Source organism: Lepisosteus platostomus, chromosome 26 (genome assembly GCF_059453375.1).
Source record: "Lepisosteus platostomus isolate fLepPlt1 chromosome 26, fLepPlt1.hap1, whole genome shotgun sequence".
NCBI classification, from domain to species: domain Eukaryota; kingdom Metazoa; phylum Chordata; class Actinopteri; order Semionotiformes; family Lepisosteidae; genus Lepisosteus; species Lepisosteus platostomus.
Genome location: NC_142636.1, coordinates 9852091 through 9988285, shown reverse-complemented (window position 1 = coordinate 9988285; position 136195 = coordinate 9852091). Strand labels below are relative to the sequence as shown.

General features: G+C 53.4%; 11 protein-coding genes and 1 long non-coding RNA gene across 29 annotated transcripts in view; 3 read left to right on the top strand and 9 right to left on the bottom strand.

The window, feature by feature from the left end:
• rorc (RAR-related orphan receptor C) overlaps window positions 1-17652 on the bottom strand; it is a 41498-nt gene extending 23846 nt beyond the window's left edge. The window contains exons 1-2 of one of the 3 annotated variants that reach the window (XM_088620696.1): window positions 17278-17652; window positions 10369-10398 (exon numbers count right to left, since the gene is read on the bottom strand). In XM_088620696.1, coding sequence (XP_088476822.1) covers window positions 10369-10398; window positions 17278-17338 — 91 coding nt within the window. In that variant the 5' untranslated portion in view covers window positions 17339-17652. Of the gene's footprint in view, window positions 1-8148; window positions 8317-10368; window positions 10399-17277 lie in introns of those variants that run through there. The other 2 variants (XM_088620698.1, XM_088620700.1) reach the window with 2 other exon arrangements.
• Window positions 17653-24002: 6350 nt separating this feature from the next.
• them4 (thioesterase superfamily member 4) lies at window positions 24003-30897 on the bottom strand. 2 transcript variants are annotated; one of them, XM_088620728.1, is made up of 6 exons: window positions 29922-30897; window positions 28757-28925; window positions 27650-27812; window positions 26878-26988; window positions 26075-26199; window positions 24003-25077 (listed from the first exon to the last, which is right to left on the bottom strand). In XM_088620728.1, exons 1-6 carry the CDS (start codon window positions 30069-30071, stop codon window positions 25034-25036), a joined length of 762 nt encoding a protein of 253 aa, XP_088476854.1. In that variant the 5' UTR covers window positions 30072-30897; the 3' UTR covers window positions 24003-25033. The 2 variants fall into 2 exon arrangements, with proteins under 2 accessions (XP_088476854.1, XP_088476855.1); XM_088620729.1 differs by having other exon boundaries at window positions 28757-28922; window positions 29922-30896.
• A 205-nt stretch (window positions 30898-31102) lies between these two features.
• On the top strand, window positions 31103-33502 carry LOC148640027 (uncharacterized). Of its 2 annotated transcripts, none has more exons than XM_088620737.1 (5): window positions 31103-31121; window positions 31927-32016; window positions 32551-32591; window positions 32714-32840; window positions 33007-33502. In XM_088620737.1, the coding sequence occupies exons 2-5, from the start codon at window positions 31945-31947 to the stop codon at window positions 33106-33108; spliced, it is 342 nt and encodes a 113-aa protein (XP_088476863.1). In that variant the 5' UTR covers window positions 31103-31121; window positions 31927-31944; the 3' UTR covers window positions 33109-33502. The 2 variants fall into 2 exon arrangements, with proteins under 2 accessions (XP_088476863.1, XP_088476864.1); XM_088620738.1 differs by lacking the exon at window positions 31103-31121 and adding an exon at window positions 31631-31785.
• Window positions 33503-34365: 863 nt separating this feature from the next.
• On the bottom strand, window positions 34366-38954 carry LOC148640026 (uncharacterized). Its single transcript, XM_088620736.1, has 4 exons — window positions 38283-38954; window positions 36936-36990; window positions 35476-35590; window positions 34366-34936 (listed from the first exon to the last, which is right to left on the bottom strand). Exons 1-4 carry the CDS (start codon window positions 38577-38579, stop codon window positions 34903-34905), a joined length of 501 nt encoding a protein of 166 aa, XP_088476862.1. The 5' UTR covers window positions 38580-38954; the 3' UTR covers window positions 34366-34902.
• Window positions 38955-40116: 1162 nt separating this feature from the next.
• Window positions 40117-45074, top strand: LOC148640025 (uncharacterized). The gene is made up of 5 exons (XM_088620735.1): window positions 40117-40728; window positions 41218-41272; window positions 42148-42262; window positions 42822-42911; window positions 44915-45074. The coding sequence occupies exons 1-4, from the start codon at window positions 40432-40434 to the stop codon at window positions 42892-42894; spliced, it is 540 nt and encodes a 179-aa protein (XP_088476861.1). The 5' UTR covers window positions 40117-40431; the 3' UTR covers window positions 42895-42911; window positions 44915-45074.
• An 86-nt stretch (window positions 45075-45160) lies between these two features.
• Window positions 45161-60099, bottom strand: LOC148640024 (uncharacterized). The gene is made up of 4 exons (XR_015930582.1): window positions 59966-60099; window positions 57835-58049; window positions 48690-51389; window positions 45161-45296 (listed from the first exon to the last, which is right to left on the bottom strand). It is a non-coding gene; the product is annotated as an uncharacterized LOC148640024 (long non-coding RNA).
• Window positions 54107-83196, top strand: LOC148640023 (tropomyosin alpha-3 chain). 13 transcript variants are annotated; one of them, XM_088620711.1, is made up of 10 exons: window positions 54107-54353; window positions 55192-55317; window positions 64161-64294; window positions 65433-65550; window positions 65714-65784; window positions 67622-67697; window positions 72095-72157; window positions 72528-72597; window positions 72770-72848; window positions 81442-83196. In XM_088620711.1, exons 1-10 carry the CDS (start codon window positions 54240-54242, stop codon window positions 81776-81778), a joined length of 1188 nt encoding a protein of 395 aa, XP_088476837.1. In that variant the 5' UTR covers window positions 54107-54239; the 3' UTR covers window positions 81779-83196. The 13 variants fall into 13 exon arrangements, with proteins under 13 accessions (XP_088476837.1, XP_088476838.1, XP_088476843.1 ...); XM_088620712.1 differs by lacking the exon at window positions 67622-67697 and adding an exon at window positions 66405-66480; XM_088620715.1 differs by lacking the exon at window positions 81442-83196 and adding an exon at window positions 73654-74464 and having other exon boundaries at window positions 54108-54353.
• Window positions 83197-85444: 2248 nt separating this feature from the next.
• pmvk (phosphomevalonate kinase) lies at window positions 85445-88979 on the bottom strand. The gene is made up of 5 exons (XM_088620730.1): window positions 88769-88979; window positions 88451-88514; window positions 88026-88178; window positions 86093-86222; window positions 85445-86015 (listed from the first exon to the last, which is right to left on the bottom strand). Exons 1-5 carry the CDS (start codon window positions 88849-88851, stop codon window positions 85873-85875), a joined length of 573 nt encoding a protein of 190 aa, XP_088476856.1. The 5' UTR covers window positions 88852-88979; the 3' UTR covers window positions 85445-85872.
• A 772-nt stretch (window positions 88980-89751) lies between these two features.
• On the bottom strand, window positions 89752-92723 carry msmp2 (microseminoprotein, prostate associated 2). The gene is made up of 3 exons (XM_088620739.1): window positions 92588-92723; window positions 91691-91799; window positions 89752-90861 (listed from the first exon to the last, which is right to left on the bottom strand). The coding sequence occupies exons 1-3, from the start codon at window positions 92697-92699 to the stop codon at window positions 90687-90689; spliced, it is 396 nt and encodes a 131-aa protein (XP_088476865.1). The 5' UTR covers window positions 92700-92723; the 3' UTR covers window positions 89752-90686.
• Window positions 92724-93852: 1129 nt separating this feature from the next.
• otoa (otoancorin) lies at window positions 93853-117174 on the bottom strand. Its single transcript, XM_088620692.1, has 29 exons — window positions 114707-117174; window positions 112996-113099; window positions 112403-112557; window positions 110983-111004; window positions 110811-110844; window positions 109724-109868; window positions 108212-108280; window positions 107923-108110; window positions 107325-107467; window positions 106403-106512; window positions 105298-105440; window positions 104933-105041; window positions 104636-104851; window positions 104017-104181; window positions 103597-103737; window positions 102924-102979; window positions 102401-102521; window positions 102064-102182; window positions 101305-101440; window positions 100849-101042; window positions 100290-100380; window positions 99049-99214; window positions 98667-98845; window positions 98251-98400; window positions 97675-97817; window positions 97012-97148; window positions 96601-96698; window positions 95812-95998; window positions 93853-95266 (listed from the first exon to the last, which is right to left on the bottom strand). Exons 2-29 carry the CDS (start codon window positions 113051-113053, stop codon window positions 95190-95192), a joined length of 3552 nt encoding a protein of 1183 aa, XP_088476818.1. The 5' UTR covers window positions 113054-113099; window positions 114707-117174; the 3' UTR covers window positions 93853-95189.
• A 1751-nt stretch (window positions 117175-118925) lies between these two features.
• On the bottom strand, window positions 118926-120880 carry riiad1 (regulatory subunit of type II PKA R-subunit domain containing 1). Its single transcript, XM_088620740.1, has 4 exons — window positions 120732-120880; window positions 120389-120465; window positions 120244-120290; window positions 118926-119692 (listed from the first exon to the last, which is right to left on the bottom strand). The coding sequence occupies exons 1-4, from the start codon at window positions 120810-120812 to the stop codon at window positions 119628-119630; spliced, it is 270 nt and encodes an 89-aa protein (XP_088476866.1). The 5' UTR covers window positions 120813-120880; the 3' UTR covers window positions 118926-119627.
• Window positions 120881-121445: 565 nt separating this feature from the next.
• Window positions 121446-135863, bottom strand: LOC148640018 (uncharacterized). Of its 2 annotated transcripts, none has more exons than XM_088620732.1 (6): window positions 135764-135863; window positions 128995-129152; window positions 127537-127671; window positions 126981-127005; window positions 125056-125167; window positions 121446-124645 (listed from the first exon to the last, which is right to left on the bottom strand). In XM_088620732.1, the coding sequence occupies exons 1-6, from the start codon at window positions 135789-135791 to the stop codon at window positions 124558-124560; spliced, it is 546 nt and encodes a 181-aa protein (XP_088476858.1). In that variant the 5' UTR covers window positions 135792-135863; the 3' UTR covers window positions 121446-124557. The 2 variants fall into 2 exon arrangements, with proteins under 2 accessions (XP_088476858.1, XP_088476857.1); XM_088620731.1 differs by lacking the exon at window positions 135764-135863 and adding an exon at window positions 131288-131816.
• Window positions 135864-136195: the final 332 nt, after the last annotated feature.

Here is a 136195-nt window from a genome sequence, read left to right as displayed (position 1 = left end):
ATCTTACACTGGAAAGTCGTTAATGATGACACCCTCCCCGTCATCAGTTCCGTGATCCGGGACAACAGCAGGCTCGCTCTTGACCCGCGTGGTCCAGTTTCACGGACCCACACTGCGGCGCTGGTCGCGGTTCCCGATAACCGGGCAGCTGGGGGCCGGAAAGTGTGAAAAACCGACGCACCAAGCTTTGCACAAAGGGAGGCGGGAGCCTGGCACAAGCCGCTCGGCCGATACCGGCTACATGAGACCCAGGGATCGAGGCGGGCGGCCCGTCGCCTGGGACTCGGAGATCCCGGAGACGAGCCGGTGCGCTCCACTGTGCGTTTGCTTCAGATGCCCCAGCCGGACTTCCTCGGAATCGCCTCCCCCCGCCCCCCCGCGGGGCCCGGAGACGCTCATTTCCCGCGCGAGCGTCTGCGAGAGACCCCCCAGCTGGCACAGCGGGCCGACCGCGCTGACCTCATTGTCGTCACTGCTGGAAAACAGGCCAGCTGGGCGGGGGGTTACGGTAAGCAAGCCGCGAGGTCGGTCAGTCGGCAGCGAGCGGACGTGGGGGGGGGGCGGCTGTAGCCCCCCCCAACCACAACTAACTGACGTCCGATCGATTGAGCCCACGGCTGCCCGGCCCGATCTCCTCTGGTCTTTCACCGGACCTGCCACCAGGGGGCGCTCAGGGGCTCGGCTGCCTGTAAATAGCCTCACCGGGTGCGGGCGAGCTAACTAAGCGGGTAACGGGCGAAGGGGCCGGTATTTAAGATGCACGGTGTTGGCGGTGGCTGTGGTTGAGCCAGGGTCCTCATGAATAAAGACCCCGAGGACCCCAGGGGTTTTTAATGAGCTCACACCCCCCTCGAGCTGCCTCACCTCGCCCCTCACTCACACTCGATCGCCTCGGTCGCAGCGGCCAAGAACGGACACAGCGAGGCCTTGAGAGGCAGGGCGCCGTATAAGTGCAGTCATTGCCGCTGCCAGCAGAGTGCCCCCTGCGCCGAGCGGCTCACAGAAAAACGCAAGGGACGCTCCCTCCCCCTTCAAACCCGCTCCCGAAGACACCCCTGATCCGCAGATCACAGGTTTCGTCCCGGACACTCCTGTGTGTAAAAACACACCCGGCGGGCAAGATAAATTCAGTCCGCTAGACTGGAGTCGCGGAGAACGAGACAGCGCCGTGGATGAACGTCATTGGACAAGAATGAAGTGTGGGGCTATGGAGTGCAAGGGGAGGGGCTATGTCAGATATAGGCGGGGTTTAGAATGGGTTGGGTGGGGTTATATAAACATGGGAGGGGCTTGGTGGGGCATGGGGCGGGGTTAAGTAGTCAATGCAATGTAAAATGTACTACAATTTATTTCATTGGAATGATTGTAGAACCCCTTATTTCCCTGAATCTCCCATTTTGTTCCAGCTTTTTGATGGAAAACTGCACCATCGTTCATGACTGCAGGGAGCAGTAAAAAAACAACAGAGTGTAATCAGGTGACATCACGAAACAGAGGATCCATCCCTGATTGCAAAGGATTCAGCACCAGAATACGCGCGACTCTGGACTGGAAACAACACTCTCCACTGGGTGGGAAATTTTCCACAGAATCACTCAGTTACACGTTACAGCTGAGATACATTACTATAGCCCCTATTGTAACAGACTGTTCTACTGCACTGGGACTGTAGCCCCTATTGTAACAGACTGTTCTACTGCACTGGGACTGTAGCCCCTATTGTAACAGGACTGTTCTACTGCACTGGGACTGTAGCTCCTATTGTAACTGGACTGTTCTACTGCACTGGGACTGTAGCTCCTATTGTAACAGACTGTTCTACTGCACTGGGACTGTAGCTCCTATTGTAACAGACTGTTCTACTGCACTGGGACTGTAGCTCCTATTGTAACAGGACTGTTCTACTGGACTGGGACTGTAGCTCCTATTGTAACAGGACTGTTCTACTGCACTGGGACTGTAGCTCCTATTGTAACTGGACTGTTCTACTGCACTGGGACTGTAGCTCCTATTGTAACTGGACTGTTCTACTGCACTGGGACTGTAGCTCCTATTGTAACTGGACTGTTCTACTAGACTGGGACTGTATAGGAACAAGGATATTGACTTCAATATTAAATGCAGACTGTTTGCCCTTAACGGAGGTGTTGACAATAAAGGAAAAATCTGACACTAACAAGACCACAGCCTTCATGCTGGAGAAGGTCTGTATTACCCCATTACTCCATTATTATTGTGTTATGTTATTTTGTTACTATAATACTTCATTAGTATATTACGATATTAATCCATTTCTCTATTACTGTATTACTACATGAATCCATTACGACATCACGATATTGCCATATTACTATATTAATCCATAACTCCGTTCCTATACTGCTCCGACACTATATCCCGACATGACGACGTGGCTCTGCCGCTGTCGCGCTGCGGGCGCTCGCAGTCAGGGATTTCCCCCCGCGCGCGCCGCTGACGAGCCCTCTGCGCGCGCCAGCTGCCGGGGGCTGTTATTCTAGTAACAAAAGAGATCCCGGTGCAGGTAAGGCCGGGAGCCCGTGGACGTGGAGAGTCTGGCCCGCAGCCCGCGGTGCTGAACGGGCTGGCTGGATCAGAACCGCAGGGCCGCTGGCTTCTCGCACCCGAACTGAACAGCCTGTAGCCTCTGTAGCTCTGCGGCCCGGGGTCTGAGGAGCCGATGTCACTCCCGGGCCTGCCTGCCGCTCACGAGCCCGGCTGAAGCTGTGTCGCCAGAGAGCGGCAGGAGGGCTCGCCGGCTCGAACGGCACCGGCTCTGCGGGTCAGCCCGGACCGCCCGGACCGCCCGGACCGCCCGGACCGCCCGACCCGCTCGTACGCGCGCGCGCAGGCGAGGAAAAAAAAGGTTTGATAGAAATTCGGAAAGATCCGGTTTCTTTTACTCGTCCCTTCGGTTACAATTTCCAGATAAACGATTTAAGACCTCGATCTCATCATTTCTTCAACCCCCGGTGACTGCTTTCCGCCCGCTGTTGTATAGTATATGTACTGGGGTAAAGAAGAGATGAGATTGAAAGTGAATGCCTGCAGGTATCGGCCTCCTGATTGACGGACAGTGAAAGGTTCGCGCCGTGTTCCTACTGTGACACACGGTCCACAAGCTCAGATAGCTCCGCTGGCCCGGAGACGGCTCGGCAGCTCAGACGAAGCGCCGACATACCGCAGTCACTGCGCTCCTGCTCCCGGGGAGCCCCAGCCCCGAGGGGTTCGCAGGTCCCCGATAAATCCGCCGGACCGCGATCAGAGGGAGGGGAGAGGATTCCCGAGGGCAGAGAGCTCAGCTGACACCCCCTGACCCTGCAGCTCCACAGCTCCCTCCTCTGGACACCCCGCTCCTCTGGTACCTTAAACACCTGGGGGTCCCCGGGGCTGGGGCGCTCTGCTCCAAGCAGCAGTATAAATAAGGGGGTGCTCATTCCATTGAGAACAGTTTCATAACCCGGAACAGGAGTGTAACACAGAACCAATGAACTGATGTTCATTTCTTTCAGGAGATGACTCTCATGCAGTGTCTACAGGTTTAATCAACACACGATTGAGCTGGTCTAGCGTCTAGCTTGTCAATACAGCCCTTACAGAGACAGTCATCTGCAACAGAGACACAGATCACAGTGAGACTGGGGCTCCTTTACAGCTCTCTGTCTGTCCCAGACTGGCAGGGAGATTAATATCCTGACTCTATAAGGGCTGTGTCTCTACCTGTAACAGAGACACAGATCACAGTGAGACTGGGACTCCTTTACAGCTCTCTGTCTGCCCAGACTGGCAGTGAGATGAATATCCTGACTCTGTAAGGGCTGTGTCTCTACCTGTAACACTGACACAGATCACAGTGAGACTGGGGCTCCTTTACAGCTCTCTGTCTGTTCCAGACTGGCAGTGAGATTAATATCCTGACTCTATAAGGGCTGTGTCTCTACCTGTAACAGAGACACAGATCACAGTGAGACTGGGGCTCCTTTACAGCTCTCTGTCTGCCCAGACTGGCAGTGAGATGAATATCCTGACTCTGTAAGGGCTGTGTCTCTACCTGTAACACTGACACAGATCACAGTGAGACTGGGGCTCCTTTACAGCTCTCTGTCTGTCCCAGACTGGCAGGGAGATTAATATCCTGACTCTATAAGGGCTGTCTCTACCTGTAACAGAGACACAGATCACAGTGAGACCGAGCTGGAAGAGCAGGTCGTCGCACACATCAAAGCAGGGCCTGACGTATACGAGGCTGAGCTGGCAGTGGTGCCCCGAGCCCTGTGTGTGCGGGCCCGGAGCCTCCGCCCGCAGGCTGCGCACACAGGTGCCACGAGAGCTGCAGTGCTCAGCGCTCACCACAGACGCCAGGCGATCGCGCTGGCAGGCTGTGTGGCACAGGGCAGGGGCAGACTGGGGGGGCCACCGGACCCGTATATAGCGCCTCCCGCGACAGGGAGCGAGAGAATGGTGGGGGCGCAGGGATCTGTCCGAGGGAGAGAACCCCAGGAACCCCAGGCCCGCGGATCAGCGCGGCGAGCTGGAGGAGCCAGAGACAGTCTGCACTGCGCTGGGGGGGGGAGGAGCAGAAGGATTGTGGTCAGTGATCTTTCCTGTGTCACCCCCAGCCCTGCGCCAGGCCACACACACAGAGATACACACACAAACATGAACACACACACACACATACACCCTGCTCATGCTCACACAAACACACTGTGCTATGCACACAAATACACCCCCCCCCACTCACACAAACACACACACACACTCATGCTCTCTCTCACACAAACATGAACACACACACATACACCCTGCTCATGCTCACACAAATACACCCCACCCCCCCACTCACACAAACACACACACACACGTGCATACACACAAATACACAAACATGAACACACACACATACACCCTGCTCATGCTCACACAAACACACTGTGCCATGCACACAAATACACCCCCCCCCCACTCACACACACACTCATGCCCTCTCACACACAGCAGGCTGGGTGTCACCGCCTCCTGCAGCCCTGGTGCTGGGGGGTTTACTGGAGCAGTGCAGGCGGAGGGACGTGTGTAACGGGACACGCTGCAAAACAGCACGCCTGCAAACCCAGCCGCCGCCCCCACTCACAGACACACACTCCACTGGCCACACGGCAGCTCCACGCAGGACTTTCCAAGGCGTGGGTTCCGACCGCATTCCCTGGAGAACCCGACCCCGGCGGGACCGGAGCCGGCGCTCTCACTGGTGTCGGTCCCCCGGGACGCCTCCGTACCGCGCTCCCACGCCGCCACCGGCTGTCCAGGACGCGCGGAGGCGCTCCAGAACTGGGCCGCGAGCGCCGGAAGCGGCAAGAGCCTCCGGTTTCTAGAACGTTCTCGCGACTATCCCCCGGTGCCCTCGCGCCGATCAGTCTCTGGCACGCGACGGGTCACCATTTTCGGACAACTTTATCAAATAAAACTATTGTTATTGTTGTTTAAAATTGAAATTCTAATGACAAGTACAACTAAACTTGCAGGCCAAAAATAATCGATCAATGCCTATGAAACCGTTCCTAAAACTTAAAGAAATAATAAAAGATAATACGTCTCTTTATGCTACCATTATTATTACATACTGTAATTATATAATAATAAATAATATTATTATATAATTATAATATATTGTATGATATTATCCATATCGAGTTACAAGTTATTATGATTTTAATCAATAATAAACTGAAGGTAGAAGCCCGCATCTAAACTCGCCGTTTTTTCATTCCCATTCCGATACGAATTTCTGTGACCTGCCAGTCAAGGCGAACCGGGAAAACACACAGTTTTTAATCGATTTCATGTTTATTATTTAAAGAAAAAAACGCAGCTTGAACTATCCGAATGGAATCGGTGTGTTTCGCCGAGCGGTGACACGGAGCCCGTGAAAGCGCCGTTATCACAATCTCCAGCGGTCCCAGATTAACTCCGAGCTGCAGTCGAAGCCCAGTCCAGTAAAAATAAATAAATATATATATACACGCCCCGCGGCACTGAAACACGACATGTGAGCATCAGAACCAGGAGAGTTCGTTGCGGGTTTTTTTGCGCCGCTCAGGATAGAATTATTCCGCATCTTTCACGACGACTGTCTCTTTGGAACAAGAATAAATCACACATTTCTCGCCAAGACGAGAACGGTGAACGAATTCAGTTCTTTGCGCAGACTTTCCACCCTGAAAATGTCCCCAGTTCGACAGCCGTTCGGATTAAAACGCCCGGGCGCAATCACAGCGTGGACGTCTGGCCGAATCCGACGGCGGACTGCAGGCTTGGGTGTTCAACCCAGAGACCCCGAAACGGCCCGTGAAACACTGGGAGGTGAGGGATGAGCCCCGGCCGTGACACTGGAGGTGCACCGACTCGCACGGAAGCCCACGGACAGAGCGAAAACCGCGTGACCGGGCTGCACCGATCAAGAGCCCGATTTCTAAAAAGGGTCCCGGGAGCGCTCTGCGTGCAGACCTTGTCTCTCGCCGTTCCTGCGATTAAAAACACGAATGGCGTGTTTAATTAATTAAAGTTGAGTTTTAATCGACCCGTTTGTCTGTCCGTGTGACTAATCGCGCCCGCGCGGTATGAGAAGTTATAAGTCTGTGCCAATCTCGAGCCTTTCAGGCGATCGATCGGGTCGCCCAAGTTCGCGATGGAGAGGATGGAGCATGAAGAGCGAACACAGGCCGGCCAGCGGTTTGAAGTCAGTACAACAACGGCAAAATACGAGTCCCCCGGGTCAACCGGTTCCTCTGCGGCGGCGAGTTCTTCTTCTTGGGCTCCGGAGCCGGGAGAGGCAGGCCTGCTTGCGCGGTGGCGGCGATGGCGGGCTTGTGCTTGTGGGAGAAGCAGAGTCTGTATCCCCGACAGCTGCGCCGAACTCGCCTCGATCGAAAGCAGATGCGGCCAGACCTCCCCGCGCCTCGTCACGAAGACCGGCCGGGCTCCGAACCGGGTCTGGGTCTGCACGCTGGACCGTGCTGGAGAGAGAGGGAGGAGGGGGGGGCCGGTTCTGACCCGACCCCCGGGAGGGGGAAGTGGGTACGATATCCCGCCCCCGACCTCAGACCCAGAGCGGTTTGATTCCGATTTTGATTCGTCTTTCGGCGTCTGAGCTGGCCGCTCACGCCCCCGCCGGCCCCGCTGTCGGGCCGCTCTCCGGGACCCCCGGGGTCCCCCGTCCTGCGTGGGGGCGCTGCCTCAGCTCGCGCTGAAATCACGGCGCGCGAAACGTTCGGAGTGCGCAAAAGGAGGACTGTCGCGCGTTCAAACCGCCTCCCCTCCCGGTGGGTGATCCCGGCTCTGTCTGCTTGGGCGTTTTGACACCTCGGGAAGCGCCTTTTAACGAGCGGCGGGGAGCGATCCGGGGTTCGGGCCCGTCGGGGGGGGGGGTTCGGGCCCCACTGGAATCGAATTCTGCACCCCGCCCCCAGCACTGAAGAGACCCCGCTCCTGCCCCCCCCGGGGCAGGACAACACAAGATGGCGGCCGCCACCCCTCTGACCGCCCTGAGCACAGAGGCCCGTCTCCCCCCCCTGCAGCCCCGCAGCCTCACCAGGGGCCCAATCGGACCAGGGGAAACTCCCCGAGCCCAGGGCCCGGCCCGGTGCCCCACACAACAACCGCGCCAGCCTCCCGCCAGGCCCGATCTCCCCTCCCGGCCGGCTCCGGCGGGCCTGCTGCCTCCCGCGGGCCCCGGGCCCCGGAAGAGCCGGGGGGGGGCCCCCGCAGCTGACCCGGGACCGCCCAGGCCGCTGTTTTCGGAAACCGGGGAGGCCTCCCCCAGAGGGGTGGCGCCTCCCGCCCCCCCTCTGCCCTCCCCTGCCCCCCCCACGGCTCCCTTCACGCGTGCCAGGACCAGATCGGCACCGGCGCCAGAACCAGGCGCCCCAGTCCGGAGCCCTCCCCAGGGGCCTGCTGGGCTCCCAGAGCAGAAGGAGACGATCGGTAATTGATCGCTGGTGACCAGGCGACTGATCGGCTGATGGAGACAGGCTGGCGTCTCCCCACCCCCCCCCTCCCCCACCCCCCTTCCTGCAGAGCTGGCAGCACCTGGCCACCCGCCTCCCGACGACCGCCCGAGCACCCAGCACCTACCTCTCATCGCGGCTCCGTCTCCCGGCGGCCCGAAGCCTCCCTCTCGTCAGCCCCCTGTGCGCGAGGCACCTGCTCGCCCCACACGAGAAACCACAGCCGCGCAACGCTGAGCCGGCGGCGCCCGTCTCCACAGCGCTCTCTCTCCCCCTGCCACTCGAGAGCACCTCGCACTCGTCCCCTTTAAACCCCCTTCCACCCAAGCGCCGGCTCCGCCCCCCAGCGCCTGACTGTCGGCCGTCCCAGCCAGTCAGGGGCGGACGGGGGGGCGGGGCCGAGGGAGCCGGGGGGCGGGGCCAAGGAGGGGGGGTGGGGGCAGCCTCAGCTCCTCAGTGGAGAGCAGCCTGCAGCTCCATCGCCGACACCGGCCGGCCCCGCGGGCCTCCGCCGCCCGAGCCTGCCCCGGCCGTCAGCCGATCCGCCAGGACCCCCGGGGAAGGATCCCAGGGGAGCTGGCGGGCGGAATCCGGAACGGTCTCAAAAATCCCGGGCACCCACGCAGATCTCCATCCCTTCCTCCCCCGGGAAGGCCACGGGGAACCTCGGGACGGGTCCCGAATCGGTATTCCCGACCGCCGGGGACTCGCGTTCGGACACGCCGGAGCCACACGGCCCGAGCGCAGGCTGGGCCGCGATTCCGAGGGACCGCGATGACGGGGGACGCGCCAAGCCTAGTCACAACACCAAGCATGCGACAGAGGAGGCACAAACACCGCAGCGCCTGCTATAGACCGGGGGGGCCTGAACTCCAGACTCTGGGATCACTATCCCCCCCCCCACCACCAGCTCTGTCCTGTCTCTCCCTCCCCGTTCCCGTTCCTCCCAGCCCCGGATCGGCCAGAGCGGGCGACCCCAGCGCAGACGCCTTCTGGGAACAAGCGGGTCGAGATCGGACCGCGGCTCCGCCAGGACACACGCGCCTCCTGCAGCCGGGAAACCCGAGGACAGCAGGCTGGGGTTCGAACCCGGGGAGGCCAACAGAGAGAGACAGCGAACGAGAGAGAGAGAGCAGGCAGGAGTGGGTTTGGGGGTGCAGGTGCAGGCGGCCCCCTCGTCTTTAAATAGCGCCAAGCAGGTGCGATCCTGCCCGCACACGCGCCCCGCAGGAGAGGGAGGAGGGAGCCGGCGGCCGTTTGCGAGGCTGCAGCAGGTGGGGACCCCCCCTGCCCCCTCCTGCCCCCCGTCCCTCCCCATAACCTCACCACTCTCTCCCCACGACTGCCTTCACACGCGCTGCCTGTGCACAACCACAGGCCTGCTACTGCTCCACCCTCTCTCACACTCACAGGCTGCAGCAGCAGCACCACACACACGCGCACATGCAAATACAAGCGCACACACATGCAAACACACACGCGCGCGCACACAAACACAAACGCACACAGGCGCACACATGCAAACACAAACACAAACGCACACACGCAACCAAGCGCGCACACACAGACGCGTGCACACATGCAAACACAAACGCACACGCAAACACAAACGCACACGCGGTCTCCTGGCGGTACTGCTCGAATCCGACGCTCCGAGCCTGTGTGCCCGCAACTGGAGCGGTCAGTCAGAGTGACTGTGCCACTACCCCCTGGATTTGAACCCCCAGCCTCCAGGTCCTCTGAACACTGTCTCACTTTCATAACAGTGAAGATACTGGGAGGAACATCTGGACAGTCAGAGAGGTCGTGTATAAACGGAGACAGACTGCAGACTGAGCTGTGCTGTGATAGAGAGAGAGAGAGACAGGCAGACTGAGCTGTGATAGAGAGAGAGAGACAGGCAGACTGAGCTGTGATGGAGAGAGAGAGACAGGCAGACTGAGCTGTGATGGAGAGAGAGAGACAGGCAGACTGAGCTGTGATGGAGAGAGAGACAGGCAGACTGAGCTGTATTGGAGAGAGAGAGACAGGCAGACTGAGCTGTGATGGAGAGAGAGACAGGCAGTGGCATCTGCCAGTGTTTGCCAGGTCTTGAAACCCGAAGTGGCTGAGATAGAACTCATCTGCTGCTTCCACGCGTCTTGCTTACGGAGAGCAATCGGAAACCTAGATCGCTGACAGAAATTAGGAAGGGCTGTGGTCGCGGTTCAGATAAGGGTTGATCCCTGATAAACAAGCAGGGCAGTTTGGGAAACACATCAAAACCACCACAATCACGACACGGACACGGACACGGACACAGACACGGACACAGACACGGACACGCTCAGCGCTGCTGGATACTCACACAGGTGCGCCTTCCTGGCGGTGGGGTTTCCTGCAACAGATCAAGAGAGGAGGATCAGATTCCAGGATTGTGTGTGTGTGTGTGTGTGTGTGTGTGCGTGTGCGTGTGCGTGTGTGTGTGTGTGAGCCCGTCTGGGTTTTAGGGAGCAGGGGAGAGGGGGGAGACCAGGCCAGAGGAGACGAGGCCTGGTGGCTGGAGAGGAGCGTCTCTGGCTGTGGGTTCGATCACGAAGCAGAGAGCAGGACCCAGAGTCTGGGCTCCGACCGCACCACTGAGAACCGGCCGGGCTGGGGGTCGCACACGCCCTGCGCCCCCCGATATTTACAGCGCCAGCTCAGCGATGGAGGAGAGAGATAAGGGCGTCTGGCGAAGGCCTGCTGCCCCCACACTCGGCACACAACACACCGGCGGCCCCCCCTCTTCCTCTGTCAGTCGCAGCCTCTGAAGAAGGTTTTTTTTTTCGACAGCACAATGACAGCTGCTGAGCCAGCAGAAAGGAAAGACGATGCAGAGGCTGACACACGCACACACGCCGCCCTGTGCAGGTGTGGAAACCCCCCCCCCCCGTGATCGGACACAGCTCTAGAGGACTGTAGAGATCAGACACAGCTCTAGAGGACTGTAGAGATCGGACACAGCTCTAGAGGACTGTAGAGATCGGACACAGCTCTAGAGGACTGTAGAGATCGGACACAGCTCTAGTAGACTGTAGAGATCGGACACAGCTCTAGTGGACTGTAGAGATCGGACACAGCTCTAGAGGACTGTAGAGATCGGACACAGCTCTAGAGGACTGTAGAGATCGGACACAGCTCTAGTGGACTGTAGAGATCGGACACAGCTCTAGTGGACTGTAGAGATCGGACACAGCTCTAGAGGACTGTAGAGATCGGACACAGCTCTAGTGGACTGTAGAGATCGGACACAGCTCTAGTGGACTGTAGAGATCGGACACAGCTCTAGAGGACTGTAGAGATCGGACACAGCTCTAGTTGACTGTAGAGATCAGACAGTTCTAGTAGACTGTAGAGATCAGACACAGCTCTAATGGACTGTAGAGATCGGACAGTTCTAGTAGACTGTAGAGACCTGAAACACTCTAGAGGACTGTAGAGATCGGACACAGCTCTAGTGGACTGTAGAGATCGGACAGTTCTAGTAGACTGTAAAGATCAGACACAGCTCTAGTGGACTGTAGAGATCGGACACAGCTCTAGTGGACTGTAGAGATCAGACACAGCTCTAGTGGACTGTAGAGATCGGACACAGCTCTAGTGGACTGTAGAGATCGGACACAGCTCTAAGGATCTGAAACAGCTCTAATGGACTGTAGAGATCAGACAGTTCTAGTAGACTGTAGAGACCTGAAACACTCTAGAGGACTGTAGAGATCGGACACAGCTCTAGTGGACTGTAGAGATCGGACAGTTCTAGTAGACTGTAAAGATCAGACACAGCTCTAGTGGACTGTAGAGATCGGACACAGCTCTAGTGGACTGTAGAGATCGGACACAGCTCTAAGGATCTGAAACAGCTCTAATGGACTGTAGAGATCAGACAGTTCTAGTAGACTGTAGAGACCTGAAACACTCTAGAGGACTGTAGAGATCGGACACAGCTCTAGTGGACTGTAGAGATCGGACAGTTCTAGTAGACTGTAAAGATCAGACACAGCTCTAGTGGACTGTAGAGATCGGACACAGCTCTAGTGGACTGTAGAGATCGGACACAGCTCTAGTGGACTGTAGAGATCGGACACAGCTCTAAGGATCTGAAACAGCTCTAATGGACTGTAGAGATCAGACAGTTCTAGTAGACTGTAGAGACCTGAAACACTCTAGAGGACTGTAGAGATCGGACACAGCTCTAGAGGACTGTAGAGATCGGACAGTTCTAGTAGACTGTAGAGATCAGACACAGCTCTAATGGACTGTAGAGATCAGACGCAGTTCTAGAGGACTGTAGAGACCTGAAACTCTCTAGAGGACTGTAGAGACCTGAAACTCTCTAGAGGACTGTAGAGACATGAAACTCTCTAGAGGACTGTAGAGACCTGAAACTCTCTAGAGGACTGTAGAGACCTGAAACTCTCTAGAGGACTGTAGAGACCTGAAACTCTCTAGAGGACTGTAGAGACCTGAAACTCTCTAGAGGACTGTAGAGACCTGAAACTCTCTAGAGGACTGTAGAGACCTGAAACTCTCTAGAGGACTGTAGAGACCTGAAACTCTCTAGAGGACTGTAGAGACCTGAAACTCTCTAGAGGACTGTAGAGACCTGAAACTCTCTAGAGGACTGTAGAGACCTGAAACTCTCTAGAGGACTGTAGAGACCTGAAACTCTCTAGAGGACTGTAGAGACCTGAAACTCTCTAGAGGACTGTAGAGACCTGAAACTCTCTAGAGGACTGTAGAGACCTGAAACTCTCTAGAGGACTGTAGAGACCTGAAACTCTCTAGAGGACTGTAGAGACCTGAAACTCTCTAGAGGACTGTAGAGACCTGAAACTCTCTAGAGGACTGTAGAGACCTGAAACTCTCTAGAGGACTGTAGAGACCTGAAACTCTCTAGAGGACTGTAGAGACCTGAAACTCTCTAGAGGACTGTAGAGACCTGAAACTCTCTAGAGGACTGTAGAGACCTGAAACTCTCTAGAGGACTGTAGAGACCTGAAACTCTCTAGAGGACTGTAGAGACCTGAAACTCTCTAGAGGACTGTAGAGACATGAAAGGGGCGAAGGAGGGGGGAGAGCAGCAGAGCAAATATATTTACATGCACTAAGACTTTTGTCCCCCCCACCTCATTCAGCAGTCTAAACCCACTGTGCCTCTCTGTCAGGCCGCACGTCAGTGCTCAGGCAAGATCGACACACGTGTGTCAGGACCACAGAGCAGGTGCTGCTCTCTCCATCCCGCGCTGAAACCAACCCTTTACCAGCTTCACTCACCCTGGTAAACCAACCCTTTACTACGTGTTACAACCCCAACTACGTGTGGCTGAAGGAAAGGCAGAGAGAGGAGAGAGAAGAGATCGAGAGGGAAAGTCTCTATCTCAATAATAATACAGTGTGTGATCTCCTGCCCCAGCCTGAGGAACAGACAGTGAGCCTGTCTCTCAATAATAATACAGTGTGTGATCTCCTGTCCCAGCCTGAGGAACAGACAGTGAGCCTGTCTCTCAATAATAATAATACAGTGTGTGATCTCCTGTCACAACCTGAGGAACAGACAGTGAGCCTGTCTCTCAATAATAATAATACAGTGTGTGATCTCCTGTCACAGCTTGGGGAACAGACAGTGAGCCTGTCTCTCGATAATAATACAGTATGTGATCTCCTGTCACAGCCTGAGGAACAGACAGTGAGCCTGTCTCTCAATAATAATAATGCAGTGTGTGATCTCCTGTCACAACCTGAGGAACAGACAGTGAGCCTGTTCCTCAATAATAATACAGTATGTGATCTCCTGCCACAACCTGAGGAACAGACAGTGAGCCTGTCTCTCAATAATAATAATACAGTGTGTGATCTCCTGTCAGAGCCTGAGGAACAGACAGTGAGCCTGTCTATCAATAATAATAATACAGTGTGAGATCTCCTGTCCCAGCCTGAGGAACAGACAGTGAGCCTGTCTCTCAATAATAATAATACAGTGTGTGATCTCCTGTCAGAGCCTGAGGAACAGACAGTGAGCCTGTCTATCAATAATAATAATACAGTGTGAGATCTCCTGTCCCAGCCTGAGGAACAGACAGTGAGCCTGTCTCTCAATAATAATAATACAGTGTGAGATCTCCTGTCCCAGCCTGAGGAACAGTGAGCCTGTCACTTAATATTAATACTGGGTCATTGTTGTCAGCAGGTGTAAATGTTTACTAATTGTTATTGCTAGTACAGATGGACAAATTGAGTTCTATCTCTTTAGACATCTACAGTATGTAAAATGTCTCCTGGTGTTTGCAGTGTCTTGCCAAAGTGTTACGATAGAAAGCCACAGTTTTTCCCAGTCTGTGCACACAGATCCACCCTGACAAACAAAAAAGAAACTTCTCACTTACACACACACAGGGGCACGCACGCACACAGGGGCACGCACACAGCGACGCACACAGGCTCACTGACACACATACACCTGGAGCAACATTCCCAGGGACACACCCCAGCAGTGACATCATCACCAGCCAATGGGAGGGCTCGACTCCCTGCGGGCACGCGGTCAAGGACCCCGGGCAGCAGAGCAGCAGGGTGTCCAGCCGGAATGCCTGCAGCAGGACCCAGCCTCGTGCTCTCTCTCCATTTGTTATTGCCCCCTACACACAGATCACAGCCCTTGCCAGTCTCTCGACTCGGGCGCGCTCACGGGTCCCCAGAAGAGAGGGTGCCCTCGGATAACCCCACAAAAAATAACCAGACCGTGTGTTTGTAATCCAACCCTTCTCTCTCATCATTGTTCACCGGCGTGAAAGGGCTCTCTTCTCATTCCCACAAGAGACACAGACAATCAGACCCCTTCACAGCCGCGGCCCTGTCTGTGCCGGCACAGCAGTCCTGATGCAGCCGCGGGGAAGCAGATCCAGCTCCAGATCTTCACCCGGGTGAGACGGACAGGGGCCTCAACCCCCCCCCCACAGACACTCCCCGTGCACCACAGTCTGACCAGACCCAAAAGCTCTTTATATGAAGGAGGGGACCTTCTTCACCCCCACTGAAGCGCAGCCCTACTGGGGGGCCCACAGCAGCCCCACTGAAGCACAGCCCCGCTGGGGGACACACAGCAGCCCCCCTGGGGGACACACAGCAGCCCCACTGAAGCGCAGCCCCACTGAAGGAGAGCCCCACTGGGGGGCCCACAGCAGCCCCACTGAAGCACAGCCCCACTGGGGGACACACAGCAGCCCCCCTGGGGGACACACAGCAGCCCCACTGAAGCACAGCCCCACTGGGGGACACACAGCAGCCCCCCTGGGGGACACACAGCAGCCCCACTGAAGCGCAGCCCCACTGAAGGAGAGCCCCACTGGGGGGCCCACAGCAGCCCCACTGAAGCACAGCCCCACTGGGGGACACACAGCAGCCCCACTGAAGCACAGCCCCACTGGGGGGCCCACAGCAGCCCCACTGAAGCACAGCCCCACTGGGGGACACACAGCAGCCCCACTGAAGCACAGCCCCACTGGGGGGCCCACAGCAGCCCCACTGAAGCACAGCCCCACTGGGGGACACACAGCAGCCCCACTGAAGGAGAGCCCCACTGGGGGGCCCACAGCAGCCCCACTGAAGCACAGCCCCACTGGGGGACACACAGCAGCCCCACTGAAGCACAGCCCCACTGGGGGACACACAGCAGCCCCACTGGGGGACACACAGCAGCCCCACTGCACACAGGCCAGGGCCCGGGGGCAGGAGAGAGGAACGGGGAATCACTGTACACACTTCGCGCCTCACACCCCTCTGTGTTTGGGACTGTAGAGATCAAGTTCCCTTGACCCGCCTATCAGTGACAATCCGCCCCTCCCCTTCACTGAGCTCTGTGAGGCCCTGAAGCCCGGCCCGTGGTGACCAAGCACCAGACCTGCACACAACACCTGGGTAATCTCAGGTAATGAGGAAAGCAATTATCCTAACGAGCTGGCACCAGCACTCAATACCAATCCTCTCTGCTTAAGCAGGGTGCTGAGTTGAGGGGGGGGAGGGAGTTGCGTAAGAGGCCAGTCAAAGCTGCTGTTTTATGTGAAGTTTGTGTTTGTGGAGGAGAGGCGTTAGAGATCAGGAGCGACTATAGATATAGAAACCAGCTGCTAAATATACTCTTGACCCTTGCCCAGCAAATCCAGTGGATTAGGAGATTAAACAAGATTCTTACCTACAGAGGTAAGAAGTGGGAGAGGGAGAGGAGGAGGGAGAGCTGGGGAACTGGAACTGGAGCCAGTGCTGCTGATCCTCTTTCCACACCACAGGGAAATATCCTGGGATTCTGCTGACTCAGGAACACACAGAGCTCTCACTCCCACTCCCCACAGCTGCACTGGCACTGGACTGTAGGGTTACAGTGTGACCCAGACTGGACCGGTGATCTCTGGACTGTAGGGTTACAGTGTGACCCAGACTGGACCAGCGATCTCTGGACTGTAGGGTTACAGTGTGACCCAGACTGGACCAGTGATCTCTGGACTGTAGGGTTACAGTGTGACCCAGACTGGACCAGTGATCTCTGGACTGTAGGGTTACAGTGTGACCCAGACTGGACCAGTGATCTCTGGACTGTAGGGTGACAGTATCCCTGTGGCCGTGTATCTCCCTGCAGGACGGACACTGGAGTGTTGCCTCACTGTCAGTGTGTTAGTGTGCCAGCCAGGCAGTCTCACTGTGAGACTCTCCAGCATCACTCACAATCACATACACAACCTGTCACACAATGACACCGAGAAACACACACCCTGTCACACAATGACACAAAATGACAGAATACCTATCACCCTATTGGACACACATAGAGTCTGTCACACAATGAAACACAATGACACAAACCATGTCACACACCGAGAAACACACACACACACCCTGTCACACAATGACACCGAGAAACACACACCCTGTCACACAATGACACACAGAGAAAGACACACACCCTGTCACACAATAACACTGGGACGACGTCATCGTCACCCTCGGACACGCACGGCCACACGTAGGAAAATCGGATCCCCGAGACCGAAGAGCAGAGCTGCGGAGTCACGAGCCCGGAAAAGCACCTGTCCACCGGGACACCGTGCCCGGAGCGCAAGGAGTGCACCAAGTACTCTCTATCATCATCATTACCATCATCATCATCATCATCATCAGCGAGGGTCACGGGTTCGGCGCAGTTGTGGCTGTGACGCTGTTTGAATTAGACTACAGGACCGCTCACCTGTCTTCGCCGGGGCCGGGCTCTGCGGACTCCGCGGGGACTTGTGGGCGTCATCTTCCATGTCTTTTTCTCCTTCCTCGGTCCCGGGTCTCCTGCCGGGCGTCACTGCGCGTGTCGGGAGACTTCTCCGACCGAGACAGCCGTCGACTTCATCTCGTGCTCAGTCTGTTGTTATCCGCTCGCGAGGAGAGTTCGCGCGGCGCGCCCGGGCCGCGCTCCCGGCTGGGCTCGGCTCACCTGAGCCGAACCCCACCTGTCATCCCTCAGGTGACAGCAACTTCTGCCCCCCTCCCGTGTCCCGCCCCTCTCCCCGCGCCTCCCTCTTTCCCCGGAGCTCGGGGCTGGAAAAGTCCGGGATCCGCTCCTGCCGTCTTCTCCAGGGGAGAGTAACTGATCGCCGAGAGCAGCGGCAGGGCAGGTGTTACATAACTAATTGCCTCAGCCGGCATTACTGCCTCTCTCTCTCTCGAACAGCACCAGGCTGGCCGCGGGGAAACGAGACGAGCCGCCGGTGAATCAAACAGCACCCTCCTCGCTCCTTGTTCCCTACAGGCAGCGTTTTCGGGGTCTGCGCCGGGTATTGGGGTACCCCCCCGCCATGGTCCCCGAACCCTAGTCCAACGGGTCACTTTAAATCCAGGGTCCCCTGTTTCTCCAAGGCTGGGCACGCTTGCACAGTACGCTATTCACCAGTTAAGCAACAGATGGCTTATTAGCGTTGCAGCCTCACAGCGCTGGGGCCCCGGGTTCGAGTCCAGACCTGGGTGCTGTCTGTGTGGAGTCTGCATGTTCTCCCCGTGTTCGCATGTGTCTCCTCCAGGAGCTCCGGTTTCCTCCCACAGTCCAGGGACAGGCTGGGAGGTCAACGGGCTTCTGGGAGCGAGTGAGTGCGTGTCCCGTGATGGACTGGCGTCCCCGTCCAGGTAGTAGCCTGCCGGGATGGACCCCTGCACCCCCGCGACCTCGGACTGGAAAGGGAGCTCAAGGACTCGAGGTCTGTCCCTAAAGTACTCCCTGAGTCGCGTCACCTGGTCGCCTGATCCCCGTGGAATCAAAGAGGTGATCTGAATGGGGACCTGCTGAACCAGGGCGCCCCAGGAACAGAGCCGGGGACCGCCTCGCGTGAGGCGCGCGGAGCCACGAGAATGTGTCCTCAGTGAGGCACTGTGGGTACAGCCCCAGCCGGGCCGGGCCGGGCCGGACCGGGTCGGACTGGGCGGCAGAACCCCCAGAAAGCGTGCCGCCGGCATGTGCCACTTTCTCATGCTACTAATCAATCTTCCCCTGCTCCGTCGATCCATGACTCCAATGAGCTCTCCCGGAGTTCAGATGACTGTGAATAAAGACATGCTTCATAGCACTTCGGAATGATCGGACCCTCCACTGATGTTGAATGAGATACTGTGAGTGCTATTCATTTCGTTACTTTTCCTGCTGATTGATTGATTAGACCGGTCAGTGCAGGGGTTAATAGTTCATCTCCAGGCATGGTGCCGCGGTTATGTAACCGACTCACGAAGCCTAGGTGAGGAGAGCACGCCTTCGCGGTAACCCTGTCGAGCGGTGCTCAATGGACAATATGAATGATCTTTCCCGCCTCCCCGCGCCCGGGACGTCACCGCCCAGCAGGTAGGAGCCTCAGACTCGACCAATCGAGACGGATTCGAAGCGGGATCCGGGGACACGGGTGAACGCGGTTTCACGCCTGACTCGCGTATGGGATTTATTCCAAATCAAATGTCAATTGCCGTATAAGTAGCGTGAGCGCCTCTCTTTCTCATCTGTCTCACGCTCCCGAGCCGCTGTCCCTCTCCCTCGCTCCTCCAGTTCAAAGGGTTGTATGGGCCCGACCGGCCCGCTGGGCTACTGTACCCCCACAAAACACAGCTGACGTCACCTCAGGGCATCTGCCACACAACCTGGGGTGACCAGACGCCCTCCTTCTCCCGGACACCTCCTCTTTCTGAGCCCTAAAATATCGGTCCGACCGGGATTTGAAAAATTCCAGAAATTGTCCAGGACTTTGTTTTGCTCGTTACCCGGGCTGTGTAAACAAACGTAGGCCTACAGTACAGATTTTCGCTCGTCCCATACATAACCGGTAGATGTTTTGAATTTACACGCAGCGCAGTGTGAACAGGGATTCGGTGTGTGTGTGGGGGGGGCTGTTTTTATGGCCACGAGAAACAACAACGTTTCATTTGTTTCATTACATCTCAAAATGTTTCGTTAAAATCGATAATTTTTGCCACCAATGAGGACTTCTCCTAAGTTGTGAGGTCTTCATCAGACGTTAAGACTTTTGTTGTCTTAAAATGGAACAAAAACAACGTTAAATTTAAAATAGGGCTATATTTTTGTTTTTTCCTTGTTTGCCGTTATGGAATAGAAAGAGCAACCCTGCAACTGTTGAAAAATTTACTAAGAAGTTTAATTAAAACAAGAGAGTTAAACTTTACTTTTGATTAGAAAAAGTAATACAATTTCATTAGTTTGGAAGCATGTGTCGAGTGTCGATTATCCCCCCGTCCTCTTTGAAAACCAAAATCTGGTCACCCTGTACATCACAAACGGCGAAGATATAAAGAACAAAATAGAGCTCTAACGCTACATCAGAATCCTTAGAACCAACAGGAAAAGGGGAAAAACCCCGCAGGAAAATCGATCGGTGACGAGTCGATGCCACCGGCTCCCCCTCGCTGCGGGCGTTCCTTCACGCGGACCGCGGCGTGGCAAGTGCCCGCGAGGGCGGCTCCCACTCGTGGGCTCGGAAGGTTTGCGATAGGCGCCTTGCCTTTCGCTGAATCTTGTTAATGTCTGTCTTTTCGACTCCTGACTCCAGCCCCTTAAACATCGCTTACTTTCTGATATTTCTGTGGTTATACCGTATGTACATTATCCGTATCGCACTGGAATCCCCTGCGTTTTTTATAGTTTTGTAAAACTATGTAAACTAAGGAAAATTGTTGATATATTATGTATTGCAAACACACATACTGTAGGTGTACAATGTCTGAATTGCACGCACTAAAACACAGGTGTACAGGCTCTGTTCTGTGCGCGCACACACACAGAGACACACACACAGACACACAGCACCTGCTAAACACACACATGGGTGCACAGACTCCACTGAAAAACTTCTGAGACTCATCTTTTCTCCACACCTCCAGATGCCCGAACAAAAGAATAAACTGAAACCGTAAAAATACTTGTTTAACAATCCCCGGTCCCCCCCCCTGCGCCCACACTTCCCATCCCGACCCCCCCCCCCACTCCCTCAGCAGCCCTCCATCTCTGCCTCACTGCCCCGACGACACCTGGGGCGCGTTGCCTGGCGGGCCTGCTGGGCCGGAGCGCCCGACGCAGCCTGGGCCTCGCCTGGCTGGCCCGAGCTGGCCTCCCCCACCCCCCTGCCAGCCCGCCCGCCAACCAGCCCCCCACCTCCTCCAAGACGTGCCAGTGCGGTCGCAGCCCCTCGGCTCTCACAACGTTGCGCAAGACGAGCCGGGTCAGAGTCAATCGTGACAGTTAGTTAAGGGCTCGTGGTTACCTGCTGCTTCCTCTGGACTTCACAATAAGTAACTGAATTTCTAGAACAAAAAAAAAAAACACTGCTTGAGATTTCTTGTTCTTTTTTTAGCGATTCAGCATTTTGGTTTGTCCTGGTAACGCTGTCTGTGTGCGTGCAAGTCTGCGTCTGTGTGTGAATACACCAGCCTCTGAAGGGAATTTCAGATATATCCTTCATATATATATACCCAAAACATATATATCCTTCTTTCTGTGTTAGAGCTTATTGATGTCAGACAGCTGTTCTATAGAAAGGGATGAAGGTGAGAGTTGGGGTATCAGGATTAGGGTCAGGGTGAGAGTTGGGACAGGAGGATTAGGGTTAGGGGGAGAGTTGGGGTATCAGGATTAGGGTTGGGGTGAGAGTTGGGACAGTAGGATTAGAGTTAGGGTGAGAGTTGGGGTATCAGGATTAGGGGTATCCAGATTTAAGGCCTCCTCTTCCTCTACTCCAACACCTCAAGTGGTCCCTGCTCCTTAATTTCTTAATTGGTCATTAGGATCAATTTAGCAATTACAGCGCTGGCATGAAGATGCCATCTGGTCCGGCGAATCGGACCCGCGCAGATCCGCGTGTGGGCGCCGTGACGACCCCGACAGCGATTCGTCCCCGAGTGGCACCACGGGCCGAGCAGAGCTGTCCTGCTTCACCCCGAGAGGGGTCTGGGACTGGACTAGCGACGGCGCCAAGGGGACGTCCCCAGTAACACAACACAACATTGTGTGTTTGTGTGCTCATTGTGCATGTATGTGCTCATTGTGTGTGTGTTCATCGTGTGTGTGCTTGTGCATTGAGGCCACAGCGAATGGAAAGTTGGTTTACGCGATCACATAGCCCCCTGTTCTACACCCGGCCCCCCTCCCCAAACACACGCGTGTATCATATATATATATACACTCACCCCAGACCCCAGACCCCAGACCACCCCCCCCCCCCCACCCAAAACCATCTCTGCGCTGTCCTACATTCCTCCCCTAACCCAAACCCCAGACCCCACAGGGCCCCCCAGGAGTCACACTGCTGTTTCATGCCCCCCCTCCCCCGAAACCACATGGCCTGGCTCCCACCAGGCCTGCGCGCTCTTTTGCGGATACCTGGGGCTGGGGTTCGAGTGAGATATCTGAACATCTCTTCTCTCTGCCTGCGTGCGAGTGTGTTTAACTGGGGCTTCAGAAACACCCCCCAGGGCTTTCAGCCAAGACGATGAACCCGGTCAACCAAAACGGAACTGCAAGATTAAGATGAGGTGCTGGACTACTCACTTCGCTAGGAAATTGTTCATTGTTCTGGCGAATGCTTTTTGCGAATGATTTTTGTCATTCTCTGTTGCAGGAATGGTTATTTTTTAACAGTTTGGTCACCTTTATTCTTTGTACATTTTGTGATACTTTTGACAGTTTGTTATAGGAGCAAACAGTACATGAGCAACAAAAGCCCAAAACACTTTACCTGGGTTGTGTGAGCAAAGGGTGATGCACACAGGCTACAAAAATCGAATCTGTGTCTGGACTGTGTGAGCGCACTGTGCTGTGCATGGGCTACAAGAATCTAGATCCCTGTGCTCACACAGTCCAGACACACTGTGCCGTTCATGGGCTACAAGAATCTAGATCCTGTGTCTGGACTGTGTGAGCGCACTGTGCTTGTGCTGTTCATGGGCTACAAGAATCTAGATCCCTGTGTCTGGACTGTGTGAGCGCACTGTGCTGTTCATGGGCTACAAGAATCTAGATCCTGTGTCTGGACTGTGTGAGCGCATTGTGCTGTTCATGGACTACAGGAATCTAGATCCTGTGTCTGGACTGTGTGAGCGCACTGTCCTGTTCATGGGCTACGAGAATCTAGGTCCAAGCGACACTGGTCCAGTGTGTCTAGTGGGGCGCACTGGTAACAGGGTCCAGAACTTTTCATCTCAGCTTGGCACATATCACCTACAGACTGCTAAAAATAAAATATGCACAATCCAAATGTGTTAAAACAGAACTGTTTCAAGTGGTTGAAATTGAGCTTGTCTGGAGCCGGCGGGTTTTCTCTGAGTGCAGCGTGTTAATTTCTGAGGTTTCGCTCGTTGAGGGGGTGTGTACTCGGATTGTGGTCACACCGATGTGACTGAAAGGCCTTTGTGAATCAGCCTGGACTCTGCTGTGAAATGTTACTGTAAGCCTGTCCCACACACGCTTCTCACTCGCACCCAACTTTACTGGAACCCCCTTAAAAAAACAACACGAGCCAAGACAGAGAGAGACAGGGCAGAGAGCAAGACAGCCTGGGCCTCCAGATCTCACAGCTCATAGCTCTCCTGTGTGTCTCCTTTCTGCTGCCGATCACATTCTGTTGGTGCAGATTGTCCAACACAGTGAGTGTGCCACAGTGCCAGTGTAGCACTGCACAGCGAGAGCGTGGCACAGTGCCACTGTAGCACTGCACAGCGGGAGCGTGCCACAGTGCCAGTGTAGCACTGCACAGCGAGAGCGTGGCACAGTGCCAGTGTAGCGCTGCACAGTGAGAGCGTGGCACAGTGCCAGTGTAGCACTGCACAGTGAGAGCGTGGCACAGTGCCAGTGTAGCGCTGCACAGTGAGAGCGTGGCACAGTGCCAGTGTAGCACTGCACAGCGAGAGCGTGGCACAGTGCCAGTGTAGCACTGCACAGTGAGAGTGTGGCACAGTGCCAGTGTAGCACTGCACAGTGAGAGTGTGCCACAGTGCCAGTGTAGCACTGCACAGCGGGAGCGTGCCACAGTGCCAGTGTAGCACTGCACAGCGGGAGCGTGCCACAGTGCCAGTGTAGCACTGCACAGTGAGAGTGTGCCACAGTGCCAGTGTAGCACTGCACAGTGCGAGTGTCCACTGCAGGACACACTGACAGAAACACAGACAAGCTCACCCGCACACCAGGGACACGTTCCAAAGAAGCCGACGCACCCACCAGCATGTAGCTTCCCCGTGGGAAACCATGTGAACACGGGGAGAACATACAAACTCCACGGAATTGAACCCAGGACCCCAGCACCGCGAAGCAGAAATGCTTGGCACGGTGCCAACGTGATTCCCCGTTTCCGTTTTACCTCATAATGTTTCACCCCAAAAAATCAAGAGTGCCCTCTAGTGTTCAGAAGCAGTCATGGACAAGAATAAAAGAAACTGGCAATGTTTTGAGATAAGAACTGGAAATATTTTAATAATAATAATACTAGACTCACTGTCAAAAAACGAAAATCCTTATTTTAGTTCTGTGGGGCAGCAGTCCAGCAGGATTTTCATTTTAGAATTATAGTTTATCAACAAATTTGGGCGTAATACCTAAAAGTATTAAGGTTCACACTATATAGCTTCCAGTCTGGGCCAGGTCATACTGTAGCCCTACAGTCCAGAGATCACTGGTCCAGTCTGGGTCACACTGTAACCCTACAGTCCAGAGATCGCTGGTCCAGTCTGGGCCGGGTCACACTGTAACCCTACAGTCCAGAGATCACTGGTCCAGTCTGGGTCACACTGTAACCCTACAGTCCAGAGATCACTGGTCCAGTCTGGGCTGGGTCACACTGTAACCCTACAGTCCAGAGATCACTGGTCCAGTCTGGGCCGGGTCACACTGTAACCCTACAGTCCAGAGATCGCTGGTCCAGTCTGGGTCACACTGTAACCCTACAGTCCAGAGATCACTGGTCCAGTCTGGGTCACACTGTAACCCTACAGTCCAGAGATCGCTGGTCCAGTCTGGGCTGGGTCACACTGTAACCCTACAGTCCAGAGATCACTGGTCCAGTCTGGGCCGGGTCACACTGTAACCCTACAGTCCAGAGATCACTGGTCCAGTCTGGGCCGGGTCACACTGTAACCCTACAGTCCAGAGATCACTGGTCCAGTCTGGGCCGGGTCACACTGTAACCCTACAGTCCAGAGATCGCTGGTCCAGTCTGGGTCACACTGTAACCCTACAGTCCAGAGATCACTGGTCCAGTCTGGGTCACACTGTAACCCTACAGTCCAGAGATCGCTGGTCCAGTCTGGGTCACACTCTAACCCTACAGTCCAGAGATCACTGGTCCAGTCTGGGTCACACTCTAACCCTACAGTCCAGAGACTTGGGGGGGGGGTCCTGCAGTCAGTTTCAGTTCCTGCTGCCTCCACATGGCCAAGGCTGCAGTCATGTGATCGCTCCGTGTCTCTCTTCTCCGGCGTCAGCCTGTGAACAGGTGGCTCACTCCAACAGATACGAACAGGCCTGGGGGGAGCAGGGTTCACAGTCAACACAGGCTTCACAATATTCACTGTCAGGTTTAATAAAGACCTAACAGACGTTATACAGAACTTGACACAGTGCCAGCAATTCTGCAGAGCCTCCTGTGTCCCTCAGTGAAGAGACTAATGTCCACCTTATTCTGCACGGATTCAGCCACTAACTGGCTCAGTTCAGTAATTGGCAGCAGGTCAGGACAGAGAGCAGAGCCTGCTGCACACCAGGGCCAGAGCTCCTCTGTGTAAATTCCATGTCCTGCTCTGCTGCACAGGGGAACAGTGGGAAATGTCAGTGCTGAGTAAGGTAAGGGCCTGTTTATTGTATGAGCTTGTCAGGATTGAGTCTCCGGGGCTCTGGCAACTCTCAGCTTGTTCAGTCGTGCTGAAGTATGTGTACAGTAGGTGCAATCAGCTGTTTTCAGGCATGTCTGGTTATGATCACTTGTGTAGGCGCAATGAGCTGTGTTGAGGTGTGTCTGGATGTGATCAATTGTGTAAGTGCGATGAGCTGTGTTCAGGCGCATCTGGCTGTATTGAGCCATGCAGGTGGGACGAGCTGTGTTCAGGCGTGTCTGGCTGTGATCAGTGGTGCAGGTGCGATGAGCTGTGTTCAGGCGTGTCTGGCTGTGATCAGTGGTGCAGGTGCGATGAGCTGTGTTCAGGCGTGTCTGGCTGTGATCAGTGCTGCAGGTGCGATGAGCTGTGTTCAGGCGTGTCTGGCTGTGATCAGTGGTGCAGGTGCGATGAGCTGTGTTCAGGCGTGTCTGGCTGTGATCAGTGGTGCAGGTGCGATGAGCTGTGTTCAGGCGTGTCTGGCTGTGCTCAGTCATGCAGGTGCGATGAGCTGTGGTCGGGCTTGTCTGGCTGTGATCAGCGGTGAAGGTGTGATGAGCTGTGTTCAGGCGTGTCTAGCTGTGTTCAGGCGTGTCTAGCTGTGCTCAGGTGTGTCTGGCTGTGCTGAGCCGTGCTCAGGAGTCACAGACCTGTGGCCTCTGTGTGCAGTTTGGAGCCGTCGGCGCTGGTGATCCGGCAGGAGACCCAGGTCTTGCGGCCCTCGACCCGATCCACACCACAGTCGACCAGAACCACCGAGCCCAGAGAGATGGGGCTACAGGAGAACACCAGAGAGGTCAGGCGCACGGCGCTACTGCACAGAGCAGCAGGGCGGGTGGACACACACCCCTCCAGCGCACTGTCAACTACCCAATCAAGGAGCTACACTGTAGCAGGGCCAGCCATGGGCACAGGCAGAGAGTTTGTCAATAATCATTGGTACTTTATTATAGTTTTCAGATCCATACAAGTACAGAACAGATGTTTCAATGCAGTAATATGTATGTTATGATTTGCTAGAATTGTTTTAGTGACAAATCCCATTTATCGGTATTTATGTTCTTATTACTTTCAATGTTAAAATTCATCTTTGTAAAAGCATTGTGCCTCTTCTTCCAGTTTGTAAGTTACTTATTATGTGTTCTTCAAAGCTGGTTAATAAAAGTTTTCTATGTATACCATGAATTTATTTGAATTGCTCTAAATAGTAAAATAAGGTTCAGGGTGTTAGCTGACAACAGGGTGTCTTTGCAAATCGTGATCTGGAGGTGCCCCTTTCTGAGATCTTCCCCAGGGCCTCCAAACAGCTAGGATGGGCCCAGCACTGAGTAACTGAGCAAGACAAGCGTACAGCACCAGACAGCCCAGCGCAGGACGGCGCAGGACAAGAGCACAGCCCGGCGCCGTTCAGCACAGCCCGGGCTGGGAAGACGCCGGCGTCTCCCGGCCGTACCTGCAGTAGTTGATGTTGAGGTTGGCGGTCAAGACGAACCCGGAGATGTAGGTGGCACAGGCGCCCGTCACATTGTCGATAATGGTGGCGATGGCTCCCCCGTGCACATGCCTGGGCAGGGGAGAAAGGGCACACGAGTGAGGCAATACAACAGCGGTCTAGCACAGTGCACTCACACAGTCCAGACACAGGGATCTAGATTCCTGTAGCCCATGAACAGCACAGTGCGCTCACACAGTCCAGACACAGGATCTAGATTCTTGTAGCCCATGTACAGCACAGTGCGCTCACACAGTCCAGACACAGGGATCTAGATTCGCGCTCACACAGTCCAGACACAGGATCTAGATTCTTGTAGCCCATGTACAGCACAGTGCGCTCACACAGTCCAGACACAGGATCTAGATTCCTGTAGCCCATGAACAGCACAATGCGCTCACACAGTCCAGACACAGGATCTAGATTCTTATAGCCCATGAACAGCACAGTGTGTCTGGACTGTGTGAGCACAGGGATCTAGATTCTTGTAGCTGATGTGGAGTACAGTGCACTCTCACGCTGCAGGCAGTGTGTTCTAGATCATGGCCCAACAGGACACTGTCAGCCTAGTTCAAAGAGTTCAAGATTCTTGTAGATCTATCGTATTGCTCTTGAGGCATGTACACAGACAGAAAGCATGGAAAGGCTGGATTAATTGCCCTCTCATCCAGGCAGTTCCTCAGCATTAACTGCCCTTTGCCCCACCAGTGTCTCAGGGTCAAGTGCCCCTCACCCAGGAGGCCCCTCCAGGAGATGCCCAGCCTGGAAGACACAGACAGCCCTCTTCTCTTCCTCGTTTATGAAGATGGCGTACTCGAACGCAGCACCGGGCTCCTTGTTGTTCCTGGTGAAGAGCCGAGCCCGAGACTGAACCAGCCTACTGAGGCACTGCCCTCCTGGAAGACAGACAGACAGACAGTCAGGAGGACAGACAGGCACAGAGTGAGAGATGGACAGGCACAGAGTGAGAGATGGACAGGCACAGAGTGAGACAGACAGGCACAGAGTGAGAGAGAGGTGAACGGACAGACAGGCAGGAAGTCAAATGGAAACAGGGCAACAGACACAGAGAAATGAAAAATAAAATAACTGCAGTCTGTCCTAGAGGTGGGCATGGCTCCTGACACAGGGGGATCTGAGGGGTCTGAATGTCGCTACACTAAAGATCATCGTCCTCCGTTTCCATATCGTCACTGAAGAGGAAGGAGAGTGCCTCGTCACTCCTGGAAAGTGCTGCCAGAACCGCAGGTGTCTCTACCTCCGTGCTCGGCTTTGAAAGGCTCGACTCCACCCCGCCTGACCCCCACACCTCTCCCAGACTGCCCCCAGCAAACACCCTCCCATTACTCCCCCAGAAACAGTGACAGGGGGCGTGACCTCCCTCAGAACTTTAGGTACAGCTGTGGTCAGCCCCACTACAAACGCGGACACTCCTGCTGTTGGAGTCAAGAGGCCTTCAACGCCTGCAGGCAGGCAGATCAGAAGAGCTAAATCTCTTTAGTCCTGTCTCCTCTGCTCTGTGAAGGGGGAGGACGTGACTCACGTGATGTGAAATCCTGAAAGGTGAAATGACAATGTCAGACCAGGGGCCCACAGTTCAGACAGCATGTGGAAACCCAGGGGGGGGGCATTGGAAACAGAGAGCAGGAGGCGCTCCTTTACACAAAGGGTGGCGGGGGTCTGGAACAAGCTATCCAGCCATGCGGTTGCTGGGGGTCTTTCGGGAAACAGACGAACGAGATCCTCGCGCCCACGAGCTACAGAGCGACCTAGCCCAGCTCTGGGGGCCACGCTGGCCGGCCCCTCCCTGTCCGGAGGGACGAGGCGGCGGGAGACGTACCCGTGGCGTACTTGAGGAAGCGGTTGTAGCTGGGCAGCCTCTTCCAGCGGCCCCCGCCCCCCGGCTCCTGGTCGTACTGGTCGTACAGGCGCCGCATCTCCGCCGACCAGCTGTCGTTGGGCAGGCTGTAGTCCCGGGGGGCCGAGGAGAAGAGCCGGGGCGACACCTGCTGGACAGGGGCGGAAGCGCAGGCACACAATAACAGGGGAGACAGGCTCGGTGCGGAGGATACGTGTGCACAATCGTGCAACGTGCAAATGTCCCAACACTGGTGCTCACCTGCAATGGGGGCACTGGATACAGAAAGTGCTCTTATTCCTAAACAATACATAAACACTGAAATACCCCCCCAAAAAGTTGGCATTCCTACTTTTCATATTCATCTTTTCATCTCCAATCCAAATTGTTTGAGTATACAGCAAAAATACTGCAGTGTGATAGCAATTTTGACTTCACTGTCCCAATACACATGGAGGGCACTCTTTGCCTTGTCTGTCCATATATATACCTGCCCTCTGTCCCCCGTCTGTCCATATATACCTGCCCCTCTGTCCCCTGTCTGTCCATATATATACCTGCCCCTCTGCCCCCTGTCTGTCCATATATATACCTGCCCCTCTGCCCCCTGTCTGTCCATATATATACCTGCCCCTCTGTCCCCTGTCTGTCCACATATACCTGCCCCTTTGTCCCCTGTCTGTCCATATATATACCTGCCCCCTGTCTGTCCATATATATACCTGCCCCTCTGCCCCTTCTCTGTCCATATATACCTGCCCTCTGCCCCGTCTGTCCATATATATACCTGCCCCTCTGCCCCCTGTCTGTCCACATATACCTGCCCCTCTGCCCCCTGTCTGTCCATATATATACCTGCCCCTCTGCCCCCTGTCTGTCCATATATATACCTGCCCCTCTGCCCCCTGTCTGTCCATATATATACCTGCCCCTCTGCCCCTTGTCTGTCCATATATATACCTGCCCCTCTGCCCCTTGTCTGTCCATATATATACCTGCCCCTCTGCCCCTTGTCTGTCCATATATATACCTGCCCCCTGTCTGTCCATATATATACCTGCCCTCTGCCCCCTGTCTGTCCATATATATACCTGCCCCTCTGCCCCCTGTCTGTCCATATATATTCACACACACAGTGCTGACTCACCGTGAGGGTCCGGTCTGTGGGCGCTCCGAGGCGCGGGGGGCTCCTCTGGAAGGCCAGCTTCAGGGCCTGCCTGTGGAGGTGAGCCGCGACCCTGCGCTCCACCAGCTGCACGAGGCCCCTGGCCATTCGGATGCCCTGCTGGAGCAGCATGGCTCTCCACCAGCAGGGGGCGGGAGTGAGGGCTCGGGGAGCTAAAGAGCCAGGAGTCTTTCCCAGCACAATGTACCTGTGTGGAGAACTTACACTGCCAGCACAAAAAACGTGTACTGCAGAGTACTAAACGAAATATTAGGTAATAAAATATATTTAGCTGGAGTGAAAACTATGTGGAAGTGCACTGAAAACCGAGAGCAGGAGGCCCATCTTTACACAACAGGTGGTGGGAGAGTGGAACAAGCTGCCCAGCCATGTGCCCGTAGTTATAGACGAACTACTATGACGACTTACGGCCTGGCCGGGCTGAAACTCGTTTGTAAGCTGTCCTCTGTTTCTAACTTGATACTTTTTTTCAGTATAATGTTTAAAACCTACCACTGGGAGGCTAAGCAAACTAACTCTCGTATCACTTCTATTTCCACAACTTCAAACACAGTGTGAATAAACCACTGCAACGAAAAAAAAGTATAAAATATTTTCCGATAGAGCGCAGGCGGCATAAACTAGCGTTGTCATGCAGCGATTTGTAACCGGAACGGTACTGTTTAAATGTTAAAGTGAAATAATACTGGATAGACCGAATACATGAATGATGTCACAACAAATGCTAATGAACGCTTGTCAGAGAGGCTTTTAAGCGATACTCGGTAGAATAATACGTTTTATTTATACTTAGCGAACGAAAGATCCTTTAATTTATGGACATATATCACCCATCAGTTTCGGCTCCCGTAACGCTGATGTGCCGGCCGCACAGATGACATTGAGCACACCGGTAGTTTCACAACTCGCCTCCGGCTGACTCAGTCAGCACTTCCTGGGAACAGAGCATGGGGGATCACCTGATCACAACCAGCGCGTATGATTGGCTCGACTTTCCCGTCACTCAAAAATTCAACCTACACGTGACCTTCAGCGCACAGCTCGCTTTGCGCGCTTGAGGTTGAGGTCCCGACCGTCACCCATGCGATGCCGGCTGATACAGTATTCTACACACAGCAGAGAACCTCATATTTACCCAAAGAGAAGCCGCAAAAGAAAGACGTGAGAATTGAATTTGGTCATAAGGGGTACTTATTTTAGCATCACACACACAGTGCGAAATGTCTCACCTTCGCTCTACAAAAGGAGTGAAACATCGATTTCCGAAAGACGCATACAGATACAAGACAGATCACAGAACCTTCGAACAGAAGAGACTCAGTTCCTCCAGCCTGTCAGTGTGGGACACTCCCTTCAGACTGAAGAGACTCAGTTCCTCCAGCCTGTGTCAGTGTGGGACACTCCCTTCAGACTGAAGAGACTCAGTTCCTCCAGCCTGTCAGTGTGGGACACTCAACCCTGGAATATTACTCTTCTCTGGGCAGATTCCAGAGCAGCGGTATCTCTTCATATGCGTTTTGATCAAAATTGTATTTTAAATGAGGCCTTAATGGAGCGTTAGAAAGTTTCAACACAAATTTAAATTCTATTGAGCTGAAGTCACCGCGTGGGTGACAGTCAGGAAGTCAAGGCGGCTAAACAGCATCCGGGTACCGCCGTCTCTGTTACCCGGCGTTTCCGTTGCTGCGGCAACCGGCTGACGTCGCTGCGGTGGCATCTAGAGCCGTCCGGTCTTTAAATGTAAAACTATTTCAAAACTGGCAAAGTTTGCGATTGGACAGTAACAAAGCTCTGCCAGGACGTATATGAACTTCATATGGTTTAGGTGTGTTAAGGTTAATACTTACAAAAAGTCCCGTTGCCGTTGTTTTTGTGAAGAAGGAGCCTCAAATCGTCTTTGTAATTCTAACGTAAACTAGTGGTATCCTCTATTAACGTATTTAATTTCTTTTACTCGACACCAAAGGCAATAACATTTCCAGTAATGAGTCTCTTTGGCGTGTCTCAGCACCGGTCTGGCAACAAACTAGTGCAGCGAGAGCGAGACCGAATCCAGGTAAGTGAACAAGCGGCTGTGCGGCTCAGTTCGGTGAAGATTCTCCTCCCTCCTCTACCGCGGCGCCCGTCCGTTTCCTACAGTATGAGTTACCGACGTTAACAGCATGCTTTACCACACGTGCTTTACCCTGATCTCACGGGGCTGTACTGCACTGTACTGTGCTCTTACCCTGATTTCACTGGGCTGTACTGCACTGTACTGTGCTTTTACCCTGATCTCACTGGGCTGCACCGCTCTGTACTGTACTTTTACCCTGATCTCACTGGGCTGCACTGCACTGTACTGTGCTTTTACCTTGATCTCACTGGGCTGTACTGCACTGTACTGTGCTTTTACCCTGATCTCACTGGGCTGTACTGCACTGTACTGTGCTTTTACCCTGATCTCACTGGGCTGTACTGCACTGTACTGTGCTTTTACCCTGATCACACTGCGCAGGAGAGGACACCTCTTTTAGGACAGCAGGGCACCTCTGAGCAGAGCACTGCTTTCTGTCTATTACTGATCCAGCTTCTCTGTTTTCTCCTGCAGAAAGATGAAGAACTGAAGACCCGAGCCGAGGAACTAGAGAGGTAACACACCCTCTCTCACACCCCACACCCACTCTCCCTCCTCCCCCCCCCTAGCTGTTACCCCAGGTGCGCAGTGACTGACCCCCCCTGACTAGTCGTCTTCTCTCTCCCTCCCGCCGCAGCATGAAGGCTCTGGCCACGGAGGTGGAATTCCAGAGCTCGTCTCAGGCGGGCTCAGCCCGGGACCAGCGGAACCTGAAGCGGGCGCAGGAGGGCGAGCTCAGACTGGCGCGCGCCGCTCTGACGCTGGTGAGCGGGGATGGGAGGCGGGGGGGGGGGGGTAGGAATCAGAGACAGCGGGGAAGGAGGGACGGAGAGGGCTGATGGAGCTGTCTGAGCCGTCATACCGGCGGGCGACACCAGGTGGGGGTGTTGTCACCGCGCTGAGGAGGGCTGCGGCGTCTGTTTTCCCCAGGTGCGCCGCGCCGCCCTGCAGGAGCTGCTGGAGCAGGAGCACCAGCAGTACGCGCAGGAGCTGAGCCGACTGGGAAAAGCCTTCTACCTCCAGAGGAGATAATCCAGGGATTCCCGACTCCAGCACCCCAGGGGGGGGACGGGGCAGGACTCGATGGGAAAGATCAATCCCTTCTCCGCGGCTCTGGGTGTCTGATTCCCCGGACTGGGGAACCTGCTGGATTGGGGACCTCCCTGCGGGCTGGATTCCGGATCTCGGAATCGCAGGCCGTCGTCCTGTCGAGCACTGCTCCCCTGTCTCCCCGAGCACGGTGTCCCATCTGCCCACAGCGGCCGGCGGAGTTGTGTCCGGGACAACGGATCTGGGCGCTGGGAACACCGGGGGCAGGGGGCCTCCGGTCAGCTGGAGGTCGGGCTGCGTGTCTGAACCCGGGATCTAGGCAGAATCGTCACCTGTCTTTCACCGTTTGAAATAAAGTTGGGGAGATTAAAATGTGTTTCTGGCCCCAGCTATCTTTTCAGCTGATAGAAAAAGGATCAGGAATATACAGTTTTTACACCGGCACTGCCAGATATACTGCCAGACAAACCAGTTTAATCACCAGCTTGGACATTGACAGTTGCATAACCTGACTTCCAAGGGACAGCAGTCAAGACTCCCCTTGCACAGCAGTCTGATCCACTCCAGGTTTTACAGTGCTGTCAGACTCCCAGTGCACAGCAGTCTGATCCACTCCAGGTTTTACAGTGCTCTCAGACTCCCAGTGGACGGCGGTCTGATCCACTCCAGGTTTTACAGTGCAGTCAGACTCCCAGTGCACGGCGGTCTGATCCACTCCAGGTTTTACAGTGCAGTCAGCCTCCCAGTGCACGGCGGTCTGATCCACTCCAGGTTTTACAGTGCAGTCAGACTCCCAGTGCACAGCGGTCTGATCCAGTCTAAACTGTAATGCCAGACAGAGGCTTCTTGCTACCAGCTACCAGAAATCTTAGCCTCCTGTAAAAATTTGCATGGCGTGACGTGTAACCAAAACAATATTTAAAGCACACAGACGCACTTGTATGGGAGCCAGCAGCAGGCCAGACCAGCAGGGCTCAGAGCTCTCTGCTGCAGGGCGTCCTAGCCCTCCGGGCCTGTTGCACGCCAGCAGGGGGGCACGCCCTGCCAGCAGGGGGGCGGAAGGGATAACCGAGGGGTAATTAGAAAGGAGGGAGACTTCGGAATGTCCCCTGACCTGCCCAGCCGGAAGACCAGGCTCTGCAGGCCCCCGGGGGACAGCTGGTCCTTTAGCAGTGAACTCGCCCTCGCCCCGCCCTCCCACAAACACCCGCTGCCGGCAGAAACGACAAATACACGGTCCCCTGTGTGAAGGTCTTTTTATTTTCCTTCTCCGCTGTTCTTGCTGGTGTACAGTAACAACAGGCGTCAAGTCTAAAGACGTACGAAGAGAGAAGCCCCGAGCGTTCGATCCCCTCACCTGCTGCCCAGCGGGTCTTTCAAGATGCACGATTCTCCCTTGCTCTTCCACCAGGGGGCGCTACAGAGGCACTCTGACAGGGTTTGACACAGAGCCTCTAAGGGCGTCCAGTAACTTAACTCAACTGGTGAAACGATCGATGCCTCTTGCTTTATTAGACATCTGTAGACTTTAGCTCATAAAATGTTGCAGATTGCAAGTGGCAAAGGAAAATGTTGCACATGAAAAATCCAGCTGCTCAGCCTAAACCCCAGCAATGACTGCAAAGTAGCGAGTGAGAGCTCAGCTGGAATGAAGATCAGGGCTCATCACAGTGTCTCCTTCGTCAGGTGTGTCTGGGTGTGCTGGTGAGGTATGCCCCCCCAGGGCCTGGTGGGGTGGGGTACGTATCTCCTCTCGAGGGGGTGGGCGGGAGCCCCCTACTTCGGGGCTTCGGTCAGACCGCAGAGTTTTCTGGAAAACAAGACGACAATCAGAACTCGGGGGTCGCTGCTCCCCTTCAGCGCAGCCGGCCGGCCGTGAGACCCCAGAGCCGACGCAGAACCCTGCTGGAACTGGACTGGGAAGCCCAGTGTCTGACCACTCCTGCTACACATGTAGAGCCTTCAGCAGAGGGGGGGGGCTCCAAAACGAGACCCTCCAAGTTGGTCCACCCCTGGACTCCCTCACAACCAGCTGGTGAGTTACTGTGCGAGGTGTACCAGAGATGGGCGTTGAAATACGATCTCGTCTCTCGCGCAGATCCCATCATCACGGCCCCTCCCATCACTCTGACCGACCAGGACTCTTTCAGGAGAGTCCGGATCTCGGCACCGATGCAGTTAAGCACTGGGCTGGTTCCGTCACGAGGAGCTTGGCTAAGACACCAGCTCTCCAGCAGCAGGGCCAGACTCGCAGAGCTGGGCTGTAGATTAAACGTCATGCCCAGCTGTACTGTTTCACAGTAAAAACACAGGAAGTGCTCGGAGCCCTGCGGCCGCTCGGCTGCTCACCTGCCCTCCTCCTGCTCCTTGTCCACAAACTGGCAGATCCGGTTCTTCTCCTCCAGCTGCTGCTTCAGGCTGCTGGTCTGGCCCTCGGCCGCCTTCTTCTCCTCGTCCCGCTGGGCTGCGGGCGCAGGGGCAGGCAGAGCGTGACGGCGGGGCACCGCGGCGGCGGGGCGCAGGGGCGCATGGGGGGGGCGGCGGGGCGAGCGGGTGAGTGGTGAGTAAGCGAGTGGACGGGCGAACGAATAAGTGGATGAATGGGTGAGTGGATGGTTGAGTGGATGAGTGAATAGATGGGTAGGTGAATGGTTGACTAAGGGAATGCATGGTGAGTGGATGAGTGAACGAATAAGTGGATGAATGAGTGAATGATTGGTTGAGTGGATGAGTGAATAGATGGGTAAGTGAATGGTTGATGGTTAAATGAATGAATTAATAGATGGGTAGGTGAATGGTTGAATAAGGGAATGCATGGTGAGTGGATGAGTGAATGAATAAGTGGATGAATGAGTGAATGGATGGTTGAGTGGATGAATGAGTGAATAGATGGGTAAGTGAATGGGTGGTTGACTGGATGAATGAGTGAATAGATGGGTAGGTGAATGGTTGAATAAGGGAATTCATGGTGAGTGGATGAGTGGATGGGTGAGTGAAAGAATAAGTGAGTGGATGGATGAGTGAGTGGGTGAGTGGAAGGATGAACAGTATATATTTTGCTGAAAAGCAATGTCTGCTGAGAAGTACAAAACATCCCAAAATCCAGACGTGTGAGAAATCAGCCCTCAAGCAGACAGACGCTGGTGGTGCACGCAGGTGAGGATATTTATGCAGGAAGGACTATACCTAAACCCATCTCAGTGGCCTCCAGTGGCAGGGCCACAGGGCCACAGCAGGCAGATGTCTTACAAGGGTCCCCTTACAGGGTCAAGGTACCCCCTCTTAGTACCACCAGACCTCCTGGGAGGCACTTTCTACCTGGAATGATGTCCCCTTAAAACCTCTGTAATAACTCTGTGAGCATAGCCAGCAGAGGCGTGGCTCAGGGCTTAAATTGTTATATTCATTAGGTCATTGCTCTTGTCGCATGACAGAACCACAGGAGGCAGAACTGATTCACACATTCTGATCCGGCCCTTTGCGTGTCTAAAGCCAACGGTAGCAGCCTGTTCCACCCCCCTTCATCGGGGCTCATCAGCGGGGCTCAGCAGACACTATCCAGTAACACAGGACACCCTCTAGTGTCCTGGAGGAATAAGAAGACAACTCCAAGGCAGCTCCATCCCTTCCAGTGTCTGCATGCTCTGTTGTGGTACAACATGAGGTCAGGGCCAATTAATTAATTTACTAACTGATAAAACCCGTAAGAGACGGACAGACTCAGCTCCTACTGTCTGAGCTTGTGCTGGAGCACCCCCTGCGTTCCTGTACCCCTGACTCGGTCGCCCCCCTCGGACCCAGAGCCTCACCCTTGAACTCCTGCAGCTGATCCTGCGCTGCTTTCTTCTTATCCTGCGCCTCTTTCTGAAAAAGACAACAGCGGGGGCTGGATCGGCATATTGCTGCCGGCGAAAACACAGACACGCACTCATCCCCACACCTGGGGAGACCCGCTGGCTGTCCATTTACTGCTGCACAGAGACACAGCAAGGAGCTGGAGGGTCACACGTTCACGTAGAGGATGCAAAACGAATAATGGCCTGGCTGATAATACGTTTACAGATACTGTAGACGCCAGGGGCAGGGAGAGGGCTGTCGGTACTAAAATGCCACCTAGATGTGCCCTGATTATTACTTTACTGGAGTATTGGTTTTCAGAAAACCTTTCAAACTGGCATTGGTAACTCCTGATGAGTTTTGGAATAACCTCATTTCAAAACACTCCTTAATTTTCAAGTCATAGAAATACTGCCCTCTCACTCTGGAGCTACAGTAACCAAGTCTGGATCAGAACCGGCCATCTTTGGACTGAAGGGTTACGAGTTTACCCCAGCCCAGACTGGACCAGCGATCTCTGGACTGTAGGGTTACAGTGTGACCCGGCCCAGACTGGACCAGTGATCTCTGGGCTGTAGGGTTACAGTGTGACCCGGCCCAGACTGGACCAGCGATCTCTGGGCTGTAGAGTTACAGTGTGACCCAGACTGGACCAGTGATCTCTGGACTGTAGGGTTACAGTGTGACCCGGCCCAGACTGGACCAGCGATCTCTGGACTGTAGGGTTACAGTGTGACCCAGACTGGACCAGTGATCTCTGGGCTGTAGGGTTACAGTGTGACCCTCCCCAGACTGGACCAGTGATCTCTGGACTGTAGGGTTACAGTGTGACCCAGGCTGGACCAGTGATCTCTGGACTGTAGGGTTACAGTGTGACCCAGACTGGACCAGTGATCTCTGGGCTGTAGGGTTACAGTGTGACCCGGCCCAGACTGGACCAGCGTACTCTGAACCGGCCCAGATCAAGAAGTACACATTAACTGCAATCCAGTCATGAGGAAATCCAGCCCACATGCAGACAGACAGATGGAGCGGTCTGGATTGAGCAGCGGGTGTGAGTGTGAATAGAGAGAGTGCTGCCCTGTCACTAGCGCCAGCACGGCGTCAGAACGAGCTGCTTGTGTTGCACTTCCGTCGTGACATTGAGCAGTGCCTCCCTCCAGTTCCCTCACGTCACATCAAGGAGCCTGGGTCACAGGACACGTCTCCGAGGTGTTCCTCGCGCAGCACGGGAAAACCGTCGGAACACGAGGATCGGGTGCAGGGAAGCCAGGGGGAAGGTAAAGGGCACAGGGATGCCCGCAAGCAGGAGTCGTTACCTTCTGGGCCTGGCAGGCGTCGAAGCTGGCCTTCTCCTTCCCCAGCTTGGCGGTCCGGTCGTCCTTCTTGGCGTCCAGCTCCACCGAGGTCTTCTTCATGGCCTCCTCCTTGACCTGGACGTTCCGGATGCTGGCTCTGGTCCGCTCGATCTCGTCCTGCTTGCTCTGCATCTTCTCCTCCAGCGTCAGCACCAGGCCCTGCACCGCCCGCAGGTCCATCTCCTGCTCGAACTGCTTGTACAGCAGCACGACCAGCATGACCGTGGCGAGCCCCAGCGAGAGGGCCTGCCCCTTCATGGCGCTGACCGCGCGGAGTGACCGGCAAGCGGGGTAAGCAGGGGCGCAGAAGAGGTCGGCCCCCCCTCTCTGTCACTGCGGCGATGGCTCTCGGTGTTCCTTCGTCTCTCGGTGAGCCTCCGGCGGCCTGGGTCCGCCGCTCTCTGTGCCTGTCCTGTTCTGCGGTGAGACACCTGTAGCTCACTTCTCCTTCCTGGAGAGAGGGGGCGGGGCAGGGGCGGAGTGGGGGCGGGGCCAAAGCACTGGGCACCACACCCATATCCTCTCTCTCTTTCCTTCTTTCACTCTCTCTCCATTGCTCTTTTTTCATTTGCTGGCTTTGTGTTTTGCTTCCATTTGCACTCCCCTGCTCGTACTGCTGGCTTTTCTTCTCCTCCCTGTGCTCTGTCTGTCTCTTTTGCCCCCTCTCTCTCTCCTGTCTGTCACAGCCACTCGTCTCTCCCCCCCCCGCAGTCAGAAGGAGAGGCACTGGATGGGCAGGACTCTCTGGATGCCAGAGTGTTTGCACAGAGGGAGTTTCACCACACAGTCAGCAGAATGTGAAACTATGACAATAAATGAATGTTGTATGTCTGTTAGCTCTCTAATTATCCTGTGTTTAAACAGAGTCACCTGAGCGGAAACAAATAAACACCTGTTAAAAGATTTACAATTTACGATAACTGAATTAGACTCCTGGTGCGCAGCAGCCTGATCCACTCCAGGTTTTACAGTGCTCTGACCTCTCCTGAGCCCTGACCCCTCCTGAGTCCAGAGCCCTGACCACTCCAGCGAGAGAAGGGTGTGACTGGAGATTCTGTGCTCTTCGTGGAGGGCAAGCTGGGGTCTGCGAAAAAGACCAATTCCTAATGCACAAAATTGTATATGGCTAATAAACTGATCTGATCTATCTGATCTTTATCTCATGTTCTTTGCAGAAACTCACTGTGTCACTTCAGACAGGTGTGTCTCGGTTGCCAGGGTAACATTAGACTATCTAGGCAGCTACCAGGAACTTTCGTGGTAAACAGAGCAGCTCTGATTTGAATACAGTGTGTGTGTGCTTGTTTTCCACCAGCCCCACAAAGGCACACCACTACTAACAGACACAGTGGTGCCCTGCATACAGTATAGTATCTGCACTGAACTGGAATTGCTATACTGCTTTTACCCTGATCTCACTGGGCTGTACTGCTCTGTACTGTGCTTTTACCCTGATCTCACTGGGTTTTACTGCACTGTACTGTTCTTTTACCCAGATCTCACCGAGCTTTACTGCACTGTACTGCGCTTTTACCCTGATCTCACTGGGCTGTACTGCACTGTACTGTGCTCTTACCCTGGGCAGGGGTACCTGGGGGTGTGGCAGTGGCGTAGGGGGCAGGGTTTGATTCAGGAATACAACACGCTGGGTTTTTCCAGTTTGCCGCTGTCCTGTTTTCAGGGGCCGTCGCTCCGGTAGAACCTGTTGCTCCCGGATACCAAGAAGCAGAAAGAGGGGGAGGGGCCGGGAGAGTGGTGGTGGGCGGGGCAGGGCGAGCAGCTACACGCCCCCTCCCCTGCCCCCCTGTCTCAGGTGAGGAGCAGGATCCTGCGAGACGAGAAGGCTACGCTGCCAGTCCAGCTCCTCACCTGCCTGCGCAGGAGGAGACGCTCAAGATTGGGGTCCCGCGCGGCTTTAGCTTCTGCCTCCATCTCCCTCGTTTTTTTCAGTCGAGCTGTGGGATCTCAGACCCGGGAAGGAATCAGGAGAGGGAAGAGGAGAGTGGGAAGAGAGGGATCTGAGTCAGGCGGGGGGGGGTTGGGGGGGAGAGAGAGACGCGAGGGGATCTCTCCGAGTCAGAGCGGGTTCAGTGTGACAGAAGTGGCCACGATGAAGCTGGGGGTGGGCATTGTGATGGCCTGCGCGCTGTCCTGCTGCATCCTGCTGGGGACGCTGTATTTCCGGCGCTCGCAGGCCGGCGGGCTCCGCGGCAGGGTGCTGCAGCTGCAGGACGAGCTCCAGATGAGCCAGGAGTTCTCCCAGGAGGTGCTGCGGGAGCTGAGCACGGCCACCGAGAGAAAGAACAGGATGCAGAGGAGCCTGAAGGAGCTGGAGAGCCAGGTGTCCACCTGGGAGAAGGAGCTGGAGGAGAGACGCAGGCAGACAGGGACCTGCCAGCAGGAGCAGGTGAGAGCAGAGATGAGGGGGGAACAGATATGATCTCACTGGGCTGTACTGCACTATACTGTGCTTTTACCCTGATCTCACTGAGCTTTACTCCACTGTACTGTGCTTTTACCCTGATCTCACTGGGATGTACTGCACTGTACTGTGCTTTTACCCTGATCTCACTGGGCTGTACTGCTCTGTACTGTGCTTTTATACCCTGATCTCACTGGGCTGTACTGCCCTGTACTGTGCTTTTACCCTGATCTCACTGGGCTTTACTGCATTTTAGAGGTCGGACTCTAGAGTAAATCCCTCCTTTCAGCCCCTCTAGCTTTTGTGATAATGAGATCCAGTGCTACCTTGTTAGCCGGGCAGGCTGCTGCAGATATCTCTGTGTAAAGAAGTGGCTTTTGTGCCAAGACCATTTTGCAGTGTGGCGACTGTAGGTGCTCAGAGTAAATGAGGTGTGTCCCTGCATCTCACTGTGTCCCCCTGCTGTCCTTCCAGAAAGACGCAGACGAGCAGCTGAAGTCTTCAGAGAAGGAACTGCAAGACGCCAAGAGTGAGAGACTGCTCCTCTGTACCTCCATGTAGACACAAAGCCCACACCCAGGCACGCACCAGCAAGGAGGCAGTCAAGCAGTGTGCCAGTCAGATGGTCACTATGGCCATCAGTCAAGCAGTGTGCCAGTCAGTTGGTCACTATGGCCATCAGTCAGGCAGTGTGCCAGTCAGTTGGTCACTATGGCCATCAGTCAGGCAGTGTGCCAGTCAGATGGTCACTATGGCCATCAGTCAAGCAGTGTGCCAGTCAGATGGTCACTATGGCCATCAGTCAGCCAGTGTGCCAGTCCGTTGGTCACTATGGCCATCAGTCAAGCAGTGTGCCAGTCAGTTGGTCACTATGGCCATCAGTCAAGCAGTGTGCCAGTCAGTTGGTCACTATGGCCATCAGTCAAGCAGTGTGCCAGTCAGTTGGTCACTATGGCCAACAGTCAGGCAGCGTGCCAGTCAGATGGTCACTATGGCCATCAGTCAGGCAGCGTGCCAGTCAGTTGGTCACTATGGCCATCAGTCAAGCAGTGTGCCAGTCAGTTGGTCACTATGGCCATCAGTCAAGCAGAGTGCCAGTCAGTTGGTCACTATGGCCATCAGTCAAGCAGTGTGCCAGTCAGTTGGTCACTATGGCCAACAGTCAGGGTGCCATTTAGATGGTCACTGTGTCCATCAAGCAGTTAGTCAGTGTGTTTGTCGGTCACTGTGCCATTCCACTGGTCAGTGTCTGTAAGCTGGTCAGTTTTTGCTGGTTGGTCAGTAAGTCAGTCAGTGTGCCAGTCTGCTGGTCAGTGTGCTGGTCATTGAGTCAGTGCGGCAGTGAATTGGTCAGTGTACCAGACACCCGGTCATCTCTTACCCTGCCCTGTACCCACCCTGCAGGTCAGCACGAGGAGGACAAGGCAGGCTGGAACAATGACATCAACAGCCTCAAAAAGCAGGTGGAGCTGAAGAGCAAAGTCTGTGACTATGTGGATAAAAAATCAGCAGAGGGCAGGTAAGGACAGCAGGATTGTGTCTATCTTAGACTACGATAGCCTGAACTGCTCGGATTTGTATTGTGCTGGACTGTGTTAAACTGTACTAGACTGAGTAAAACTGTGCTGGACTGAGTTAGACTGTAATGGAGTTTGTTACACATTACTGGATGGAATCAGACTGTTCTCCACTGAGTTAGACTGTACAAGACTGAGTTAAAGTTAGATGGACTAGACTGAGTCCCTGTGTGTCGCACTGACTGAGCTCTGTGTCTGTGTGTTACAGGAAGCTGTGTGCAGTAACTGTGTGTCACACTGACTGAGCTCTGTGTCTGTGTGTTACAGGAAGCTGTGTGCAGTTACTGTGTGTCACACTGCCTGAGCTCTGTGTCTGTGTGTTACAGGAAGCTGTGTGCAGTAACTGTGTGTCACACTGACTGAGCTCTGTGTCTGTGTTACAGGAAGCTGTGTGCAGTAACTGTGTGTCACACTGCCTGAGCTCTGTGTCTGTGTGTTACAGGAAGCTGTGTGCAGTTACTGTGTGTCACACTGCCTGAGCTCTGTGTCTGTGTGTTACAGGAAGCTGTGTGGTCTCCCTGAGCTGCCTAAGGAAGACCAGTCCCAGCAGGAGACAACAGGCAAGCAACAGTAGAGCCAGGAGCTGCCAAGGTGAGGCTACACAACCCATAAGCACTACTCATGTGATACACACTGCTCTCACCATGTAGGCCATCAACCTAAACATTAAACACACTGAGCACACAACTCACACACTACAAACCATAACCCTAATCTACACACTACACACTAATCAGCTCTGCTCTCTAACGACTCATATATATTACTCACTCATTATATACTACAAAGCAAGCAATAGAAACATCACTCACACTAATCACACACTGTACATTGCAAACTGAAGCAGGGTACACATCACTCATATACAGTATCACTCACATGCTTTACAGTTTACACAATAAACCTAACAAACTCACCACTCACACAGCACAAACTCTACGTTCTCATGCTGTTTCTGCTCTTAAGACTCAGAGCAGAGCCGGCAGGGTCTCACTGTACTGATTCTAGTAGAGATCACAGATCCACCAGCAGGGCTGTCCCAACTCCCGCCTGGGAGGGGGCGCTGTGTCTGCAGGGTTTCCCAGTCTCCTGAAAGCAGCTGCACCTGAAAAGCAGACAGAAGCTGTTAAACTGAATAGAACCAGTCTGCAGACACACTGACCAGCCCCTCCAGAACTGAGATTGGACAGCCCTGCAGACACACTGACCAGTCCCTCCAGGAGAAGGACTGGAAAGCCCTGTAGACACACTGACTAGCCCCTCCAGGACCAGGACTGGACAAGTGATCTCTGGACTGTAGGGTTACAGTGTGACCCGGCCCAGACTGGACCAGTGATCTCTGGACTGTAGGGTTACAGTGTGAATCGGCCCAGACTGGACCAGTGATCTCTGGACTGTAGGGTTACAGTGTGACCCAGACTGGACCAGTGATCTCTGGACTGTAGGGTTACAGTGTGACCCGGCCCAGACTGGACCAGTGATCTCTGGACTGTAGGGTTACAGTGTGACCCAAACTGGACCAGTGATCTCTGGACTGTAGGGTGACAGTGTGACCCAGACTGGACCAGTGATCTCTGGACTGTAGGGTTACAGTGTGACCCAGACTGGACCAGTGATCTCTGGACTGTAGGGTTACAGTGTGAATCGGCCCAGACTGGACCAGTGATCTCTGGACTGTAGGGTTACAGTGTGACCCGGCCCAGACTGGACCAGTGATCTCTGGACTGTAGGGTTACAGTGTGACCCAAACTGGACCAGTGATCTCTGGACTGTAGGGTGACAGTGTGACCCAAACTGGACCAGTGATCTCTGGACTGTAGGGTGACAGTGTGACCCAGACTGGACCAGTGATCTCTGGACTGTAGGGTTACAGTGTGACCCAGACTGGACCAGTGATCTCTGGACTGTAGGGTTACAGTGTGACCCGGCCCAGACTGGACCAGCGATCTCTGGACTGTAGGGTTACAGTGTGAATCGGCCCAGACTGGACCAGTGATCTCTGGACTGTAGGGTTACAGTGTGACCCAGACTGGACAAGCGATCTCTGGACTGTAGGGTTACAGTGTGACCCAGACTGGACCAGTGATCTCTGGACTGTAGGGTTACAGTGTGACCCAGAGTGGACCAGTGATCTCTGGACTGTAGGGTTACAGTGTGACCCAGACTGGACCAGTGATCTCTGGACTGTAGGGTTACAGTGTGACCCGGCCCAGACTGGACCAGCGATCTCTGGACTGTAGGGTTACAGTGTGAATCGGCCCAGACTGGACCAGTGATCTCTGGACTGTAGGGTTACAGTGTGACCCAGACTGGACAAGCGATCTCTGGACTGTAGGGTTACAGTGTGACCCAGACTGGACCAGTGATCTCTGGACTGTAGGGTTACAGTGTGACCCAGACTGGACCAGTGATCTCTGGACTGTAGGGTTACAGTGTGACCCAGACTGGACCAGCGATCTCTGGACTGTAGGGTTACAGTATGTATTCATCTGCAGCTGCAGTATTCGGAGAGGTGTGGCTGAAGGGCTGTATCAGTCATCCTGTTGTTTTGTGATCTTTGGACACTCAGGAAGGTGTGTCTGCTTGTTTTCCAGGTTCTGGAGGGAGAGTCTGTGAAGAGGAGGAAGAGGATAGACTGGGAGACAGCCTCTCTCAAAAACACACACACACATACACACCTACTGTATGCACAGATACAATCTGAAATATGCACACACGACACAGATACCAATAAAAGGAAACCTGTTAAACTCACATGACTGTGCTTTTTTGGTAAAGCAATAAAGATGTGTTTGAGTACAAAACACCAGGAGAGGGCTGACATTCTGTGTTTGTGGAATATGGCTTCTGTCCACCAGGGGGCTCACTCTCTGCCAGCACTGATCCAGGAGGCCCTTAATGGTCCCTTCTCAACCAGACCGAAGTACTCCCGAGTTGAACTGGATCAGTTAAGTCTCCCATTTAGATGTGAGTGTGCTGGAGAGACAGAGAGACCTGTAAGACCGTCGGGACTGAACACTGTCCAAGTCTGCCGAACCCCTGGGTCTCAAAATGGATGCCTGCTGACAGACCTGCAGTCGGGCGACACCAAATTTTTATTGCAGACATTTTGGAAGAGCTGGGTGTGTCACCCTCCCATTCTCCCAGCCTGGTTCCCCTCTGTCTCTCAATCCCTCTCCTCTTTCTCTCTCTCAATCTCTCTCCTCTTTCTCTCTCTCAATCTCTCTCCTCTTCTCTCTCTTTAAATGCCTTCTATCCCTCTCTCCCCTGACGTGCTCTGACTGTTTTGGGGTGGGGATGGGGAGGGGGGTGCCCCTCTCTCTCTGGTCATGCTTCGTTAGCCTTGCCTGACTGGGGCCTCAGGCTCTGTCAGTGGGGTCTGTGTGTTCCCATATCGACAGGCTGGAATGTCAGATCAGGTCCGATCATCGTCACTGTGGCTCAGCCAGTGGCATGTGACTCCCAGCTGTCTGGGAGAGAGAAGTGTCTTTGGAGGACATTATGGACACTTTACTTTATAAACATTGTGTGTTGAAAATGCAGCCACCAAATGACTCAACCAGTACAGGGACTGGTCCAGTCTGGGCTGGGTCATACTGTTACCCTACAGTCCAGAGATTGCTGGTCCAGTCTGGGCCGGGTCACACTGTAACCCTACAGTCCAGAGATCACTGGTCCAGTCTGGGTCACACTGTAACCCTACAGTCCAGAGATCGCTGGTCCAGTCTGGGTCACACTGTAACCCTACAGTCCAGAGATCGCTGGTCCAGTCTGGGTCACACTGTAACCCTACAGTCCAGAGATCACCGGTCCAGTCTGGGTCACACTGTAACCCTACAGTCTAGGGATGGGCACAGTTGCCTGCGCTCAGTACTGTGGGAGAGCCTAGAACTGTGTGTGTGGGTATCCAATCCATGCTGACCTCTGACCTGCAGTGTTGTCAGTATTGACCCAGTACAGCTCACTGGGTGTCTTGTTCACATTGAGCCTCTGATAATTACCACCCCTCCTCAGGGTTCAATTAGCAACACAATTCGTTAACGGCCACTCTGCACCATCTGTCCCTCGCCAAGGTCACAATTAATGTGGGGGTGGGGGGGGGGACAGAGGGGGACGCAGGCAGGACGCCGGGGGGGAGAGAGGCAGAGAGCTGTGATGGGGACAGGCAGGGGGAGTGTTCGCATGAGATGACGCTTGCATGTCTGCAACACCTGACTCTTCGCAGGTCCGACCCCAGGCGACAGGACAGATTGCACAAGCCCTTATCAGTGACAGGCTGTACCACGCCAGCGGACCTCAGCTCTCTCTCTCCCAGCTCAAACAATAAGCTGCATTGATCCCTCTATCTCTCCATCTCACTCTCTTTCCGTTTTTAAAAATACTATTCGGCTCTTAGAGGAGGTCAGGGAAGAGTATGTGTTTCTTCAAACAAACACTCCTTCATCATCATCAGAGCTGGAGAGTAACTGTACAGACACTCAGTCCAGCTCCTCTGTATCCTCACATGAACACTCCTTCATCATCATCAGAGCTGGAGAGTCACTGTACAGACACTCAGTCCAGCTCCTCTGTATCTTCACACTAACACTCCTTCATCATCATCAGAGCTGGAGAGTCACTGTACAGACACTCAGTCCAGCTCCTCTGTATCTTCACATTAACACTCCTTCATCATCATCGGAGCTGGAGAGTAACTGTACAGACACTCAGCAATAGCGTGACCCAGCACAGAGGCACTGTGATGTAGTACAGAGGGGGTGAGATGCAACACAGGAAAACTGTGGGCACAGATGTAGAGGTTAAAAAATGCACCAGACAGAACATTTGGGATATGACCTCAACATTGTACACAAACATGTGAATACTCATGGTCTATCTGCATTCATCTAAATTCACGTTTCAGTGAAAATCAACCTTATTGATCCAGCAAACGCTGTGTAAATGGCAGCCGGGGGTGCTGGCTGATCAATAGGGAGTTAATTAGCGGGAGCGTCCATGTGCTGTGGATCAGGACATTGAGGTGACCCTGACTTGGCTGGGTGTATATAAACACAGAGAGCATGAACTGGGCAGCACTCACTCTGCATACACATAGCTCTGCACACGCTGACACTACAATACCGCGTAGTGCACACACAGACAGGAATGCATGCACTGACAGTACACACTGACATAGGCAGTACAGCACACACTGGCAGTAGTGCACACACACAGACATACTGTACACATTGACAGTAGTGCACACATCCAGTACACCACACACTAACAGTAGTGCACAAAGGCAGTAAAGTACACATTGACAGTAGTGCACACAGACAGTAGAGTACACACTGACAGTAGTGCATACAGACAGTATAGCACACACTGACAGCAGTGCACACAGACAGTAGAGTACACACTGACAGTAGTGCACACAGACAGTACAGCAGACACTGACAGCAGAGCACACAGACAGCACAGCACACACTGACAGTAGTGCACACAGAGCCGGGTTGTACCTCGTACACGGACCATACTGATATCAGGCCTGTTTCTTGAAAACCTTTATTATTGCACCAGTGTAAAAAGATTCTCCTGGCTTTCGTAGTCTTAACAAATGTCTGAATCTACATATTCAGCCAGAGGCACAGAGAAAATGGTAAAATAACGTGGCCTGCACACAGTGTCACCCCCTGCACAAACAGGGCACAGCACTGTGTGGGAGGAGCCTGCTGGCACGGCTGGGCTGAAGACTTCAGGAAGAGGAGCCCAGCTGGAGGCTTCACTCCGGACAGCAGCGGACCAGACCGTGAGTGTGTGTGAGTGTGAGGGGGTCTGCCCTGGTCAGGGGTGTACCCAGTCTTGAACACAGGGGGGATGTCTGCATCTGTGTTTGTCAGAGTGTGTGTGTGCATACATGCCTGTGTGTCTACAGCAGTGTGTGCACTTGTGTGTGTGTGCCTGCCTGTGTATGCACCTGTGTGTGTACCTACCTGTGTGTGTGCATGCACCTGTGTATGTGTGCGCTATATAAGTGTGAGGATATTATTATTGTACTGTGCACTGTGCTGTATTATTGTTATGTACTGGACCTGTGTGTGAATGTGCCTGCCTGTCTGTTTGTGCGTCTGTGTGTGCAGATACTATCAATATGAGGACAAAATCTAAACATCAGCCCCTTCAGGGTAGCTCCTGAGAAACAGGTGCTGGGAGGACCAAGGCAAACTGCCTGCGATAGAAAGCTCTTCAAGTGCCGAGACGCTGACCCTGCCCTGCTGACATGGCGAGAGAGGAGATTCACTCCAGGATTCGAGAAAGCAGAATGAGAGGCACAGGGCAGGGCCGGTGTGTGAGCCACTGGGAGCGTTCCTGCTGAAAGTCTCTCCTCACCTTTCTCTCTCCTCAGCTCCCAGGACTCGCGGGTCTATCCTGCTCGCTCTCCCCGGCTGTCTGCTTCCTCCTCAGTGACCTGGGAGTCCACAGAAAGCCGAGAACTGTTTGATATGTTTGATATTCGGTTGCCTCATCACTATAAAAAACAACTAAATATCAGACATATTCCTATAGATCTCTGGCACACTCTACAATGCCGTGACCTGCGACCTCTGACCTGTGGCCTGGAACCCAGAACCAATGGGTATCACATTCTCTATTTCTCTCTTTATACAGCAGCATTGATATGGACTTAGTTTAAATAATAAGCAACTTCAGTCTTAAAAAATAACTTTTTTCCTTAATTATTCATAATACTGTAACCTTACAGTCCGGAGATCACTGGTCCAGTCTGGGTCACACTGTAACCCTACAGTCCAGAGATCGCTGGTCCAGTCTGGGTCACACTGTAACCCTACAGTCCAGAGATCACTGGTCCAGTCTGGGTCACACTGTAACCCTACAGTCCAGAGATCACTGGTCCAGTCTGGGTCACACTGTAACCCTACAGTCCAGAGATCACTGGTCCAGTCTGGGCTGGGTCACACTGTAACCTTACAGTCCAGAGATCACTGGTCCAGTCTGGGCTGGGTCACACTGTAACCTTACAGTCCAGAGATCACTGGTCCAGTCTGGGTCACACTGTAACCCTACAGTCCAGAGATCACTGGTCCAGTCTGGGTCACACTGTAACCTTACAGTCCAGAGATCACTGGTCCAGTCTGGGCCGGGTCACAATCCTTAAGAGGTGTTGCACAATAAAATGAGCTCCACCAGAACTCTTGGCTTGCTGCCCAACAGCACCACCCTGTGGCCAGCTAAGGGAATACACAGGCTTTTATGGCTCACTGGAAAACTTTTATGTGGCTTCTAGAGATCCAGCACTTACAAAGTGTAGCGGGAAGCGTAGCTCAGGACCCTCTGCAGATGGTATAGTCCGGAAGTAAGTGGAGAAGGACATCCGGGAAGGTACAGCAGGATCGGGAAGGGTTGACAGACAGGGGGGCTTGGCGGTGCTCCGGTGCCCGGGGGGCGGGGTGGCAGTGATCCGGTGCCTGTGGGGTGTGGCAGCAGTGATCCGGTGCCTGGGGGGCCTGGCGGCGGTGATCCGGTGCTCGGGGGGGGCCTGGCGCAGGCAAACAATCCAGACAGCCCAAAAGGGGGAAACCGGGGCGCAGTCCAAAGTACAGGAACCAGGGGATCCATCCGAGACAGACAGGGTTAACAACTGGAGCGGGATCCGGAACAGGAGTGAGTTCAAACGGAGGAAGGAGGCCAGGCGCTCCGAGCCCCGGACTCAGACGGCCAGGACGCTGGGGAGCAAGGCCTGCCCTCGGGCCACCCGCGAGCCCGGGGAACAGGCCAGCCATGGGGCCTCCATCCCCCAGGGCCGAGCCAGGAATGGCAGGAGCGCCCGGCTTGACACAAAACAGGGGGCCGGTGCACGTGATCAACTAAAATACGAACGGGTCGGAGCGCCCCCTAGAGGAAGGGTGACAATCGCGACACAAAGTGTAACAGAGGTGGAAATTTACATGGAATGTCAGATTATAATAGCGTTATTCAAAACGTGTAGGACAAAAAATGAATTGTCACAGGTTATAAAAATGCTGATACCAAAAATGCAACTGATGATGGTAGACCAGAAGATGAAATAAAAGTCTTCAAATGTCCAACAGCATTGATGTGGTTTTTTCTTTGAACTCTTTATCGGTTTGGATGTGTTATTTTTTTTCCATCTCCCACTTCAAGATGAAAAGCATTTTCATGCTCACTGGATCTCCCGCCTCCCCAAAGCCAATGTTTGCCAGGGTTGGCTCCCATTGGCTGGCTAGGTGCCCTCCCATCTGTCTTCTTGGCTCCAAGGCGAAACAACATCACCTGCATGTGCTGGGCTGACCTGGCCCAGAGTTCCACTCCTCAGAAGGGACCCCAATCAGTCAAAAGTCCATCATATACAATCATATGGTCATGCCAAGACAGAATCTTCCAAGATTAATTCTCCATTTTACATTAACAATCTCACTGCCAGTCTGGGACAGACAGAGAGCTGTAAAGGAGCCCCAGTCTCACTGTGATCTGTGTCTCTGTTACAGGTAGAGACACAGCCCTTATAGAGTCAGGATATTAATCTCACTGCCAGTCTGGGACAGACAGAGAGCTGTAAAGCAGCCCCAGTCTCACTGTGATCTGTGTCTCTGTTACAGACAGAGACACAGCCCTTATAGAGTCAGGATATTAATCTCACTGCCAGTCTGGGACAGAGAGCTGTAAAGGAGCCCCAGTCTCACTGTGATCTGCGCTGTCACAGACCTACAGGATGTGACCTGTACAAGAACACACCAGGTGTCAGGAACCTGTCTCAGACCGTGGCCCCCTGTGCCCTGAAGGGGTTGGTGGGGTGGAATGAGTTGGGACAGCGGGGGTGCCAGCTATACGCCCCTGGAGGATATAATTGTGTGTCCTGGATGACTTTGTCCTGGAATTAGGCTGTGATATGAGGGGCTTGCAGGAGGAATCTGTCTTCTCCACAGCTCAGCCCTTTAACCCTATCCCTGCCAGCACTGTCGCAAATCCCAAATTCCCATTGGCCAGCCTGCTTCCCAGGGGAAGAGAATCTGGACTCCTGTAAGATTTCTGCACTTGAGGGGCTGGAGCCTGTAAAAGGATGACAAGAATCAGATCCAGCTCGTTTAGCTCCGTCTGTGTTTATCAGTGTGTGTCTGTTGTATACGTGTGTGGTCTGTGTGCATCGGTGTGTGTGTCTGTTGTGTCAGTGTGTGGTCTGTTGTGTATCACTGTGTGTCTGTGTATCAGTGTGTGTCTGCTGTACACGTGTGGGGTCCGTGTGTATCAGTGTGTGTGTCTGTGTGTACCACTGTGTGTTTTTGGGAGTGACAGTGTATGTCTGTGTGTCTGTGTGTATAATGTGACGGACTGTGTGTATCAGAGTGTGTGTCTATGTGTGTAATGGGACTGACAATGTGTAACGGTGTGTCTGTATGTGTGTTTGGGAACAAGAGTGTGTGACAGTGTGCGTATGTGCTGTGCTGTCTCCCTCAGCAGTTACACACTTGCCCCCCTCTCTCCTGGGGGAAGGGGGGAGTGACCCCCGATATCACTGCCGCACCCTGGGCCTGACTGGGCCCACCCACTCACCCTTCCTGGGGCTTCTCTCTGGGTGTCTGGACTGAGAGCTCCACTCTCCTGTTCTCCCAGTACAAACCAAGGGAGGGGGGGGCTGCCCAGACTTGGCCTTCACCCTCCAACCCCTTTCAACAGGTGATAAATTACTCTTGCCATGACACGTGTGCCTAGGCATGGCGGGGCAGTTATTTTTACAGCTGAGCTGGGGGGGGCAGTTATTTTTACAGCAGACTGGCCTTGAATCCAGCTGTCACCCTACAGGGCTACTGTCAGGCAGTAAGGTGGGGGATCGAGCGTATGGACCCCCTGGGTCATGGTGGGTCACGGTGGGCATAGTTGGACGGGGGGGTCATTACATTAGACACAGTGAGTGTCCGGGGCCGGAGCAGAGGGAGTCCGGACCGTCTGTCTGGGGCCGGAGCAGAGGGAGTCCGGACCGTCTGTCCGGGGCCGGAGCAGAGGGAGTCCGGACCGTCTGTTTGGGGCCGGAGCAGAGGGAGAATCCGGACCGTCTGTCTGGGGCCGGAGCAGAGGGAGAATCCGGACCGTCTGTCTGGGGCCGGAGCAGAGGGAGTCCGGACCGTCTGTCTGGGGCCGGAGCAGAGGGAGAATCCGGACCGTCTGTCTGGGGCCGGAGCAGAGGGAGTCCGGACCGTCTGTCCGGGGCCGGAGCAGAGGGAGTCCGGACCGTCAGTTCGGGGCAGGAGCAGAGGGAGTCCGGACCGTCTGTCCGGGGCCGGAGCAGAGGGAGTCCGGACCGTCTCTCCGGGGCCGGAGCAGAGGGAGTCCGGACCGTCTGTTCTGGGCCGGAGCAGAGGGAGAATCCGGACCGTCTGTCCGGGGCCGGAGCAGAGGGAGTCCGGACCGTCTGTCCGGGGCCGGAGCAGAGGGAGTCCGGACCGTCTGTCCGGGGCCGGAGCAGAGGGAGTCCGGACCGTCAGTTCGGGGCCGGAGCAGAGGGAGTCCGGACCGTCTGTCCGGGGCCGGAGCAGAGGGAGTCCGGACCGTCTGTCCGGGGCCGGAGCAGAGGGAGTCCGGACCGTCTGTCCGGACCCGGAGCAGAGGGAGTCCGGACCGTCAGTTCGGGGCCGGAGCAGAGGGAGTCCGGACCGTCAGTTCGGGGCCGGAGCAGAGGGAGTCCGGACCGTCAGTTCGGGGCCGGAGCAGAGGGAGTCCGGACCGTCAGTTCGGGGCCGGAGCAGAGGGAGTCCGGACCGTCAGTTCGGGGCCGGAGCAGAGGGAGTCCGGACCGTCAGTTCGGGGCAGGAGCAGAGGGAGTCCGGACCGTCAGTTCGGGGCCGGAGCAGAGGGAGTCCGGACCGTCAGTTCGGGGCCGGAGCAGAGGGAGTCCGGACCGTCTGTTCTGGGCCGGAGCAGAGGGAGTCCGGACCGTCTGTCCGGGGCCGGAGCAGAGGGAGTCCGGACCGTCAGTTCGGGGCCGGAGCAGAGGGAGTCCGGACCGTCTGTTCTGGGCCGGAGCAGAGGGAGTCCGGACTGGCTGCCCAGCATATCATGTACACATGAGTTTTCAAGCTGTCCACTGAGGGCTGCCCCTCTCAGTGCTGATTCCTCGACCCTCCCTGTATCCCACTGTGCCCCTGGGAATGTGCCCAGAGGTTCTATATTTAAACCACACAATGATTCAAGAGTCCCACAGCTGTTCAGACCCTCTGCAAAACAGACAAGTGTGTAATTTCCTCTCCCATATAATAATCCAGTGTGTGATCTCCTGTCCCAGCCTGAGGAACAGTCTCTCAATAATAATAATACAGTGTGTAATCTCCTGTCCCAGCCTGAGGAACAGACAGTCTCTCAATAATAATAATTCCAGTGTGTGATCTCCTGTCCCAGCCTGAGGAACAGACAGTCTCTCAATAATAATAATACAGTGTGTGATCTCCTGTCCCAGCCTGAGGAACAGTGAGCCTGTCTCTCAATAATAATAATCCAGTGTGGAATCTCCTGTCCCAGCCTGAGGAACAGTGAGCCTGTCACATAAGAATACTACGTCATGCTTCTAATTGAGTGTATAAATGTTTACTAATAGGTACTCCTTTAGCAACACAGTAATTCACCAGTCATGCCAATAAAGCTCTGTGCGTTTGAAATCTGACTGACAGGGAAAGTGTGAGAGAGAGGGAGGAGGGAGAGGAGGGAGAGGAGGAGAGGGAGGGGCAGTGTGAGAGAGGGAGGGATGGACTGAGCTGGGGGTATAAAAATCAGATTACAAGGGGTCTGTAAGAGTTTGGGCATTTCCTCTCTCTCTTCTCCCCCCTTTCTCTCTCTCCGTCCCGTGGCTCTGCGGAGTGGACAGCTGCCTTCCCTGCTCTCTGTGCCCAGGCTCCTCGCACCCTCGCCAACATGGAGGCCATCAAGAAGAAGATGCAGATGTTGAAGCTGGACAAGGAGAACGCGTTGGACCGCGCGGAGCAGGCTGAGGCCGACAAGAAGGCTGCCGAGGAGAGGAGCAAGCAGGTGGGGAGAGAGGGAGATACACTGGGAGACAGGACACAGACTGGGAGAGAGGGAGACAGACTGGGAGACTGGAGACAGACTGGGAGAGAGGGAGACAGACTGGGAGAGAGGGAGACAGACGAGAGAGGGAGACACACTGGGAGAGAGGGAGACACACTGGGAGACAGGAGACAGACTGGGAGAGAGGGAAACAGACTGGGAGACAGGGAGACACACTGGGAGAGAGAAGACAGACTGGGGGAGAGAGACTGGAAGAGATGGAGACACACTGGGAGAGAGGGAGAGAGACTGGGAGAGAGGAGACAGAATGGGAGAGAGGAGATAGACTGGGAGAGAGGGAGAGAGACTGGGAGAGAGGGAGAGAAACTGGGAGAGGGGAGAGAGAAGACAGACTGGGAGAGGGGAGAGAGACTGGGAGAGAGGGAGAGAGACTGGGATAGAGGAGATAGACTGGGAGAGAGGGAGAGAGACTGGGATAGAGGAGATAGACTGGGAGAGAGACTGGGAGAGAGGAGACAGACTGGGAGAGAACGAGACACACTGGGAGAGAGGGAGAGAGACTGGGATAGAGGAGAGAGACTGGGAGAGGGGAGAGAGAGACTGGGATAGAGGAGAGAGACTGGGAGAGAGGGAGAGAGACTGGGAGAGAGATCTGGGGAAGTGGCAGAGAGAGGAATATGGGAAGCACAGGGACAATAGAGAAGCATTTCTACTCTGTAGCAATACTGTTCCGAAAAACAGTGGCTGTGTTATAAAGACTAGGGGTTCCCCTGTCTCTGTGTGTCTCTCCCTGACCCCTGTCTCTCTGTCTCTCCCTGACCCCTGTCCATGTGTCCAGCTGGAGGACGAGCTCCTGGCCATGCAGAAGAAGCTGAAGGGGACAGAGGATGAGCTGGACAAATACTCCGAGGCTCTGAAAGACGCGCAGGAGAAACTGGAGCTGGCAGAGAAGAAGGCAGCAGATGTGAGTCTACTCTAGCACTGCCCAGCACAGCACTGCATTACAGCACTGCTACACAACAGGGCTGATCTACACTGTCACAACTCTGCTACACAACAGGGCTGATCTATACTGTCACAACTCTGCTACACAATCTATACTGTAACAACACTGCTACACAACAGGGCCGATCTATACTGTCACAACACTGCTACACAACAGGGCCGATCCATACTGTCACAACTCTGCTACACAACAGGGCCGATCTATACTGTCACAACTCTGCTACACAACAGGGCCAATCTATACTGTCACAACTCTGCTACATGACAGGGCTGATCTATACTGTCAAAACTGTGCTACACAACAGGGCTGATCTATACTGTCACAACACTGCTACACGACAGGGCTGATCTATACTGTCAAAACTGTGCTACACAACAGGGCTGATCTACACTGTCACAACATTGCTACACAACAGGGCTGATCTACACTGTCACAACATTGCTACACAACAGGGCTGATCTACACTGTCACAACACTGCTACACAACAGGGCTGATCTATACTGTCACAACACTGCTACACAACAGAGCCGATCTATACTGCCACAACTCTGCTATGCAACAGGGCGGCTCTATATAACACTGCCACACAACACACTACACTGCAGTCCAGCCCTGTACTGTGTTGAAACACAGCTACACAGTTCAACAATACTGTGTCAGAGCCCTGCTACACAACACCGAGGCAAATATAGCAGTACTCAAAGAAAGCGGGGCTCCCCTCCCCACCGGCCCAGAGCAGCTGTCCCAGACCCTTCCTGCCCCCCTCCTCCGGGGGCCCGTGTCCTTCACGGGACAGGACCGGCCCGCATTCCACAATTCCCAGCTGCCATGCGCCAGATTTCCCAGGTTCTTCCCAGAACCGTCCCCCGGCTGTCTCCTGTCCCTGCAGATATTCCTAAAATAGCACAGTGACTGTCCCCGTCAGACACGTCCCGGGATAAAAATACGAGATGTGCTGTTAAAATTCGGCCCGGCGTCTTGCAGGGGGGTGGCTGTTGTGGACTCGCACACAGGAGAGCACAGAGCACTGAGCACCACTTCGGGTCCTGCAGAGCATCAGTCAGTGTGTCAGTCAGAGCATCAGTCAGCCAGTCAGTGTGTCAGTCAGTCAGAGTGTCAGTCAGTCAGTGTGTCAGTCAGTCAGAGTGTCAGTCAGTCAGAGTATCAGTCAGTCAGAGCATCAGTCAGCCAGTCAGTGTGTCAGTCAGAGTATCAGTGAGCCAGTCAGTGTGTCAATCAGTGTGTCAGTCAGAGTATCAGTCAGCCAGTCAGTGTGTCAGTCAGAGTATCAGTGAGCCAGTCAGTGTGTCAATCAGTGTGTCAGTTAGAGTATCAGTGAGCCAGTCAGTGTGTCAATCAGTGTGTCAGTCAGTCAGTCAGAGTGTCAGTCAGTGTGTCAGTCAGTCAGAGTGTCAGTCAGTGTGTCAGTCAGAGTATCAGTCAGTCAGTCAGAGTGTCAGTCAGTGTGACAGTCAGAGCATCAGTCAGCCAGTCAGTGTGTCAGTCAGTCAGAGTGTCAGTCAGTGTGACAGTCAGAGCATCAGTCAGCCAGTCAGTGTGTCAGTCAGTCAGAGTGTCAGTCAGTGTGACAGTCAGAGTATTAGTGAGCCAGTCAGTGTGTCAATCAGTGTGTCAGTCAGTCAGAGCATCAGTCAGCCAGTCAGTGTGTCAGTCAGAGTATCAGTGAGCCAGTCAGTGTGTCAATCAGTGTGTCAGTCAATCAGTGTCAGCCAGTCAGTGTCAGTCAATCAGTGCGTCAGTCCGTGTGTCAGCCTCTCAGCCTTCCTGTCTATCAGCCAGTGTCAGTGTCTGTGAGTTGCTCAGCTGGTCGGGCTGTGTGTGCACTGTACTGTAGGAGACTGGAGCAGAACCTGGAGCTCAGTCTGGCTAGTGAGAGCTCGTAACTACTTTAAACCACGGCGATTGTACGGCGATGTAGCGACATCTGTTGGTCGGAAAGGAGTAACGTCTGACAAAATCACAGCCAACAAAAAAGATCGTGTTCCCCCTGGTATTCCACAGCGGTATTGCAGCCATTGAATTCAATTCAATTCACGTGTAACATCAGTCGTGGCATTCCTGCCTCGCAGCGCTGGGGCTATGGGTTCAGTTCCTGACCCGGGGTGCTGTGTGCGTGGAGTCTGCACGTTCCCCCTGTGTTTACGTGGGTTTCCTCCCACAGTGCAAAGACGCGCTGGTAGGTTAAATGGCCTGTAGGAAAATTAGCCCGGGTGAGAGTACGTGTGTGTGTCTGTGTGTGCCCTGTGATGGACTGGCATCGCGCCCAGGGTGTACCCTGCCTTGCACCCGTATCGGCTGAAGCAGGTAGAAAATGGCGGGATGGGAATAAACAGGACTGCCTTGAGAGCAGTGTAGTAGGACGTGCAGACCACTGAAGGGGACTGAGAAGAATCAGATGCTAAACCTGTTCGCTCCTCTAATCCCTGCCCCCCCCCGGCCTGCCAGTCTCTCACCTCTCGCCCCCGAACACATTTAGAAAGGCCACCTGTCCAGCCGGCGGTCCTGTGCCATCGCAGGCCGCGCCATGCCTGGGTGCCAAGATGCCAAGGGCTTTACGGAGAGCTGGGAATGGAACATTCCAGAGGGAGGGAATTTAACAGCCAGAGGGCTGACGTATCCCTTCTTCCCTTCAATGGGACTGGGGCGCCACTCTGTGCTGGGCGTCCTGCTGACAGGAGGACAGAGGGAAGAGGAGACACTCAGTCCACCATCATCATCAGAGCGAGAGAGTCACTGTACAGACACTCAGTCCAGCTCCTCTGTATCTTCACATGAACACTCCTTCATCATCATCAGAGCTCTAGAGTCACTGTACAGACACTCAGTCCAGCTCCTCTGTATCTTCACACTAACACTCCTTCATCATCATCAGAGCTGGAGAGTCACTGTACAGACACTCAGTCCAGCTCCTCTGTATCTTCACACGAACACTCCTTCATCATCATCAGAGCTGGAGAGTAACTGTACAGACACTCAGTCCAGCTCCTCTGTATCTTCACATTCACACTCCTTCATCATCATCAGAGCTGGAGAGTCACTGTACAGACACTCAGTCCAGCTCCTCTGTATCTTCACATGAACACTCCTTCATCATCATCAGAGCTGGAGAGTCACTGTACAGACACTCAGTCCAGCTCCTCTGTATCTTCACACTAACACTCCTTCATCATCATCAGAGCTGGAGAGTCACTGTACAGACACTCAGTCCAGCTCCTCTGTATCTTCACACGAACACTCCTTCATCATCATCAGAGCTGGAGAGTAACTGTACAGACACTCAGTCCAGCTCCTCTGTATCTTCACATTCACACTCCTTCATCATCATCAGAGCTGGAGAGTCACTGTACAGACACTCAGTCCAGCTCCTCTGTATCTTCACACGAACACTCCTTCATCATCATCAGAGCTGGAGAGTCACTGTACACTCAGTCCAGCTCCTCTGTATCTTCACATGAACACTCCTTCATCATCATCAGAGCTGTAGAGTCCCTGTACAGACACTCAGTCCAGCTCCTCTGTATCTTCACATGAACACTCCTTCATCATCATCAGAGCTGGAGAGTCACTGTACAGACACTCAGTCCAGCTCCTCTGTATCTTCACATGAACACTCCTTCATCATCATCAGAGCTGGAGAGTCACTGTACAGACACTCAGTCCAGCTCCTCTGTATCTTCACATGAACACTCCTTCATCATCATCAGAGCTGGAGAGTCACTGTACAGACCCTCAGTCCACAATCCACATGAACACTCCTTCATCGTGTGTATGGACAAGACCTCCCCTTTCTTTTTGGAATGATAGCGTGTGTATGACTCAGTCTGTCCCATTGCGCAAGAGCCCTGCTGTGTGTTGGTGGTGGTGGGGGTGTTAGCAGAGGCGCCCGGGGGCTGTTCTGTGAGCTGCAGAGGCACAGGAGGATCTCACGTCTTCACTGACGGGACGGGACACGTCCTGCCGAGAACCCCCCCCCCCCCTCCCCTTCGTGCCGTCGGGGGGGGCGGAGGGGTTTCTCAACCTCTTCAAGTACACGGAGGTGCGGCGCTGTGCACCCGCTCCGCCTGTACCGCAGCATCGCCCCGGGAGCCCACCGCTAACTCCAGACGCACCGGAGTCAGACCTGCGACTGCAGTACTAATTAAAACAGTATAAACACCGACTATGCGGTGGCTCCAGCGGTTCGTATCCCGCGGCCGGCAGAGGAATCCTACTCTGTTGGGCCCCTGAGCAAGGCCCTTCACCCCAGCTGCTCCAGGGGCGCTGTACAATGGCTGACCCTGCGCTCTGACCCCCAGCTTCTCTCCCTGTCTGTGTGTCTCATGGAGAGCAAGCTGGGGTCTGCGAAAAGACACATTCCTAATGCAAGAAATTGGATATGGCCCATAAAGTGATCTTCAGCTATTTGGATTCGCGGATGTGGATGTTTCTGTGTAACTCTTACACTCCGAATTCACTTCTTTTTTATTTGATTTTGACCCACTATCTAACGTATTATGAAAACATGTTTTTGGGGAAAAAAGTCTGGATTTCTAACTGCACATAAGAAGGGAAAAAAGTCGGTCGAATATCGGTTTTTGCCGTTACCTGCGCGTTACGGTGTGCAGTAGGGTGAACGCTCCCACCTGTCCTGGTGACGTAACCAGCGTCTGCCCAGCCCAAGCCGCGGGCGGCGGGAGGAAGTACGTCATCTTCCGGTAGGGCGGTGCAGGCCGGAAGTGTGCCGAAGGAGGAAGCAGGGAGTGAGAGAGTGTCTACGCGTGACGGGTGTGCGAGGAGACTTTACCGCTTGACTTGAAAAATAAGTTATAAATTCAATTAAAATAACCCCGCAGTAAGTCGCTCTAGAGGCCGAGTGCTGCTGTGTGTTGGCTTATTATACACTCGGGACAGATTATTTCTTGGCTTCTTTGGCGCGATACGGCTAGCGGGTTTTCTTCTTTTTTTTGTAACTGGAAAACTTTTTGCAGAAATCTTGCGAGCTAAGGACAAAACACCAGGCCGGAGCGCTCCTTGTGTTTTTTTTTTATTGCCCGGTCGAATAGAAAGTAAGCTTGCCGACGTCCCCCTCCTCTCCAGCCGAGCGGAGCGGCGTGTCTCCTCCCGGCTCTCTCTCTCCTCGCAGAAATCGCAGCAGGGCGCTCAAGCCGAGCTCGGGCTGTGCGTATTCCTTAAACCGTGTTTCAAAGCAAACAAAAAAAAAAGCCAAGCCTCCCCCCCACCACCACCACCACGCAAAGCGAGTGAAGAGCCATGGCCGGAGCCAACAGCATCGAGGCGGTGAAGCGGAAGATCAAGGTCCTGCAGCAGCAGGCGGACGAGGCGGAGGAGAGAGCCGAGGTCTTGCAGCGCCAGGTGGAGCAGGAGAAGCGGGCGAGGGAGCAGGTAAGAGAGGGGGGGAGAGCTCTCGCTCCCCGTCCTAGGGAATCCACGACGTGGATCGTTTTAGATCGCGCCGTGTTAACGGATCCCCCTCCCCCTGCAAGGCGAACCCTCTTCCGCGATCAAGGGACCCAGCCCGACCAGGCTGTAACGCCCGGGCGCGGCGCGGCGCAGGTCCGCTCAGTCCCCCGGCCGGCCCGGGGGAAACTCGTCGCTCAGGACGGGCTGGGCGGTTTTCTGAGGCGGATCGGTCCGCGCCGTTACAGTGGCGACGTTTCACAGCAGAAAAAAGAGGTGGCGGTGGCGGGGGGGGTCGAGTCTCCACGCCCGGCTGGCGCTGAGGAAGCCAGCGCCTTCATCATTGCGCTGGAATGTGTGAAATGGTTTTTGTCGGGTGTGGGAGTCGGGGGGGGGGGGGGGGGACGGGTCCGCTGGCTCAGATGGCGGCGGTTATGTAAAAGCGGGGATAGGCCGTTAGTTGGTGGTTTCTGGACTTTGTTTTGAGGGTGAAAGTGTGTGTGTGTGTTTGGGGGGGGTGGGGGTGTGATAGGGGTGAGCACCGCAATCTGAAAGAAGCTTCGCTGCCGAGAGGAGAAGCGATGGGAACGAGGCGGGCTGGGCTGTGGCCGGGGGAAGTGGAGCGGGTGTGAGCGCGTTCCCGAGATTTGTGGGGTTCCCCGCGTGTTCCGGTGTTTGAAGCGCGACAGGTCTGCGCGCGGGTGCGTGTGAAGGGATTTCACGAGCCGGTTCCGGGGGGTGCGAAACGGTTTTTGCTTTTCTTGAAATGGGGGGTATTGCGCTTTGTAGACAGCGCGTGGAAAAAGAAGAAATTGGACCCCCGTAGGAGACGCATCGCCCCCTCACCTCACCCCACGCCCACACACGAACCCGCTCTGCTTGAACACCGAGTGGCGGTTCTGCCCGGTACCCCGGCTGGGGCTCCGTCGCTCCTCCAAAATGGTTGCTTTTGCTAACGCGAGGGAGTGATGTGCCGAGTGACCGAGCAGGGCGGCGGCTCCCTTTCCTTCGTCGTGGGGTGTGGGCGGGTGGGCTGACCCCGTTTTCTTCCCGTCCCGAACCCAGAAATGCCCGGTTCGGCGGGGGAGCATGCAGGCGCTCTGCCAGATTCCTCTCAGCAGCAGCCTGTCCCACCACAGGACAGGAAACCCTTTCATGTTGACTGGAAAGCCCTAAATCATGGGGTGTCTGTTACTGGGGGTTCTGGTGTCTGGAGATCCTGGGTTCTGCCGTGCTCTCCCATCCCAAGCTCTCTGTTGTTAATGATCTAATTAGTGGGGTGATTGGTATGCCTGTATCCCAGCTCTGGGGTACAGAGAGGTTCTCGGCTAACTGACCCTGACCGACAGAATCAGACCTCAGGAGCAGCCTGTGTATGAGATCACTTTATTGGCCCTGTAGAATTTCTTGTATCAGGAATTTGTCTTTTTCGCAGACCCCAGCTTGCTCTCCATGAGACACACAGACAGGGAGAGAAGCTGGGGGTCAGAGCGCAGGGTCAGCCATTGACACGGCGCCCCTGGAGCAGCTGGGGTGAAGGGCCTGGCTCAGGGGCCCAGCGGAGTAGGATTCCTCCGCCGGCCGTGGGATTCGAACCGGCAACCTTCCAGCCACAGGCGCAGATCCTGAGCCACAGAGCAAACGGAGCACAGCTCTAGTCTCCACCTGAGTTACGGGCTGAGCTGTGAGCACTCTAGGTTTCCCGCCCTGGCAGGCTCGCTCGCTCTCCTTCCCAACAAGCCCGTCCCTGCTCGGCCCCTGACTCACTGGAAGACTAGGTCTGTGCTCCGTTACGCCTGGTTGCGCCTCACGAGGACAAGGGACTGGGCTAATTGCTTAATTGGCAGCTGGGGCCGGGGCCCAGCCCTCGGCGAGCCGAGAGGAAGGAAGTAGGTGACGTCCCCGCGGCGCTGTTGCCACAGACACGCCAGCTCTGACGGCCTCCTCCTTCAGGAAGCTCTCTGCCGTTGGGCAATCGGCGACGGGCCTGTCTCTGCGGCCGCGGCGGCCCGTCGTAGCGCGGTTGGGCCTGCAGCTGTGGCTGAGGCCGCCTGAGCCGAGAGCCCTCCCGCTTCCTGACTGTGCCCGTTGGGCACAGTCATATTGCGAAAAACCCCTCCTGTTCCTGTGTCTCTGTCCCTGCGGGGGGGAGGTAGCCCGTGGCTTCGATTACAGAGTCCTTTCTGGGTCCTTTCAGAGCTTCTTTAACGAGCCTCGGGCCTTTCTGACTGTCCAGGGCGAAGTTATGTCGTCCCCTTGGCCGGGGGGGCCTCTGCAGAGTCCCAGCTGAAGCCCGGATAGTGTCCACAGCACAAACGGCGTTGCAGCTCCATCCCAAGATCGGGAAGCACTGCTTTACACAGAGGGTAGCGGGAGAGTGGAACACGCTGTCTTTTCACGAAAACGGCTGGTTGAGGCCCTGGGATCAGTCAGGCCGGACAGCTCCTCTTGCTAGTCCCCATTCCTGTGTTATCAGTGCAGTGTGGGCATGGGGCCTCGGGGCTGCTGGTAAGGCCTGGAGCGGGTCAGACTCCCAGAGAGCTGCTCGAATGGGGAGAGTCCTCCTGTAGGGGTCCCACAGCTTCAGGAAGCTGAGGTGTGGGTTTGGAGAGTCGGCCGCAGGAGATGATTTAATGAGTGGAGAGATTTTTGGTGCTGTGGCTAGCAGAATCGGGCAGCGTTGTCCCGGGATTTCCATCACCCTTGTGTGATCAGCACAGGGTTAAAGGAAGTGACACGCTTCACTCACAGGCCCGGGTGATGTGCTGATTTAAAAAAAAAAAAGACTGGTTTTCTGAGCTCAGCCCTTCTCTGGCAGGAGAAAATGGCGGATCACTTTTTCAGTCTCTCTAGCAGTGCCTCCAGTCCAGTCAGGGGTGTGTCAGTGTGTGAATTCAGGGGCAGTGTGAGAGGAGAGGGACAGCAGTGCCTCCAGTCCAGTCAGGGGGGTGTCAGTGTGTGAATTCAGGGGCAGTGTGAGAGGAGAGGGACAGCAGTGTCTCCAGTCCAGTCAGGGGGGTGTCAGTGTGTGAATTCAGGGGCAGTGTGAGAGGAGAGGGACAGCAGTGTCTCCAGTCCAGTCAGGGGGGTGTCAGTGTGTGAATTCAGGGGCAGTGTGAGAGGAGAGGGACAGCAGTGTCTCCAGTCCAGTCAGGGGTGTGTCAGTGTGTGAATTCAGGGAGAGGGACAGCAGTTTCTACATGAGTCATGCCTGATTGTGGAATTGGTGCAAACATTAAAATTCTCTTTCAGTGCTCTGTTAGTAACCTGTAATCTAGTGTGATCACCTCTCCCCTCTCAGTACACACAGATAATACCCACTTGTGTGTGTTGCCCACTGGCGTGTGCGTGTGGTCACTCTCCCCCTGTCTCTCTCTCTCAGGCTGAGGCGGAGGTGGCCTCTCTGAACCGCCGGATCCAGCTGGTGGAGGAGGAGCTGGACCGGGCTCAGGAGCGACTGGCCACCGCGCTGCAGAAGCTGGAGGAGGCCGAGAAAGCTGCCGATGAGAGCGAGAGGTCAGTGTTTCACACCGCAGGTGGTGCAGACTGGCATTTCACAGCAGTCCGATCCGCTCCCGGTTCTGCCCTGCCGCCGGGCTCCTAGTGTACAGCAGTCCGATCCGCTCCCGGTTCTGCCCTGCCGCCGGGCTCCTAGTGTACAGCAGTCCGATCCGCTCCCGGTTCTGCCCTGCCGCCGGGCTCCTAGTGTACAGCAGTCCGATCCGCTCCAGGTTCTGCACTGCTGTCGGACTCCTAGTGTACAGCAGACCGATCCGCTCCAGGTTCTGCACTGCTGTCAGTCAAACTGCGACTGCACTGAAGTCTGATCAGCTCTCTCATCAGTTTTGTCAGATTCCCAGTGTAGAGCAGGTTAATCCACTCCCGGGTTTTACAGTGCCGTGAGGCTCCCAGCCCACAGCAGTCCGGCTCCCTCCTCCTGCCCGACTCCCGGGCTCTCGTGTAGCGGTTCGTGCTCTGGCGGGTTCCGGGGCTGCCTGGGTGCATCTGCGCCGGGAACCGGGACCGGCGGGAGGAGAACCGAGACGTGGTGTCCGAGGAGCCGCGGTCATTCTTTTAGACTGGGAGTCGCCCTCGTGACGTTCCTCATAACGGCCCCCTGTCCCCACTGGGCTGAGGAGACCGCAGGCGGGCAGAGTACCGAGCACAGAAACGACAGCCTAGGCTCTCCAAGAGCGAGGCGCCACTGTGCTCCAGCCCTGGAACAGCGCGGCTGTGACCGGGCGAGGGGGTGACGTGGGTAAATGGAGTTTGAAGGTCAGAAATCCTATTGCTCTTCGGCCCTCGTGGGCTGCCGTCGCCATGGTTGAGCAGTTTGCTGACGGAGTTGATCGATGAGCTTGCAGGCTGGCGTTCGGGAGACTAACGGGACAGAGTCTTTCTCCGCCTTCCCTGGACACGGAGACAGGAACTGGCCTGAACTCCCCGCGGCTCCGTTTTCTTGTTGACGGATGAGCTGTCCGATCCTGCTCCTGGAGGGCATGGAGCGTCTGCGGTTTCTAATTCCGGCTTAGCTCTTGACCTCGGCCTGCTCGTTGTTGACCGTTGACGGGCGGCGAGACTGCTGTGGAGGGGGCGTCCGTGGCCGGGCGCTGGTGGTGTGGGAAGGTCAGCCCGCTCTGTCTCTGTCCTGCAGGGGAATGAAGGTGATTGAGAACAGGGCCCTGAAGGATGAGGAGAAGATGGAGCTGCAGGAGATCCAGCTGAAGGAGGCCAAGCATATTGCTGAGGAGGCCGACCGCAAGTATGAGGAGGTGAGTCTACTCACTATCCGCCTCCCGGAGCAGAGAGAGAGCCAGTGTCCCCCTTCCCCTCGCCAGGAGCGGGGAGTGAGCTAGTCCCCCTCCCCCCGGAGTCGGGGAGTGAGCCAGTCCCCCTCCCCACCATCCTCCCATGTTCCTCTCTCTCTCCCCTCAGGTGGCCCGCAAGCTGGTGATCATTGAGGGAGACCTGGAGCGCACAGAGGAGAGGGCCGAGCTGGCAGAATCGTGAGTCGCTCTCCAAAACTCTCACGCGTCCCTCGCAAGCCGAGACTGACCTGCTCCTTCTACGACTACACACTACCTCACACAGGACAGTCCCGTCTGGGACTGACCTGCTCCTCCTGTGACTGTACACACACCCATACACCTCCTTGCCAGGCTATATTCTTCTGAAGTGAGAGCTGGAGGACCTGTCTCTGAGGTGCAGACTGAGCTCTTCCAGACCTGCTTCGATGCAAGCAGGCTTGTGCAGTGTTACCCACCTTGTACAGAGGCACAGAGCTCAGAGGCCTGGACAAGCTGGCTCCTGAGTGAAATGGCTGTTCCGAGAGCTGATGATATTGACTCTTGGGAATGACCCTGCGGGAGGGGGGCGGCGGAGGGTTTGCTGGTGTCGGCGGGGCGCAGGGGCGCTTGCGTGTGATGTCACGTCTGACCCATGACCACTTCATGCATCGTAACAGTGTGACGCTCTCTCTCCCTCCATTCCTCCTCCTCTTCTTCCTCTGCCTGCTGACTCGCATGCCATGGATGTCGCGAACACCCCATCCATGCTTGCTCCTCTTCCTCATCCCACCTCCTTCCCCCCTCTGCACGCGCTCCTCTGTCATCTGACCCACTAACAGCAAAGCCCGGATGCTGGAGGAGCAGCTGCGAGGCTTCGACCAATCGCTGAAGTCCCTGCAGGCGTCGGAGGACAAGGTACCGCCCCCCTCTCTCCCCCTTCCCCTCCTGCTGTCCAATCAGAGGCCTTGTTTCCACTCAGTAAGAAGGCCCTGGCATCAGTCTTTCAGCTACACGCGGCGGACGGGAGGGTACACTGTTGGCATGGTGATCAGGCACCAGAAGCCATGAGCAGAAGGTCATTGGTGGTGTCAGAGTCCCAGCTGGGTCCAGTTCAGGGTGCCTGCGGTGTGTCTGCAGGTTGTTTGGGCCTTGAAAGACGCCTGGCTGCTGTCCTGTCCTGTCCAGTGTCCCTCGCTGACCCTGTCCCCTGCGTGTCCCGTCCTGCCCCACCCCACCCCTCCTCCTGTCCCGTGCTCCTGCCCTCTCTGGTCCTCCAGCATCTCTTCCCTGCGCCTCGGCCCCGTGTGGCAGGAACGCCCGGCGGCCCCTCGCCTGCGCCGGCCGCGCCCGGGCGGCTCTCTGCGGGCGCTCCGCTCCGCAGCGGGAGGGGAGGGGCCCGAGATCGGGCCGGGGTGCAGATCTCGGGCTCCCCCCCCCCCCCCTCTCTCTGTCTCTCTCTCGTCCTGTGTTCGCGTCTGCGTTCCCGGCGCGCGCCTGGCCGCCCGGTCCGCTCCACCTGGGGGTGGAAAAGACGCCCCCGGTGCCAAACTGCTGCAGCCCCCCCAGGTTCACCACCAGGGGGCAGTAGCTCCCCGGTGCCGCCGCAGCGGCACTGAGCGCCAGGGGCGTCGCTGCCTTGTTCCTCAGTAGTGTTAAAGCTCTCGGGCAGGAGACTTTCTCCCTTTCGGCTCAGTCGGGATCCAGTCTCTTTCCCGCTGGAACGTATTCTGCTCTGTTCAGGGTGCTCCTGGGGAACAGCGACTCCCGCGGGAGTCCGTGTCCGTGACGGTGGCGGACGAGACGGGACTTCCTGTCCTCCCGATCAGATCGATTTCCCGGAATGGGGGAGCCCCTCTCTGTGGGTCTCGGAGCAGACGCGCCTTGCCTCCTGTTTTCATTCTCCGCCCGTTTCCTCGTTGTAGACCTTTCCCGCCTTCTCCTCTTTAATCCGTCTTTTCTTCGCTCCCCTTTCCTCTCTCTCTCCCTCCCTCCCCCCCTCGTTTCTCTGGCCGCGCGTGTCTGTTCATCCTCCACGCCGAAACCTTAAACCCTGAAGCAAATGCGCTGAGCTGGAGGAGGAGCTGAAAAATGTCACCAATAATTTAAAGTCTCTGGAAGCGCAGGCCGAGAAGGTAGGAGAGCCCGTCCTGGGGAGATCAGCATGAGTGTCTCTCCCGTGTGTCTGTTCGGTGTGTTGTCGAGGGATCGACCGGACCCCCTGGTTTTCTGATAGGCAGAGGAATCTGTCGGCATGCTGTGCCCCTCTGTTGGTAGGATGCGAGTTCGATACCTGTGTGTGGGCGTGTGTGCCCACACCTTGCGATAAACATCAGCAGGTCTCTGGAGGGGCTTCAGGAAAACCGAAGTACTAGCAGCCATATCGCCCTGACACTCCCAGCTGGCAGCCCCACTGGAGCTCACTGGTCAGTACCTGGAGGGGAGACCTCCTGGGAAAGCTAAGACTGCTGCTGGAAGAGGTGTTAGTGGGGCCAGCAGGGGGCGCTCACCCTGCAGTCTGTGTGGGTCCTAATGCCCTAGTATGGTCATGGGGATGCTATACTGTAATAAAGGCACTGTCCTTCGGATGAGATGTAAAACTGAGGTCCTGAGGTAGGGGTGTTACCCCAGTGTCCTGGCCAAATCTCCCCCCGGCCTTTTCCAGTCATGGCCTCCTAGTAGTCCCTGTCTCTGAACTGGCTTCATCACTCTGCTCTCCTCCCCACTGAGAGCTGGTGTGTGGGGAGAGTACTGGAGCACTCTGGTTGCCGTCGCCTCATCCAGGCGGGGCCACACACTGGTGGTGGTAGTGGGATTCCTGGGAAAGTAGTTTGAGTGGAGTTGTCCAGACAAGCGCCATATGTTTGTAAGGAATTCATGTCCACTGTGCTATAGGCGCAGGCGTGGTAAAAGGTGAATTATTGCCAGTTCTGCAGTCGATGTACTGCCCGTAATGGAGGGCACTGATGAGTGGTGCTGCCTATGGGTGCAGCACACCCCTCCTAAATGCCCCCGGCCTCTCGTTTTCCTGAAGCACTCGGTTCTGCTTTGTTCGGACCTGCATGTACTGCGGAGTTTGCGTTGCACGGATTTGCAGAGTGGTTCCAATTTCTATTGGGCATGTGTTTTGTCTTGTTAGCATGTTCCATCGCTGTTATTGCAGCGATTGTGCCTTAATTTAACCATGATTATTCTAGGAGGGTGTCAGATCCCCTCCCCAGAGGGGCTGCATGAGTCCTGATTCATTTAACTTTTCTAGGCTTTAATTAACTCAGTTGAGATGTATATATGCAACCTTGAAATCAAGTGTTCCATTTTTAAATTACTTTTTTTACACTCCAGAGATCCCTGGTCCAGTCTGGGTCACACTGTAACCCTACAGTCCAGAGATTGCTGGTCCAGTTTGGGTCACACTGTAACCCTACAGTCCAGAGATCACCGGTCCAGTCTGGGTCACACTGTAACCCTACAGCCCAGAGATCGCTGGTCCAGTCTGGGTCACACTGTAGCCCTACAATCCAGAGATCGCTGGTCCAGTCTGGGTCACACTGGAACCCTACAGTCCAGAGATCACTGGTCCAGTCTGGGTCACACTGTAGCCCTACAATCCAGAGATCGCTGGTCCAGTCTGGGTCACACTGGAACCCTACAGTCCAGAGATCACTGGTCCAGTCTGGGTCACACTGTAACCCTACAGTCCAGAGATCGCTGGTCCAGTCTGGGTCACACTGGAACCCTACAGTCCAGAGATCGCTGGTGCAGCCTTGGCTTTCAGAGTATGATGTTTCTAAATTGCTCAGCTGCAAATTCAGCTTTTACAGTGTGAGGCAACGCTTTGCAGCTCATCTGGAACTTCAGATCAACACACCCATCTCCATCACCAGATCTGTAGAATACAAAATCTTAAACAAGCAAACCTTTGCCTTTTGCAGCTCTGGAAGGTTGTCTTTGGTCGTGCAACTACAGGTTTTCTCCAGGAAGAGCTGGAATTTTGTTTTAGTCCCCCATCAATTAGATGATTCAGGAACAGCTGGAGGCAGAGGGCGCCTGAAGCGAGCTCTGGCATGACCTGTTGCGCAAGTGCTACAGCGAGATTAGAGAAACCAGAAGGCGGTTCTTAGAAAGGGAGGGAGTTTCCTCTTCCTTCTTTCTTCGGTCTGCTGACAAGCGCAAAAAAGGGGAAGTGGGCACACCTGGAGCACTGCGAGCGCGAGGCCTGTTCTAGCTTTCTTTTGTAGTGTACTGGACGGGTTACATACGTGTGCTGATCTCTTGGGTGAATAGGCGCCAACTGCTCAGCTGTCTGACACACTCCAGGGTTTGCAGTGCTGTCAGCCTCACTCCCAGTGAGCAGCAGTCGGATCCACTCCAGGTTTTACAGTGCTGTCAGTCTCACTCCAGGTGTGACAGTGCTGTCAGTCTCACTCCCAGTGAGCAGCAGTCTGATCCACTCCAGGGTTTGCAGTGCTGTCAGTCAGACTCCCAGTGTGCAGCAGTCTGATCCACTCCAGGGTTTGCAGTGCTGTCAGTCTCACTCCCAGTGAGCAGCAGTCTGATCCACTCCAGGTTTTACAGTGCTGTCAGTCAGACTCCCAGTGCACAGCAGTCTGATCCACTCCAGGTTTTACAGTGCTGTCAGACTCCCAGTGCACAGCAGTCTGATCCACTCTAGGTTTTACAGTGCTGTCAGTCTCACTCCAGGTGTGACAGTGCTGTCAGTCTCACTCCCAGTGTGCAGCAGTCTGATCCACTCCAGGGTTTGCAGTGCTGTCAGTCTCACTCCCAGTGAGCAGCAGTCTGATCCACTCCAGGTTTTACAGTGCTGTCAGTCAGACTCCCAGTGCACAGCAGTCTGATCAACTCCAGGTTTTACACTGCTGTCAGTCTCACTCCCAGTGTGCAGCAGTCTGATCCACTCCAGGTTTTACAGTGCTGTCAGTCTCACTCCCAGTGTGCAGCAGTCTGATCCACTCCAGGGTTTGCAGTGCTGTCAGTCTCACTCCCAGTGTGCAGCAGTCTGATCCACTCCAGGTTTTACAGTGCTGTCAGTCTCACTCCCAGTGTGCAGCAGTCTGATCCACTCCAGGTTTTACAGTGCTGTCAGTCTCACTCCCAGTGAGCAGCAGTCTGATCCACTCCAGGTTTTACAGTGCTGTCAGTCTCACTCCCAGTGTGCAGCAGTCGGATCCACTCCAGGTTTTACAGTGCTGTCAGTCTCACTCCCAGTGTGCAGCAGTCTGATCCACTCCAGGTTTTACAGTGCTGTCAGTCTCACTCCCAGTGTGCAGCAGTCTGATCCACTCCAGGTTTTACAGTGCTGTCAGTCTCACTCCCAGTGAGCAGCAGTCTGATCCACTCCAGGTTTTACAGTGCTGTCAGTCTCACTCCCAGTGTGCAGCAGTCGGATCCACTCCAGGTTTTACAGTGCTGTCAGTCTCACTCCCAGTGTGCAGCAGTCTGATCCACTCCAGGTTTTACAGTGCTGTCAGTCTCACTCCCAGTGTGCAGCAGTCTGATCCACTCCAGGTTTTACAGTGCTGTCAGTCTCACTCCCAGTGAGCAGCAGTCTGATCCAGGATGTTCACAGAAATGTGTGAACTGAGACCAGAGCTGCTTCCTCCCTGTCGCAGCTTGACCCCCCCCCGACTCGTGGCCGCCAGCTGACAGCGGTGTTCTGCGCTCCAGTGGCGTCGGGAGTGGCGCAGGGCGTTGTCGGTGCTCTTGCAGCTGGTGGCTCCACGCAGGGCGCTGAGCCCGCTGGAGCCGAGCCAGGATTGTCTCTCTCTCTCCTTTCTGCTTTGCAGTCCAGTGCACTGCCGGTCCTGTTGTTGGGTTTAGACATCTGGCTCGTGTTTTGGCAGTGTGTGGCAGTCTCTCGATGCACAGATGCCTGATCTATTTGACTTTCAAAAGCCATTGATATTTTGGAAATTATCTAAGCTGAAATCATCAGTCACATGATATGGTCATGTTTTGCCTGTTTTCCTCCCTTGAGCTCCTTGCTGTAGTTGGGCAGTGTGACATATTCAAGGCTGGATTAATATGGAAGGGACTGTTTCAAGCAGGAGTGTCCCATCCTGATCCTGGAGAGCCAGTTTGTCAGCAGGTTTTCATTCCTGATCGGCTCTGCATGAGCTAAATCGGCTTTTTTTGGCTTCAGTTTACTCCTCTACCAGCTCCTTGAAGAAACCTGGAAATCCTGCAGAAACACTGGACTCCTGGGACAGGACCAGAAAACCCAGCCTGAAGGATCTGAAGTGTCATTATTCTACAGCTCTGATGATGATGATGGAGTGTTAATGTGAAGATACAGAGGAGCTGCACTGAGTGTCTTTACAGTGACTCTCCAGCTCTGATGATGATGAAGGAGTGCTAGTGTGAAGAGCAGTTTTTGCAGTGTTGTTCAGACCGCATTGTGGGTGTGAAAAATTAGGAGAGACGAATCCGTATGGTCTCTCTCTCCAGCTCTCCGGGGAGCTCCAGGTTTCCAGCAGAGGACTCTCTGATGGTCTCTCTCTTCTCTCTCCCGCAGTATTCCCAGAAGGAGGACAAGTACGAGGAGGAGATCAAGATCCTGACGGACAAGCTCAAGGAGGTAGGAGGGATTTGGACTTTCTTCTGCTGGGGGCTGCCTGGCCCTTAATTCCCTGGCCAGTGTAACAGTGGTCCCCAGCTCCTGGGCGTCTTTCCAGCACCCCCTGTCTTTCATCTAGGTCTCTGTTAGCTCCTTAGGTGGTTTCAACCTGGTTAGACATGAGTAAGTCTCTGCAGTTAAGAGGGATCCATTTCCAGGTACAATACCCTTAAAGACACAGGTCTGTGCCTGGAAAGAAGTATTGATTATTTAAGCATCTTATCCAGTCACTAATTGGCTAGTTCTGGCTCCCTTCCCTCACTCCTGTGGTCTCGTGGGTTCGAGTGCCTCTCTCTGCTCACTGACTGTGCTCCCTAACTCCCCCCTCCAGGCTGAGACCAGAGCTGAGTTTGCTGAGAGGTCAGTGGCCAAGCTGGAGAAGACCATCGACGACTTGGAAGGTACAACCTGGCTTTTAACTCCCCTCTGCTCTCTCTCTCTCTCCTCGGGGTCTCCCCCCTCCTTCTCTCTCCGATCATTTCCCCTTGCCCTCTTCCTCTTTCCTCTGCCTTGCCTCCTGGCTCACTCACTGCGCCTCTCTCCGTCTCTCTCCTCCCCTGCGTCTGTCCCCAGACGAGCTGTACGCCCAGAAACTGAAATACAAGGCCATTAGCGAGGAGCTGGATCACGCGCTCAACGACATGACTTCCATGTAAATATCCGTGTGCACTTGTGTGTGTGTGTGTGCATGGACTGGAGTGACATACACACCCCCCCACCACCACCAGGAGCAGCTCTGCAGCCTTTTCACACTCCATCTGCAGAACAGCCTCCTGGCCTTGCTGCCTCATCTGCGCAGTTTTCTGCAGCTGCGCAGTCCTGCAGCCTGGACCGGATTGCAGGTGGCAGACGCAGCCGGTGAGGGCTGGGTGGGGGGAGACGCGGAAAGCACTCTCCTGACCCCTCCTCCGAGAACACGAGCAGCGTTCGCTTCCTAGAGCAGCCTCCGGGCCGCGGGGTACCCCCTTCTGCAGCACTGCGTTTCGCCCCCGCCGGGGCAGGGCAGGGCTACGCCTGGATTCTCAAAGCCCGGGTTGGTCGGGTCCCACGTGTTCGTGGCTTTAGAACAGCGAGTGTTTCTCTGGTCCCAAGGGGGTGCCCCTCTTGGGGAGGATGCTGGGTCTGGGGTGCGGACCTGGAGCCTCATAGCTGCTCGTGGTCAAATATTACCGTGGCCGCCCGAGAGCGGCGGATCCAGGGCTGTGTGTGTGCATGTGGGGGTCACGGGGCGCCCCCTGCTGGACGGCTGCACGAGCCCCTGTTGTCCCCCGCCGTGACGCCGTTTCTCCGCCCTGACGCGGTCGGGCGAGGGGCTGTGCCGTGTTGGGTGGGGCCTGCTGGGTTCTCCCCTGGTCTTGCCGTGCGGACGGACACTAACCCCGCGCGCGCCGCCTGCTCTCCGCTTCCGGCCTCCGGAAATCAAGCGCGATCGTTGGCCTTCTTCTTTTTCCACGCAGATAAATATTCTCGCAAACCAAGGGGCCACCGGTCCGTCCCCCTCCTCCCTACCCCGCCCCCGAAAGCTCCCGGCCCTCTGCAGCGCCGCCCTTGTGGTGTCGGAGGGCGCCAATCGCCTGCCTGCGAGCCGCTTGTCCTGTCTCTCTCTCTCTCTCTGTCTCTCTCTCTCCCTGTCCTTCCTTTCCCCTCTTCCCCGGCCCCCGGGATTTTCCTGGTCTTTCCTGCCGGAGCCGTGGGATCCTGGGAAAAGGTCGGGATGGCCCCGCTGCCTGGGCGGGGGTGCCGGAGATCCGCCCGCGAGGAGTGGGGTCGCGCTGGGGAGCTTGGGGCGTCCGCCATACCCCTTTCCCGGGCGTTCCCGAAGCCGGCGCCGTCTCCCGCTCGCCCCTTTCGGCCCACAGCCCATCTTAAGGGTCGGGGGATTCCTGTCCCGCCGTTCCCGAGAGGATCCTGTGGAGTCTGTCGGAGGCTAGGGGATTGGGTTCCAGGCTCCCGCCACTCTTTGTGTAAAGCCGCTATGCTGGGCTCCCCATTTTGTCCCTGCCCTGGGACAGTGTGCAGAATAAGTGTTGCCCCGTCGGGCCCGCCGCCAGGAGATGAGTGCGTTAGCGGCCCGATTCTCGCACGCCACCCCCAGCCATCTCGCGCGGATGATCGGAACTGCTCTTCTCGTCCTCCGCGCCCTCCTCCTGCAGCCTCTCCTGTCTCCTGTCTCCTGTTGCCTGTCGCCTGTCTCCTGTCTCTGTATGCCACTGTGGGCTTGAAGGTCACTTTCGAGGAGAGAAAAAAAAAACAACAATTCTGCTTTCACTGCGTCTCGCTGTGTCTTGTTTGTTCTGTCTCCGAGCCCTGCTGGGCCTCCGCGCCTCGTGTCTTTGAGTCTCGGGGGTGTCGGGGGACACTGCAGGGGTGTGCGTCTGTGTGGCACAGGGAGGTGTTTGAATGGAGCTTGAGTGCAGCCAAAGAGCAGCTTCGCGTTCTGATGTGCAGACTGGGCGGCTGACCAACCGCTGGGTTTCGATGAGCTGTTGGTATGCGGACAGTGGGGGGCTGGGCTGTTTTTTGGGGTGACCGGGTGGACTGTGGGGGACAGGGCCATGGGGGAGGTTTCACAGATCCTGGAATTTCTTCCGAGCTGTTTCCTGGAAGATCCCGTGCAGTGAGCTTCACCAGCATGGCACGTGACCTCGAACACAGCCAGATCCCCATGCTGTCACTCAGGCACTCTGATGTTGACTGACCACAGCTGTTGCCCTGTGATCTGATACACTGGCAAGAAGGTGGCATCTGTGCTGCTGTGCCCCTGGCAGTACGGCTCTGGCAGTGGGCACGAGTTCAGGGCTGCAGTTAATTACCTCTTTTCTGTAGCTTTAGGGCTGCGTCACGTCCGTCTGCTCAGAGTGGAAGTGATGTGGCTTTTCAGTCTCTGGCTGTGATCGGGGTGTCTCACTGGCGCCTTGGCAGTGCTTCAGAGTGCCATGTGCTTGTGTTTCAGGCAGTTTGCTCATGCTCATCGTAAACGAGCGAGATCGCTGACCTAAGAGCACCGTTGTGGAGGCCAGTAGTGGTCGTCGGTAGTTAATGGATCTCACCCAGCCGTTTTCTTGAGGGAAGCCAGCGTGTCGGCCTCAACACCAGGGCTGGGCTCAGCGCGATCGCTTCCTCTGTCGTAAGAGTGTCGTTTTTGATCAAGAGATAAGCATTGCTGTGGGTGTTGCACAAACATTGCAGAGCCCTTGATGAGCTGGGGTGACATGAAGTGGGGGGGGTGGGGAGAGGGGGACACACCACCAGGCACGAAAGGGAGCAGTCACAAACACAGCAGTGCTTGATGTGTGATGCTCCCTGGATACAGATGCATGGAAATCAGGCAGATGTTGGCAGGAAAAAGTAATTTCAGTTGTTTTTTTGTGGAGATGCCAAAGCAATGATACGTAAACAACACGTTGCTTTAAAAAAAGCCCTTATAACTGAGTCACTTTGGATGACAGCAAGGGAAGAGTACCTTGGTGTCCCTGGGAGCTTCTCAAGCTGATTCTCCAGTGGTCTGTGCAGCCCTGCCCACCAGTCTCCCTGTGTGGGAAGACGAGCCAGCTGCTCTCTGAGAACCCGGGACAGGTCACATACGAGCATGCAGCCGCTTGATCCAGGGATCTGGTCCTCCTTGAAGGATCAGGAGAGTTCTTCACCCACAGGGCTGCGCAACTTGCTCCACGCCCCCACAACCCCCGACAGTGAGGAGGTTTTAAAGCGCACCTCCAAGCATTTCCCACCTGTGTCCTGCTGATTCCGAGAATGTCCGTGGGGTAGCGCGAGCCCAGATCAGACTCCCCAGTCGCTCCCTGGAGTCCTCCTGGGCTTTCTGAAGGGAGCCCTCCAGGCCAGAGGAGGTCCTTACGATCTGCTCGTCACAAACAGCCATTGCAGCTGGGTGGGACAGACTGAGTGCCTATAGTCTGCGTCCTCTCTGATCTGCTGTGTCAGTAACTGTAGAGGACTGTGGGTGCTTGATTCCAGGCCAGGGCTACATGGAGTCCTCATTCAGGACTCAAGAGGTTTAGTTCCTTAGGGGTGTCAGCGTGGGCAGTGCCCCCTTTCTCCTGGGCATGTCCCTGCTGGATCTTGGGACTGGTCCCAGAGTGACACAGCCCAGCAGCACTTTCTGATCTGATCCGATCATTTCCTCGGTCGTGAAAGAGTCTCGGCAGGTGCTGCAGAGTTTTTGATCAAGAGATAGTGTTTCTGCGAGAGTTGTAATGATGGGATAAACAGAAGGAGGGGGCCAGCGATGGGTTACGTAATTAGTTTTTTTTTTTGCACATAGGATAGGAATGCTTTTCTCTTTGTTTCCTGTGTTGCAACTTGTTTGGAATTCTCATTAGGACTGGGAATCGGTCGAGCTGCTGTTGTGCGAACGAGGTTGGCCAGATCCCCCTGCCAAGAAATGAGACGTTACAGTTGTCCCGCAGCGATCAGACACACGCGCGCACACACACTCCTTCGTATGAAAGTCAGCTTTAACACAAGAGTCTGAGCCAGGCCAGGCTCAGTTGTGATCAAAAGCACTCCTTGTGCCTCCTCCATTTTGCGCTTGTTGTTGCCAATGATCTTCTCTCTCTGTTATTTGGGGCTACATTTCGCCACACTGAGAGTAAAAATCTGGTCCAGTGGTTCAGACACAGCGCTGTTACACCAGGACAGCTGGTCCGGTGGTCAAGGCCCAGGGCTGATACACCAGATTTTCACACCTATTATTGTGCAAAGGAAGAACTTCCCTTCAGCTCCCCGGTTGCAGGACTCCAGGACAGCAGGGCACTGTGGTGCCTGTTGGTGGCTGAGTGTGGTCAGACTGGATCAGGCAGGTACAGGAGGGCAAAGAGATGTCAGCAGGTCATGTGACTATTTATGGGCACGGGGCGGAAACTGCTTTGCCTGCTGTGTGAAAGAATGAGGAAGGGCGCACCCGCTCTCAGATCCTTCAGTGCTGATTTCAAAGAAGCTGCCCCACCTCTATAACGTATCTATAATAGGCAGTGGAATCACGGCTTTCAGCACTGCAACCAACAGGTGAATGTGCGTCTTTGCACTTTAATTGGTATAGCAGAATTTGCTAAAATCCATTTTGAGCAGTTGTATCTCTGGGAATATCACCTTGTTTGCTGTGCCAGGAAACCTGCACTTCATTACTTCATTACTTGTGCTCCTGGTGACAAATCCCTGGTCCAGTCTGGGTCACACTGTAACCCTCCAGTCCAGAGATCACTGGTCCAGTCTGGGTCACACTGTAACCCTACAGTCCAGAGATCGCTGGTCCAGTCTGGGTCACACTGTAACCCTACAGTCCATAGATCACTGGTCCAGTCTGGGTCACACTGTAACCCTACAGTTCAGAGATCATTGGTCCAGTCTGGGTCACACTGTAACCCTACAGTCCAGAGATCGCTGGTCCAGTCTGGGGAGGGTCACACTGTAACCCTACAGTCCAGAGATCGCTGGTCCAGTCTGGGTCACACTGTAACCCTACAGTCCAGAGATCCCTGGTCCAGTCTGGGTCACACTGTAACCCTACAGTTCAGAGATCATTGGTCCAGTCTGGGTCACACTGTAACCCTACAGCCCAGAGATCGCTGGTCCAGTCTGGGCCGGGTCACACAGTAGCCCTACAGTCCAGAGATCACTGGTCCAGTCTGGGTCACCCTGTAACCCTAAAGTCCAGAGATCGCTGGTCCACTCTGGGTCACACTGTAACCCTACAGCCCAGAGATCACTGGTCCAGTCTGGGTCACACTGTAACCCTACAGTCCAGAGATCGCTGGTCCAGTCTGGGTCACACTGTAACCCTACAGTCCAGAGATCGCTGGTCCAGTCTGGGCCGGGTCACACTGTAACCCTACAGCCCAGAGATCGCTGGTCCAGTCTGGGTCACACTGTAACCCTACAGTCCAGAGATCCCTGGTCCAGTCTGGGTCACACTGTAACCCTACAGTCCAGAGATTGCTGCTCCAGTCTGGGCCGGGTCACACTGTAACCCTACAGCCCAGAGATTGCTGGTCCAGTCTGGGCCAGGTCACACTGTAGCCCTACAGTCCAGAGATCGCTGGTCCAGTCTGGGCCAGGTCACACTGTAACCCTACAGTCCAGGGATCACTGGTCCAGTCTGGGGAGGGTCACACTGTAACCCTACAGTCCAGAGATCACTGGTCCAGTCTGGGTCACACTGTAACCCTACAGTCCAGAGATCACTGGTCCTGTCTGGGTCACACTGTAACCCTACAGTCCAGAGATCGCTGGTCCAGTCTGGGCCGGGTCACACTGTAACCCTACAGTCCTGAGATCGCTGGTCCAGTCTGGGCTGGGTCACACTGTAACCCTACAGCCCAGAGATCGCTGGTCCAGTCTGGGTCACACTGTAAGCCTACAGCCCAGAGATCGCTGGTCCAGTCTGGGTCACACTGTAAGCCTACAGCCCAGAGATCGCTGGTCCAGTCTGGGTCACACTGTAACCCTACAGCCCAGAGATCGCTGGTCCAGTCTGGGTCACACTGTAACTCTACAGCCCAGAGATCGCTGGTCCAGTCTGGGTCACACTGTAACCCTACAGTCCAGAGATCGCTGGTCCAGTCTGGGTCACACTGTAACCCTACAGCTCAGAGATCATTGGTCCAGTCTGGGTCACACTGTAACCCTACAGTCCAGAGATCGCTGGTCCAGTCTGGGCCGGGTCACACTGTAACCCTACAGCCCAGAGATCGCTGGTCCAGTCTGGGTCACACTGTAACCCTACAGTCCAGAGATCCCTGGTCCAGTCTGGGTCACACTGTAACCCTACAGTCCAGAGATCACTGGTCCTGTCTAGGTCACACTGTAACTCTACAGTCCAGAGATTGCTGGTCCAGTCTGGGCCGGGTCACACTGTAACCCTACAGCCCAGAGATTGCTGGTCCAGTCTGGGCCAGGTCACACTGTAGCCCTACAGTCCAGAGATCGCTGGTCCAGTCTGGGCCGGGTCACACTGTAACCCTACAGTCCAGGGATCACTGGTCCAGTCTGGGTCACACTGTAACCCTACAGTCCAGGGATCACTGGTCCAGTCTGGGGAGGGTCACACTGTAACCCTACAGTCCAGGGATCACTGGTCCAGTCTGGGTCACACTGTAACCCTACAGTCCAGGGATCACTGGTCCAGTCTGGGGAGGGTCACACTGTAACCCTACAGTCCAGAGATCACTGGTCCAGTCTGGGTCACACTGTAACCCTACAGTCCAGAGATCACTGGTCCTGTCTGGGTCACACTGTAACCCTACAGTCCAGAGATCGCTGGTCCAGTCTGGGCCGGGTCACACTGTAACCCTACAGTCCAGAGATCGCTGGTCCAGTCTGGGCCGGGTCACACTGTAACCCTACAGCCCAGAGATCGCTGGTCCAGTCTGGGTCACACTGTAAGCCTACAGCCCAGAGATCGCTGGTCCAGTCTGGGTCACACTGTAACCCTACAGCCCAGAGATCACTGGTCCAGTCTGGGCCGGGTCACACTGTAACCCTACAGTCCAGAGATCACTGGTCCAGTCTGGGCCGGGTCACACTGTAACCCTACAGCCCAGAGATCACTGGTCCAGTCTGGGTCACACTGTAACCCTACAGTCCAGAGATCACTGGTCTAGTCTGGGTCACACTGTAACCCTACAGCCCAGAGATCACTGGTCCAGTCTGGGCCGGGTCACACTGTAACCCTACAGTCCAGAGATCACTGGTCCAGTCTGGGTCACACTGTAACCCTACAGTCCAGAGATCACTGGTCCAGTCTGGGTCACACTGTAACCCTACAGCCCAGGGATCACTGGTCCAGTCTGGGTCACACTGTAACCCTACAGTCCAGAGATCACTGGTCCAGTCTGGGTCACACTGTAACCCTACAGTCCAGGGATCACTGGTCCAGTCTGGGTCACACTGTAACCCTACAGTCCAGAGATCACTGGTCCAGTCTGGGGAGGGTCACACTGTAACCCTACAGTCCAGAGATCACTGGTCCAGTCTGGGCTGGGTCACACTGTAACCCTACAGTCCAGAGATCACTGGTCCTGTCCAGTCTGGGTCACACTGTAACCCTACAGTCCAGAGATCACCGGTCCAGTCTGGGTCACACTGTAACCCTACAGTCCAGAGATCACCGGTCCAGTTTGGGTCACACTGTAACCCTACAGTCCAGAGATCACTGGTCCAGTCTGGGGAGGGTCACACTGTAACCCTACAGCCCAGAGATGGCCAGTTCCAGCCTTGGCCGCTGTGAGTCTCGAGGGATGGTCAATCCTTGTCTGAGCATTGGCATCCTGTCCTGGCTGGACGGAAGTGAGCTGTTGGCGGCTCTGTTTGAGCAGGAGCAAACCAGCCTCTCTGAGCTGGCCTGCATGCCGGCACACTGAAGGGCCGACCCTTCCTCTTCCTCAGACTCACACAGCGGTGGGGTCATGGGTGGGGGGGGTGAGGTGTGGAGCAAACTGCCCTGGTCGGGTTGTTCGGAACTCCAGGGATCTTTCAGGAAGCGGCTGGATGAGATCTGGGATTGCTGAGCTGCCACAGCTGCCCGGCATGGGAAGAGAAACTGGCAGAGGGTGCCGGCGTCAACAAGGATGGTTGGGTATTGGTTAAAGGGGAACTGCAGGCCCAATTTCTCAAACCGGTTGCTAAATCTCTAACAAAATAAATTCATTGCCGGGATATTTTAAAAACATCTGGAGTCGAGCTCAAAATCATGAACTTGGTGAAAGTCGCCATGTTGCCACAAGCCCCTGGTCTCCCATAAGTCCCATATGCTGCGACGTGATGCGGGCCTTCCTGCTCACTAGTCCCTGTAATAACTGATGTACTGTGATGTACGAGCCAATAAGGACAGGTTGTGCAGCAGACGTTTCGCCGCAGATATGTTCCAACGTGATCTGCAAGCAGAGTTGAGAAGTAGTTTTTGTCAGCAGCGTGGTCTTGGAAGTCGAGAGCCATATTTCTGTTGCATCGAAAGAGATGCTTTCACAAGCCTGCTTGTTGGCAGTGTAAGAGGGCTGCAACACGTCACCACAAGTTTTGTTGCCTTGTTGTGAACTGCAGAACACGGCGCTGCACACGCCTGGAAATTTCACCTCTTCTGTGGCGGCGTTACTGTGCACATTTTCCTTCCGTTGTGGTGCGCAGGGCACGCATCAGTGCCGATTTCTTTCCGACCCCGAAATGTAAAAGTGATGTTGGAGTTTCGCCACTAACGGGTGTCGCGTCGCCCCTTTGTGTCTCCTGTACAGAGAGGCTGGCTGCTGCCAAGGAGGAGAATCTCAAGATCCACGCCACCCTGGACCAGACCCTCCAGGACCTCAACAGCTTCTAACGGGCAGGGGGTCTTGTCCCCACACCCCACCCCCCACCGTTCTTCCCGAGAGAGGTGTTTTGGGGTGCAGGGTGGGTGGGAAAGGGCAGAATTGGTCTCCCCCCCCCTTCTCTCCCTCCTCCACTGTCCCCAGACTCCTTGTCCTGGCTGATCGGTCACTCACCCCAAGGGGAAAGGGGGGTGGGGGCGTGGGGGTGATTTTTTTTTTACAGGGAGAGGGAGACTCGGGGTGGGTGGGGGGGGGGGCTTCTTAACGCCTGTTTCTTTGCTGCATCCTCCTGTCGCATTCGTATCAAACTCCCGCTAGCTTCCTGCAGCCGCCTGACCCCTGACTGCTGAGACGGAGAGCCGGGGGGGGGGGGGGCGGGCGTCTCTCCTCGTCCCGGGGCGAGCCTCTGGCCCCCCCCCCCGGAGCCCCGTCTTCGGCGGGGCCGGGGCGCTCGGTCCTGGTTGCGGGTTCCGAGCTGAGCGCCGGCTCGGTGGAAGCCGCGCGGCGGTCCGTCCTTCCTCTGCTGTCGGGCTGCGGTCCGGGACTTGCGGCGCTTCCCCCTGCGCCCGCCGGGCCTGGTTCCGGACCTCCGGAGCCGCCGGGCCCCGAGAGAGGGGGGAGTGTTAGAGCTGCGGTCAGTCCCGTCACGCGCCGCTCTTCGTTTTTAACCCTTTCCGCCGAGCTGATCTGATGTCGTTGGGGGGGGGGGGGCGGTATAGGAGCCTGCAGTTCAGCTCGATCGGCCTTAACTGTCGTGCCGTTCCCTGCTGCCTACGCCACGCGTCCCCTCGGCGACCCCTGTCCCGAACCTGCAGCCCCCTCACAGGAGGGGGAGCCGGTTCTACCACCAGCCCAAACCCTCCAACCCCCCACCCCCCCGGTGACCCCACTGTTGCCCTGTTGCCCCATCTTTGTGAGCAGAGTCCCGCCAGCGGCAACTGGGAGATGTAGGCCTATGTCCTGCAGTGCTGCCCCAGCCAGCCCGGTCTCACCGGTCAGTCGGACGGAATAACTGTCCGCCTGACTGGCACAAAAGTGGGGGGACCGGGAGTGACCGCGAGTGACCGCTGTCCGTTGTCCACTCTCATCTGCGGCGGGGAGTAAAACTGATACCGGCCGAATGTTCGGCCTTTACGTCGGTGGGTTTCTTTTGCACGGTTTTGTATTTCCATCGAGCTGGGGGTTCGTGTATGTAAAAGGTTGGGGGGGGGGGGGTGAGTATTTCGTTTATTTGGAGCGAAGTGTTTTTTAAGGTTCATGTGCACATTTGCCAGCATCCGTCTTAACCAATCACAGCCTTTCTGCCCTCCACAGACGCTGCCAATCCTCACGCAGGGACCGAATCATGTGATGGGGAGGGCGGGGGTTGAGGGGACCAATCAGAATCCTGCTCTTGTCAAATGGACTCCACCCTCTAGGAGGGAGGAGAGGGGGGAGGGGGAGAGCAGGAGGGGGGAGGGGCAACTTAACAGATGAGTCTTGACCAAGAAATTATTCTATACAAAAAATGGCAAAAAAGCATAAAAACATACTAATTGTTTTTTGGAAAGATAATGCAATAATGTTTTAAACTGCAAACCCAAACAAGTTTAAAGATGTAAACATTTTGTAAACCATTCCTTGTCTTATAATATTGCTGGTTAACTGAGTAATGAATAAAGCGCACCAATTCTTCACATTCCAGGGAAAGACTCCTGTGTTTCTTCATCCATATCTTGAAATTGTGCCTGCCTGTTCCTGTTGGTTCTTTTGAGTGTATTGTCAGGACTAAGGCCCAACTCTGAAATCATGAGTTCCCGAACACTAGTGACCACTTTGGTTTCAACCACTGAAGCGGTCAGTTTGGCAATGTGGTCAATGACGTTGTTCAAGGGTCATGGGAAATGAAAATCCCAGCTGCCTGTAGCTCTCAGCACAGCTGGCTGCTCCTAATTGAATTGAATCAATTAGCTGACTGTTAATCAGACTTCAAGTGTTTCCATTCCTAACTGATTTCAGGGAGACTAGTAACACCTGTTGGACTGGACCAGGGCTGGACAATCCTGGGGTACAGATGTTTTCAGGGTGACCTGTGAGACCTGCTATTCTGGGGTCCCCCATGCTCAGGGTTGGACACTCCTGTGGTATAGAAAAGTTCAGGGTGACCTCTGAGACCCTAGGTTACAGACTGATGATTTTTGTATAGATCGTGGGATTGATGCTTTCAGGGTGACCTGTCCCCAGGACCTGGGCTGGACATCCCTAGGTAACAGACTGATGATTTCAGGTTGACCTGTGGGACCTGTTATAGTGGGGTCCCCCATGATCAAGGCTGGACACCCATAAGTTATAGACCAACAACTTCAAGACCACCAATCCTGCTGTTGTGCTTCAGGTATAGGTGAGACTCTTGGAGATTTCTCTTCCTCACCCTTCACCCAGCTCCTCAAGGGCCTCCTGAACCAAACTGTAAGAGCTGTGGAGCCCTCCTGCACCGACAGAGCAAGAACAGCAAGCAGAAAGGCAGGATGTGTTGCCAAACAGCGTGTTCTGTCCCGTCTGCCCCTCAGGCAAGAGGCAGGCATGTAAAAAAATCATTGTCTTGTTTTGACACAGAAGTACCAATGTCGACTATTCTGAAAGCTTAGGGGGGGGCTGCCTCTAGTCTTAATGACATAATGGAGAGATTATGGAGAAGAAGCAAGATATTAGCTCAGGATGCATCACTAACAGAAACGTAGCTGTAAAACTGGAGAATTCTTACACCAGGAGGACAGCTGGTCCAGTGGTCAAGACCCAGGGCTGGTACACCAGGAGGACAGCTGGTCCAGTGGTCAAGACCCAGGGCTGGTACACCAGGAGGACAGCTGGTCCGGTGGTCAAGACCCAGGGCTGTTACAGCAGGACAGCTGGTCCGGTGGTCAAGACCCAGGGCTGGTATACCAGGAGGTTTCAAGTTCAAGCCCCAGCTCTGAATGGGTCTCTGCCACTGGTCCTGAGGAAGTGACAGGACATCGCCTGCCTTAGGTTACTCAGTAGGTCTTTCACGTCTTCCCCAACTCAGCTGGTGTCGGGCGAGTTTAAGTCACATGATTAAATTCAGTGTGTGTGCATGCGTGTGCGCGCGCAAGTGCTGCCCAGACCCTGTCATTGGCCACCTGTCTCCTCTGAGTGTGCTCCCAGCCCTGGTTACGCCCAGTAATGTCAGTAATGCTGTCCGTCTACATTGCTGTCGCCAGCAGTGCCTGTTAATTACCGAGAGCAATTCAAGAGCCACCCCTTGTTCCTTAGGCAATAGCGCCATCTAGCAGGCTCCAATGGCAACGCCATGTATTATTTCTAACAACATAATTGCATTTATATAGCACTTTTCATCCCAAAGGAAGGGGGAGCCTGTGGGAGTCAAGATTATAGAGTCCAGACTGGAGTTTAGCCAGGAAGAAAAAAAGGGTCCACACCCCACTCTTACTGACAGTGTCCTGGGGTCTGTAGTGACCAGTAGTCAGGACACCAGGGTCCACACCCCACTCTTACTGACAGTGTCCTGGGGTCTGTAGTGACCAGTAGTCAGGACACCAGGGTCAGCACCCCACTCTTACTGACAGTGTCCTGGGGTCTGTAGTGACCAGTAGTCAGGCCACCAGGGTCAGGGTCCTGGGGTCTGTAGTGACCAGTAGTCAGGACACCAGGGTCCACACCCCACTCTTACTGACAGTGTCCTGGGGTCTGTAGTGACCAGTAGTCAGGACACCAGGGTCAGCACCCCACTCTTACTGACAGTGTCCTGGGGTCTGTAGTGACCAGTAGTCAGGCCACCAGGGTCAGCACCCCACTCTTACTGACAGTGTCCTCCCCTCTTATCTTCCCATGATGCCCATTTTATGCCAGGAGAGGCCCGCAGAGGACAGGTGCTTTTTAATAATTTGCAAGTCTCACAGAAATAGAGCACAGCACCAGGACTGAGAGGTCTTTATTAATTTGGTTTGTCCGTTCTGGGTCTGCCAGGCCAGCTGCTCTCACCCGAGCAGGCCGGTCCCGAAAGACTTCATCACTTCCCTGCCTCCTCTGCAGCCCCCTTTCGTGTTTCAGGGTTCAGAAATCTCTGCCGAACCAAGAAACCTCAGAGCAAACTGCATCGACTGCAGTTTTACTCGCATGCCCAACCCCCCCTCTCTTCATGGTAGCATCCGGGCCAAACCACATGACAGCACAGTCCGGGGGAGTCAGGAAAAGTCCTCTCCCTTGGGGGGGGTGTTGGCGCAGATTTTTTTCTGCTCCTGCCGCTGGAGTCACACGAGGGCGGGCAGTGTGCCATCAGCACGCGGGGGGAGGCCAGGTTTTCGGGTGGCGCGTACCACTTCTCCCCGCACCCCCATGTTGTCACACCCCCGCTCGTTCACGGGCCAATGAGAGCAGCCCCCCCAGCTGCTCCTCCAATCGCTGCGCGCCGCTGTCGTTGTGGATCGTCCAGTCGAAAGCCACGCCCCCGTCCAGCCCACACTCCGACTCCGCGTCGTCGACGCCTGGGGGGGAAGAGGGACGTGAGGGGGGGCCCAGGACAGGGAGGAAGAGGAGGCGGAGGAGGAGGAGGGTGAACTACCTGCGGTGAACTGCCAGCCCCTCTCTCTCCGGGTCTGTTCTGCCGCCTCCACGCGCACCGTCTGGCACCGATCAGGATAGCGGCTCCAGAACCACTGCAGGTCCGACCGGCGCCGGGTGTCGCTCACGATCTGCAGGTCAGACAGACATCTGAGCGAGCGGTCAGGCCGATTCTCCTGCTCACACACCGACACACTGGGACACTGCACCCTAAAACACTGAGACACTGGGACACTGGGCTGCACCCTGAGACACTGGGACACTGGGCTGCACCCTGAGACACTGGGACCCCAAGACACTGGGACACTGGGCTGCACCCTGAGACACTGGGACCCTGGGACCCCGAGACACTGGGCTGCACCCCGAGACACTGGGACACCCGGCTGCACCCCGAGACCCCGAGACACTGAGCTGCACCCTGAGACACTGGGACCCCAAGACACTGGGACACTGGGCTGCACCCTGAGACACTGGGACACTGAGCTGCACCCCGAGACACTGGGCAGCACCCGGAGACACTGGGACACTGAGCTGCACCCCGAGACACTGGGCAGCACCCCGAGACACTGGGACACTGAGCTGCACCCCGAGACACTGGGCAGCACCCCGAGACACTGGGACACTGAGCTGCACCCCAAGACACTGGGCAGCACCCCGAGACACTGGGACACTGAGCTGCACCCCGAGACACTGGGCAGCACCCCGAGACACTGGGACACTGAGCTGCACCCCGAGACACTGGGCAGCACCCCGAGACACTGGGACACTGAGCTGCACCCCGAGACACTGGGCAGCACCCGGAGACACTGGGACACTGAGCTGCACCCCGAGACACTGGGCAGCACCCTGAGACACTGGGACACTGAGCTGCACCCCAAGACACTGGGCAGCACCCTGAGACACTGGGACACTGAGCTGCACCCCGAGACACTGGGCAGCACCCGGAGACACTGGGACACTGAGCTGCACCCCGAGACACTGGGCAGCACCCCGAGACACTGGGACACTGAGCTGCACCCCGAGACACTGGGCAGCACCCCGAGACACTGGGACACTGAGCTGCACCCCAAGACACTGGGCAGCACCCCGAGACACTGGGACACTGAGCTGCACCCCGAGACACTGGGCAGCACCCTGAGACACTGGGACACTGAGCTGCACCCCAAGACACTGGGCAGCACCCTGAGACACTGGGACACTGAGCTGCACCCCGAGACACTGGGCAGCACCCGGAGACACTGGGCAGCACCCGGAGACACTGGGACACTGAGCTGCACCCCGAGACACTGGGCAGCACCCGGAGACACTGGGCAGCACCCCGAGACACTGGGACACTGAGCTGCACCCCGAGACACTGGGCAGCACCCTGAGACACTGGGACACTGAGCTGCACCCCGAGACACTGGGCAGCACCCCGAGACACTGGGACACTGAGCTGCACCCCAAGACACTGGGCAGCACCCTGAGACACTGGGACACTGAGCTGCACCCCGAGACACTGGGCAGCACCCTGAGACACTGGGACACTGAGCTGCACCCCAAGACACTGGGCAGCACCCTGAGACACTGGGACACTGAGCTGCACCCCGAGACACTGGGCAGCACCCGGAGACACTGGGCAGCACCCGGAGACACTGGGACACTGAGCTGCACCCCGAGACACTGGGCAGCACCCTGAGACACTGGGACACTGAGCTGCACCCCGAGACACTGGGCAGCACCCCGAGACACTGGGCAGCACCCTGAGACACTGGGACACTGAGCTGCACCCCGAGACACTGGGCAGCACCCCGAGACACTGGGACACTGAGCTGCACCCCAAGACACTGGGCAGCACCCTGAGACCCTGGGACACTGGGCTGAAGCTGCACGCTGCCCCACAGGCTGGCGCACTCTCGGGGTGACCCACATATCCAGATGAACCCTTTCCTCACCCACACAGGCTGCTCGGCTTCCTGCACCACCAGCCGGCAGAAATATCCGGGATCAGCGCTCCGGCGCTCCTCGCCCCAGCGGATCATATCCGCCCGGAACCCCTCCTTATACTGGTCGGATCCCAGGAGCCGGGAGAAGTCCAGGCCGCGTTCCTGAAGACGGAACAGAAATCAGCTGAGGTGAAGCACCCGATCCCTCCCAGGAGCCCCAAGGGAGACCCGTCGCCCCAAAACCGCACGAAAGCCGGGCCTGTGCAGGGCGCACATGGGGGTCTCCTCCAGACCCGGTGCCTGCTGGGAGTGATGGGGGAGAAGAGTTTGCGCAGGAAGAGCCCACTCAGCCCAACTCACTGGGGACAGACCCTGGAAAACGCGCAGACAGGCACCACCCCAAGAAAGAGTCTGAAGAGGGGCCGCAGGCTGACCTGGGAATACTGCTGCTTCAGGGGAGCGGAGAGGCGCAGGATACAGCACAGCTCCGGACCCAGCCTGCTCCTCGGAGAGAGAGAGAGAGGAGAGGAGATCAGTGGTGCGTTATTATTCCCTAGGACTGGAAAAAAAGTCGAAAAGTAACATCTGGGAGAGGGCTGTTACTCAAACCCCGCACTCAGGAGACCCGGGATCAACAGCCAGAGCAAGACTGACACGGGTCAGAGGCACAGACGCGCCCTGCCCCTTCTGCGTGAACCCCGCCGGCGGCGCCGTGTCTGCAGCCGAGCAGGACCCTCGCCGCGCCGGCTCACCTGTCGCGGATCACCTCGGCGATGTAGTCCTTCCCGGACTTCCGCTTCCCGCTGAACAGCAGGATCAGCTTCGGCTCGGTCATGGCGACCGGCTGGGCTCGACTCGGCACCGCGAAACCCCCACCCGAGCCCAGGCTCGCTTGTTTCGAACAGAGCCCGGCCCGCGGTTTAAATCGCAGGGGGGGGGAACTGCTGACATGGTGACGTCAAGCCGCCAGACACGGAAGGCGGGGTGCCGTAGAGTACAGAGTATACGCGCAACCTTAAAGTCCTTTCTAGTTACGTGTGGGAGAGAGAAGCTGATTTCAAGCCGCTTTTTCATGCAGTTCATGAAATTTCATTTCGCCTGAGCAAAAGACTAGAAACTCTTGTATAAGAGATACATACGTATCAGTGGTCTGTTTTATAAATTATATTCGGCCTACTCGATGTTTAAACTTTACATTTGGAAGCAAAAAGATATTCCGTATATTTCCAACACGCAGGGGCTTTTAAACACACACTGCCTGAAGCATTTTTAAAATATTTTTTGTATGGTTAACCTTTAGCGTTGGCGTCAATATTTTGGCAGTATTTGTTTCCGAAGTAATACGGTAACATCGGGCAACGATCGTACCATTATATTTCGATAGACATGAGTTGGAATAGGGGAATACCATTTTATTTGCAAGAATCCAAACAAAACAAACGTATCAATAGTCTTTGTTTTAAACAACAGTACTATAATGAAAACGAATTTAGGTTCTATAATATTTTTTTTAGACTCGGAAAAATAATCTGAGTTTCACAATTGATTTTAAGCTTTAACCTCTCCCCCCTCCAACTTGGGAAAGATAGGTCAACCGGGCAAATGGGCGGGGTCCATCTTGAGAAGGAACGCCCCCTAAATCAAGGTGCGCTTCCCTAGCGCTTCGGCCAGCAAAGGGGGCGCAGCGGGGTACGCGCTAGGATGGTTTGCCAATCCACCGTACGGCGAACAACAAACACACGGACAACAAATCACACTCACTCACACCTTGGGTTTCTAACTTCTACTGAACCTGTGTGCAGAATTTCACAGAACCAAACTCGCTTTGCTTCGCTTTCAAACTCGGTGGCTGGTAGCACAGTCCGGAGTGGACTACCTGCTGCCAGTCCCGGATCAGGATTCCTGCTGTGCTGGGCGCCTGCCCGCCTTTACCACAGTGTTGATTGCCCCAGGAGCCTGTTTAATGCCCGTATGAGTGTGAGACAGCAGAAATAGCCAACAAATACCCCCAGACCTGTGCTTTGGTGCACCAAGACGCCTTTATTAGTCCACAGTACGTTCAGTCACATGTTCATCTGCGATCCCTGCAGCTGTAACAGATATCTGCTGTCTGCTGGAACTAATTGTTCTGCAGAACCGAAACAAAGATAAAAGGAGCTTCACATCATGTGCACTTGTGCTGCCAAACCCCACCCAACTGGGGTGAGCCGATCGGGGTCCTCTTGACTGCTTCCACGATCTTCTGACCCCCCTCCAGCTCACCTTACAGTGTCTAAAACTGCAGTCTGGGCTCGTCTGTGAGCTCCGCCAAATTCTAATGGGCTGAGAGTGATCCAGCTATTATATCTCAACATTGGCTATGTTATATAGCGCCTTTTGTAACCAGATACCCCAAAGTGCTTTACTTCTCAAAACACACACCAATCAGCTCTGATAAACAGGGGAGCACAGCTCTACAGTGTTGATTTGAACTCTTTAACATTTTTAAATAAAAAAAACGTTTATATTGTACACATCGAGTTATAATACGACATCTTGTGTCACCACCCGAACTGGTCGGTTCGCAGGAAGTGGTTTTCCCAAAATTGGGATGCACGACAGGATTCTCCAGGATCTGCTGCGGGATCTTGGGAATTAAGGGCTGGAAAATCCTGGGCGCGGGGGGGGAGGTCAGAAGAGGGGGTCGTTGTCGGTCTTCCAGGCCGCCCCCCCTCGCCGCCACCCCCTGGAGCCCCGGTCGATGCAGGGGATCTTGTGATTGGCCCTCATCACCACGGCGACACTGCAGGAGTCTGGCCTCTGGATCGCCTCGCACCAGTCTGGGAAGTCGATGGGCTGCTGGCCTCTGGGACACAGGGAGAGGAGAGGATCATGGCACTCAGATACACGGGGAGGAAAACTGGGATTTCCCACTTTCCCAGGTCATCCGATGAGATTCCCACTCCTGGTTCCCACCCCTGGCCCTGGTGAGCTCAGCAATTTATTCCTGCAGAGCTCTTAATTACTTAATTGAACAATCAATTAACTAATTTATTTACTGGGGGTGGGTTGCTCTCAGCGCTGACTTTGTCAGAGATCTTTAAGGGGCCTGAAAAAAAATGGATGCCCCTTTGTAGACACACAGGAGACAACCGGCCGTCCATTTTCTAAGAGCTTCCTGCAATTCGGGGAGGGGAGCCAGCAAGCAACAGGCGAAAGGCGGGGTACACCCTGGACGGGACCCCAGCCGATCGCAGGCCACTCGTAGACACGTTACACGTTTTCCCAGAAGTCAATTAACCTACCAGCATGTTATTGGACTGTGGGAGGAAACCCACACAAACAGGGGCAGAACATACAAACTCCACACAGACAGCACCCCAGGAATGTGACCCAGGGCCCCGGAACAGTGAGGCAGCAGTGCTAACCACTGCGCCACTATGCCACTCACCAGTGAATTCCCCTACAAACCAAGACATCTACCGGATCAATTATGAGAGGAGAACTGCTATTTCCTTTAGACCCTGTTGCCAAGCAACAGTCCCTCCACCACCACCCCAGGCAATGATGTCATTAGCATCTCCTCCAAACACCCCGTCCCCCAGATCTCCCGTCCGCCCCACTCCCCTCCCCTCTTGCGGCTGCAGCTCTGACAGGCGGCCCCAGGGCCCAGCTGGAGAGAGAGCCCCACTCACTGGTCACAGCAGCCCACGCCGAAGGGGTTCAGGCAGATGCACTGGTAGCAGTCCTTGGTCAGCCAGGTCTCCCCGATGCCAAACACCTGGCCCTTGTGCTCGCAGCTTGCTGGAAAGACAAGGAGCAGCACTCAGGCTCCCAGGACACACAGAGCATGTAGACACGCAGAGCACACAGAGCACACAGAGCACACTGAGCACACTGAGCACACTGAGCACTCAGGCTCCCAGGACACACTGAGCACACTGAGCACTCAGACTCCCAGGACACACAGAACATGTAGACACACAGAGCACACTGAGCACACAGAGCATGTAGACAAGCAGAGCACACTGAGCACACAGAGCACTGTCTCCCAGGACACACAGAGCACACAGAGCACCCAGACTCCCAGGACACACAGAGCACACTGACCACTCAGACTCCCAGGACACACTGATCACTGAGCACCCAGAGCACGCAGAGCACATTGAGCACACAGAGCACACAGAGCACCCAGACTCCCAGTGGAGACAGAGTACACAGAGAACACAGACTCCCAGGACACACAGAGCACATAAACACACTGATGCACACAGAGCATACAGACTGATAGGACACACAAACCACATACTGTAGATGCACAGGACACGCAGAACACCCAGATTCACAGACTCACAGGACACACAGGACATACTGTAGAACCACATCTCCAAGCCACCCAGAGGCTGAGCTTCAGCTCTCTGATGGGGTGCTATCCAGGTGAGCTTGCCTGTGCCTCAGTACCCAGATCACCAGCGTCCTGGCCGCGAGTCGGTCAGCCTGTTACCCATGATGCCGAGCTGGCGCTGCCCAGGCTGACCGGCCACTCTGGCCACGGCTCCGATTGGTTCAACAGCTCATTGCCCTGGTCTTACCTTTGGCGTTGAAGTAGCACTCCCCGCTGGCAGAGGGGGCCACACCACGCAGAGCCACACTGATCCAGCACAGACCCAACAGAGCCACTGTCTGGCTGCCCTTCGCCTCCATCTCTCTGCGACAGTCCGAGCCCGACCCGCCTGCACTCCCGACTCCAGTCCGAGATGCATATTTATACCCTCCTCTCCCTTTCGTAAATATTTACCCCGCTGCCCTCCCTTTGTGCCTGTGGCTATTGTGCGGTACAGTGTACACACTGTGGGGAGGGTAGATAACAGCACTGCAGCCTGACCGTTGTGTGTCAGCTCATCACACACTCCGATACAGACACACTAATACACAGTCTGACACCGATACACACACACACGCTGATACAGACACACACTGATACATTTACTGATACATACACACACTAACACACTGACACACACTAATGCACACACTGACACATATAGACTGACACTGACACACACACACACACACACACACACACACACACACACACACACAGTGGAGAGGAGAAGAGAGGGGACACCAGTGGGTGTGGAGAAGAGAGGGGACACCAGTGGGTGTGGAGAGGGGAGAGGGAAAGGAGAACAGAGGACAGGGGAACAAAGCAAATCAGGGCAGGAATGAATAGAGCTTTGTTGAGGTCAGAGTGGTGTGTGTGCATGTGTGTGCGTGGGGGATATCTCTGCCTGTGCAGATCTCCATCTGTGTTTGAGCAGCGCCGATAAAACACATATACACACATCTCCACACACACACTGACGCAGCGCCGCTCTGTCCAGGGGGAGAGGGGGAGGTGGGGTGACCCACTGACACGGACCCGATAGATTCCACCTGTCCCCAGGCCAGAAGCCACAGGTGTGGCCCAGGTGCCAGGGGGTGAAAGGTCACAGGGAACAAGAGGGGAACCCAGAAGCCCACCCCCAGATAAAAACACTGTTTTGGAGAGTGGAGAGCCCAGTGTACATGTTGCTGGTTGCCCTCAGTCAGAGAAGACACTCAAACTTCTGGTGCACTATGGCTGCCGTCGCATCAGCCAGGTGGGGCTGCACATTGGTGGTGTTGGAGGGGATCCCCATTACCTGTAAAGCGCTTTGAGTGGAGTGTCCAGAAAAGCGCTATATAAATTATTATTATTATTATTATTATTATTATTATTATTATTATTATTATTATTATTAAACTTCAAGATAAGAAACCCAGGCAGAAATGGTCGAAGAGGACCCGAGAGAAGGCAGTAACACTCAATATCACCTTGCTTGGTTACTCTATTTATTTAGAATTGATCTGTTACAGAACTGAACAGCTGCTAAGTCATTTCAGTGCCTAAATCCCTCTGCTGTTATACAGAGACACTATATATAGAAAAATAGCAACAGGAGGAAAACAATCATTTTCTTTTGTCTTGTACAGAACAGAGAGAGACATCATGAGAGGAATGAGGTAGAGAACAGAGGAAGAGACAGGAGGAGAGAGAGTGAGAGAAAGACAGTGAGGGAGAGAGACAGTGAGATAGAGAGAGTGAGAGAGAGAAACAGTGAGGAAGAGGAAGACAGTGAGGATGAGAGAGACAGAAAGGAGATAGTGAGGGAGATAAAGTCTGCAGTCACAGTCTATGGAGCTGAGATCGGGAGTCTCTGCCAATCCAGGGCCACTTCTGCTAATCTAGATCTTAATTAGTCAATTAAAAACATTCCTCCTGGTGACGGAGCGCAGGCGATGTTGTCACACGCGCACGCAGGGCAGAGTGGGTGAGGGGTCTCAGTGTGGTCATATGGAGGGCACAGAGGGGTCAGCCTTCAGTCACCCGGGTGGGTGGGGGAGAGAGACAATTTGGAAGGAGAAAGACAGAGGGGGGGTGAAGGAGAGAGGAACAGAGGCCGCGATAATGAAGGAGTGTCTTGGTCAGCACCAGGACACTGACCCCCCCCACAGGACGAGATCACACCAGCCCACACGACAGTGGACCGTGTTCCGAGTTTCCGATGGCCTGTAGCATCAAGGCACTGTCCTGTCTCCCTGGGTCTCTTCAAACCTGCCACCCCTGTCCTACAGCCTCTTTCAGCAGTGACCCCTCTTTAAGAGCAGTGAAAACCTATCCATCCATCAGCTCCCCTTCTGTCGTATCTGTACAAGACTGTGGGTGTGGGCACGGGACCTTCGGTATTCCCTGGCTCCTGAATATTCCAATGTCTCTTTTCCTGATTCCTTTGTGCTTATTCCCCCTTCCCCGATCCATTCTCTATTCCTTACTCCTCATGCACGTGGACGCTAGCGAGTGGATCTGGGATGAAATGGGTATCTTCGGGGGTGCAGTGGGGTTTACTTAGGGGTGCATGGTGTGTAAAGAAAGGTTTGGGGTGTACTGAGTGTAGAGTGGGTGTTTTAGAGGGGTTTGGAGGGTGTCGTGGGAATTCGGGTGTGTTTTAGAGAACGTGTGGGGTGTAATGGGGTTTGGAGGGTGTCGTGGGAATTAGGGTGCGTTTTAGAGAAGTGAAGGTGATGTAGTGGGGTTGCATGGGCAGTACTAGAGATCTTGATAGGTTTTGGGGCTGCTGAAGAAGCGTAGGAAGAGTGAGAGTTTTGGGGTGCTCAGACTCCCAGTGCTAGCAGCAACATGAGAGGCTGGAGGAGGACCAGACTTCCCAGCATTCGGAGTCCGGAGGCTCCTGAAAGATGAAAAGACAGATATTTGTAGTTGAGAATTAAATTCTGTAGCAGCCCCGTGCAGCGGAGTCATGGGAAAATGGCCCTCCTGGGTCTCGTGATGCTGCGCACTGCTCACACACAGGAGGGCGGGGGCTGTCCCCCCCACGGGACCAGTGTGCCCTGGAGCCCCCTCCTTTCACCCCAGCCGTTTGGTTACCGAATGATCCCAAGGACTTCAGCTTCAACAACAGGGCTGGGCAGCTTGTTCCACACACTCTTCCTGTTCTCAGCCCGAAATGTGTGGATTAGACTCACAATTTCCACTTGTGTCCTGGGGTTCATGTTGGGTTATGGGTGTTGAAAAGCCCTCCTCTGTGTACTATGTGCTGTGACAGTAGTGCTCAGGATTTTAATGTTTGTCCGGAATCTCCCTGTAGCCCCCCTTTGAGCAAACTAAAGAGATCAAGTTCCACGACCTTGTGATTGTGTGCCATTTCTCCAACATCAGGAATAAACCTTATTTTTTTGTTCGGCCAGTGACAGCTGGCAACACCCCCACACTCACCGGCTTTCTGAGGCAGGGGGGTGACTGTTGCAGGAGTGGTTGTGGTCTGCGCCCGAGGGGTGAACTGCACCCCCAAGACATCCGCAAGCGCCTTTTTCTGCAAGTCGTTCATGGCTGACTTCTGAGCCTCCGTTACCATGGCAGCGTTGTCAGGGCCCAAAGCCTGTAGCTGAGTGGCTGAGAGATTCTACACAGAGACCACACAAGGGGAAACTGATAAATACTGTAACACATAGCTGTAACACCTCTTCTGCTGATTATTGATTAACCACACAAGGGGAAACCGATAAATCCAGACCAACACCACAGCTGTTACATCTCTTTCATTGATGATCAATTAACCACACAAGGGGAAACCGATAAATACAGACCAGCACCACAGCTGTAACATCTCTTCTGCTGATGATCAATTAACCACACAAGGGGAAACGGATAAATACAGACCAGCACCACAGCTGTAACATCTCTTCTCCTGATTATCGATTAACTACACAAGGGGAAACGGATAAATACAGAGCTATTACATCTCTTCTGCTAATTAGCAATTATCCAGTTGCAGGATCTGGATGGAGAGAAACTATGTAGCAGAGTGGACATGAGGGACTATTGTCTTCATACACCTGTGCATTGTACCTGTGACATTAGAACCCAATTGAAGTCTGTCTACCAGCCCATCGATCAGCACAGCTGACTGTGGTGAACTGGTCAGCCGCTGGCTGTGCTCTCCAGGGCGAAATATGGACACACACACACAGGTGATCCCCTGAACGGCATCCCAGAGACACTCACTGCCAGGCGCTCCGGCGGGATGAGGGGAATGGCCGAGGCGGAGATGAAGGGGAGGACGGAGGAGATCAGGACCTGCAGCTCCCAAGCACTGAGACCAGCTGTGGAGAGACAAACAGAGCGAGTGACCAGCGGGGCAGACAGACCAAGAGAGAGAGTGGCCAGAGAAACGGATAGTGGGCTGTTTCCCCAGTGGACAGACCAGCTGGATGGAGAAAGAGTAACTGGATGGACAGAGATCAACTAAACTAGACATCAAGATGAGCTGGACAGATGGTGGGAGACATAAATTGACACAGAAGGAGCGACTGCGTGGGAGGGTGAGTGACAGGCCCCCTGGCCAATGGCGAGAGAGCGAGGGACTGATTGATACCCAAGCTGGCCAATAGGACAGAGCATCGGGGGTGGACTGACCGATGACGTTCCCGACTTCGCTGACCACAGCTTCTGTCCAGGTCTTCACGTCCCCGTAGACGGCCACGGCCTTGTCCTTGAGCCTCTCGTTCACGGCCAGCGGACACTCTGCCGAGCCCAGCACTCTGGCCGCTCCCCTGCGCGGAAAACCGTGAGGAACTGTCTTTACGCTTCGCCTGCTGGTACGTGATTCTGTGCAGTGTGCAATTGCAGCTCACACAGCCTTTAGTTCAGCAATACTGGCTTCTATACTACAGGGTGTGCCGCTGTTGTTGCTAATGTGTTAGAATACACAGTAATAATAATTATAATGGGTGCCTTTTGTGGACACTCCACCCAAAGCGCTTTACAGGTAATGGGGATCCCCTCCACCACCACCAGTGTGCAGCCCCACCTGGATGATGCTCCAGTCCGCTCCCCACACACCAGCTCTCAGTGGGGAGGAGAGCAGAGTGATGAGGCCAGTTCAGAGAGGGGGGTTATTAGGAGGCCATGACTGGTGAAGGCCAGGGGGAAATTTGGACAGTATTTTTGGGGAGTGGGGGGGGTTCAGCCTCACAGAAGAGGGATCTGCCTGCTACAGTCCATTCCAGGATTAGGGCTTTCCTGGGCCCGTGCTGCACTGCAGGAAGAAGGAGAAGAGTCGCAGTTTCAGCAGCTGACCTGTAGGAGGCGGTGTTGATCTGCGAGACCTGCTCTGGTGTCATCCCGCAGACAAACTGGCCCAGCCCCACCAGCTCTAGTGCTCCCAGCGCTCCGGCACTCGTGTGGGTCTGCTCCAGGAACCCCTGCAGCACAGCCTCTCTCTGTGGGAGCAACAGTGGCAGGTGAGGTTCAGGCTAGAGGGCAACCTGCTTCCTGAGCTACTGCCCATACAGTACTGACAACCCGCTGATGTGGGTCTACTGAGCTGAGCCACTGACCTGAGGCTGTGTCCAGAGACAGGTGGACAGGGAACCCAGAATGTCCCCTGATGTGTGTCTACAGAGCAGAACCACTGACCTGAGCCTGTGTCCAGAGACAGGTGGACAGGGAACCCAGAATGTCCCCTGATGTGTGTCTACAGAGCAGAGCCACTGACCTGAGCCTGTGTCCAGTTGCAGGTGGACAGGGAACCCAGAATGTCCCCTGATGTGTGTCTACAGAGCAGAGCCACTGACCTGAGCCTGTGTCCAGTTGCAGGTGCACAGGGAACCCAGAATGTCCCCTGATGTGCATCTACAGAGCAGAGCCACTGACCTGAGCCTGTGTCCAGTTGCAGGTGGACAGCGTCTCCACAGTGTCCACCGACAGGTTGAGGGAGCGCAGCTCGGAGGGGGAGAAGCCCTGAGCCAAGCAGCCCAGCTGGAGGAGATGCTCTGCGGTCAGGGAGGAGGGGACTCCCCAGGCCTGGACAGACGGATAGGGAGGGTCAGGACACAAGGACAGGGGAAGGATCCAGGCAAGATCTGAGGAATCTCATTTGGCTGTCCAGACTCTTCCCTGTGCCACTTGAATGAATGAAATTTTTCCTTCAGATCCAGGAAACGGAACTGTGAAGAGACCCACAGCAGATCCAAGGAGGCAAATGGGGCAAGGGGAAAAACTGGACAGCTGGACATTGCTGATGCAACACTAATTCCTCATTAGGTGAGGAACGGAGCAGCGATCAGTACCTGGACAGACTTGTTGCGCAGTGCGGCCAGCTGCTCCACGCTGAACCCCTTGACCGTCCCCAGAGTGGACAGGCTGTCCTTGAAGGTCTCAGGGGTCATGGAGGCCAGCTGCTCTGGGGTCCAGAAGACATTGCTGTCGCCCAACTCCAGGATCTGCTGCAGCGTGGGAGTGCTGGAGACTGGGAGACAGACAGGGAGAGACAAGAAGACAGAGAAAGGGATGTGGGAGAGGAGAGAGGAAGACAGGAAAGAGTACAAGAGGGCGTATTTATCATACATATATACTGTATTATAACTAAAGACACATAAACCCCTGTTTCCAAAAGTGAGATTTAAGCACCCCATTCCTCAGCTCTCCCCTCCTCCAAACCCCATTGCTCACCTGCGCGTCTCTTGCGCATACTGCCAGGGGGCGCTGTGATGAGAGAGTACAGCTTCCAGCGCAGTGCTGTCAAGTTCAGCTGGCTGCTGTATTCTGTGGCTGTCGGCCCTGATGGGGGAGCAGGCAGGGTGTCCAGGAGGTCCAGCAGGGTAGTTTTCAGCCAGGTCTGTCACAGGTAAGAGCCAAAACACAGAGTCTGACTGGGAGCAGCAGAGCAGAGCAGGACCAGAGAGCTCTTTCTTACTGAGAGCACCAGAGCAGAGCAGGACCAGAGAGCTCTTTCTGACTGAGAGCAGCAGAGCAGAGCAGGACCAGAGAGCTCTTTCTTACTGAGAGCACCAGAGCAGAGCAGGACCAGAGAGCTCTTTCTGACTGAGAGCAGCAGAGCAGGACCAGAGAGCTCTTTCTGACTGAGAGCAGCAGAGCAGAGCAGGACCAGAGAGCTCTTTCTTACTGAGAGCAGCAGAGCAGAGCAGGACCAGAGAGCTCTTTCTGACTGAGAGCAGCAGAGCAGGACCAGAGAGCTCTTTCTGACTGAGAGCACCAGAGCAGAGCAGGACCAGAGAGTCTGACTGAGAGCACCAGAGCAGAGCAGGACCAGAGAGCTCTTTCTGACTGAGAGCAGCAGAGCAGAGCAGGACCAGAGAGCTCTTTCTGACTGAGAGCAGCAGAGCAGAGCAGGACCAGAGAGCTCTTTCTTACTGAGAGCACCAGAGCAGAGCAGGACCAGAGAGTCTGACTGAGAGCACCAGAGCAGAGCAGGACCAGAGAGCTCTTTCTGACTGAGAGCAGCAGAGCAGAGCAGGACCAGAGAGCTCTTTCTGACTGAGAGCAGCAGAGCAGAGCAGGACCAGAGAGCTCTTTCTGACTGAGAGCAGCAGAGCAGAGCAGGACCAGAGAGCTCTTTCTGACTGAGAGCACCAGAGCAGAGCAGGACCAGAGAGCTCTTTCTGACTGAGAGCAGCAGAGCAGAGCAGGACCAGAGAGTCTGACTGAGAGCACCAGAGCAGAGCAGGACCAGAGAGCTCTTTCTGACTGAGAGCAGCAGAGCAGAGCAGGACCAGAGAGCTCTTTCTGACTGAGAGCACCAGAGCAGAGCAGGACCAGAGAGCTCTTTCTTACTGAGAGCAGCAGAGCAGAGCAGGACCAGAGAGCTCTTTCTGACTGAGAGCAGCAGAGCAGAGCAGGACCAGAGAGCTCTTTCTGCTGCAGTGTGGTGGGAGCAGGAGCAGGGCGGATACCTTGCTGGGCAGTGAGCGAAGGGCAGTGTCGTTCAGCAGCAGGAAGGGTCCCAGTGTTGCCATCATGCTTGAGGTCCAGGTGGAAGGATCCCTGGAAGAAAAGGATTCCGAGTGGGAAAATCGTCTGGGCAGAAGCACAGCTAAGGGCTGGCATGACAGCTTGCGGTTCGACCACCAACAGAAAACTCCTAAACCCCAGCCTCGGCCCCCATTTTATTCCGAGGCTTTTACTCCTGTTCCTGGCTTTCATCGGCGTGTCCGAGTGTATCCCAGAATGCTGGTGTGACCTTGTGGATCCCAGCACATTCGTGTTTATCCCAGTGTGTGTCCCTGTGTCTCTCACTGTAATCCAGCATGTCCCAGCATGTCCCAGCATGTCCCCCAGTGTCCCCCAGTGTCTCCCAGTGTCTCCCAGTGTGTTTCTGTGTCTCCCAGTGTAATCCAGCATGTTTCTGCATCTCCCAGTCTAATCCAGTGTGTCCCTGTGTCTCCCAGTGTGTCCCTGGAGAAGGCCTAGCTGGCGCCCCAGTGCCCACCCCTCTCTCTCCCTGCTCCTCACCCATAGATGCTCTGTATCCGGCCGAAGAGCGCCTCTCTCCGGCTGGCGTTGAGCTGTCGGCACTGTGCCAGGGTGGAGAGGCTGGCGTTGAGGGCCTCCTGGGACAGGAGAGAGAGGTTCTGGGGCCCCAGTTCACACAGGAGGGGCCCGAGTTTCAAGACATCCTGCCCGGTCAGCGACGTCACATTTTTGCCCTGAAAGGGGGACAGAGAGAGAGAGAGCCGTCGTCTTATTTTTTTGGTATTGGCAGTAATGCTTTATCAGGTTCATATTACATCATTCAATGTGCAAAATCACTTGAATGGAAAAAATTGTTTCTCACTGGTTGATTAGTTACTGGAAAGATGAGCGAGATCATTTCATTTCCTGCGGGTTGAAGAGAAGAGCTCAGGATCTGTATAACGGAGCGTGTCCCAGCCGCCCTGACATGAAGTTAGTGGGTTAACGAGCGCTCACCAGGCAGGCCAGGGCGCGCTCTCTCAGGGCCGGGCGCGTGAGGGAGCTGTGCGGAATGGCAGTCAGGTTGATCTGTGCCACCTTCTCCAGGAACTGGGAGCACACTGCTGGCGGGAGGCCGGCCAGCTTCTCCGGACTAGGGGGAGAGAGGGAGAGGGACCGGGAGGGGGAGATGGAGAGGGGAAGGAAGTACTGTAAGCGTAATGGCAATGATCTCCGAGGTGCTCCGTTGCGATCTCTCCTTGCCTGTTCCCTCTGTACCTCTGTGTACACATCCTCCATCACCCCTCAGTGTGCCTGGTCATCCTGGGTCATCCCAGTGTATTCACATACCCCATGTGTCCCTGTCACTCATTTATCCCTAATTACTCCAATATCATTATCCCAGTGTGCATTCTAAACCTGTTAGTATTTTTCAGTGTGTCCCAATGTGTTCTGGTCTCTGTGTATCCCAGCGTGTCCTATTGTATCCCTGTTTGTCCCTGTCTATCCAGCTATGTCCCTAATCATTATGGTGTCTCTGTTCATTCCCAGTGTTATCCAATGTCAATGTATCCAACGGATTTCTGTGATCTGCATATTATCTCAGGGTATTCCGGGACGTACCAATGCATTCCTTTGTATGCCAGTGAATTTAGTGTGTTCCAGCACAATCCAATACATCCCTTTCTATTCCCGTTTATTCTATTGTGTCAGTGTATCTCACTAATGTGTGCCCTAGGCTGTCCCACTATGCTCTTGCCCTCCTCCTTGACTCACGGCAGGTGCAGAAGGATCAGAGCTGGAATGGCTCGGAGCTCAGAGTCAGAAATGTTGGAGAAGTAGTTCTGTCGGAGATTACCCAGGTAGGAGAACAGCTTCTTCGCAATACAGCTCACCTGGTGGGGGGGAGACACACATCACACATGGTGACACTGGTGACCTGTGAAGGTTCTGCACGCACGCACACTCACACGCATGCACACGCACCTGAACTTCTGCACACAGGTGCAGGTGAGTTCTAACTTTTAATTCCCTGAATCAGGCGGATTTGCTCCTGCAGACACCCCTGTGCGAACAAGAGTGACTGGGGCTCCCCTGATGTCCCTGCGTGTACCTGTGACTTGGAGAGCCAGGCCTCGCTCTGCACCAGTGTGTTAGTGGTCTCCTGCACACTGCTGTTGCTCACGCTGTCAATCGTCGTGCAGGTCACGCCTTGCACGGCCTGGCCCAGCTTTCTGCAGAGAACATCAGCAGAACAGTATCATCATCATCATCACTGTGGCCACCAGTGTCACCTTCATCACCAGTATCATCATCATCATCATCACTATCACCAACATTATCATCACCATCATCACTGTCGCCATAAGTGTCACAATCATCAACAGTATCACCATCATCACTATCATTGATATCAACATTATCATCATAATTATCATGATTAACAGTATCATCACCAACACCATCATCATCGCCAGCATGATCATCATCAGAATCACCAGCATCAGAGTCATCATCACTATTAGCAGTTTCACCACCAACACTATCACAATCACCAAAATTATCATCAACAGTACCAGCATGGTAAATTAGGGGTCAAAGCTACAATTAACAGATAAAAATTAAGATCCTCATACTTGATGTCCTGGAGATTAAGCTTCGATCCCAAAATGTTTCTCACCAGCAGGGCAGACTGCAAAATTAAACACACACAAGGTTACTCTTATGATTGACCTGTTTTCACCCTCTGGTTCACCACACACTCAGTCTGAGCCAAACTAATTCTGCCACCCTTTTATCTGAATACAGTTCCTATGTGTGGAGTTTGTATGTTCTCCTTGTGTTCACATGGGATTCCTCCAGGTTCCCCGGTTTCCTCCCACAGTCTAAAGACATGTTGGTAGATTCATTGGCTTCTGAGAAAATCGGCCCTGGTGTGAGTGAGTGTATGTCTGCCTGCCCTGCAATGGACTGACGTCCCATCCTGGGGTAGCCTGCCTTGCACCCGTTGCTTGCTGGGATAGGCTCCAGCTCCCCTGTGACCCTGAATAGGATAAAGAGGTTAGGAATTGGACGGATGGGATACAAACAAGACATCAGGTGTCAGTAGTGGGATTATCAGAGTAGGTTGAGCCTCTGTTGCTTGAAGTGCAGCAGTTCAGAGAGAAGCTCTGCTACTGAACTGCAGGCAGGGCTTTTCCAGGATGACCCTAATGTGGCTATTGCTTTAGGGAGGAAAACGTTCTTTTATATAATGGGGGAAATTCTTGTTGGGTTTGGACTACCAGTGACAGTGCAGTATAGCTGTACCTGAGCCCTGGTCCAGGGCTTTCCCTGCAGGTCATCCACAGAGCTGAGGTTGGCCTGCTGGAGTACATCCAGGGATAGGCTGGAAATCAGGGGGCCGGACAGGGTGCGGACCAGCAGCGCATTGCTGACGTTACTGAACAGCTGAGAGGGAGAGGGGGAGAGCAACAGAGTGGTAGAGAGGAGAAGGGTGAGGGAGAGAGGACAAGAGAAGGGAGAGAGAGAGGGAGAGCAGGAAAGCGAGGGAGAGGCAGAGTGGGAAAGACGAGGGCCAAGAGTTGGCAGAGAGAAAGGGGAGCGGGCAGGAAGAGGAGGGAGACAGTTAAGGTTAGTTTAGTTCTGACTGCTGTCTCACCGCAGGTCAGGGGACGATTTCAGCTGGGTGTGGCTGGGGCGCTTGTACAGGAGAGGGTCACGACTTACCCCTTCCAGGAAAGCAGCCCTCTGCAGAGTGGACATGTCCCGGGACAGACTGTCCAGCTGCCCTGTGCGCAGAAGTTCATCGCCTCCCTTGACTGACCGCAACAGTTTAGAGCCCAGCCCCCGAATCACTGAGCCCATGGACTGGAGCACTGAGGGGGTTAACTCCTGAGAGAGCGAGAGGGGTGAGAGAGAGAGATTGGGGGGATACAGTGGGAGAGAGAGGGGTGAGAGAGAGACTGGGGTGATACAGTGTGAGAGAGATTGGGGTGAGAGAGAGACTGGGGTGATACAGTGTGACAGAGGGGTGAGAGAGAGACTGGGGTGATACAGTGTGAGAGAGATTGGGGTGAGAGAGAGACTGGGGTGATACAGTGTGACAGAGGGGTGAGAGAGAGACTGGGGTGATACAGTGTGAGAGAGATTGGGGTGAGAGAGAGACTGGGGTGATACAGTGTGACAGAGGGGTGAGAGAGAGACTGGGGTGATACAGTGTGAGAGAGATTGGGGTGAGAGAGAGACTGGGGTGATACAGTGTGACAGAGGGGTGAGAGAGAGACTGGGGTGATACAGTGTGAGAAAGAGGGGTGAGAGAGAGGGAAGGGCACTGTGAAACACTGACCTTAACGTCCTGCATCAGCTTATTAGCCAGGGCCTTGGCCTGCGCAGGGTTCCAGCGCAAAGCCCCTAGGGAGGACAGGCTGTCCCTGATGCTGGACAGATTCAGGTTGGACAGCTGGTACACGGAGAGAGAGGACGCCACTGAGCCCAGAGACTGCAGGACCTGCTGGGTCACAGGCCCAGAGCCCAACACCTTCTTCACCAGAAGCTGCTTGACCTGCAAGGGCAGAAACACGGAGAGGTCTCTCAGGAGGGAGGGATTATCACAGCAGTAGGAGCGCAGGGCGGGGATACGGACCTTGTCAATTCTCGAGTTGTTACAGACTTGGAGGTGAGACAGAATCTTCTGGCTGAGAGAGTCACTGGGGGGCTGAAGATCATCATAGAAACAGGTCAGAGAGCCCAGCCTGGTGAGGGAGAGGGAGAGGCAGGGAGGAGAGGAGAGAGGGAAAGAGGAGAGAGAGGGAGGTATAGAGAGACAGAGGGAAGGAGTCAGAGGAGAGAGAGGGGAAGATAAATGTCAAATTCAAAGGTTTTATAATAAACTACAAAATGCCTCACAGTCTGATGCTTTTGCTTCAGTTTTCCAACTTGTGAAGACGGGACACTGGCCCAGCACTAGGGCCACACTGTGGGTTATCAACCACGCCCGAGCACACCCACCTGGTCAGGTCGTCCGAGTCCTGGCTGGTGTTAAGGCAGTGGGATCGCAGCTGGTCCAGCAGTCTGCGGCCCACCTCAGGGTTCAGGGGTCCGGTACCGGTGAAGGAGTCTGGGAACTTGGGGCTCTGGAAGAACTGGCAGAACTGAGAGAGAGAGGACAGTTACTGGTCCTGCATTGGCAACGGTACAATTAATCTTCACGCCAATTAAGCTGTCGTCTGCGCTCGAAAATCTGCAAGGCAGAGAGAGGGACAGACAGAGAGAGGTCCCACTGCTGACGGAGAGAAGCAGAGACAGAGATGTGTTATTTTGGGGAAGAATATCTGTCTAATCCCAGATTATTTTTAATGATGCATCAGGAAATACATCTAATCCCAGAATTCCCACACCTGGCACAATCAGCACTGCCTACTGCAGCCCAGTGTGTGATCTCCTGTCCCAGCCTGAGGAACAGACAGTGAGCCTGTCTCTCAATAATAATAATACAGTGTGTGATCTCCTGTACCAGCCTGAGGAACAGACAGTGAGCCTGTCTCTCAATAATAATAATACAGTGTGTGATCTCCTGTCCCAGCCTGAGGAACAGACAGTGAGCCTGCCTCTCAATAATAATAATACAGTGTGTGATCTCCTGTCCCAGCCTGAGGAACAGACAGTGAGCCTGTCTCTCAATAATAATAATACAGGGTGTGATCTCCTGTCCCAGCCTGAGGAACAGACAGTGAGCCTGTCTCTCAATAATAATAATACAGTGTGTGATCTCCTGTCCCAGCCTGAGGAACAGACAGTGAGCCTGTCTCTCAATAATAATACAGTGTGTGATCTCCTGTACCAGCCTGAGGAACAGTGAGCCTGTCTCTCAATAATAATAATACAGTGTGTGATCTCCTGTCCCAGCCTCAAATAATAGCTTCTAATAGCTTCTTGTTGGAAATATTCCTTTAATTCTTACTGCTTTGGCACACCTGTAATTCCTCATGCAAATCGATAAAGTGCTTTTAATTTGAACGTAAATTTTGGAGGGACAGAGAGACAGACAGGAGCACGGACAGAATCAGAGACAGAGCCCTCTCCTGACCCATCCAGCGGTCAGTTCCACAGGTACCTGATGCGTGTCCACCCCGCTGAGCTCGGAGGGCGGCAGCAGGGTCAGGAAGCGCCCCAGCACCGCCATGACGCTGGAGGAGAGCCAGTTTAGTTTCGGGGAGCACATCTCTGGGGGGAGGAGAGGGAGAGAAAGATGGGCGCTCAGTGCTGTGGGAGCAATCAGGAATCATGGGTGAGCATGGCGATGGCATCCAGCAGTTCCACCATGAACCCCCTGTGAAGCTTACTGGTCCTCATACAGTACAGAAACTGGGCTCATAAGGATAATTTACACACTTATCTAGTGCTTTTCTGGACACTCCACTCAAAGCACTAAAGCCAAAGTGCGCCAGTCCTCTCCCCACACACCAGCTCTCAGTGGGGAGGAGAGCAGAGTGATGAAGCCAGTTCAGAGAGGGGGATTATTAGGAGGCCATGACTGGTAAAGGCCAGGACACCAGGATTAACAACGCTACTGGGATTTTTAATGAACACAGTGAGTCAGGACCTTGGTTTTATGTCCAAATGATGGCACCTTTTTAGAGTATAGTGTCCCCCTCACTGTACTGGGGCATTGGGACTCACACAAACCACAGGGTGAGTGCCCCCTACTGGTCCCACTAACGCCTCTTCCAGCAGTAACCTTAGTTTTTCCCAGGAGTCTCCTATCCAGGTACTGACCAGCTCACACCTGCCGAGCTCCAGTGGGCTGCCAGCTGGGAGCTGCAGGAAGATACAGCTGCTAAATATTATATACAGTACTTATCTGTATGAAACCAGACAGTCCCAGAAACAGAAACTTGCTCCTGGAACTTGGACCTTTTGCTTGGAATCCAAACTAGTCATTCTAGGCTAGTTCTGAACTGGTGCGTATACATTCAAAGTGTTGTGTCAGCCAGTGTCATATCCACACCATCCACAGAGCCCCTTCAGAAGCCCACCTGTGCCCAGCTTGGGTGTGGATCTGGGACTGTCCAGGGAGCAGTTGAAGAAGCTCTGGACGAGACGTGGTCTGATCCACTTGAGAACGTCGTTCCGCATGTCAGGAGAGAGTGACTCAAACACGTCGTGGAACATTCCCATCCTGCGTACACACAGACAGAGAACACACAGCTCGTCACACAGAGAGACAGAGAGAGACACACACACACAGACCGCTCATCACACACACACACAGCTCGTCTCACACACACATAGAGAGACAGACAGCTGATCACACAGACAGACTGATTTAGCAATTGTTCATGCCAATAAAGCTTCTTGAATTGAACTGATATGACAGCTCATCGCACACAGAAACACACAGACAGAGAGAGACAGCTCGACACAAACAGACAGACAGAAAGACAGACAGCTCATCACACTCACAGAGAGCTCACAGACAGCGAGGTCACACACACACACACCCACAGACACACACACACACCCACAGACACCCTCAGACACAAAGACACAAAGACACAAAGACACAAAGACAGAGAGCTTGTCTCACACACACACAGCGAGGTCACCAAGTGACACATCTGGATCCGGACTCACATCAGCTCCAGGTGCTGCCTGGGCAGCTGGCTGGGGAGGCTGAGGTTGGCCCGTGGCCCCAGGAGCAGGGGCTGGGAGCCCCACAGGAGCAGTCGGAACTGGTCGGGGGACAGCCCGCTCCCATTCCCCGCCAGCATGTCCCACGACACGGGGGCGATGAACGCCCGCAGGAAGCACTCCAGCTCGCCCTGTGAGGGGGAGGCGGGAGGTAATCAATCACTCTGACAGCCTTCTAGACACACACAGCACCTCAGACATCTGGCAGGGCTCCAGCAGGGGGCGCACTAACCGTGACGTTCCTCATCATGGACAGGAAGTGGAAAATGTCGCTGCAGTTCATCAACGCCTGGGTCACGTTCTGCAGATGCAAACACAGAAATTAAACACAGATTTCAGAGCAAGAGAAAATCGGGAGGAAGGAGCTGGTCAACACAACACCAGGAAAAGCTGAACCAGAACCTCCAGTCCAGTGCTCCAGTGTGGTGACCCAGGACACTATCCTGGAGGACAGGGGTTCCTAGAATCCTACACACCTGCTAATATTCATCCCTGCCCAGATTAATTACTCATTTAAGCATCATCACCCAGGTGGGGGCTACACACTGGTGGTGGAGGGGATCCCCATTACCTGTAAAGCGCTTTGAGTGGGGTGTCCAGAAAAACACTATGTAAGTACAAGGAAGTTTGATTGATTTGTTGATTGGTTGACTGATTGACTGATTGATTGATTGATGGAAGCCTTAAATAAAATACTAAGTTGCTTGATTGGAACCTTTTCAAAGTTTTTTTTTCCCTCAAAATGTGGTATTGTATGTCACTTATAAAATGCAGTAGTTAAGAAGTGATCTCCAACACGTTTAACAGCTAGAGACCGTCAGTAGTAATAAAATTGGACGAATATGAACTTGTCTGAGTTATTATTATTATTATTATTATTAATAATAATAATAATAATAATAATAATAATAATAATAATAATAATAATTGCTTACACTTATATAGCGCTTTTCTGGACACTCGACTCAAAGCGCTTTACAGGTAATGGGGATCCCCTCCACCACCACCAATGTGCAGCCCCACCTGGATGATGCGATGGCAGCCATAGTGCGCCAGAACGCTCACCACACACCAGCTATCAGTGGGGAGAACAGCAGAGAGTAATGAAGCCAATTCATAGAGGGGGATTATTAGGAGGTCATGATTGGTAAGGGCCAATGGGGAATTTGGCCAGGACGCCGGGGTTACACCCCTACTCTTTTTGAGAAACGCCCTGGGATTTTTAATGACCACAGAGAGTCAGGACCTCGGTTTTACGTCTCATCCGAAGGACGGCGCCTGTTTACAGTATAGTGTCCCCATCACTATACTGGGGCATTAGGACCCACATGGACCGCAGGGTGAGCGCCCCCTGCTGGCCCCACTAACACCTCTTCCAGCAGCAACCTTAGTTTTTCCCAGGAGGTCTCCCATCCAGGTACTGACCAGGCTCACACCTGCTGAGCTTCAGTGGGCTGCCAGTTGTGAGTTGCAGGGTGATATGGCTGCTGGCGCCAATTATTAAGCCAATTAAGGGTTGAGCTGGGCTCTCTGTGTGCCCCTCTAGTCCCAAGATGAGCACCCCTGGGGTCCTGGTCGGTCAGCGATGAGAGCCCCTGGGGCGGTGTGTGAGAGCAGGCTTCTGAAACAGCCCTGGCCGGGCTCAGCCCCTGCCTGTGGCTGATGGATGCAGAACAGTTGTTCTTCTAATACCAGTGTGTGTACATGTGAGCTTCATGTATGTGTGTAGGTAACACGTCTCTACCCAATGCATGCTCATGAGAAGAAGGGGTGTCCCGGTGGAGTTGTCCGTATAAGAGAGGACTGGTGTCTTGCCAGGAGACAGGATCTGGAGGAGATTCAGGAAGTGGGACATCGGGTTGGTGGTATCATTTACTCCCAGGACAGTCCTGAGAGAAAAAACAAAAATTAGCCCTACAGTCTGTCAGGAAACCAATTGGTAGAACAGGAGGATCCTTATGCGTAACTGTGAATCTTGCAGGGTGTGGAGTAGCACAGGGACAAACCAAAAGACGTAATCCAGGGGCTTGGTCAAAAAGGGAGGCAAAGAGTCCGGTAACGAGGGAAATCCAAAAATGACAAGGCCTGGTCAAAAGGCAAGAGCAAAGTTAGGTACCAGGAGATCAGTCAAAAGGTTTGGAAACGCACACAAGAGAGTTCTACTGCAGGCTTCTCAATAGTGAGCAAGGGTTGGTGTGTGAGGGAACTTTAAATACTGAAAGGAAAGGGATGTGGTTGGAAAATTGGTTTGGGAGTGAGAATTTGTGGAATCTGGGAATGTGATGGGTTCAATTAGGAGTGAGATTGTGAAACAGTGGGTTTGGGAATGCAACGTCATTTGCGAGGGAGAGTGTGGGGCATGACACAGTCCAGAGATCACCGGTCCAGTCTGGGCCGGGTCACACTGTAACCCTACAGTCCAGAGATCACTGGTCCAGTCTGGGTCACACTGTAACCCTACAGTCCAGAGATCACTGGTCCAGTCTGGGCCGGGTCACACTGTAACCCTACAGTCCAGAGATCACTGGTCCAGTCTGGGCCGGGTCACACTGTAACCCTACAGTCCAGAGATCGCTGGTCCAGTCTGGGTCACACTGTAACCCTACAGTCCAGAGATCATTGGTCCAGTCTGGGCCGGGTCACACTGTAACCCTACAGTCCAGAGATCACTGGTCCAGTCTGGGCCTGGTCACACTGTAACCCTACAGTCCAGAGATCGCTGGTCCAGTCTGGGCCGGGTCACACTGTAACCCTACAGTCCAGAGATCGCTGGTCCAGTCTGGGCCGGGTCATCCTACAGTCCAGAGATCACTGGTTCAAGACACACTCACATGTTCAGCGATTGCACCATAGGCACTCCCTGCCCTGCAATGAGACAGGAGACACACGAAAGAGAGACAGTAAGATCATGCAATGCTTGAGGTGAGCTGAGGTGATCCTGATGTCTTTCTAGACTAAAGTAGGTGAGTGCATGAGATGACTGAACTGGTCAGTAGATCTTACCTTTCCCAGTGCAGTTGGTCATCTGTCAGGACAGAGGAAAGGACAGTTAGAGGCATACTTGTTAATTCATCTGTAACAGGAGCTACAGACATACCATTGTGCTGTTGTACTTACCAGTAATATTAAATGTTTAATTACACTGATATCATGCATAACCTCTTTGAATTTTGGTGAAACGACTTGTCTAATTATTGAGTGTAATACTCAATATTAGAGGTATTTATTGAGGTATTTTATTTTAGTAGCTTTTGCTGGTAGAGACGTTTCTTGCCATACTGTATGTATACGTGCACTGGAATTCTTAATCGCGCTGATCTCCCGGGACATAGGCAGTACAACAGACACCAGCACACAATGTAGACAGCAGGAACAACAAACATGTTGTGGAAAAATAAATATGTAATAGTGAGACCTAAAAAATAATAAAGACATGGTAGACCATCCAAAAAGTGCAGAAGTGTCTTTAGGCCCTGCAGTCAGCTGTTGAGGATGCACACTGCAGTGGGGTAGAAGCTGTTCTTGAGTCTGGTGCTCTTTGCTTTACCAGTGTGGTACTGCTCGCCATTAATTATGGCAGCAGATGATGTGGATCTCACTGATTGACGGTTCATCGCATCCTATAATCCTCTGTGTTGTTGCCACAACCCCTTGTAGTGCGGTTCTGTCATGCATGGTAGTACTGCTGTTCCTCACAGTGATGCCACTAGTGAGGACACTGTCTGCAGTGCTGCAGAAAGTGCAGGGGTTGTCGTGCCTTTCTCAGCCTGGCTGCAGTGCAGTGAGGCCAAGCCAAGCTGCTGGAGATCTGCAGGCTGAGGAACCTGAAGCAGCTGACAGTTTCCACTGCTGGGCCCTGGATGCGGGTTGGGGCGTGACTCCCCCTGGGTCTCCTGAAGTCCACAATGAGTTCTTCTGTCTTGTTGACACTCAGGGTCGGACTGTTGTCAAGGTACCGTCTTGTAAGGTGCGCCACCTCACTTCTGTCTGCGGACTCATCGTTGTTGATCAGCCCAATTACAGTGGTGTCGCCTGCAAACCTAATGATGTGGTTGGTGCTATAAGTGGCTGTACAGTCGTAGGTAAGCAAGGAGTACAGCCCAGGACTGAGATAGCAGCCCTGGGGAGCTCCAGAGTGGAGGATCACTGCAGAGGAGATACTGTTGCCGGTTTCCTCCACCTGAGTTCTGCCCATCAGGAAATCCAGGATCCAGTTGCAGATCGAGTTGCACAAGCCCAGAGTCCTGAGTTTTGGGACCAGCTTTGCAGGAACAACTGTGTTGAAAGCAGAGCTCTAATCTATAAACAGCATCCTAACATAGGTGCCCTGCCTGTCCTTCTGTTCTAGGGCAGGATGTAGTGCAGTTTGTGCATGTTTGTGTATGTCTATGTTTGGGTGTATCTTTAGCACGGGATGCCTCACCAGGCTGTAGGCCTGGTCAGTGAAGTGGAGCAGTGAAGAAGAAAGTCCCTCCATCGTGGTGTTGAAGTTCTGCATCATCCTGTCTGCAGCCTCTTCCTGTGCCATTCCCTGGACCTTGTACTCCGGCATCTCCAGCATCATCCTGTCCGGCTTTCCTGCAGGAGAGCCCCCATCCAGGCAGAGTTACTGTGACCCTGCTGGATGACTGACTGACACACACTGACATACACGCTGACAGACAAAGACACAGACTGATACACACACTGACACACAGACACATGGGCCCACAGACAGAGACACACAGACACATGGGCCCACAGACAGAGACACACAGACACACGGATCCACAGACAGACAGAGACCCCCAGACCCCCAGACCCCCAGACACATGGACCCACAGACACATGGACCCACAGACACATGGACCCACAGACACATGGACCCACAGACACAGACACATGGACCCACAGACAGAGACATCAGACAGAGACACAGACACATGGACCCACAGACAGAGAAATGGTCTGTCAGTTGTCCAAAGGTACTAAGAGACCAGACAGATGGACACACAGTCCAGCTACAGTGGGACTGACCTGTGGCCTTGTGGATAGACAGCAGGACGAAGAGCAGTCCAAGCCTCCTCACAGACATGGCTGACTCCTTTGCACTCTCCCTGTATCACTGTAGGACACCTCGGCTGGAAATGTAAAAGCACATTTAGGTGACACTGGGACAGTTGCTGATCGACTTTTTCTGTGCATCAGTAGAAGAAATGAGGCTTGTATTAGCCTCTCCTTCAAGTGGCAGCAGAGGGTGGGGATCCGGGCTCTGGACTGACACCGATCATTGGGTTTGAGTCCACAATGCAGACACTGTTGTTCTGTCTCGGACTGAGGATCTGCACATCACCCTGTCTGTGGCTGTCAGCCCAGCTGTGTGCTAACCTGGCATGGACTGTTTCTGACCCAGGCAGGTGTATGACGTCCCTGGCCTTTGCTGCACTGTATCATGCTTTTACCCTGATCTCACTGGGCTTTACTGCACTGTACTTACCCTGATCTCACTGGGCTTTACTGCACTGTACTGTGCTTTTACCCTGATCTCACTGGGCTTTACTGCACTGTCCTGAGCTTTTACCCTGATCTCACTGGGCTTTACTGCACTGTACTGTGCTTTTACTCTGATCTCACTGGGTTTTCCTGCACTAGACTGTGCTTTTACCCTGATCTCACTGGGCTTTACTGCACTGTACTGTGATTTTACTGCAGTTGTGCTGTTAGTTGGGACTGGTTGGCTCTCAGGGGGAGTTTGCCCCCACCTGATCCTGTTGAAGAACCCTGTGTTGTATTCTGCTGTTGCCAGGGAGCTTGTTGCTATGGGTAAAGAGCCAGGTAGTGAGGAAGAGGAGGAGAAATTGAGGGAGAAACCAGCCATCTTTTAAATGAAAAATCTAAAAAGTTTGCTTTTTTAGATTAAAATGAACAGAAAGGGCTTCTGCTGTGTTTAACTAGTTAATCCTCCAGGGAAATATGTCATTAATTTCCTAGAAATCCCACTTCCTCCACAGGGGAGTGTGAAGCTGTTTGGAGCAGCAGTGAGAGGCACACAACAGACAGTGACTTCTGGAAAAATCCAACAACACAACCCCAACACACACACACACACACACACACACACACACCACACAGCCCAGCCCAGAACAACAGCAACACAACCCCAACACACACACACCACGCAGCTCAGAACAACACAACCCCAACACACACACACCACACAGCCCAGCACATCGACAACACAACCCAAACACACACACCACACAGCCCAGCACATCGACAACACAACCCCAACACACACACGCCACATGAACACACCACACAGCCCAGCACATCGACAACACAATCCCAACACACACACCACGCAGCCCAGAACAAAAACATCACAAGCCCAACACACACACGCCACACACAGACCCACGCACATACTCCCTTTGCTCTTAACCAGTACCAGAGTACAGTATACCTTTAACAAGTATCAGAGTACAGTATACACTTAATCTCTTAATCAGTAGCAATGGTGAATATATTCAACTATACGCTGAATATATATATATAGCACTCATTTATATCAGGGACAGCTGATACTGTATACTTACTGTACACACAAACACACACACAGACAGACTGACTCTGTCACACACCGGTCCAGTTGAATCTGCGTGTACAATACACAGACAGACAGACAGACAGACAGACAGACAGACAGACAGACAGACAGACAGACAGACAGACAGACAGACTCACTCACCGGTCCAGTTGATTCTGCGTGTACAGTAGTTGCAGTATGAGTGTCCTGAATGTCGCTGTCCTGGAGGTTCTCTTGCTGTGCCGTGGTGCTCTGTGCTGAGTGAAGACAGTGCTGTGTGTCACTGTCTCTCTCCCACCTGAGCTTTGGGAGGTGTTACCTGTGCACAGGTGTGTAGGGGGAGGGCTGGAGCCTCACCGCAGGTAAACAGGGCAAGACAGCAGACAAAGACACAGCTCTCCCTCACCCCCTTCCTTTCTGATCTCTCTTTCTCTCCCTCGTCCCTCTCTTCTCCTGACCTCTGTCTCATCTCTCTTATCTCCTGTCCTCTGTCTCTCATTTCTTCTCCTGTCCTCTCTCTCTCTCTCCTTCCTCTCTTCTCCTGTCCTGGATTCTGACCAGGTGTCAGCTTGGGGATTCCTGGGCATGGTTCTGGTGATCCCAGTGTCCACTGAAAGTTCCTGGGCTTGGTTCTGGTGATCCCAGTGTCCACTGGAAGTTCCCGGGCCTGGTTCTGGTGATCCCAGTGTCCGGGGCCTTTCAGTGCAGCTGGATTCTTGCTCAAGGACTGAATAGGTGCTGTGGGAAAGTCTCTGTGCGTAAGGAACTTCCTGAGGCCTCTTTCTCTGGCCCTGGGCAGAACCCCCAGCTACACAATGGCCACTGTGCCCCTCTGTTTCTCAATAATCCCTGTGCCCTCTCCTATTGTCCAGCCAACACCCAGAGCAAACAGCAGCCTTTCTAAAGATGCTCATTGTACCAGCTTTGCACTTTCCCAGGCTTTCTTTCCACACAGTGTTGTACAGTAGCTTTGTGCTAATGTTGTTTCAGACTGTGTTGTACAGCAGCTTTGTGCTGATGTTGTTTCAGACTGTGTTGTACAGTAGTTTTGTGTTGATGTTGTTCCAGACTGTGTTATACAGTAGTTTTGTGTTAACGTTGTTACAGACTGTTTTGTACAATAAGTTTGTGTTCACACTGCACTAGGTTGTTTTGCACAGAGCTATGTGTTGTTGTTTCAAGCTGTGTTGTACAGTAGCTGTGTGTTGCTATTGCTCCAGGCTGTATTGGACAGTAGCTGTGTGTTTGTGCTGTTCCAGGCTGTACAGTACAGTAGCTGTGTGTTTGTGCTGTTCCAGGCTGTACAGTACACCAGCTGTGTGTTGCTGCTGTGCAGTAGTTGCTGTAGGTACGAGTCTGTGTGCCTGTTCACAGGGGATTCCTGGCTTGTTTGTACTGCACTGTGCTCTTGTGTGGTGATTTCCCTGCAGACTTGTTGACATTTCTCAAACTGGTACAAGGTGAACTGAGTGGTAACAAACAGTCCTGGAGTTCACTTTGGGCACACAAGCGAACAGCACAGGGCAGAGACAGACAGGACACATGGATCAGAGCGGAAGACAGTACACACTGACCACAGTGACAGGACAGAGAGACAGGACACACTGATCACAGAGACAGTTCAGAGTTCAGAGAGACAGGACACACTAATCACAGAGACAGTTCAGAGTTCAGAGAGACAGGACACACTGATCACAGAGACAGGACACACTGATCACAGAGACAGGACAGAGAGACAGGACACACTGATCACAGAGACAGGACAGAGTTCAGAGAGACAGGACACACTGATCACAGAGACAGGACAGAGTTCAGAGAGACAGGACACACTGACCACAGTGACAGGACACACTGACCACAGAGACAGTTCAGAGTTGAGAGAGACAGGACACACTGATCACAGAGACAGGACAGAGAGACAGGACACACTGATCACGAGACAGGACAGAGAGACAGGACACACTGATCACAGAGGCAGTTCAGAGTTGAGAGAGACAGGACACACTGATCACAGAGACAGGACAGAGAGACAGCACACACTGATCACAGAGGCAGTTCAGAGTTCAGAGAGACAAGACACACTGATCACAGAGACAGGAGGTTCAGAGAGACAAAACAGGACACAGAAACCAGAGACAAGCTATATGTTTAGGATATGGTAGAATGCCACTTGCATTAACCCACATTCTCATGTATTCAACAGCCTCAAAGTGGGGACCTCTGTTCGCCTGCCATTCCCACATCCCCCAGCCTCACAGATTCCCGCACTTTCTACGGATCAACTGGAGCCGGCTCTGGAGCGCCGGCGGGATCACAGGGTGTCAGAACCCCCTCAAAGGGGTCTTCCTAGTTGCCGGGGGGGTGCGGCAGGTCCCCCGTTCTAGATCAGCGATTCTGGGGGGGGGCGTGTGAGGGTGTTGGGGTACAGGAGGTCACAGCGCAGTTCAGTGTGGCTTGGAAAGAGGTTTTAATCCAAGCAGGGAGACACCAGCGATCTTCCCTCAGCCCCAGCACCCTGGCACTCCCAGACACCAGCTTTCCCAAAGGTCAGAAGAACTCCAACACTGACGGTCAACCAGTCAAGTCCAGCAGCTGGTCAGCAAAGGTCATCTTCACAAGGAAGCCCAGAACTACAGCATCAATCCAAAGACGAGACCTGGCCAGCCAGGCAAAACTGGAACTGCGTTTCGAAGCGATCTAACGTGTCAGTCAATGAAGTAACCCTGGCTGCCTCATTAGGTACAGCCATGTGGTGCAACTGGCAATGGCTTATTCCTTTAGAATCCTTTTATTGATCGGTGAAAGGGTTTACAGATAGAACTTATTCAAATTAAGGCAGTAATTTCCTGGTTCCACTATGCCGGCATAGATGGGGGGGTTACTTATGGAAATACAATTAATTGGTAAAAACACAACATGAACAAACCACTAATAATCCACACAATAAGACTGCTTTATCTTCTTTCACAGCATGAAACCAGGTCTCAATGGGGAGCCATAAATTTCACCCTGACTGGCCAATATTTGCTCAACCTCTCTGCCTGCAGCCTAAGAGAACCTGTGGCTAGTGGCTTATTTTGAAGACACTAGATCTGCTAACTAACACATCTGACCCGTTGGCTTGTAGAGACACATGATGTGCGAGAGAGGGGCACAGACCCCAGCCTGTAGGGTCGGGATCCACCAGCTCGTCCAGTCCAGGACTCCTCGAAGCTGGACAAAGAGCTGGACACGCTTGAAGAACACTCCAGCTTTTCCTGGCGAGCCGACGATCAGCTCAGCTCGGTCATTAAGAGCAGAGCTGGGACTACACCCCACCCCCAGACAGTATCCGCGGCGCCCAGGAGCGCAGATCTGCACCGCCGAGGTAGGAGAGAGATGAAGAGGCACAAACACAGGAGGAAGAGGGGGAGGAGGAGGAGGAGATGGCCTGGCAACTGCTTGCCGTTTCCAAGCACAAGGTACTGAAATAACCCCGCCTGCCACTTACCTAGAAACGAAATCAAGCACGGCCCTCCAGGACTCCATTAGCGCGATCCCAGGACACCGCAACACAGCAAGTGCTGGCGTGCCAGTCCAGGCCCTCGGTCCGCTCATTAATGCCAATTAACTAATGACAGCAATTAGGGGAAGCAACTCAGAAAGGAGTTATACTGTTAAATTACTCCCACAAGCCTCCACACTGCTTCAGGTCAGAGGAGCAGTTCTCTGGTCACTGGCGAGAGCCCTGCCTCCCCTGCATTTTCTTTTAACCACGTAAGGCCTTGGACAGAAATTCACTTCATGTCTGTACCTGCTGCTCATCGTCTCTTGGCTGGGAACACCGGGAGAAAAGTTCTTTCTGGACCGCAGTGACCCAAAAACCGTGGGTCTAAATTCTGGCCCCTAAAACCTGGGTCGCGTCCCCAGTGTGACGTCTCAGGTGTGAAATAAGATGTGAAATTCTGGTCACTTTGATTAAAGAGCTCCACCTACTGGTCCACTCACAGCAGCTCCCTGGTTTTCCTTGGAACACCAGGTTGGGGTACAGGGTGGGGACCCCGCTGTAGAAATCTAGGCTAAGATCAATTAATTTAATACAGGGCTCTGATCAAAAAGCAGCACAAGCTTCCTGCAGTAGCTGGACCCAGGATTGAGAGGTATTTCTATTCATCCATTTTTAGACGGGAGTGTACTCCAAAAATTGAGTGTTTAAATAGCGGGACTTGTCCTACTTTTACAATATCACACATGAACTTAAATGGATGGAGAAGGAGCTCATAAAACACTTTAAGAAATGAAAAGAAACAACATTTTATCTACAACCACGCAAACCCTCTGGGGGAATTACCACCTCACAAAATGACCACAACAAGCAGAAGTCTATAAACAACACAGAACATAGTTTTTGGAAACCTTTATTTCTTTTGTCATTAACACCACCCATCCACTACTGGAGAGGAGGATCTCGGCAAACCAGAGCCTGTAGCAGTATTGAAGGCCTGGAAAGGAGACCAGTCCTTATCAAAGCACATTGGCCATGTTATTAAAATTTAACTATAAAACCTGAATAAATCAGACCCAATAAATCTATCCCAAAGCTAATGACTGTTTTGTCCCAGGAAAGTCAGGAACTAGCACTGAATACACTTTGGGAGGAACGACAACACCCAATAAAAACGCGTTTAGGAGTGTTTACAGGCATAAGAAGTAAGGCACACTGTCTCAACCCGCTTGGCCAAGACTTGACAGAGGATGAGGAAATCAGGAGGCCCTTGGAGAGAGGGGAGTTAACAGGGGGGAAGTGGCACAGGTGGAGGAGGGCTGCAGAAAGGCAGGGACTGTGGTAGTTGTAGTTTTGCAGGAAGTCACATGACAGAGGAGTCACGCTTTCAGGAAGTGACATCACGGAGGGCGACTAGAGCAGCATAGGTGAAGAAGAACTTGGCTGTTTTCATAACTCTCGAGAGTTCCTTAAAATCACCACCGATCACCGGCCACATGGCCAATCCAAGGACTGCAACTGAGAAACAACCACTAACAAGCTGTGTGTGACTGTCTAAACGCTATTTAATAGAAAACAAATTCCCGATTCCTGCTCCTGCTACTCCGAGCAACTCTCCAGCCTCAGCTGGATTCTTTCAGGCAGGCCAGAGTCTGTGAAATGATCTGCAAAGAGAAATAAGGCTTTATTTGACTTCTAAAGCTGAGTTTCCTATTTTTTAATTCCAATAATTGTCATTTTTTTCAAAAACAACTAAATTAGTTCAAGTAGGGAGCTGCGTCAATGTGTGTCGGCTGCCAAGGAACAAATTGAGGTTTATTCCATGCCACACCTGAAGAAGGCTCCACAGCCAAAAAGTTGTGTTTCTTTTCTTCTCTCTTCAGCCTGGAATAAACCTTTACTTGTTTCTTTACAACTAGATGAGTTAACATGTAGATATATATATGAACTATGTGGAAAACTGATCACCAATTAGCTGCACTTTTTTATTTTTTCAATATCTGATGCTAAACCTGAATCATAAAGTTGCTGTCTCACCACAAACTTTTGCACATGGTTTATCAGGTCGAACTGATGAAAACAGCCCTGTTAATTTGTACACTGTAGGTCAGATTTCCGTGAAACCCAATTACAGAGAGAGTTGTAATATTCCTATTGTATATTGTATTGTATTGTGTATTGTATGAATATTGTAATATTCCATGTGTTAATTTACCTGCTGCAAACTCTCGGATGTCCTCAGGTCTCTTTAAGAACACTTCTCTGAGAGAAAAGGGGGGGAACAGAATTATATATATACTGTATATAGTACTCGCGCCATTAAAGTTGTTAAAATTGTGCAAATCTGTGTCGTTTCTAACCTTAAGAAATCGCTCAACAAGAGATCCACCTCTGGATGTGATCGTAAATACTTCTCGTTTTCGATTCTCGTTTTGATCTAGAGAGAAGAAAAACTTCAAAATTTCAGAATTTTCTATCTACTGTTGTCTAACACGTACTCTCCTTTAGCCCTTCTAGTTACAGAAGTAACCTGCCCCTGTGCTCATGGTTTGTCATCCTTCCAGTCAATCAAAGCAGTGTTTTTTTATTGGATAAAAACCTGTTTTATAGCTCGGCTGCAACCGAGTTATATTCATAACATCTAACTTTACATGCTTCGTGTAAACATTTACTTCAGCAAGTTTATTTTGCTTTTAGCGTTACCTTAAACTGCCGAAGCTTCTCCTGCTGTTCCGGGCTCAGGGCGCCGATATCGAGTCGCTCCATTCCGCTCTGTTCCGCCATGTTTCTTCTCGAGCACGCACCGACGACAACAGGTCCCGTTGCTACGGGCGACACTTCCTTCCGTAAACCGCGGCAGCGCGTTACCACCGGTCACCCAGAACACGTGACCTCCGCTCCCGGTTTCTTGGAAAACACCACCAAATCAAGCGTGGTGGATGTTTATAAAGCTGTTTATATGACCAAACGCTTACTAGCTGCACCGTGGTTTTGCACTGCAATACACCAGTATCAAAGTCTTTTAATGAAGGGCCCTGTGTGAAGTGATTAATCAAATTATTTCTCACAGAGACATGTATAGATTTTTTAAGGTCTAACAACTTATAGCTGCGGTTTCCAATCCTTAAATCCTGCCCGTACTGTTGGTTTCCATTCCACTTGATGACAGTTATGCAGCTCATTTAATAATTAGATTGATTATGTAACCGAGAGCTCAAAATCTTGCTAAACCAGTCCAGAGTACCTCTCGCCCACCAAGCAGTGAGATCATAGTTGAGATGCGAAATACACAATGCAGACTACACACTTGTTTTTGTCAGTGTCATTTTTGGGAGTGTGTGTTGGTGTGCTGTAGGCCTAGGATTTGTAAATGATGGGGTGCCCTTAAATCAGCAATAAAAAACAATCACAGAACTCTGACAGTCAAATGTTTAATAAGACAATGCATGGAATTCATCCGAGGACAGATTACAATGCAATCACAAAGCAGAGAAAAGCAATAAAAAGCATCTTCAACTATAATTTAAAACCATTTGTTTTCCTGACAGATCAGTTAACCCACAGAGCCTGGAATGACCACTTCAGGGGGTGAGAGAGAGAGAAACAGGAGCCATATCATTTCCACAAAGAGTGGTGGGAGAATGGAACAAGTTGCATTGGACAGGCCGAATGGCTCCTCTCCCTTGTAACCTTCCACATGTTTACAAGCGTGTGCGTGCGTGTGCGTGTGTGGGGAACAGAGCAGTGAGTACAAGTGGTTTCGTCTGCTGGGCGTGATGGTTGAACGCCCTCGGGGCAGGAATTTAAGTTTCATTCATTCAAGCGCGACAAGGACGGGGCTGGACTCGAGCGCCCTTCGGGGCCACTCCAGGGACGGGCTTCCTTGATCCTTCACACTCCTGCCCTGTGCCTCAATTAGACCCATTGGACTCCGTTTCAAGTGGGGCCAATTAAGTCATTTGTCCCCTGCTGGAATCCATTACATCCTCACAGGCACTGCAATGGAGCATGCAAAGGAAATCCATTTAAGGAATCAGGACCCCAGGGAGAGGTCTACAGTGTCCTACTAGAATGGTAATCAAGGATCAATCAAGCGATTATCAGGTAATCGATTAGAGGCCGGGCTGAGCCAGCAGCGTGGCTTCAGGAGCGCTGTCCCTGTGTGCCCACATGGCGGCAGACACTGCACTGGACATGCCAACTCGTTGTGCGCACACTGGCACAGCCTGAGGAGTCTTCATGCACTTCCACAGTGACATGACACTTCAGAGCTGGACGTCTCTTCTGCTACACAGCTACTGCCCTTCATCCCAGAAGGCAGCACACGTTCAACACTATTAACCATCGCTTTCTGCACATCAGTGTACAAAGATCAGATCACTTTATTAGCCCTACACAATTTCTTGTATCAGGAATTAGTCTTTTCGCAGACCCCAGCTTGCTCTCCATGAGACACACAGACAGGGAGAGAAGCTGGGGGTCAGAGCGCAGGGTCAGCCATTGTACAGCGCCCCTGGAGCAGCTGGGGTGAAGGGCCTTGCTCAGGGGCCCAACAGAGCAGGATTCCTCTGCCGGCCGCGGGATACGAACCGGCAACCTTCCAGCCACAGGCGCAGATCCTGAGCCACAGAGCCACCGCTCCGCCCTCTAAAGACATTTATACACCCACCCACACAGAGCTGACTCCCCTAAACAGACACGGAGGTGCACTCACCCATGAGGGCTCTCCTGCAACTATCATCACAAAACTGCGCCCCAGTAAAACAACTTTCCAGAGCGCCTCCTCCAGCTGGGCTCTACAGCAGGAAGCAGGAATGGGCCAATGACACTGGTGCCAGGCCCAGGGCGAGAGCAAACTGCTGGAGATCCGATTCCAACTCTGTGGGTCTGGTTAAAGTATCGAGTCTTTGCACATGTGCACACTAAACAGCTTATTATAATAATAATAATAATAATAATAATAATAATAATAATAATAATAACAGAAGAAACGTCCAGGATTGTGAAGAAAAGGCCTGACTTCAGCAGTCAGTTTATATGAACAGGAATTAGGCCACCATCCCCACTTGTGTGGCACAGGCAGGAAGGCTTTAACAGGGGGAATCCAATCAAAGCTCTAATCAATCAATCAGTTCCTGTGGGACTACATGCTGCATTAACTCACTTCACGTCAGTTATAGTGAAGTTGTAGTGTTCGGTGATATTTTAGAACAAGAAGGCGATGTTCCCCAGATACAAGGCAGCATCTCAAGTGTGTGACTAGTTCAAAATCTCTCGCTCCTTCGTTTTTCTGCAACAATGTCTCCTGGTGCTCTCTCTCTCACCCACGCCAGCCCCAGGCATCAGAAACAGAACTGGCAGGGCAGCCCGGTCCAGTTCTGGTCCTGGAGTGCTGGCGATTCAGCTCTTCACAACCTCGGCCAGCTCAGCCAGCTCGCTGCTGGACGAACAGGGCCCGAGTGACGGCCCATCCCAGCACTGCAGACACAGCGCCCCCCCCAGGATCAGAGCAGCACACCCTGGGACATCATTTTTTTTTAAAAAGAGGGGGAGGGGGGCGTGCACACTGTCACCCCAGCGTTACAGAAAACAGCATGAGAAACCAGAGGCACAGGGCTCACCTTGCAGGCAATCAGACACCTCCCTCTGCTGGTGCTAGGTGAAAAATGTCACATGGCCACAAAAAGGCATTTACTCAATTAGTGTCTCCGTCTGCTTCATTCTCGCGTGACCTTGTATCTTCTGGAGCATTTCTATAACTGTGTGTTTTTTTATTTGTGCTTATTTTGTCATTTCTGATTATAACCGTTTTCTTTTGTTTTAACTGTTATTTTACCCCTACCATAAATAGCTTTTAAATGGAACTTTTAAAAGTGCTATATAAAATAGTTTATTATTTCTAATAATTTTTATTTAACATCACTTCACGTGATGCTTTGTATAAAGTCTATGCATTATAGTGTGCAAATATGCACTATATATATTAGGAAATTAAATGTATATCTATATATATAATCTTCATTCATGCAAATATAATGGGGGATATAAATATTCACCAGAAACTGGACTGTCCAGCTCTCCAGTCTCACCTTACTTGGCCTTGATCATACTATCAAAACTCGTCTGTCTCATCATTAACTAGTAATAGCACCTCCTCTCTGAAGCGCAAAGTCTGGTTCATTTACCAATCAGCTGCGTGGACGCCAGTTCCCCTCTGCCCCTGTACACCAGCAGAAGGATCAAAGACTTAACTGGAAGCCAGTGCGGGGCCTCCAGCACAGGAGTGATCCAAGTGCCTGCATGTGACCCGGCCTCCTTGTCAAGGGGACAGAAAACAGGGAAATAATTAAAAGGCAAGCGGGGAGCCCAGCCCCCTTACCGCTGTTAGGAGACGAGGTACAAGGACAAGGCCATTCGCTCCCTCCCCTCCTCTCCATTGCTTGGGTGCATGAACATCGACAAAAAAAAGAGACTCAGCCTTGCACCTCTCCTCCTCACAGCGTCTCCCGTGCGCGGGTTTGAGACGCCTTTAAGCAGAAGTCACATCGTTGTCACCGGCCCTCTTGCAGGTGGTCTTGTGAAGGATGCAAAAGTAGTGAGGCCCCAGGGGAGAGTACCTGCAGGAGAGAGAGAGGGAGAAGCTCAATGAAAAACAGCCATGTCGAGAACTCTGGAAATGGTCATTTTACGCCCTTGGATTGATCTTTCCAGTGCTGAACTGTGGTATTTTAAAGCTTCTGCAATGACAGGCTGTGTGTTATATTCGGTTTCCTCCGAATGACCGCCCGTGCTAAAATCGAATGTACCGTGAACAACGCAAGGAGCTTCCACACCGTGCACAAGGTTTAAGAGACACCTCAGGACATTCTGGACAAAAGGTCTGCTATTTGAAAAGTTTCATCCAAAACATCCTGAAACAAGCAAGCTTGTCGCCACTCCAATCTTGTGCAGAACACAGAGGCTCTCCCTGTTACACGCGTGCGAGTCTGGAAGGAGGAAGGAGCAGAGGATTCCCAGAAACACTCACCTTCTCCTCACGCACAAGAAAATTAGACCAAGGACGATGAGGCAAAAGAAAATGCCAAGGGTGATGAACACCACTGTGGGGGTGTCCAGACCGCCCCCTGCCTCTCCAGCCCCTGAAAAGCAGGAAAACAGTCACCACAAACTTCCCCTGACCACTGATCCAGCTGATCCTTAATTCAGGACGCAACCTTCACCATTAGGGCCAATTAAGCAATTAAAGATCGGTTCGGTCATTCAAACGCCAACACAGTCCTGAACGCCTGGCCAAGCCCAAACAAGGGGGCGACCCAGGGGGTCACCAGTAGGAGACACGCTGAGGACAGACCACAAGGGGTGCGTCTTTCCCACACAGTGCGACTCGAGCCTCTAGATCTAACCAGCCACACTGTGCCGGTGCCAGCTCTCAAGATCCCAAAACCGAAAGTCCTGCTGGGGCTGGAAACTCAACAAGAGCTGCAGCCCGGTTCTGATTCTGTCCCAGCCTGAGAAACGGACAGTGAGCCTCTCCAACGATACGTGGTATTGCTTATTGCTTTGGCAGCACTGTACCGCCTACATCCTGCCAACAAAATTCAAGAACTTTTAATTCTGTTTGTCATGTGGACACAGCTGGGCTGCTGTGTACTGCTGCTGAAGGATGCACCTATTCCAGTAGGTGCATTAAGGCTCACGTTACACTGCAGTATTGACCTCTGCAGCCATGTCCAAATTTTTACTATACTGGACTCTCATGTCCAGTTCCTCTAACTAACAGTAGCGCATCCCACTGCTAGCAGATCTAACTGTCCTTAACCTAGAGACTGAACGACCACATTATAAAACCTGGAGTGGATCAGGCTGCTGTGCACTGGGAGTCTGACAGCACCGTAAAACCTGGAGTTGATCAGACTGCTGTGCACTGGGAGTCTGACAGCACCGTAAAACCTGGAGTTGATCAGGCTGCTGTGCACTGGGAGTCTGACAGCACCGTAAAACCTGGAGTTGATCAGGCTGCTGTGCACTGGGAGTCTGACAGCACCGTAAAACCTGGAGTTGATCAGGCTGCTGTGCACTGGGAGTCTGACAGCACCGTAAAACCTGGAGTTGATCAGGCTGCTGTGCACTGGGAGTCTGACAGCACTGTAAAACCTGGAGTGGATCAGGCTGCTGTGCACTGGGAGTCTGACAGCACTGTAAAACCTGGAGTGGATCAGGCTGCTGTGCACTGGGAGTCTGACAGCACCGTAAAACCTGGAGTTGATCAGGCTGCTGTGCACTGGGAGTCTGACAGCACCGTAAAACCTGGAGTGGATCAGGCTGCTGTGCACTGGGAGTCTGAGAGCACTGTAAAACCTGGAGTGGATCAGACTGCTGTCCACTGGGAGTCTGACAGCACTGTAAAACCTGGAGTGGATCAGACTGTTCGGCACTGGGAGTGAGAGTGAAAATTGTAAAACCAGAAGTAGATAAGACTGCACTATTTATGCCTGGGAGTCTTACCTGACAACACAGAGCTTGCTGATGCACTCTGGGAGCCTGATGACCCTATAAGGAGTGAACAGTACTACAGCAGCCCAGCCCAGTCCTCAGATCAGGGCAGTGCTGCATTTAACACAGTGCCTGAGGCAGGGGAATTTCAGAGGCTGCTACCTTATCTACTCCCTGTGTGCAGAGCCTGGACAGAGGCAGGCCAGTCTCTTTTTTCTAATACTGGCACTCAGATTGCATCATACAGTTACATCAGCGTTGGCAGGCGCACAAAAGAAGTTGCAAAACAACACTGCCGCCAATAACTTGTGGAAAATCACTCCTGCAGCCGTGACTACTTCTAAAAGAGGCCTATAAGAGAGAGGGTGAAAACCCCAAACACGCAGCTGTCTATCAGCCCGTCAGGATGATCCCCTGTCCCTCCCGCTGACCGGTTAGTAAGGCGAGTTTTCTACTCACAGTGGCAGTCAATCAGCTTCACCACCTGGAAAATATAAAAACACTCGTTAATGTGGGGGATCAAGCGCTCGCCTGGCCTGAGCCATAGAGACAGAGAGACAGAGAGACAGAGAGACAGAGAGACAGAGAGACAGAGAGACAGAGAGACAGAGAGACAGAGAGACACAGAGACACAGAGACACAGAGACACAGAGACAGAGAGACAGAGAGACAGAGAGACAGAGAGACAGAGAGACAGAGAGACAGAGAGACAGAGAGACACAGAGACACAGAGACACAGAGACACAGAGACACAGAGACACAGAGACACAGAGACACAGAGAGACACAGAGAGACACAGAGAGACACAGAGAGACACAGAGAGACACAGAGACACAGAGACACAGAGACACAGAGAGACACAGAGAGACACAGAGAGTCACAGAGACAGAAGGTGGACACGCCGGACTCCAGAGCCGGACAGAGGGACACGCAGAGACCTGGGGAGAATGCGGGGAGGAAAGCCGCAGCCCAGCATGCACAGCACCGGGAGGCGCGGAGAGGAGGACAGCCTTACCCCAGGGTCCGTGCAGCTGAGGTGGTACTGCACGTCCTGCAGGCAGGCCCCGGCCCTCAGCGACGACGGGGTCACGGCGAGGGCCGGCAAGGTGTGCCGACTGTCTCCCCCTCCCAGGATGGCCATCACGGTGCCCTGTAGGCAGAGCGACTCCCGTCACCTGTCAGCGGCACTACCTCCTATCGCACCTCGGACAAGCCTGCCGGGGGTAAGGCGGACCGGACGGAGGAATGCAAGAGGCGGAAGAGAGGTTCTTATAGAGAGGGGCGATCCGTCCACCCCACTGTAGTCACCAGCTAATTAACCCCAGGATCTCATCCAGCTGTTTCTTGAAAAGAAACCAGGGTACTGATTTCAAAAATCCAATCCAATCAAAGGTCAGCGTCTCCTGAGGATTGCGAATACGTCAACGTGGGAATGGGATCGACGAACGACCGACGGCCCTACAGGCTGGACGAGCCCAATCGCTCCTCTCCTTCCCAACCTCTCTGACATGTTTATGGTCTGGAATGGAGCCGATCACCGATTCACAGAAATATTTGATCTTACTCATTTTCGAGCAGTGTTCACAAACAGGCAGGCCAAAAGGATATCAAAAAGGCCATTGATCTCTTGAACAAGGTAAAACATACAATGGCACAGTACCATTTCTTTTAGGTACACTCTGAAACAGTCAAACCAAACTCTTAAGTAGCTAAATATTGTCATACGATTTCATTTTGGAAATTTTTCCAAGTTACTACTGTCTTTTGTAAATAACAAAAAATGTTCAATGTGTATTATGCAATAAATCAAGAAAAGGATTATTTTCTCCAGTGCAATAAAGGCAAATAATTAAGACATTCTTTATAGGATCATCTTCAATTTTAAAATTGAAACATTACAGAAGTGACATAGGTTATTGTTCCAGATGTGACTGTAAATATGTAGCAGGAATTATTGTAAAAACTTTAGTTTGGGGCTCCATTATAAGTAATCAAGAACAATCTACTGTATTGTTCTTCACCATGCATGTTGCTTCAAACGATCATAAGACATTATTAAAAGTTATAACATTATTATAAAACTAAAACCCCTATTTAATTCTAAAATACATAATATGTAACTGCGTGGGCTGTTCTTCCAGGATCCTGGCAAGAAACCCCAAGAAGACAGCTGTGCTTCCCCAGCCGGGTCAGTTCCAGGCCTGACCCAGCCAGCCCCCTCTCTACCGCCAGGACTGACCCAGGGAGCCCGGGGGCCTGAGAGAGGGAGACTTACAGAACCGAGCACGGTTTGGATCCAACTCCCCCTCCCTGAACGTCTGTTCTACACTCCGCTGGGGGAAAGTACCATCCAGCCAAACGAGAATAACCAGCTGGGCGAACTGGCCTCAGCGCGGGGGCGTTCCTTCCAGCACCCCGGCGAACGGGTCTCGGTGGCGCCGACGGGCCGCGCGGCTCCCGGTTCCACACCCACCTTCGTGGTCCAGGTGGCCTCGCAGGTCCTGTGGCTGGCGCTCCGCACGACCTCCTCAGCGAGCTGGTAGACCACCCCTCCGCCCCCATCCGGGGTCCCGGTGCACTCTTCGGTCCCAGCGCCCCCCGTTGTCAGCCGAGCGCAGCACAGTGCGATCGCTGGAAGGACAATCACAGACACTGAGAGAGGGGCTCCACACTCCAGAAACACGCACCCCATTTCCCGTGGCGCTCCCCTCGACCCCGAGAGACAGAGAGACAGAGCGACAGAGCGACAGAGCGACAGAGCGACAGAGCGACAGAGCGACAGAGCGACAGAGCGACAGAGACAGATAATCGCCCTTCCTCCCTTTCATTTCCCAGGTTTTACTGCACATCAGCTAATGCAAACGCAGGAAATAAGGTGATTATCCTTATCCTTATCAGACATCGATTAAGACCCCCCCCGCTCTGTCCCTCTCCTCTCCCCTCCTGTTTGCTGGGGGGGGGGGGGGACGGGGACAGGGACATCCCAGAGCTGGACAAGCAAACACGTCCTGGGCCATCACATTGCACACTGCACAAGACGCGACTCGAGCTGGGAGAAACATGGCGACTCGGCGAAAGGCACTCATATCATCGGAGTGTGGCCTCCCCCTGTATTCTCCACCAACGACTGACCGGGGACACACACAGATAAAAGGACCGTGACCTAATCATGCTATGTTTGCACGTAAGAGCACTGTAAATACAAAGACATGGACAATGACTGATTTTAAAGACCTTGGATATACTTCAGCTATCTCCTCCCCAATGTCTGCATGTGGGAGACGGTGGAGCTCCCAATTCTGCCTTGCAGTTGAGTGATGAACTACCTGGGTCACCTTAGTGCACAGGGCCCCTTTCAAAAAAGCCTGGTTCTTTTGCACATTTTACAATTTTTTCTGGTCTTACAGGATACAGGAAGTTGCTAGTCCTAAGCTTTTTAAAAACTGTCTCAAAGCAAGGGTTGAGTCTTTAAACAGCCCTTGATTTGCACATTAATTGAAAAAGGAAACTGATTACTTCTTCAGATTATTAAAAAAAGGACACAGCTACGAAGTATGAAGACGAGCTCGTTAAAGCCTCTTTGTAAGAAGATACAATAGTGTGCTCATGTCCGCTTTTTAGGGCTACACCTGCAACTCTTCTGAATAGGGGTGATATTGGTGACGTATTTCGTTTTCCTGTTCACAGAAACGCGCAGAAGATACTAAATGCAAACTCCACCGCCGCCCCCCACCCGGGCACACAGAGCAACACCACTGCAGTATTGGTGTCCTCGTCATCACCCGAGAAAATAACAAACAGAAACAGGCCCTGACGAAGTACAGGCTCAGTGACCACAGCCTGGCCATAGAAACTGGGCGACACAGGCAGACCTGGCTGCCCAGAGAGGACAGGCTCAGTGACCACAGTCTGGACACACACACTGGACACAGGCAGACCTGGCTGCCCAGAGAGGACAGGCTCAGTGACACAGTCTGGACACACACACTGGACACAGGCAGACCTGGCTGCCCAGAGAGGACAGGCTGTGCTCCCACTGCCAGCGGGGAGAAACAGAGACAGAGGTGCACTTCCTACTGCACTGTGACAGATACTCTGGGATTAGAGAGACATTCTTCCCGAAATTCAGAAATCTAATCCCAGAGTTCCCATACCTGCCAGAATCACAACAGGTCCCAATCCTACTGGGAGAGGGAGGAGGGAACTCAGTTGATCTGGCAGCCCAGTATGTGATCTCCTGTCACAGCCTGAGGAACAGTGAGTCCGTCTCCCAATAATGCTCCAGCAGCCTACAGTATATGTCAATATTTTATAATATGTCTTTGTTGTAAATGTCTGTAGATTTTATTTTACTTCTATTTTTTGTTTTGTTTAATGTAAATATCATTACTTTCATTTGCTTTGGCAACACTGATTGTACCCATCGGTCATGTTAATAAAGCACCCTGAATTGAACTGAATAGCCGCTTCACCACCGGATGAGACCGGTTCACGGAGCCTCCCGCAGCCTCGTTAAACAGACACCAGGAAACCCGCAATACTTAACACCCCGTGTGCCGCAGTCCCTCAAAGCACGACATAAAAAAAGTTTTTTTTTAAGTAAAAAAAAAAGTTATCCCTGTGACCCGGGTGAGGGTCTCACGACCTTGAAACGTTAAGGAGAGATGGCGGGGTCCGAGGACATCGCTTGGCGAAACACAGAACCGAGGGCAACCTTAACCGTAACCCTTCGCCCCATTCACCCCGGACCCCCCGAGGAAACTCACCCCAAAAAGTCAAGCTAAAGACGCGGCTCAAATCCATCGCTAATTCCAGCATATGCTCAATCAAACTTCACTCTGCTTCACCACACAACTCCTTTGACGACACTTCCCCTTCTGGTGCCGGCTTTACGTCACGTCGCGTCATGTGACGTCACCAGAAGGAGGGGAAGTGGACTTGTTTGCGTTTCCAAAAAGAATTGGAGAATTTACCGATGTCTATATGAGTCCTGCAGTTTTGACGGATCATAAAGGTTTTTTTTTTTGTCGATTAAGACATCTGGATCTTTAAAAACCAAAACATTCAGTTACTGGAAATTTAACAAATCTCTTTTGGAAGAAGACCACTTTGTAAAGGATGCTAAATTAATCATTAAAAATTGGCATGGAAAGGCATTACAGAACAACTCTTTCGGCAGTTATTGGGAATTTATGAAGTATAAAATTAGGGAGTTAGCTATTAAAAAAAGCACAATCCTAGTTATGTTGAAAAGAAATAAAGAAGATACTCTTATTAAAGATATAATTGAATTAACTCCAATCACTGATTACAGTCAGGAAGAAAAAGAAAAATGGAATCTTTTGCAATTGCAATTAGATCAGATTTATGAAGAAAAAGCTAAAGGTGCCTTTATACGGTCAAGAAGAAAGTGGATGGAAGAAGGGGAAAAAATACTAAATATTTTTAGAATTTAGAAAAAAGAAGTTTAGAATATAAAACGATTGACAAGTAAAAAATTCATGGCAGTATTACAGATCATCTAAAAAATATAGCTTTATATGTTACTGATTTTTACAAAACATTACATTGAGCAAGACAGAACAAGTCAGATATGGATGCCTTCCTGCATTCCATAAGGAGAGACGCTAGATTTATAGATGAGGAATTCCGTATACAGTGTGATAAACAAATTACTAAGAATGAAATAAAAGTAAATATTGATAAGTTAAAAGACAATAAAGCCCCTGGGAATGACTGTTTATGTAGTGAATTTTATATATTTTTTCAAGATTCATTAATTGATTTTTTATTTGGTGTTTTTGAAGAAGCTATACAAAAAAAAGAAATGCCACCTTCTCTGAAACAGGGATTGATCTCTCTTATTCCCAAACCTGACAAGGATAAGTTAATATTAGAAAACTGGAGGCCTATAACTTTGTTGAATAATGATGCAAAATTATTAGCTTTGATATTTGCGGATAGATTAAAGAAAGGTTTGGATCAGATTATTGATGAGACAATCTGGTTTTATGAAAGGCAGACATATTTGCAATAATATCCATTTAATTCTGGATCTGATAGATTATAGTGATCTTATAGAAGGTGATAGTTATATTTTATTTGTGGACTTTTATAAATCTTTTGATACAGTAGAACATCCATTTATTTTTAAGTGTTTAGAATTTTTTGGCTTTGGCGAATATTTTCAGAATGTTGTTAAGACTCTTTATAATGGGTGTAATAGCCCAGTAAGATTGCATAATGGGGCATCTCCGAGATTTGAAATTGGTAGAGGTATAAGGCAGGGGTGTCCAATATCTCCTTTTCTTTTTTATTAGTAGCTCAGACTTGGGCTCTTCATATTAATAATAGCATTATGGAAGGCATTAGTATCTTGGGAAGAGAAATTAAGATTTGTCAACTAGCAGACGATACTACTATTTTTCTTAAGAATAGTAAAGAGGTCTCTCAAGCAATCCTGAGGTTTTAAATGTGTTTTCATCAGTCTCAGGACTGTCTTTGAATTTTGGCAAGTGTGAACTGTTTTTTCTTAAGGATTCTAATTTAGATGCAATAGTGAATATACCTGTGAAGAAAGTGGTTCGTTATTTGGGTATTATAGTCTGTAAAGGCCAAGATGAAAGATGTAAATTGAACTGTACACCTATTTTAGATCAAACTAAAAAAAGATTCCAGTCTCGGTTAATGAGGGACCTATCGCTGGCAGGTGGGGTTCTACTGTCGAAAGCAGAGGGTATCTCTCGCTCTGTGTACGTTTCACCCCACCTGGATGATGCGCCACTACTCGCCCCACACACCAGCTCTCATCCGAAGGAGGGCGCCTGTTTACAGTATAGTGTCCCCGTCACTACACTGGGGCATTGGGACACACATGGACTGCAGGGTGAGCACCCCCTACTGGTCCCACTAACACCACAGCATCAGCCTAAGCTTTCCCAGCAGTCTCCCCTCAAGGCACTGACTGGATGGGAGATAATAATAACAACAACAAACACAACAACAACTTTATCAAATGAATTCATAACTAAAGAGATCTCAGACCTATGGTACTGACCACTTCCTCGTCAGACATTCTCGTCAGATCTAAGGTTAAAACTATTTCGTTCATCAGCCAGCTCTGTGTTAAGTGTTAAAACCATGCGTTTTCACGGTGTTTTTGGAAAGACTGCCCAACAGCCCCTCTACAGTTTTAGTTCTGCTCCATGCAGTTCTCAAATTAGTAAAAATGAGTTTGCCTTCAGTTTTTTTTCCCTTTACTTTCTGTCTGCTCTAACCCAAGATCTGATTTCCCTCTTAACTAATTTCCCTGTGGTGGGGAATGAATGTACTTCTGGCACAGTAGGCTCTGCAGAGATTCCTCTACCCAAGGCTTGTTATTTGAATAGATTTTAACTGTTTTTGTGGGCAGCACAGGCAAAGCTTCTTAGATACAGGAACCACAGGCCACATCTACACTGTCACAAGGCAAACAGGGCAGGGGTGTCATCTGTCCGGGAGAGACATAAACAGGGGTTTCACTGCACCTAGACTGGTGTGGAGTTTGGAGCAACATGTCCAACCGGCTCAGGGACCGATTTTTCCAGGGCTACTGACTCAAACATGACATCGCCACTAGTGCGCCGCCCGGGTCTGCAGACTCGTTGGTCCACTCAAACACAGGGAGCAGGCAAACTCCTCACATACAGGCCAGAATGGAACCCAGGACCGAGGGAGCTATGCCTGACTGGACTGGGGACCAAGACTCCCCTCACACAAGCCCCGGAAGACACACAAGCACACAGGCTACAGAGACTGCAAGGTTTGTGCCTGCTCCGTTACGTGCTAGGTGTTGTGTCCTGGACATATGATCTCCATATCTCTTTTACAGTCCCCACTCCCAATTCATTTACACAGCAGCATAAGTTCAGCGAAACACAGCCATCTACCCACCCCCCCTTCTCCAGTAACTATTTTGCCCACGGGGGGGCCGTGAGACAGAGCCCCACCCAGCAGGCACAGGGCACAGAGTGGGGCACATGCACACACGTAGAAGGGGCACAAGGGCAACAGATGAATGAGTGTACAGAGGACACTAGTATGCTAGTGTTGCCCTAAGAGGCGCATTAATAACAATTTAACAATAGCGAGTTTAAGACATAGACTGTGGATCTTCATCCTCTCCAATTTCTCCAGGGTACACAAAAGTCTATTTAAAACCTTAAAACGGAGTAATGTATTACTTAAAACGGGGTAATTCTTTATTTATTGTTGGAAATGCCTGAATAGTCCGGAGCCAGGCTGTATCCCAGTCTATTCCATCTGAATTAACCGAGAGGTCTGCAATTCAGAAGTACAGCTGTCAAACACCTGTCTGACTCTGCATTAAGCAAATGACGAAAATGCCCGTATCTACACCGATGGGTCGGTCTGCATTAATCTAGCTGTAAACTCGTCTGATTGATGATGAAAATAAGGGAAGGTAACGGGTTTGGCCAGCAGACTTAAGCTTTGCATAAAGAAACTCCCTTTTCGGGAAGGGTCTCGTGGAGAGGTAATTCCGAAGACACTAATTCCACAATTCTCTCTTCAAAAAAGGATGTAATTTTGTCATCATTCGGAAGCCACCTCAGAGCTGCTGAAACAAACACTGTGAAAGAGCGAGCCTAATTTTGCCCACAGCAATTGCGACTTAGTATCTCAGAATCGCGACTTGAAAACTCAGAATTACGACTTTATATCTCGCAACTGCGACTTCGAAATAGCCCACATTTCATTGTCTGTCCCTTTGTCATTGCGACGGATTCGGGTTCTAGGGCTTGTGCCCTCGCCCTCCCTGCATGGGCTCGAACCCGGGTCTCGAACCTGAGATACTAAGTCGTCATTCTGAGATACCCTAGCGCGTTTTTTTTTTTACTCCCTGGCGGAAACGGGCTTCCATAGACGAAAGCTGGTTCTTGGGATAAAAAAATAAAAAGATTTCTCACTTTCACGTTTATAAAAAAAATGCTTAAACGATAAACTAGACTTTCGCACCCTCTGTTCTCGTTACTTTACGGTTAGTCGCGTTTTCTTAATAGGATCGCAGGTGTTGCATCAGCCAGAATTGTTGTTTTTTTGGTCAAGCGGACCCGATCATTGTGATTATCGTTAACAACAGGTACAATGAGCGGCCGGGTATCGCTTAGAACATCAGAACACAATCTAGTATACTGCTTTACTTGATGAAGATGATGTCGCAGGAAAATAGTTCTCGCTCTTACCTGTAGTCTTAAGAATTTGTAGATCCATTTTTGAGCGCAGCGACTAAGTAACTTAAAACAGTCCGGAAACTAAACAGGAAGAGGCGGGAATATCTGAAATTCTACTTCCTTTCATAAAGTGTGGTCTTTTTGAACGCTACTGCTTAGCGGTTGTCTTCATCTTATGGTCAACTGCGTTACTTCTTTAGATAAGATGAGATCACTTGGATGATGCACCAGTACTCTCCCCACACACCAGCTCTCAGTCAGTACTGGACTGGGAGTGTTGGTGCACCATAAAGGGGCACTCTAGAATAGAATTTCACTGCAGTGCCTCATTATGGTGACAAGGGACACTGTTCTGTAGGAGGTCTGGGCTACTGGTCACTACAGACCGCAGGATGCTGTCAGTAAGAGTGGGGTGTGGACCCTGGTGTCCTGACTACTGGTCAC

What these genes read in the sequence shown, in the direction of transcription:
- LOC148640025 (XM_088620735.1), top strand. Translation starts at nt 40,432, where the DNA reads ATGAAGCTGGGGGTGGGCATTGTGATGGCCTGCGCGCTGTCCTGCTGC. An exon ending in GGACCTGCCAGCAGGAGCAG is followed by an intron (nt 40,729 to 41,217) that starts GTGAGAGCAGAG and finishes CTGTCCTTCCAG; the next exon opens with AAAGACGCAGACGAGCAGCT. An exon ending in GGAACTGCAAGACGCCAAGA is followed by an intron (nt 41,273 to 42,147) that starts GTGAGAGACTGC and finishes CCCACCCTGCAG; the next exon opens with GTCAGCACGAGGAGGACAAG.
- LOC148640026 (XM_088620736.1), bottom strand. Translation starts at nt 38,579, where the DNA reads ATGAAGGGGCAGGCCCTCTCGCTGGGGCTCGCCACGGTCATGCTGGTC. An exon ending in ACGCCTGCCAGGCCCAGAAG is followed by an intron (nt 36,991 to 38,282) that starts GTAACGACTCCT and finishes TGTCTTTTTCAG; the next exon opens with AAAGAGGCGCAGGATAAGAA. An exon ending in TCAGCTGCAGGAGTTCAAGG is followed by an intron (nt 35,591 to 36,935) that starts GTGAGGCTCTGG and finishes CTGCGCCCGCAG; the next exon opens with CCCAGCGGGACGAGGAGAAG.
- riiad1 (XM_088620740.1), bottom strand. Translation starts at nt 120,812, where the DNA reads ATGGCGGAACAGAGCGGAATGGAGCGACTCGATATCGGCGCCCTGAGC. An exon ending in AGAAGCTTCGGCAGTTTAAG is followed by an intron (nt 120,466 to 120,731) that starts GTAACGCTAAAA and finishes TCTTCTCTCTAG; the next exon opens with ATCAAAACGAGAATCGAAAA. An exon ending in TTGTTGAGCGATTTCTTAAG is followed by an intron (nt 120,291 to 120,388) that starts GTTAGAAACGAC and finishes CTTTTCTCTCAG; the next exon opens with AGAAGTGTTCTTAAAGAGAC.
- LOC148640023 (XM_088620711.1), top strand. Translation starts at nt 54,240, where the DNA reads ATGGAGGCCATCAAGAAGAAGATGCAGATGTTGAAGCTGGACAAGGAG. An exon ending in TGACGGACAAGCTCAAGGAG is followed by an intron (nt 72,158 to 72,527) that starts GTAGGAGGGATT and finishes TCCCCCCTCCAG; the next exon opens with GCTGAGACCAGAGCTGAGTT. An exon ending in CTCAACGACATGACTTCCAT is followed by an intron (nt 72,849 to 81,441) that starts GTAAATATCCGT and finishes TCTCCTGTACAG; the next exon opens with AGAGGCTGGCTGCTGCCAAG.
- pmvk (XM_088620730.1), bottom strand. Translation starts at nt 88,851, where the DNA reads ATGACCGAGCCGAAGCTGATCCTGCTGTTCAGCGGGAAGCGGAAGTCC. An exon ending in GCCGAGGTGATCCGCGACAG is followed by an intron (nt 88,515 to 88,768) that starts GTGAGCCGGCGC and finishes TCCGAGGAGCAG; the next exon opens with GCTGGGTCCGGAGCTGTGCT. An exon ending in AAGCCGAGCAGCCTGTGTGG is followed by an intron (nt 86,223 to 88,025) that starts GTGAGGAAAGGG and finishes TCTGACCTGCAG; the next exon opens with ATCGTGAGCGACACCCGGCG.
- LOC148640027 (XM_088620737.1), top strand. Translation starts at nt 31,945, where the DNA reads ATGAGTCTCTTTGGCGTGTCTCAGCACCGGTCTGGCAACAAACTAGTG. An exon ending in CGAGCCGAGGAACTAGAGAG is followed by an intron (nt 32,592 to 32,713) that starts GTAACACACCCT and finishes CTCCCGCCGCAG; the next exon opens with CATGAAGGCTCTGGCCACGG. An exon ending in CGCGCGCCGCTCTGACGCTG is followed by an intron (nt 32,841 to 33,006) that starts GTGAGCGGGGAT and finishes TGTTTTCCCCAG; the next exon opens with GTGCGCCGCGCCGCCCTGCA.
- msmp2 (XM_088620739.1), bottom strand. Translation starts at nt 92,699, where the DNA reads ATGGAGGCGAAGGGCAGCCAGACAGTGGCTCTGTTGGGTCTGTGCTGG. An exon ending in GTGCTACTTCAACGCCAAAG is followed by an intron (nt 91,800 to 92,587) that starts GTAAGACCAGGG and finishes TTGTCTTTCCAG; the next exon opens with CAAGCTGCGAGCACAAGGGC. An exon ending in GGCGTGGGCTGCTGTGACCA is followed by an intron (nt 90,862 to 91,690) that starts GTGAGTGGGGCT and finishes CCTGTGTCCCAG; the next exon opens with AGGCCAGCAGCCCATCGACT.
- LOC148640018 (XM_088620731.1), bottom strand. Translation starts at nt 131,339, where the DNA reads ATGCTGGAATTAGCGATGGATTTGAGCCGCGTCTTTAGCTTGACTTTT. An exon ending in TCAGCTGCACGGACCCTGGG is followed by an intron (nt 127,006 to 127,536) that starts GTAAGGCTGTCC and finishes TATATTTTCCAG; the next exon opens with GTGGTGAAGCTGATTGACTG. An exon ending in GAAGCTGATTGACTGCCACT is followed by an intron (nt 125,168 to 126,980) that starts GTGAGTAGAAAA and finishes CCTGCTTTTCAG; the next exon opens with GGGCTGGAGAGGCAGGGGGC.
- them4 (XM_088620728.1), bottom strand. Translation starts at nt 30,071, where the DNA reads ATGCTGCTCCAGCAGGGCATCCGAATGGCCAGGGGCCTCGTGCAGCTG. An exon ending in CCACAGACCGGACCCTCACG is followed by an intron (nt 28,926 to 29,921) that starts GTGAGTCAGCAC and finishes GCCCCTGTCCAG; the next exon opens with CAGGTGTCGCCCCGGCTCTT. An exon ending in CTTCCTCAAGTACGCCACGG is followed by an intron (nt 27,813 to 28,756) that starts GTACGTCTCCCG and finishes TCTGTCTTCCAG; the next exon opens with GAGGGCAGTGCCTCAGTAGG.
- otoa (XM_088620692.1), bottom strand. Translation starts at nt 113,053, where the DNA reads ATGTCTGTGAGGAGGCTTGGACTGCTCTTCGTCCTGCTGTCTATCCAC. An exon ending in CCATGATGAGGAACGTCACG is followed by an intron (nt 108,111 to 108,211) that starts GTTAGTGCGCCC and finishes TCCCCCTCACAG; the next exon opens with GGCGAGCTGGAGTGCTTCCT. An exon ending in AGCGCGCCCTGGCCTGCCTG is followed by an intron (nt 101,043 to 101,304) that starts GTGAGCGCTCGT and finishes TCCCCCTTTCAG; the next exon opens with GGCAAAAATGTGACGTCGCT.